This window comes from Sinohyriopsis cumingii, chromosome 4, assembly GCF_028554795.1.
Source record: "Sinohyriopsis cumingii isolate HCF-2022 chromosome 4, ASM2855479v2, whole genome shotgun sequence".
Classification (NCBI taxonomy): domain Eukaryota; kingdom Metazoa; phylum Mollusca; class Bivalvia; order Unionida; family Unionidae; genus Sinohyriopsis; species Sinohyriopsis cumingii.
Window position 1 is genome coordinate 88,397,773 of NC_142964.1, and position 107,902 is coordinate 88,505,674.

At 37.3% G+C, this 107,902-nt stretch overlaps 1 protein-coding gene across 2 annotated transcripts; it reads left to right on the forward strand.

Moving 5' to 3' along the window:
- The first annotated feature begins 36,501 nt into the window (after positions 1-36,501).
- Positions 36,502-106,547, forward strand: LOC149801619 (threonine--tRNA ligase 1, cytoplasmic-like). 2 transcript variants are annotated; one of them, XM_089955887.1, is made up of 19 exons: positions 36,502-36,623; positions 38,459-38,503; positions 38,825-39,006; positions 39,295-39,410; positions 41,393-41,519; positions 46,586-46,703; positions 47,700-47,764; positions 48,971-49,049; positions 58,075-58,221; positions 62,727-62,825; positions 65,830-65,925; positions 68,559-68,629; positions 73,522-73,684; positions 80,404-80,541; positions 83,241-83,318; positions 90,085-90,185; positions 94,638-94,745; positions 103,025-103,212; positions 103,709-106,547. In XM_089955887.1, exons 1-19 carry the CDS (start codon positions 36,567-36,569, stop codon positions 103,855-103,857), a joined length of 2,127 nt encoding a protein of 708 aa, XP_089812013.1. In that variant the 5' UTR covers positions 36,502-36,566; the 3' UTR covers positions 103,858-106,547. The 2 variants fall into 2 exon arrangements, with proteins under 2 accessions (XP_089812013.1, XP_089812012.1); XM_089955886.1 differs by having other exon boundaries at positions 36,587-36,725.
- Positions 106,548-107,902: the final 1,355 nt, after the last annotated feature.

The window sequence follows — 107,902 nt, forward strand, 5'->3', positions numbered from 1 at the left end:
AAAATATATACCCCGCGTCAGTGAACGCGGACAACAGCAACAAAATGTTTCAACGCAGCCAGGGACGCTAGCGTCCCCACTGCTGGGTAATGTCACCGTTAGGTATTTATACGAACCAGGCGAACTAGAAGGAGGAAAAAAAAGAGCAACCGATCCCACATGGAGTGTTACTACACATAAGATATCCAGCATAACCAGATCAACTGGGAGAAACGCAATCTACAGATTAGATTCGACTGCTCCTCAACGCGGATTTAAACGCGAGCAACTTCAGGTGATTCCCGAGGATACACAATTACCACCCCGATCACTAAAGTGATCCGCACTGAAGTGATTCAATCATTTAAATAACTGCAGCAACACCTCTGCGTCGGTTACACTCAAGACAGGTCAACATCACATTTTCACGTGTATGACCGCGACTGCTATCTATTCTATCTACGGTGAATTGCCTTGGGTCGTTTTTCGAATACTGCCACAGCAATAAACAATTACAACTCGCACAGTGATTATTCTGCTGTTGTTGTAATTGTATTACAAATTCAACATCCAAACTTTGTTTGGGATCAAACTCTCTACCATTTTTTTTGTCGCTCTGTTTGTAACCGGCTAATTTCTTTCTTATTGTGTCATCAGCGATTGAGCTGTCGTTGACAACATCATCTAATACAATTCTTCGTAACTGACCTATCCTTCTTACTCTTGACACGGCTAAATAAACTAAATTTGACCACTCGATGCGATCATCAACAATCCAAACTGTTGTATCTGAAATAGTTAGTCCCTGCGAACTGTGGATGGTCATAGCGTATCCTAGCGTCCACGGGGATTTGCTCATTTTCAGTGCCTGTTCAACAGCATCAACATCAACTGTGACAATATCATTTAATACTAAATTCTGTTTCTCCGGACCCGACGCAGTCAGGCGCCCTGGAATATCAACATCAATATTCTGCAATCGCGTATCAGCTGGTCTATAACACAACGGCACTGGCAACATGGGAAATTTCTTCTGATGTAACTGAAATAACCGCTGCTGAAGTGTGTCCCTGACTATCTTTCTACTTGCCACAATTAAATCACCTGGTTTCCACGTTTCCCAAAAGTCGCTCAGCGAAGTCTCTGGAATTATTTCACGCATTATCTCACACTGGACTTTATTGGTTTGTAGCCTGATCAGTGCCTTAAACTCTTTCAGCGTTTCATCGAGTGCTCTAACATCGTTAGTTATTTCCTCATAATAATCTACAAAAGTTTTCAGCCACTCGTGTGGAGATTCACCTGTAAATGGGGGTGGTTGACCATGATCGCCGCACATCACCACTGCGGTATTTTTCTTTAGCAGCCAATCCAGAAACTGTTTTAATGTATCCAACGGCACAGTGTCTATCTCATCCCAGATGATTTTCTCGGGAATATATTTCGTTCCCATTCGTTCAGGTGTCCACGTGCCGCCGCTGTATTTGAAAAAACTGTGATACGTGCACGCGTTAACATCCCGTTGTCTCATCTCCCTGGCAAGTCTGTGTGTGGGTGTTAGCACAATCATGTCAGAGTTTCTAAATAATTCAATCGCTCGAGTTGTTTTACCAGAACTACCAGGACCGTTCAGATAAACTGTTTTGTGTCTTGTAACAGGATCGTGCACCGGCGGCAACAACGAAGTTGCCCCCGACGAAACCATCGAAGATATTTCTGCGCTGCGATACTCATCCTCGATTTCAACATCAGCCGATTTACAATATCCGTGTAACATTTCATTCTTTATTCTCCACGAGCCCCACGATGGATCATCCGATATAACATTATCCAACAGCGCTGAGTGTTTTTTATCAATATAAAATGAATCCGTTGCAACTCTCACTGCGGCAACAGGGAATCTATTGATCATCGACAACAAATTTATGGATACATAAGCCAGCATCGAAGATCTCAAATGTATGTACTGAGATGATTCTCCGTCAATATAACTAAAAACAGTCCCTAGTTTTTCCCCGTTTGACAGAAACACATCTTTGCGGTTACAGAACATGTTGTTCGTGGCTGCATCAGCGACAATAAGATCCAATTCAGTCTTGTCCATGATTAATCGACTGTGATGTTGTTTATGATCATACGCTCCACCTTGAGTGAATTTCCCTATTATTCTTCGTCCTAGATCTTTTGCTGTGCTTTCATCATTTCTGAGTTTGCTTTTAAGTACTTCAGGAGCTTTCTTGATGATAGCGTCGATAGAAGTTTCTGGATATTCTCGTGACCAATCTTCGATGACTTCTTCTAACGTAACCGGCGTTGGAGTTGGCAACCAAACTTCGGTTTGACGACAATAACATATAATCGCTTCGCTGACCGTCAGCGACAACAGTATTCGACTGTCAAGCATGTATCGCAATAACACTATCGGTGCCCATCGCTTCTCAACGAAATGTCTGCCAAACCAAACATAACACACAGGATGTAAATCCTTAGCGAATTTAAACGACGACACACAAGCAAATCCGGTCAAGTCAAAATCGGGTAAAACACCGTTGACAGCTACTCTTGTCATGGTATTGCCAGCGTGGCCAAACCGTTTAAAATATTCGCTGCATTCTCCACGCCCAAGGAAACTTCCTGGATAACACGCCGTCATGTCCACGGATATCATACCGCGGTGATCATACTGAGTATTCCACAAACCGCCGTGTCCGTATTCGACACAGCTCTGCTGGATATCAGCAAGAAAACTTTTCGGAGTTGGTCTCCATGAATTTCGTTCCCGGGCTACATGCGCGACAACACCCGGGACAGTAAAACAGTGTGTCAGTAACGTATCAGTGTTGCCAGCATGATATTTTTCTGCGAGTTTTTTCATTTCCTGCTGTAACGCCATTGTTCTGTATATTTCCCCGTTGGGTCTCACAAACTGATCATATTCTCCATCTTCGCTACTTCTGAATAACCACACAGACACTGGATCGGTTTTACTTATCTGATAAATAAAATCAAACATGCTCCCAGAATTGCTTTGCAATTCCGGATAATACTTCACAACACGGTCTTGCGGAAATATCCTAACCGAGTCAGTCCAGGCGTGACTGTTATGATCGATAATAGTTATTGGTGTTCCACGGGAATTGTATTTACACTCATACAATACCTCACCGGTTAACGATGAAACCGTTATAGGAAATTTTAGTAATCGCTCTAGCTCAGCAACATCATTTATTGACGCTCCTTTATCCGCTACTCGTGTCGCCCACGCTGTTATTTTAGTTTGTCTTAGCGGTGTTAGGCCGTTTCCTCGCATTGCATTTTTAAAATGTTCCATTACTCGCTCAGCTACACAATTCAACACCGACACCTTCATCGGTTTGAGTTTATCAACGCGTGGTTTCTTCATCGGATAAATTCCATAAACAACTGCGGTCACAGGATACGCTCTGGCATAATATGGTATATCAATCCCAACAAGTACTCCCGGTTTTGAGTCTTTACTTAACAGAACGGTTTTTCCACGAACGCCTCTGGCATCAAGAACAGGGTCTAGTTTGTCTCTGATAATCCACGTTCCCTCGCCGACTCCAACAATAAATTTTATCTGTACGAAATATCTTCTATCGTCGAGATACCCAATTATGTTACGCGCGATTGTATCGTTCATGGTAGCATCAATGATACGGTCACGAGAAATGCTTTGCATTTCCCGAGAAACGCTCGCGTTTCCGAGGATAATTTTATACGAAGACCACGTGTGTGCGGCACCATCACGACGAAACTCTTCTTTGGCATTCTTGATAACACCAATTACCTCTGCTAACTCTCTTCGTCGTGGATCAGCGGTTAACCGGTCAAGATCGAATCTAGAACCTGATATGGGTTTTATTCTGGATAGTCTTTCAAAACCCATTATTATAATTAAGACAAATATTTAAATAGACAAATATATTATATGATGAACCAATGCAAGTGGATCAAACTAAATTCATCAGCGCCGTGTAGCAAACCCTGCAGAGGCGAATACTGTGGACAACATGCTCAACAGGTCCGCGGTGGGAGTCTAGGACCGATACCGTGTATCAGATGCGGCATTGGAGTACGAGGAAAAACGCAATTATGTTCAGCGTGTGGTGGAAAACGCTATCGAGAACTAAAACGGTATTATGATAAAAAAAATCCAGACTGTGATAACGCTCTCAAATGCGAGCGTGATTACATAAATAAGTTTTCAGACAAATTATGAATTAGACAATGATTTGCTTATAGTATAATGAATCAAGAATTCGTCCGACATCCAACTATTCCAAATTATGAGGCAAACCGAGATGGCATAGTGAGAAACTACAGGCTGAGGAAACAAGTTGGTACAGTTGATAATGCTGGTTATTTAAGATTTACTGTTAGGAAAGGGAGGTATTTATGTCATCGTTTCGTCTATGAGGTTTTTAACGGAGAGATCCCTAAAGGCCTTGTTATTGATCATATTAACGGGAACAGACTTGATAACAGTATTGAAAACCTTCAAGCGATCACTCAGAGCAAGAATACCATACGAGGAAGAGTTAAATGTAAAACAGCTATAAGAAGAGCAGTGAAATCTGTGAATGTTGAGACTCGTGAAGAAATAATATTTCAATCAATGAGCGCAGCCGGTAGGTATTTCGGTATTTGTCCACCTTCTGTACAGCATGTCGCAGATGGGATCTACAAAACAGCATTTTCAAAGAAGCTCAAACAGAAGATTTCATTCTGTTATATAACTCTTATCGTTGACACAAACGACGATAACTCCTCCGAGAGTGTGTAACGCTTTGCAGAGTTGTCGTTGCTGGTCAGAGGATTTGCTCCCCCTAAGAAAGCCACCTTGATAAAATATTTTATCGAGTTCATAACATGTAATCATTTATTTACCGTAGAATATATATTTTTTTACAAACAATATCCTCGTTTTACTGAATATATCCGACTGTTTTGCTCTTCTGTGCTTGTTATATGACCGCGCTTAAGAAAACATACAATTAAAATATTTTAAACAAGTCCCGCCCACTGCTAGAGCGAATTTCCAACTCGCAAGTAACAGTTGGGTTATATACGAAATCGCTCCCTAAGACCTTTGGGTCGATCGAAAGTCAGCACGCGCAAGCAAAACCATAAATTTAATCCGCCAATGGCGGGTGTCTTTTGTGCACCATCCAATGGTCGATTCAATGGATGGTTTTGCTCTGCTGCTGACCGTAGAAAATGACCCACCTGTGTATGTTTGTGTCGTCATAGGATAAGGTCTTAGGATAAGTTAGGATAAGATTACATGTTCATTGTGCCTTTACTTGCTGTCATACTCGAATCAGAGGTTAAAGGTTGTCTGTTCTGTACCGTCTCTTAGGATAAGATTACATGTTCATTGTACCTTTGCTTGCTGTGATACTCGAATCAGAGGTAAAGGTTGTCTGTTCTGTACCGTCTCTTAGGATAAGATTACATGTTCATTGTACCTTTGCTTGCTGTGATACTCGAATCAGAGGTAAAGGTTGTTTGTGTTGTCAAATAAATGTTTGCCGGGCCTGCTAGAGAACTCGATCCTAGAAGCCAGGGCTGTCTCGTCTTGTAAATAAATGTGCCTCTGAGTCACTTGGCAGTCAGAGGGGTCCGTCCTTAGGATAAGTTACGTGTTATATGTTTGTCCTTGTCAATTCACTAAACACGTCCTCTTGAGCCTATAGAACGTTATTTGACGATCTAGAGGCTCTTGCAGGGGATAAAGTGTTTCGTGTTACATGTTGTATTGTCATGTCGGAAGCAGTCCTCGTGGGGTTCTAGAACGTTATTTGACGATCTAGGCCCTTGCAGGGGATAAATGTTTCCGACTGTCTCGTTTTGTTTTGGAAAGCTAGCGTTTCTCATGCAAAGTGTTTCTATTAAAAATATAAAAATATATAATAATATGAATCACGAAAATATAAATACCATACTTGTTGAAATTAAAGAATTACAACAGCGAGGTTTTAATATTTTACTAGACACTGAAACAATTATGTCAGATTTTGAATCCTTGAATGAGCTATCACGCTTGGGGAAGAACAATCTCCCTGCTCGTTATAGGTTCATTAAGGGTTTGCAAGATCGTGTTTACAGATCACTTGCCGGGATAACTGAAAATCAGGTATCTGAATTTATTCCACTGTGCCGTGCAGTTGAGAAGATTCGTCTTGGATTGTCACAAGAGTATGAGACTCGAAAATTAATTAGCACCAGGGTGAGACGGTTAAAAGGTTATATAAAGAATCTAGACACGGAAATGCCTTGCATTTCTGACAAAAATACTAGTGTTTCTGACTACGAGGCCGACAAGGAAGTATAAACCGCATAGCGTGTGACTCACAGCACAAAGTGAAAGTAGAACCTGAGAACGCTAGCGCCCCCCCCCCCGCTTGGAGTGTAAAGCACATTTCCACGGGTAAAAAAAAAAGTGTATTATTTTTTTTGCCCTTGGAAACTCAAAGAGTTTCTCAAGTGAAGGGCGCTTTCAGATTTTCAGGATTTGCTTAAGCGTTTCAACATCAATACAGGAATGAGAATAGTTCATAATCTGTTCTCGTTGACACCAAACTATGATCATATGATTTTGCTGTAGCTCTGTTAATTGTGACGGAGTTAACAAGAAGTCTTCGTCACCATACACGTCAATAACTATTTTAACGGGGAAATACTGTTCTGGGAATGTCTGTATTTGAAATGCGGTTTTTATTGCCTCGTAAAGAATTTGCTTATCATGAATATGAACTCGTGCATGAATGTACTCGGGTTGATACATTATACACAACCGTTTTTTTTTAAATGCGTGCTAGCACTTTCAACGATAACTTATGCTGGTTTTGATAGGGTATTTGCACGATAAAATGACGAAAATGGATCAGTGCAGAAAAAAAAACTATTATAAATATTATGGATCCCTTGACTTAGGACTTCACCAGTAAGTTTATACTAACAGTCTCGTCACGCAGGTCCAACAAATTCCCCCTCTGGTCGGTGAGTTTGAAATTTATCGTTGACAACCACGGGTTATGACACCGTAGATAGACCGGATTGATTGGTTCTTGCACAATCAGAAAACCAGGGGGGTCTCTTGGTGTGAACGTATACAGGATAAACCCCTGTTGTGCCGTCGTAGTATCTGATGCGCTGTAACTGCCATCGATGACGTCACATACAAGATTGACCGCAATAACATCTGTGATATTTACGATCCCGGGTGAGATGTGTCTGCCATCGGATGCTGTACTGTTGTCGTGCTTGAGAATAACAGGTTGTGGTTTTATTCGTTCGTACGCGGCAAGAATATCTTCGAAAGATTGATCGATGAGATCAGAGACTGATTTTCTCAGCTCGGGCACGTTATATCCAGGAAATTTAAAATCTGAAATATCATTCACTTGAATACCATATTTAATTGCAAAATCTGCTCTGGCTATCTGTCTATAATTATCATCGATATAGTCTTTAAGATCCAGTAAAGCCTGAATTATTCTTAGATTTATAGTTTCCATGGCCGATGCGAGTTTGTTTAGTTTTTCTATGGTTGTGATAATATTATCACGCGGACTTGTTAAATCAGAAATATAATCTTGGAAATATACTCGCAGGAGTTGTAGCTGTTGTTTATGTACTAGATTGATCGGAATAAATAATTCAGATTCTATATCATCTAGACGGTAAACACGGAGCTCCTGCCCCCCCTTAACACGTGGAGCTTCTATACTCCAAGTATCGGGCATTAAAGTACTTTTTCTTGCTAGTAATTGATCTGCAAGGAGTAAATAATAATTGTACTCGAGGTCGTGTAGTGCTTCTTTATAGGTCATAAAATCCGATTTTTCAGGTTTTGGTGGACGAGGTTTAACCTCGGGGGCCTTTGGCCATCCTAATAATGTTCGGATTGAGCTGTTATAAATATCCACGGCGTATCCTGGCGTTGAGATTTCAATGACCGCAGACAGCGTTGGTTCATGAGCTGTTATAGATATTTTGGCTTCCTTGCCGGTGATTCGTTTTATTTGGCGTTGTATCTCATTATTGATTTCTTCGATCTGATAACTCCCAGTGGGAAGTGTAATTGTATTCCAGTCAAGTTCACCCTGTTCGCCGGAGTCGGCTTTGCTTTTCCCGAACACGAATGAATTATTTGGCTGCAGACCACCAAATGATGCCGACCTAACATTGGGCCAGCTGTGATACACACTGAGCTTTGCTAACGCGATTTCACTCACTGGAATTGGAGTTCGAAAATTAATACCGAATTCTGGTGTCGTCGAGGACACTGAGATCATTGTGGTCCTTACCGGTGTTGTGTTTGTGACTATTTGTTGAAGCAGTTCTATTGACATTATTTATTTGTTTAGTTTTCAAATAGTCATTGTACGCATCTGACATTAGTTTGAATTCAGAATCTGATATCGTAGCGTCGCTACTTTGCATGTCTAACGATGATGATATCAGCGATGATAATTTCTGATATGCGGTCGTGGCTGTATTTAATTTTGTCGTGTAATCGTGTAATTTTGTGTTAGCACATGATGATATTTTTTTTGCTATGATGCCGAAAACTTCAGCTGTTGTTGTGGCCGCGGAAACACAGATCGTGGCGGCGACTGCTGCAGTTACCGGAGTGACCGCTGATAGTATTGCTCCGGCAGATGCAACAACGGCAGATACTGAATAAACCATAATATCCAGCACTGTTATGCGGCGCTTGTATTTTTTTACTTTTTGACTAGTTACTTCGATGACAGTTTTTAACTCAGATTGCCACTCACGGACTTGATTGTATCGATATTGTTGAGCATCTGGCGTCGTTGACATTATTCAATTACGCGGTAACCAATTGAGGCGTTGCAGCGACGAATTCCAAACAAAACCAGTAAGATGTTGCTGTTAAACTATCGTCCTCGGCTTCAAGCATAAATGTTTCCTCGGTTCCGCTGTTTAGTATTACAGTGCAAACCCCGGAATACTTATCGGTGGAATGTCTCCAAGGATATGTTGTGAAGATTTCAAATTTAGCGGCTGAAAACACAGACAACCTGTAAACACCGGTGGCTGTTGCTGTATATTTGATAGTGTTATTTTGTCGTGACCATGTTGCGAATCCCGATGATACCGTGAATACGATGTTGGTGATATGCCCCGGAGTAACTCCAGTGGGAACTTTAATCAAACTGGTTTTGTTAACGATATCAGGAATACCCGATACGATATCCTGCTGTGTTTGTTTGATCGTGTTAATGTCGGTCTTTACATCAGCGAGTTTTACATCGACGACTGGAGGAGTCCCAAAGAACTTATCCACGACCTCATCAGTTTTTACGAAGTTTCTTCGAAATCTTGTAAACGCGCCCACGTGAACATCATGCTCTGCACGCAGCGTATTTAGTTTACCGTTGACGATGTCCACGTATTGTTTGTTTGACGCATCCTGGTCGGATTCGGGATTCGCTAACGCGGTTATTTTGTTGCCGCTCATGCTGAGTTCGCCTGTCATCGTGTCACCGGCTTTTTTCACACATTTATCAACACCTTTATCAATACTGTCTTTGATGCTTGCGATTGATATATTCGAGTCCTTGATCCGGCCGCCATCACTAAATGCAACGAAGTTATCCTTGGTAGCTCCAAGAACTCTGCGAATTATATCATTCCACTTAATGTTGCTCGTTCTTAGTTTTCCTTGCCTGTCTTGGAAAATAGCAACTTCATCTGGGTCAACTCCAGCTATATTCAAAAGATTATCGACTTCATCTTTGGTCGCATATTTTGAGAGATCAGCATCTGTGCTTGGTTTACCTCCTCGTGTGAAAGGTCTTCCGTAAATATCCACCATTATTCTTATTGCTGTTTTTCAAATGCTAGCATTTCTCGATGCGGTATATTCATACACTACTTTATGAGGAGGAGTTGCTGGATTTCTTGAGATTGCATCAAGAACATTTAAAACCTCCCTCCCACAAATGGGCGGATCAATTAATGTTTGTGTTGGTAACGTCGACTGCCACACTGGAACATTAGAAAATCTGCTGACATACTTGAGAAACTCAACTGGCGGTGCTAAACCGTACGAATCAAAATAGATAATTCCACGTGGATCGATCGCGTAAGCAACCCAGTGAGTTCCCGGACCATCTTTGTTGTCGAGATTGATAATGCCAGTTTCTGGATTATTCGGTCGTTGCGGTAATTGATCTCGCATAAATACGCCTCTGAAATGTTTTACACGCAATTTTTTAACAGCATCGAGTAAATCAAAATTGCTCAACGGCGTTAGAATTTTTTTGGATACCATGATGGTGGAGTTCCTGGTAGTCTTAGACCGCGTCCCTTTTTTTTCTTGTATCCTTTTCCCGTTGCCTTTTTTAGTGCCATTCCAGCTGCAGTTCCAACTGCACCGAGTGCTGCGGCTTTTGCTACGGCTGGTGCTGCCGCGGCAATCAACGCCGGTATTGCTGCGAGAAGAGGAAATATTCCACCGGTTTTAGTCATGTCCTTGATAGCTGCAGCAGAGAAATCAAGTCGGACACCGGTTTTTGCTGTTAGTGCCTTATTAAAATGTTTAAGCTGAGTATTAGTCAACGACAATTTGTTTGGACCACCAGTAATCTGATCTCGTTTTAGTGTTATTGATGTCCCGCACGTGCTTGCGTTCTTTGATTGCAATTTCTTCGTTTGACCGGAAGTCAAGGTGACATTAACATGACTGTATGACATTATATCCTAAGTTTGATTTTAATTGCGTTACATATTCTCGATTGGAGCGTCGATGACCCTCATTCGTCCGCCAACACCTTCAAGCAGCATTGCTTTATCGGAGAGTATGACAGCAATCGCTCTGTAACCACCAGCAGGAACACCTACACGAGCTCGGAAATGTAGGTCGACAACAGATTGTTTAACCAGATCAAGATGTTCCAGCGAAAAGTAATAAATCGGATATAAACTCATAAAGTCTCGCTGTGATATTTGCAGGCCAGTGTCTACATTAAGGTCGCGCCCCATAAATGACATCAGACGATGATACGCGCGTGCGACACGATGATGTTCGAAATCTATTAATATATCCTCAGATGGCTCCTGATGCCCATTTATTCTCAACGAAACTTCAGAAACTCCAAGTGTATCAAATACCATTGGATTTCTTTCCTGGCTATCTGTTCTAGCACGGTATTGAAATGCAATGAAAATATGTCGTGGTGCTGATACTCCTTGTTGCGATGATATATGCCATGTAAACAACCCACCATTATCACCCTGAATAACGTCTGTGGTTGTTGTTTTCCAGGATAGCAGTGATTTACCGCCCGTGTCCATGAAAGACAACAGTCGTTGTTCTTCGGTGATTGACGGAGACAACACTGGCATCCACAACCACAGTTTAGTTAGTATTACCTGACCAGGGGCAACAGCAGCATCTCGCCAGATAGCGTCATTATCATCAGGTTTTCGCACAAGTACAACTGTGTGTTTGGCACCGAATATGACCTTGTGGACATCTCTGCAGAATCCAAAGATGTGAGACAATGGAATCACACCTGAGAACTCTTCATCTCCACTTAACATCGATCTACGTGTTGCAAAACCCAAATTAAAATTTTCGTTCATCGATGCAACTGCGTCACCGGCATTATTCATTGTTACATTCCTGTTCTCGGGGCTGTCGGTTATATCCTTTGCAAACATCATTGATGGTCCGGCTGATCTGGTGTAATCATCCGAGTATCTCGCCAACCCGAGAATTGTTGTGGCAACGTCGACGTTATCATGAATTGTTTCAATTTCTTTTCCATCTATCATGTAAATAGCGGATTTAAATAACGCCATGATGCCGTTGTTAACAAATCCAACTCGGTCGCCGATTCCGTAGTTAGTGTTATCATTCTTTAAAAGCCTACCTTCAACTTCGATGAAGGCCTCAGCGGGCAAGAAGTATCTACTTGTATCCTGGACCTGTAGTTCAATTCTTCCGCGTTGGTTAGGATCACGTGCTTCATAAGAATAATATTGAAAATCACGTACAGAATCATCTTTAAGTACTGGTTTGGACATATCAAACGCGTCATTGGATTTTCGTGCAAACATTATTATTATTTGTGATGATCTAATTAAAATGTTATCGTCACCGGAAACCACTACCAGCTATCAAATTAGCAGTTACACTATCTTGCAACGCTTTGGAGGTAATTCCTGCTGTTGCGATCTCAGCTAATTTCTGATTTACGGCCTTATTTACTACGCTACTAACATTTGCCGGCATAGCTTCAGTGGATGGTAGTTTTACTGGCACCAACCTCTCGACTGGGTTTTTTTTTCGTATCAGCTGTGCTAGTCGATCCTTGATTGATTGAAATGCTTTCCCGGCAAGACTACCAACAGTGCCAATGGCTTTATCCTTGACAACATCAGCGGCTTTCATCGCGAATTGTTTTGCTAACGGTCCAGCTTTCGGAGCGATTCTTGTGACTAAATCCCTAACAACATCACCGACTCCATCTCCGTAAACAACCTCGTATACTGGTAATCGTGAGTTTACTACTCTGACACTTCTTGGTCTGCGAAAAGAATCGTGTAGTATCATTTTATTTAATTATTGTTTATCTAACTGAATTTGCTAGCAAATTTAATTATTAGTCGCTGTGGTAACCGTCTGCGAGTTCATCAATGAGCCCCCGGTAGATGCTGATATCCATGATGCCACGCTGAAATAGTCTCTGACAGATATCTGCGGCTTCATTTATAATTTCCGGAGAATTGTTTCCGGCACGTCTTCCTCCGATGAGAACTTCCAACCGTGATACATCATCGATGATATTATTAGGGCAGGCAATAAAACCGGATCCTAAACCCTCCCCTGTTGATGGTACAATTCTTGGGGATAAAATGTCTTGAGGCAAACTTTCAGAAGATGTTGTTAAGCTAATTATCGGCGACCTAGTTTGTTTGAATTTTTGGCCCCGCGGACTTCCTTCAGATGCAGCCTCGTATTCACTTAACGGAGTTAGGTCAGGATCTATTGCTCTTCGCCGTGAAGGATATTGTTGTCGTTCTGTGTGTTGCAACGGTGATTTTTCTTCTTGAGGTTGCGATGGTGGAATTTCAAGTTTACGTATAGCATCTACAAGTCTATCGTATTTTGTATCGTCCCTGCTGATTTGTTTTTTATTTTCACGTATACGATACGAATATTTGATAAAATTATCATCTGTCATAGAACCGTGTTCTGGGTTTAAAGACACATCTCTTCTAATCAATCCTAACAGTATTGTCTCAGGTAATTTCTCTTCTGGTACATTTTTAAGAAGTTCAATATAATCCGGCGTAAATCTTTTGGCGGGGTCAGTAATTCTCCCTGTTACTCGCTTACCAGCAGGTACTGACACAACAACTTCATCGGGTGGAGGCGGGGGTTTAAGTCCAGCTGAAATATCCTGTAAAATTTTCCTTTGCTCTATTAAAGCCTCTTTGGTAACAGCTGCGGATTTTTCAGTAGCTTTGGTCACGGGTTTAAATAATTCCTCCGTAGTCTATGCAAAGCCTTCCCGTGCTTGCTGTCTTAGTTGTAATTTTTGTCTGACACTATCACGGACAGGAAGAAATTTCTGAATTGCTTCGAGACGTTCTCGAGCTAATCTAGTCGTATGTGCTTCTCCAATATTTGCCATTATTTATTTGTCAATGATTTAATTCCGCTAACATAAAAATGTTTTTCCTTGGAAACTCATTTCCCAGAGCAGCAGAGGGGATGGACCCGACCCATGGATTTTTCAATAACGACCCCGCCACGGAAACTGTTTCAGATTTATTGAAGTAACCCAAGTTGTCAGTGCAAACTCAACGAGTTTGTCCCTGGAAACTCTTCGAGTTTTCGGGGGACATTTTTTTTTGTCCTGTATTCTGAATAGAAGGGTTTATTTCGTCGAAATAAGCCCTCTATCGAGGAATAGTTTCCTGGAGGGGTTTATTGTGCAAAAAGTTTCGGTCTGTACAGCCCCTCTGCTGCTGCAGGAATAAAAAGTTGCCTCTGCTATTATTGGTTTCATATGGAATCGTATTTTAAGCTGAAGTTTTGTAACCATTTTTTAATTCTTAATCTTAATTATTTAATTAATTCTTCGTCTCAATTCATCGTCTGTGTCAGTGCACCTGTGTCAGCGCCAGTCTCTTTTGCCGTTCGTGATCGTTCACTCACTTTTTTTGTTCTGACCAGGTTTCTTGCCCCTGTTCTTAGATGTAACAATTGTAGTTGTCCTGTCGGACGAAATCACCATTTTGGATCATTTTGAACGAATTTGCGAAACTTTGCATAATCTTTTGCACGCGGTAGTACTAAATTGCGAAAAGAACTTCTTTTTGCAAAAGGAAGAAACGAGGGTGTATTTTCTTTATTTCCTTATCAAATTCAAGAATTATTTTTTTTTTATGAAAGATAATGACAGAACACACTGACCAATGCATTTACAATAGTCAGTAGGCTACACCAGGTTAGAGTTGTTTTCACCTGAATTGAAAAAGACACTGTAGACTGTTCTAAACCAGGAAGTTGGTCATCTGTATGGAGAATCATTGCTCTTTCCAACTTATTGAATGTACAGATTGATACAATGTATCTAAGTGTTAACGGGACCAAACATAATGTATTTTAAAAATGCAGGAACACGACCTACCGCCCTCTCTTTTCGTACCCTGAAAAAGGATAGATAACAATAATGTGGACTAACACAGTGGAACCTAACCGTGAAAACTTCAATTTATGGGGGAAACCCAAGTGGAAATGGATCCCAAATCATTTTGTACCCTGGTGGTCTTGCCAAGGCAAGGTGTTGCTTATTGCAAACTACAGGAATATGGACAAGAAAACAAATGTATTGGAAACTAAACCATTATCTGCATATGTAAAATGACTTTGCGAAAAGAAGAAATAAGTGAGAAAAGAAACCGTATTTTATTTCTTTATCAAATTCAATTTGTTAAAAATAAAAGATGACAAAACAGTAGTAAAGGGGGTAGGTATAGCGTCAATGGGAATTAGCATTAAAAACACCCTTGGGTCGCTTTAGCGTCAAGGGAAATTTAACATGGAGAAAAATCGTGGGTCGGTTTAGCGTCAAGGGAAATTAACATGGGGAAAAAATCGTGGGTCGGATTAGCGTCAAGGGAAATTAACATGGGGAAAAAATCGTGGGTCGGTTTAGCGTCAAGGGAAATTGAACATGGGATTTTTTTTTTTTTAAAAAAAATTTTTAAATTTAAATTTAAATTTAAATTTAAATTTTTAAAAAAGGGGTAGGCAATGGAAAGGCTATCTCTTTTCGAGATATATGGCTGGCCCTGAAAAGGGCCTTTGGGTTTCTTCTAACACTTCCACTTCTTCAACCATCCTCTTATTTTGTTCATCATTCCTGTCTTCTTTTTCTCCTTTTCCGGCATCCAGTCCGGGTGACCCATGGCTCGGAACTTGGCCTGTATTTTCATCCAGTTGTTATTCAGTTGGTCGAATTCTAATTTCTTCTTCTTATTCTGTTCTTCCTTTCTTTCTTTAGTCCACCTTTCCTTTATCTTCTCTACTTCTTGGGTCATCACTTGTTTCATTATTTCTTCTCCTTTCTTCAACCTGTTCAGTCCCCTCTTCATATATGACAACTCCGTCCAATACACTATATGTTCTAGGAAGCACCGGACTTCGATGACATAATCCAGTGCTTCCTTCAAACTCCCCACTCTTACATAAGGTGGGTCAATAAATCCTCTTGATTTGTTGACTTCATCTTCTATCATTCCTTCTATTATATGTCTGGTGACCTTTATACGTTCGACTTGACTGGTTACCAAGTGTTCTTTATCTTCATACTCCCATTCCTTTTGTATCCTTTCTATAGCATATTCTGCATCTATTATCCAGAAATAGATATGCCTCAATTGATTAAATAAATCAGTCACTTGCGTCATCTTGTCTAGATTATTCTTTGTAGAATGGTTTGAACGACGAATACTGTGGGTTCTTATACGAAAAGCGCGGACGTGATGGAAAACATCCCCCTAAAAAAACATAAAATGGATCTTACCTAGATGATGACCCAACATCGAGCGGACGTGAAGGAAAACATCCCCTACTTTCTCATTTCATATAATCAAACCCAAACTATACTCTCCACATACGCTAAGAAACCCATAATCTACTATTCACACAAACTTACTTCAACATTTACAAACACATACCCTCACATTTTTTAAAAAAGAGTTAGTGTTTATTTTCACACTACTCTACCTACACACATTGGCAAAATTGATCGTTATTTCTTTTCTAGAGTATTGGGTAGCCCTGAAAAGGGCTGTTTTTTTGGAACTTCAGAGGCACCTGGCTAACGGTGGCACCTTCCAGGTCTTGCGCCGCATACACATCTTGCCCCCCAGTTACTTTTTACCTTTTGGGGGGAGAGAGCAGAGGCAGGATATGTTGCTTCAGAATCCCAATTTCCGCTCTCTGGGATTCTGAAATTTTTTCTTCTTCTTCTCTCCTTTTCCTCCTCTTCTTTGTATCTTCTCTCCTCCTCTTTGTATCTTCTTTCCTCTTCTTCTTTATATCTTCTCTCCTCCTCTTCTTTATTTCTTCTTTCCTCCTCCTCTCTTATCCTTCCCTCCTCCACAATGGCTTCCGCGGCCAGTTCATTTACTATGCGCCTGGCATATTCCAGGTGCATCTGGAGTTCTAACAGTTTCACTATTCTGGTGTTCATTCTTCTGGTGTTGATCAATCAACAAGGGTAGCTAGACTACCGAACGAGTTTCAATTTATACTGAAAGCGCGGACGTGATGGAAAACATCCCCTAAAAACATAAAATTGATCTTACCTAGATCATAACCAAAAGAAACAACGCGCGGACCTAAAAGAAACACTCACTCACTTTTTTATGCTACCCATCACTATTATAAAATTTTTTATAAATCACTTCAATAGACTATCCACATACGCAAAGCAATCCAATTTAACCCCAAATATACACCTCTAACAGCCAAACAAAAACAAACATCATTTTAATCTACTACCCATACCAACTTACTTAACCACTTACAAACAGAAACACACAAACACATACCCTCACATTTTTTAAAAAAGAGTTAGTGTTTATTTTCACACCACTCTACCTACACACATTGGCAAATTGATCGTTATTTCTTTTCTAGAGTATTGGATAGCCCTGAAAAGGGCTGTTTTTTTGTTTTGCTATGGCATTTTTTTTTAGTTTCTAAGAATGCGATGTCCTCTGAGGATAGACTTTCTGGCAATAGGTCTGCTTCTTCGGAAAGAGAAGAAGAACTCTTTAGTGTCGATACGGCAATCGACAAAGCCTCTGTCAGCTTCAGGTTGTTGCTGTTGTTGTTGTTGCTGCTGTTGCTGCTGTTGCTGCTGTCTCTGAAGTCTGTACTTCTCTGTCCATTCTTCTTTCTCCCTGTTCATTTCTTCTCTGGAGAGCTCTTCTATCAGGTCTTCAGTGATTTTTAACATTCTCACATTCTCTATTTCTTCTGGCTTCGGTATCAGACTGTGTCTGACCCTATGCAAATTCACGTAGGCTTCGTTGAGCTTAGCTAGTTTGGAGCACATCTTCTTAGGAGGATGAGTCGACAATGGATGGTTAGACTGGAAACAACCCCGGTTCTTAAAGTCAAAGCGCGGACGTGAAGGAAAACATCCCACACGGTTTTCGAGCCGCAACGTTCATGAGAGGGATAGTAAGAAATGAAAGAGCATCAATCCAACATTCTTATAGCTAAACAAAAGACAAAGGCATTTTTTTCAAAACACAACATTTTTTATTCAAAAATCACTTAACACTAAACAACAACATTTCTAACATTTTTAACAATAATCCAACACTATAACATCAAACAATTTTTTTCAAATCACCAACATTTTTCTCAATGGACAATCTACTTTAAACAGGGCTGACAACGTTGTGAATGAAATTGTGATTTCCACTGTTGGAAATCATTAGGCCATTGATGGACACTACGTTTCCTAGCTTGAGACAAAAGATAAGCATAATGGTCACAAAACCATCGATCTACTTTCACATCGTTTCTAGCAGAAGAACGAGGATCGAAATGAGTCACTAAATGTTCTAAGGAATAGCCCAGGCTGCGATGATGCAGAAAATACACACAATATTGTCCACACACCAAGGAATCTGTGCCTTGTAATTTCACATTATTGAATCGGGTGGTCTGAGCATTTCTTCTCATAAAGTCGATGATATCGTCTTCCAAAGGAGGCAATCCGTACGAATCGAAATATTCCACACATCCTTCTTGAGGAAAGTAGACGGCTACCCAGTGGGTTCCTGGGAGATGACTGTCGTCCGTGTTGATCACGTAAGCTTGATGGTCTTGAGGTTTGCGATGAGGGAGTTCATCTTTAGCACAGACGACAGGATTCCAAGAAGCCGTATACGAACTGTGGTTCAAAAGGTAATAAAGTTCCCAGGTATCCATTGTTTTGTGTTTTTTCTTCTTCACAGGTAATAATAAGTCGTCAATTCGATCCTGACTTTTTGCTTGAAAATGTCTGACGAATAAACGGTTATTCGTTCTGTTTCCTCACTCTGATTCAGGAGAGCTTCGATACGATGGATCTCTTGAGTGGTTAATGGTGGACAAGAATGTTCACGCAAGTCTTTATACCACTGGTGCAACACGTCTTTGTTCGAGATGAGACTCCAAGCATCGTCCAGATACTCGTCCAATTTTTCTTCTTGACTCAGCATCAGGCATTTATCGTGTTGAATTTGACTGGGATGATCGTTTTGACATCCATAACAATTTTTCTTGATCAATTCCGTCATTTTATCGAGCAAGTGTTTGGCAAAACAGGAGACTAAATGGGCTTCTTGTTCTGGCCATCTCGATTTCATCATGATCACTTCTTTTTCCACAGTCTCCTTACATTCCATGTCCAAAGTTTCTCCACTAGGTAAAGAGGGATAACAGTCTTCCATGGCTTCTAGTAATCTAGAATGACTTCTCTCAAACTATTGATTTCTATGGTATTATCAAATTCGGCATACAGGATGACGTTCACCGTTACATCAGGGTCTCGGTTTGCAAACTGAATTTCCACACGAATTTGGCCGGATTTTATAGGGTGGAAATGTCCCTCGTCGCTGCCTTGGTCTGGAGTGAAATCGAAAGCCCACAAAGCATAACCTCCTGCGTAATCCTCGTACGTAATGCCGTGACTGGTGTTGGTTCCTAACTGGCCGGTGGCTTCGTACAGGGACAAGTACGATCTCAAGTAATTCTTCTTCTCAAAGTCAGGTTCGAAAGGTCGGGTACACAAGGTCTTGCCGTCGCGACTGACTTCGATCTTGGACACGCCAAAGTGTTGAAAGTAGAAAGGATTTTTTTCGACAGCTCCGTTGAAGGCTGTATTCTCGACGATACCAACGATTAAACGTTTGGGTAGCTGTCCTTGGAACAGATGATCTTCGATCATGGATCGCTGTCCCTTGGGAATGGTGAACGTTTTCACTTCCACGCGTCGTATGGGATGCTTGGCGGTCGTTCTGCTCAACATCTGACTGATGTCGTTTCCCACTTTAGGTAACACTTCCACACGGCGTACGTAGAGCCTGGCTTCCTCGATGACAGTTTTGCAAACAGTAGTACCTATCAAATGGAAAGCGGCACTGCTACGATTCAGTCTCAGGCGAACATTCACCCCGTTTAGCAAATATTTCTCTTGCAACCACATGTCCAGATGTAAACGATCCATCAGTTCTAAACTTTGACCGTTTTTGATTTTGTCTCTTCGTTCTACAAATCCGTCATTGTTTGGTGTTTTGCTTGCATCAGTTTCGAATCTTTCAAACTGGCCTGCTTCGTCAGCTTCCCATAGCACACAGGCATTGAGATGAGTGTTCTTGGCATATATTCCGTACGTCAAGAGATTTTCCAGGTACGCTCGATAAGGGTAAGTATCCATGCTGCTGCTGACCAGTTTGTTATTCAAGTACAAGTCCACTCCGCTAAACAAGGAATGCATGAAATTGTTGACGGGAGCTATTACCTCATCGCCATCTAGGGTCGAATTGTCCTCATCGACAACTTTGACTTTCAAGTACAAGTAACTGCTATTCAGATCGATGTAATCTTCGGGCTGTCCTTTGATTTCAAACTCGATGGGAGCTGAGCCTGTCAATGAGGAGACGGGGTGAAATTCCACCCACTGGGATTCTTGCATCGTCATCATGGTGGGGGGCATGGCAAACAGATCCAGTTCCGTCTTGGAACAGGCGCATGACTCTCGGTGCATCATTTTTTGTTCTGTTCTTTCTCAATAATCGAAAACGTCTAAGTCTCGAACGGTTCTTCTTTTTTTGGCCTTTCTCGCTTGAAGTCTGGTGAAAGGGTGTTTTCTTCGTCGTCTCTTTCTGCCTTGTCCTTGCTGAATGCCTGACTCGGTAGCGTGCAGGGCATTTATAGGTGTGTCTCGTCGGCCTAAAATGTCTTTACCCGTTCGTAACAAGACATTTTTGCCTGCCCTCATGAAGGCTTCTTTAGGGTTTTGTTTGTCGATGATGACATTTTGGAGAAATTCTTTGCCTTGCGTCAGTGCCGCATCTTTCAAGGCGTGCAATCCGCGTGTCACCATCGGTTTCAACACCGGAGCCACCGAACGAAAGGCCGATTTTAACATATCTCCTAAGCCGTGTCCTCGCTGTCGAGCAACCCCTCGGTACACTGGATACATGACTTAAGAGTCGTGAGAGAACCGTTTTCGAAAATGGAGTTTCACCGTGACTTTTCCTTTGGTGAATGGAATATTTTGTCCCAAATCTCCTTTTATAGCAATGTTGACCGTGTCCAAATACGACTTGCTGACAGGCAAATAGTGAGGATGGACAAATTCGCGGTGGATGTGGTAAGTGTTTCCACCTTCCTCGTCAGCGTTCGTGGCAGAATCTACTTTGAAAGGAATGACACGCAGTAACGGTACTGAGGTGTGTCCCACCACGTTGTAATCCACCACATCGGAATACACGAACATCAAATTCAGTCCTTGGTTCAGTTCTACCGGGGCACGAAATAACTTGCTAAAAGACTCGTTGTCGTAAACGATAGGTAATTCGTTTTTCTTGAGCATCGCCTTTCTCATGTCCATGTCTCCGCCCAACATGTCAAACAATTCAGGACAAAATAAAATGGACAGGATTTTACTTCGTTCAAATTTCATCAAGAAGCGACGAGCTGCTTTGTGGTACTCCATGGTGACACTTTTGTTGACATGCTCTAAAGCTTTCAGAAACACGACATTAAACCTGGAGGTTATGGTGCTGACCAAATGTTGACCACTAAAATAATAGCCTGGGGGAATGAACAAGTGATAGGTGGTGTACTTTTGTGCACGGGTTTTCTTGTCATATTTGACATTGCTATCCATCCACTGTTGCATTTGCTCGTCATGAACTTCCACATCAAAAAAATTTTGATTGGGAAGGACATTGAGGACTTGGGTCGGGTGAATCATTTCTACTAAAGCCACTTCCCAGTGGGCTTCGTGATCTAACTGGATGGCTTGAGGTAATTTGGCCGTGTAACAGCACAACGTGTTATTGGGAAACACCTCCATGGAACTGTCACTGGGTAAGGTCAAGTAAAATTGGTTTTGGTGACTCATAATTCTAGAGTTCTGTGGCTGTCCGAGGGGATATTACTGGACGTCAGAGGCGTGTCTTCGCCCAAAATGGGGTTCTGATTGTTGTTGGACTGGTGACTGGCACTGGCACTGGACACAAGGTTCCCGTGGTTCCCGTTCGAGGAGAATTTCAGGGAGGGATTAGGAAGCAGGTAACCGATGCAACTGCTCAATAAAATGGTCCACAATTGTTTGTCTCCTTGTTGCAAACTCAAATTGGCGATGCTGCCCCGATGACACAATACACCACGAAGATTTGGCAGAAAAAGACGATTTGCGTTTTAGGCACACGTTCTCCACACCACACCCACAAAGGTTGTTTTTGTAAATCTTGCACAGAAGAACTAGGGGAAGAAGGAGTGGTCGACGTAGCTGCGTCTGATGTGTGAAAGGGCATGATGGTCACTTCTTTTTATAGTCGATGACTTGCGAAGCGTCGATCCAAGAATCGAAACTGGGTGGATATCCTTTCCAACGTACTTTGACTTCTTTGACACGTCGTTTGCCCACTTTACGGGTTCTGCGTTCGAGAATGCTTTCGATGTCGTACACGTCGTCTTCTTTTTTGGTGACACGTTGTAACTCGGGCAAATAAAACGTTCCTTTGAGCACTTCTCCGTTCATGTCTTCCAATTTATAGACGACAGGATGACGGCCATGCACTCGTCCAGTGACGCGAAACAATTCGGTCGTCCAGTTAGGTAAGTAACCTTTGTCGAAAGTGCGTTTGGTTTTGCCAATGCGCACCCAATCTCCTACGGCCAACATTCCACTTTTCTCGGGGACAGCCCTCGTCGGGGACGTACCGAACAGACGCTCAAACACCAACACTTCGTTCTCGGGAGTCACGTCTTGCGGGGCACGTCCGATGCTTCGATGGTAAGATTGGTTGTACGCTTGCACCAGGTGCGGTAAGATGTCGATGTACTTCAGAGTGTGGTGATGCGTAAAATATTTCCACATGCGTTCTTTCAAAGTGCGTTGAAAACGTTCCACGATGCTGGCTTTGGTTTCTGGATTCTCGGTGGTAAAAAAATGAATGTCACGTTTCTTTAATTCTTTTTGGAAAGCTTGGTTCAGAAATTCGGTGCCTTTGTCCGTTTGCCATCGAAGAGGGTGACGACCACTTTGTTTCAACACCCGTTGTAAGGCTCGCACTAACTCGCTGCTCGATTTGGAAGTCAAGGGCACGACCCAGGCAAATTTGGAAAAGACGTCGATGACACAAAACAAATATTTGTAGCCAGGATTGTAGCTGGCCAAATGAGAGACATCGGCTAAATCGGCTTGCCATTGATGATCGATGCCTTCCACTCGGGTGCGACTTCTGGCAAACTTGCGTCGAATGGGTTTGTGTAAAGTGTAGGTAGCTTGTTCTTGTAACCATCGTTGCACTTGAGGTGAACGGAGACTTTTCAGTCGCGTTTTGGCAGCACGATACAATTTTTGAACTCCTGCGTAACCTGCAAGATGCGAGGGATCGTAGTAAATGCTGGCTAAGACTTTTTCCATTTTTTTGTGTTGGTGTGTTAATAAGGCACCCACTCTTGGAAGAGGCTACTCTTTTTCTCTTGGGGTATTTTCTTGGATTGCAATGCTTTGCGTGTGCGGCCAGCAATAGGTGTTGAAGAGGAGGAGGATGTCTGAGCGGGGGATATTGGTTCTTTTTTCACTTCTGTCTTCACTTTCTTTTTCTCTTGTGAGGAAGAAGGGGTGGTCATCATCTTTTTAATCCATCCAATTCTGGAGGTAGGTGGTGTTGTTAACTTGCGTACTTTTTCGGGTGGAGTTTGAAACCCTTCCTCTTCTTCTTCTCCATTTCCTTTTTCTGTCTTGGTCACGGGTACTGGTGGTACTGGTACTGGTACTGGTGATGGTGCTGGACTTTTAATCAAGGTCTTAAAATCTTTCAGAGTGGGTAGAGCTGTTTCGTCTAAAGCTTTCTGGTGAAAGAGTTGTAGTCGTTGCAAGAGTTGACCGTACTTTTGCGATTTTTCTGTTTCGGACAAATCTTGGCGATCCATCAAGGACTGCAATTCGTGTTGTAACTGGGATATCTCGCTCAAATTGGGATTGGGGGGTAAATGCGGGGTGCGTTGTTCTTGCCACCGATGGTATTCCATCCATCGTTTGTAAGGCACTAAAGCTAGTTTTCGTCCTTCCATGGGGTTGTCAGGGGTCGATTCTGAGATCTTGGGACTTCCGAAGGCCTTTTTATCTTGCTCCCACCAGTCCTCCCAACATGGTTCCCAAGACTCCTTTCAGTATGGGGCCTAACAAGAGAGGTAAAATGCCTCCACGTTGGACCAACATCTTCTTTTTTTGACGAATGGGAATTTTCTTTTGAACCATTTTCCGAAGAACGTGACGATGTTTGCCTAAGCATTGTTTCTGGTGTTTGGACAAAGGGATCGTGCCTTTCAAAACGTTCAAACAGCATTCGCACACGGTATCGATGACCTCTTTGGAGGCCGTTTGAATGAGTTTTTTTCGTAGGGGTGGAGAAGCTTTGGACAGGACAGATAACAGGTCCCCATGTTTGGCTAAACGTGGTGGCAGTCCTTTCCTTTTCTTTCCTTGGGGTTTTCTGGAGAGTGACATTTTTGCTTGTGGGTTCCGGGACATTCACCGAACAGACACTAACGTCGATGACTTAACGCACACCCTTTTATCTTTTTTTGGGACTATCGCTTTGTCATAAAGGTGACAATGTTTTTCCCAAAATCGCCAAGGAATCCTCCCCTTTGTTGACGCCTCTTTTTCTTGGAACGACTGTGTCTTTTCTTAGGGTAACGTCGATGCTTGGCTAAGCGCTTTGTCGGATGACGCGTCTGCCTTTGTCTCTTTCTTTTGTGGCTTCTTGGAGGTGACATCTTTTACAAGTTCACTGATACCCCGACTTGGTCACAGGCCTTTTTTATACTGGAACGCGTCGCCACTGATTGTCTTTACGTCGTATCAATTTGAGGACAGGCATGACACGTCGTGCACGGGTACGCAACGGACTAAATCGAGCCAGTTCTTGCTTGGACAAATCCAATAAACTTTGTAACATACCCGATCTTTCATGGACTTTGATTTTGGGAGAAGGTACTTTGTGAGCAGCAGCCACTGCCACTAAATTGGAGGGTCCTGCTACTGGGGAAGTTCTTTTGGGAGTCATCAACGGAGAAGTTCTTGGTGTGATCAACGTCTCCAAGTACTCTTCAGTTCCTGGTGACATCAACGGAGAAGTGGACAAACGTGAGGTTGCCGGAGACGCAGTCACCGCTGTGGCAGGTCGTGGTTTGCGAGTGTAAGGTTGCGTCCTGGCTGAAGTGCCTCTCTTGCGACTAGTTTTCTTCTGTGGACTTTTCTTTTTCTGAGGACTTTTTCTCTGTTTCTTTTTCTGGGGACTTCTTCTCTTTTTCCGGGGTGGTGTCTGGTAAGAGGAGGGTCCTGCCACTGGAGAAGTTATTCTTCTTGGGGACCTGGTCTTTTTCTTTTTCTTCTTGGGGCTTCGTTGGACTTTTGTCTTGGGGATAACTTTGGGGGCATTAGGATCACATCTTAAGAGTGAGCGAATGATGACCCCTCCTAGAGTACCGCTCCCTCCAGGTTTCAAAATGATTTGTTTTTTGGTTTGAGTGTCGATGCGGGGATCGGCCAGTTGGACCAAAGCAACTTTGTTTCGATCGAAAAAGCGTTGGGTTTGATGAGGAATCTGAATGATTCCTTGGAGTAATTGACGTGCCGTCACCGTGAACCATCGTAAGACTTCTTTGAGACTAGCTTCTAAGACACGAGCTCGTGTTTGTGGATCTTTTTCTCGACTGATGCCATACAAGGCACGAATCAATTTGACGGGAAGATGCGACTGAAGGGACGTCATGTTCACACTGTGTGAGACAGACGAAAAAGGGTCTGAGGTTTTTATAGATTTTTTGATGGGGAGTGAAATGAAGTCGAGGACGGAGACGTGTACAGGACAGGCCCTCCGTCTTGGCACCAGTGGTGAAACAAGTGGGTACGAAATCGCAAATCCTCGGGGGTCGTAGGTTTCAAATCGACGAGTAAATAGGCGTGTGGCGTTTGAGTGGCATCGTCGTACGCCTGAGTCAGCCAAGGCGTTCCTAACTGTTTGGCTAAGACTTGCACTTGCGATTTATCTCGAGGGCTTTTAAACAAGACCACGTAATGCGCATTGAGACTGATGGTGCGATGGGCTTTACTTTGTTGAAACAAATTTTGGGTGATGTAAACGACACTGGCATTACGGTGATGCCCTTTGCGCGTGAACCACAATTTAATTTATTCTTCGTCTTCTCCTAACATGTCGTCGAAAATGACCAAATGGGTTTGACGGGAGTCAGAGACGATGCCATCGTCTTCTTTAGGAATGCCTCCCACAAACACGATGGAATCGCCTTGACTTTCTCGCAAGAGGCTGTACGCCGATTGCCACTCTTTGTAACACCACACGATCCGTTGAGGGGGCCGATCGATCAAATGATGTTTATGTTCGATCAAACGTTTGACGAATTCGGTTTTGCCAGAACCGCTAGGTCCACCAATGAGCATGTTAAAGGGATGGCGAAGATACAAAGCCTCCCAACTGGCACGATCTAAGTGTTCGTCGATGACTTTGACAGTGGAGGAAGAGGGAGCAGAGACAGTAGAGGTAGCCATGGTGTGAGAAATGTCACTTGTGACACGAAAAACAAACAAGACAAGAGTTTATATACTTTTTCAGAACACGTTTATTCAATGTTTTTTTCAAACATGAATACGAAAGACAAAAATACATAAAAGCCAAAGGCTTAAGTACAAGGATAAAAGGCACATGATAACTATGAACGTGGAATAAACACAAGTGTCTGTACAACAACCACATGTTTTGGGTAATGTTCTAACCAGTTCTATAGTAGGGGGTAAAGTCACACAAGTGTCCTCCCGAAAGGGTCTTTCAGGCCTGTCCACGACAGTCCTGTCCTGGGTGACGGGTTCTTCTGGCACCGTCACTAACACGGGTTGAAAAGTAACTTTTTTCCTTGAACAACTCTCGTGCATACTGGGCCACTTCTTGGGTCCAAGCCTCAAAACCCCATTCTTTCCAGGCACGGACATCTGTCCAATGGGGATGTAAGTCACAAGCTACACACACATCGTCATACACGTCTTGGGTAGCTAAAAGTTGACGAATCTTTTTTTCCTGTTGAGGTCGAGAAGTATCCAGATGAAACCGCAAGGCTTTGAGCAAAAGGAGTTTTTCGTGACCATTTAAGGCATGAAGGTGGTAAGTACTGATCGTAAAGAGTCCACAAAGAATCGGCTGGTAAACGAAATCCCAAAAAACAAGTCACTAAGACACACACCACTTGTCGTCCCAAATTGAATGGATACAGTTCTTGTAATAACTGATGGTAATGATCCACGGTTTGAATATGGTCATTGAGTTCCTTCCACGGAATCTGTTGGATGACATGTGACATAAACCGTGGCATGGCAGCCTGTTTTTATATTCTCTTTTTTTTGGATGCAATACACGTACTTTCTAGCCAGAGATCTTCGTTCTCCAGTAGGGAATCTAAATCTTGCATACTGTAACCGAAACGTCAGAGTTCGTTTAGAAGTTTCCTCTTCCGCTAAGCAGATTCCACGTAACATATGTTTGTAATCCTTTACCTCGTCTTCCTCAATGCGTTGCACTAGGTGAATCTCGAAGTAACCATAATCATGAACATGTCGATCATTAGCGACCTCAAAGTTTTGAACAATGTCTGACCATTGAAAGAATTTCTGACGAATCAGTTCTCTTATACCATTCAGGTACCAGTGGTTAAAGATCTGGTGACGTAACGGATGCAATTGTTCTTTACGTTTCACTTGTATTTTCACCAGCTCTCGGTAAATCCTTTCTCTCAACTCCACAGGCAAAGCACGAATGTTCTCTTGTAAAGTATTCATGAATAGGTCAGTCCGTACAATTCACAAAAGTAATCCACATAGTGAGTAATTTCTGACCACTGCCATTCAGGGTAACGTCCAAGAATGTCACTGAACTCTTTTGATGCAAACGGTCTAAAGTAATATAATAGGATGAATGCAGCCTTGACCCAAAGAAATCTAACACACTGGTTGACTTTTTTCACTTTCCTCTTGTGAATTTCTCGGCACAAAAGTTCTACAGTGACCCATTGAGATTTCACTCTGGCAAACCCCTGCCAAACTTCCTTGTAAATCTTCTCTTGCAGTTCTTTAGGTAATGATTCAATATCGTTTTTGAAATGCAGTTTAAATACTGGTCTCGGTGATGTCCAACATTTGACTCCTAGCCAATCTGGTTTCTTCATCAACGACATGGTAAGTTCCTTCAATGTCTCGGTCCCACTAAGGGTAAGTAATGACAATTCGGTGACCATCGAGCATGTTCAACGTAGGCCGAATCTTGCGGTTCCCAGTGGTGAAGTGACACACCGCAACTGAAGCACTTGACTTTATCTCCTTCGCCCAAGTAGAAAAATCCGGCTCTGGCTAATTCTTCGGGGGTCGGTCCTCCCAGATACTTTGGCCATTTTCCTTTGAACGATTGAAGACGATTTTCAAAGTCGCAGTATTCCGACAAACGCACAGGGAACGAATATTCGTCTTTCACAGGTTCGTTTCGATGAGGGTTGAGTGACATGGGTAGGAGTTTGCTCAGGGCTGGATGACATCCGTAGGGGGGTAGACGTGAAGGTGAACATTCCCCTTTAAAACGAAACCCAGTAAAATGTCCAAGAGGACGAGCGGCATCACTTTCGCATCCCACAGGTTTGACACGCACAGCATCACTTTCCATGATAGGGGTAGGGACACTAAAGTTCCCATGATGCTTTACGGCATCGCTCAGGTCACAACGTACAGCATCGTACCCATCGCAAGGCTCACAATCGCATTCCACTTCCGAAGCCTCACACTTGAATTGTGCCCTTCTAAACAACTTGTTTTGTGTTTCTCTGAAAGTACTCATCTTGTTCACTCGGTCTTGGTAGTCCCAATGAACTATCGATCTTGCCTAGGGTTCCTTTTTATATACAGACCAATACCGACGTGACCGTACGGCAACGTAAAGTGATTGGGAAGTCTCACTCGCTTCTGGTACACGATTTGATAGACTTTTTCCAAGGGTCGACTGACGATGTGGTGAGTGGGTAAACGTACAATCTTGTTCGGTTGGTGAGTGGTCACTTTAAAGTTTCCATCCTCTCCCGATTGCAAGGCTTCTTTCAATACCCCAAAGTTGACCACTCGACTGGTACGATGATTCAGAGTCAGTCCTTTCACTTTGCACGTCGTGTGCACTTCTCCTTGTTTGTCCCGGTATTCGTAGCCGTAATTTTTGGGACCGCCACTGACGAAACTTAGAATCTTGTCGTCGGGATGCTCGTCTGTCCAGGCTCCTAAACGGTCTCCTTCGATGTCAGGGTGATGTTGAATCGGGTGATGGATGTAAATGCAACTGTCCGTGTCAAAGTACAGGACGCGTTCTTCTAACAGTTCTAAAGCTTCGTACAATTTTAAGCGAGCATGGGCTGTCACGTAAGCCGCAATGATGACATTTCCAAAAGGGTCGTCTTGTACAAAGTCCAGATCTTCTTCGTAATTGACCAAGATAAAATTCTCTCGAACGACGTCCACGTGTTTCATGTATTTGGTTTTGTCGTGAATCATCTGGAAGTAGCGGGAAGGTTCTGTCAAATATTCCGTCTTGGGTAAACACGGTCGTTGTGCCATTTTACCCCACAAGCAATTTAACATCACTTTGGCAAACGATCGTCTGCCTTCGTTTTTCTCGATGTGGTCTAAAGTGATGCCTTCTTGTTCGTAGTATTTCTCTTTGAATTGTATTTGGTCTTCGGGAGTGTGACACCAGGACGGATAGCCGCTGGCTTCTTGCTTCAGTTTCAAAAAGGCATCCACGTAGTCGGCGAAAATGCCTTTCTGACTGGGATCACCCTTGCGGTATTGTTGTGTCTTGGGAAAGTGGCAAATTTCGTACACTTCTAACAGTTGGTATCCCGTGTCCAGAGCTTTGAACAATTCTACGCTGACCCAGGTTCCCGTCAAGGCACGTTCTTCCTGGGTGTGCTGACAAGGTTGGTCTTGGTTGCACGTTTCGGCACAAGTACGGCACAAGGGAAACATCAGTTTGCCTTGACAATGGTGAGGTAAGACGGGATGGTATAGGTTCGTGGGAGGCAAAACTTTGCACTTGATCAAGCCTTCGTATTGTCGAATGTTTTTCAGGTCGATGTGTTCCGTCAGCAATTGTGGGTGCCCTACAGGAAAGCGACAATATTTGCACACGTAGGGATACAGCGAACACACGTCCAAGTATTTGATTTCTTCTCCTTTCTCTTCGTCGGCTTGGTACAGCAAACAGGTGGCATTGGTCCTTCCTCCGTACAAACTATCCCTCGGGTTCAGCGGGTCCATGAACTGGTAACTTTCCACGAGGCGTTTAAACTCGGGATCGGTTTTCATACGGTGATCGTACTCGTGTTCCCACATTTCCACCACTTGGTATCCTTCCTGTTCCAACTTTAGGCGTCGCTGACAAGTGTCCTGGTACAAGTCTTCCATGGTTCGTTGCAAAAACTGATTTTTAGTGTCACGGTCAGGGTAACAGACGAGACATCCGTGAAATAAGCAACCGTTAAACTCGTACACGATCTTGGGGTTTTCTAAGTCCCAGCCATCGACCGAATACGTTCCGATGGTCTTTTCGCCTCCTCCGTTGCGGGCATGCTGAATCCACTTGTCTTCCTTGTCGCACAAGTAATGTAACCAACGTAGGGCTTTGACCGAGTATTGACGTTTGACAAAGTGGTTCGTTTGAGGACTGATGACAGCCACTGTGTTTTCAGGCATGAATCGTTGGCGGTACACTAAGGAACACGCTTTGGCAATGGTGCAAGCTTCTTTCAAAGGATCGACCCCTCCGTGTTCCATGAACAGTTCTCGAAATTTTCCACAGCAACGTCGTAAAATGTCCACGTCGGAACGACAATACTTTAGCATTTCTTCCTGAAAGTCGAAAGGGTCCGAGGCGTGAGCCTGGTACCAAGCGTAGAAAGCTTCTCGTTGTTCGGTACGCATGTTGTCGGGGTTGTAATAGTGAGCCTCAGGCAAATGGGGTAGAACGGCGTGTTGATTGGCTTCTGTATTGAAAAAGTGAGGAAAGTACCCTTTAGCCATTTCTGTCATTCCAAACGTTTTAGGCATTCGACTCAAAGGCATGGCTAAGTAACTCATCGAATCTTTAAACTGCACTTGTCCCACTTGCATGAAAATGATTTTGGCTCCGTTCAAAGTCACTTTAGGACGCTCGGTGCCTTGTTCCGTATAGTATCTGAGAAGAAACTGTCCATCGTATCCGGAGAAATTGTGAGCCATCACTGTGGCATGACGATGACAATCTCCGTAACGTTCGATGTCCTCTTGGCTCCACGTCTTGTCGACGGGGTCTAAGACCCATTGGGCAAAATCGGCTAACGTGTTCGGTCCTCGAAAGATTTTTTCACGCCCTCCGGGAATCTTGCTGCAGTGAGGGCAATGACTGAAGATAGGTTCTTGAATGCACTTCTCGCACGCTCGATGAGCCACGCAGAAATTAGGAATGTGAATGCCAGTCTCTTGCATGCATTCGAAATCGAAAAAGATGAAATTGCCTTTTTTATTCTTGTGACCGTCCTCTTTCTCTGGTGGGGGTTGGTATTTTTGCACGTAACATTGGTGTTCCAAGTCCACGATGTGGTGACAAATGTGACATTTTTTCTTTCCTGAACATATGTGTGCCTTGGTATTATTGGTACGTATGACTTGTTCACACGTAGGGCACAATCTCAGGAGTTGACAAGCACATTTCTTCTGTGAACCTTGCGTTTTCAGATGTTGTTGGTAACAGGTAGGGCTGACAAATGTGCGCAGACAAGTGGAACAAGGCACTGGTTCTTCGCTCAGACAGGGTGAAGAGGCCAAACATCCTGGGCATTTCGATCCACAATGTTTGTGTTGCTCTCGATTATTATAACCACGGTCACATTTCTCACAATAATAAACATATCCCAGGAATCCAGTGATACTGGTAATGGTATCGAAATGGTCATCGTGATGATAAAGGTGAATGTATTTTCCGTCCTTAAAGTCTTGGCCTCGAAACAACAGAGGTCCGCGCACTTCTTGAGGGTGCACTTTCAAGGTGTAGCGTGGAGCTAGGACATCTTGCAATTTTTGCATTTCAGGAATGCCACAGGGTGTGTCTTTGGACAGGCCAGCTTGTTGCAACAGGAGTTCTGCTTCGTTTCGTTGTTTGTCTCGATCGGATTGTTGAATAGTTTTCCAGGTTCTTTTCCATTCTACCGTGTCGTTCTTGTTGGCATAGGTTCGTCCCACCACGATGGCACGGGCTAAACACATCTGGTCATGAGGATTGTGAATTTGGACAAGGCTACGCTTAATGCTGCGAAGGTCGTTCACCAATAACATCTTTTTTGCGTTGTCCAGTCCCTTGAGAAAGAGAGACGTGAGCCATTTTCAGTGTGGCTTTACCATCGGTGATGTCAAACTGGTCATTAGATTGTTGTACGTGTTGAATCTTGTCCATGATTTTGGAAGGGGTTAGTTCTGCGGGTCTGCTAAACTCGATCCAAACAGGGGATTTCAAACCGTCGTGATCTATGGATAGTGTCAAGCGATCGTCTTCTTTGGGTTGACATTGTCGCTTGAGTGAAGTGAGGAAAGAATCCCACATCTCGGTGATGAACCCTTCTGTTTTCTCCAATGGTACGTCGGCCTTGAAATCTTTAAACTTCACCGTGTAGGTGTAAGCCGTGGTTCTAAATTTTCTAGAGGAGCGCTTTTCCGTCTCTCGAATGGAATAGTATTTTTCAGGGTTGAGTAAGGGTGACGAACTTGGTTTAGAGGTTTCAAATTTTGGTTCACTCATGTCCTCTTCAAAATCACTGGCATGAATTTGTGCCAAGATTTCAGCCCTGGTACGAGGCGATAGATCACGTTTCTGCCTCTTACTTTCTTTTTCTTTCCTCTCAAATGAATGGGATCGTTTCATCTTGAGTGAAAAACGTCAAATGACTCAAGTTCAAACACCATAGACTAATTTATAGTCATGGCAGACCAGCGTATATAAAAGGGTGTGTGTCTTGTTCTTTCACTATTCATTTCACTCTCAAGCCGAGCACAACGATGGAAGAGACTAACCAAATCGAACGTTTCGTCAGAGCTTTGCGAGGGGTCATTAGAAAATTCTCTTCAGACCAGCCTACGGACTACTCTCCTTCCTTTCGAGATAAAAGTCAGGATACTTGCTATATCTGTCAGAAGAAAGGGCATTGGTCTTCAGAATGTCCAGACCGTCAAAAAAGAAAAAAAAACAGGGGATAAAAAAGACAAAAGTCAAGATACCTGTTATTATTGTAAAGAAAAAGGACATTGGTCTCCAGATTGCCCAAAAAAGAAACAAGAGGAGTCAGAAGAAAAGAGGAATTCTTCAGAAGAAGAGAGGGATTCTTCAGAGGAAGAGAGGGATTCTTCTGAGGAAGAAAGAAGACAGGTGAAGAAAAAGAAACAGGAGAAAAAAAGAAGAAGGGAAGAAAGCGAGGAGGAAGAAGAGGAAAAGAGTGTGACAGTGAAGAAATTGAAAAAACAGAGAGACTAAACAAGGAGAAAGAAGAAGTCAATGAACTTTTAATTAAAGTGTTGTGTTATGAATTGTGAATTGGATTGTAAAAATGGAGAAAAGAATAAATTAGGTATAAAAAGGTAAGTGTCTTTGAGTTTTGATTTTAAAATAAGAACGTACACTCACGCACTCATACAAAGACACGTACTATAAGGGTAAAATGGGTTGTTGAATATTTTTTTTGAGTTATTGGCAATTTGAAATTGTATATCTTTTCGATAAATGTGGCTGGCCCTGAAAAGGGCCTTTTTTATTTCGGTGCAGGGGTGAGTTTAACCAATCAACTTTAACTGCCTTATGCCTTTGCCACGGCCAAGGCCTACTTCTGAACTGCGTAATGTTGATGATTGGGTTGAAATCACTAAGGGTGGTACGGTAGGCTTAGTCACAGGGTTAACGTGTTTAGCTCGGGAAGGTCGTATTCTCTTCGGTCGTGATAAAGAAGTCTGATACATTTGTTTCAGACTTCTTAACTCCGCTAAAATGTCCAACAGTACCGTGACCGTTTGATTTTCAACCTCTTGTTTCTTTGCTGTTACTTCTTCTTGCTGTTGCTGCTGTTGTTTTTTTCTTACCTCTTCTTCTTGCTGCTGTTGCTGTAGGAGAAAAACTTGTTCGGCTTCCTTTTGTCGTTGTATAAATTTCTCCAATTCTTCTTTCTGTCTCTGTCTAAAATTCTCCACTTGCGGTAATGAAGAAGGTAACGAAGGTTCCGGAACAAATTCTTGCGAGGAGAGAAAATCCACAAAATCCCAATTCACCTCTTCTGAAAGTAAGTCCGGGTTCCCTTGGGCGGTCTCCCCTGCTGGTGCACCCCATTGGATCGTTTTCTGAGTTTCCGTCATGTTGAATCACTGTCGCATAGATTGACTGTACACAAGCGCTAGCGAATCTATATTGACTACGTGACGTCACAGACTGCTCTCTTCGGATTGGATGCGGGCTAACTGAATTCTGTAACGCGTGTTCGGATTGGTGAATGAACTCAATCCGTTTCAATCCTTTCTGTCCCTATAAATAAGCGCAGTTCACTGCATTGATTCACCTATTCTCGGAGCCTCAACATGTGGACCGACGTTGAATCTTCAACCCTTGTGTCAACAATGATGTTCAGGACGGACATGCTCATGTATGTCCGATCCAAGTGGACCGTTGTCCACAGGACCAGCAGCAGCCTGTGGATAAGAAGAGTCTATATAGAGAGACAAGGTTGCCTCAAGAGGACTCTGATGTATGGCCCTGCTGTAAGACGAAGTTTGAGGACAAGAAGATGTCGCAAATGCCCTTTATGTTAAGGGCATATTAACATAAACCAAAGGCCCTTTTCAGGGCCAGCCATATATCTCGAAAAGAGATAGCCTTTCCATTGCCTACCCCTTTTTTAAAAATTTAAATTTAAATTTAAATTTAAATTTTAAAAAAATTTAAAAAAAAAAAAAAAAATCCCATGTTCAATTTCCCTTGACGCTAAACCGACCCACGATTTTTTCCCCATGTTAATTTCCCTTGACGCTAATCCGACCCACGATTTTTTCCCCATGTTAATTTCCCTTGACGCTAAACCGACCCACGATTTTTCTCCATGTTAAATTTCCCTTGACGCTAAAGCGACCCAAGGGTGTTTTTAATGCTAATTCCCATTGACGCTATACCTACCCCCTTTACTACTCAAAACTCATTGACTGTAGCATAAGTTATGTAAAATTACTTGCGAAAAGAATAAGTAAAAGCAAAACAAAACGCATTTTCTAGTAATTTCTTTATTACTTGTTCAAATAATATTATTCGTCTTTTTAAAGGAAAGATAAGGGCAAACGACATTAACAAATGTATTTACAACATACCAGTATTAGAATATTTTGTCATATACTAGTCAGTACAAAACACGATACCTTTAAATTATTTGCAAAATGAATATAAAGGTGCAACATGAATACTATTTCCTTTATTGCTTGATCAAATGGAATATATATTTTAAGAGAGATAGATAAAATTACACTGAAGCAAACTCGGCATAATTTTTCACAAGATATTTACCATACGACTTGTAACTGCCAAACACGGTATTCTAATGACTTGCAAAAATAAAACGATTACTTGCAAGAAAAGAATACATAGGTTCCTTATAACTTGATCTTCATGAATAGGCCCTTCTTTAAGTGATAACGCCGACCATTACAGGGTTACTGGGTTGCTATAAATTTTCTTTTTGCTGAATGAGTTCTTGACGTTTCCGCCTTGTTTCTGTTCATTTTGGTTTGGTATTTTCCCCGCCGAAGATGGCATTACCACCATTCTAGTTCCATCCATGGAAACAGCAGTATTTGGGTTCATTTTCCCGGAATTATTGAATTTGATTAAGAAATAAATAAACTTTGAGTTCTTTTCGCACTTATTTCATCTTTTCGCAAGCCTGTTTACACATTGCAGTAGAACCAAAATAAAATGTCACGAAAATCAATGTTTTAAATATATTAGTCAAGGTTTTTTGTCATTACCTTTCATTTTAAGAAATACTAAATTTGATATAAAAAAAATAAATGAAATACGATTTCTTTTCGGACTTATTTCTTTTTTTCGCGAAAAGATGTTCTTTTCGCACTTTAGTACTACCCTTTTTCACATTCATTTTTTGTTTTCGCTATCCACACTGCTTTAGAAAATGTCATTGACTGTCCATTGGTCTATATGTAGCACATGTTTCTTTCACAATATCTAACATGGACCACTTGTTTGGAATTGTTATTGGGATTATTTATCCAGTTTCATATAGAAATGAATGCTCAATCAAGGGATCAGTTTATAAATTTATATTTTCTTTAAGAAACAAAACATCTCATTGGACCTGTGATCAGTTTTATTTTACACTTATACTTATTTCGAATAAATCTTAGAATATTTCGCCAAACTACTTTGAGATCAATTATAATTATCATATATTTCATAAAACAATAAAGTAGCGAATATTTTCGACTATTTATCTATTTAATTTTTTGGTTCGTTATTTACGCTTAGTTCCGGAATTTTTTAATTTGTCCCGGGATGTTCCGGTAAATAGTTGGACCGGTCCAGGAGTATAAAATTGACTACCGGATAATATTGACAGATACACCGGTGACACGAGTGGCAGCATGGCGGAAAACACAGAGAAGGATATGTCCGAGTTAAATATATCGGATAAGAAAAAGGCACGATGTTTTGAATAATTTTAAGATACAATGTTGTCAAGATATATTTCCTGTCGTTTAGCCAAGCGGATAGGATCTACATTTATGAGAGCAATCAGCACGGTGTGTTTATTGTCGTGTGCATTGACCATACAGTTTTTTGATAGAGATAACGTCAGCGTCAATGACCATGATCAAGTTTGTAATGATACTTTTGTAAAATATATAACAGACTAAATAGTTAAGTTTTATGTGAAGAAAGCAATATCAAACAAACTAAAGGTTTCTTATGAAAAAGAAATAGTGCTGGTAAGTATCAGAAATTATGCAAGTATTGCATCATCTTGTATTAGCAACAAGTACAAAGTTCTTATTATTATTATTATTATTATTAATATTTTGTACGGATGAAGCCAGAAAAATACTATGGATTGTTTAGATAAGACTACAGGAAACTGCCGATTGGCATAAAATTAATTTAAAGGTATGTGTGATAAAATTATAAAAATGACACCCATTATGAATTGGTCTTTGCATAAAATGTACATAGGTGGTCCTGGTTTTTAAAAAGTTGACGCCCAAAAAATCGGCAACCTCCTCAATATTTTGTCATCAGTTTTCAAAAACTGTTGGCAGAACAAGTAGTGGAAATTTTCCAAGTCTATTAATGTAATAGGCAATGAAAATTGAAAAAGATGGGATAGTTATTATTTTACTGACAACAAGAAATACAGCCATAATATTACAATATAAATCATTACATGAATGTTTTGCACTACTTCTATGGTCTTTGCATCCTGCATCACCGTTAGTGCATAGGTATGACTGTTGTCACCTGAAATAAATGCATTATCAAATGTAAAATATCTACTTTCCCAACATCTACAGTCTCTTTAATTTTTTAAATAGAAACATCAGGTATTGAGCAAATCTAGATTATGTATATTATTTTCTAAACAATAGTTTTGCAAGGAAGTTTAGTTAATGACATTTTAATATTAAAACCCTATGATCGTACTTTGCAAATGTAAGATAACCGATGTAAAATGTGACCGTCAATTTCATGGCATTCAGTAATTAAATACTCCCTCTTATGGCTAGCTCCACAAAGTACATGGCCATCAACCAGGAGTTCAAAAAAATTTTTTTGCAGTACTTTGCTTGTAGTGAATGGCTTCCTAAATCCCAAAAATGATCACTGAATGCTGTAGATTTTTTCTCGACAAGCAAACTCGGAAATCCATTCCCATCAATGAAATTTACACAAGTCAACACCTGGCATTAATGTACTGTATATATAAGCATAATTGTCATCACTAAATTAAAAGAAGTAATGAAGAAACATACAGAGCATATGTACCCCCGCCCCCCCCCCCCCCCCCCCCCCCAAGGATTAGCTGTCATTCAATTAATTGTAGCAGTTTCTGTTTGCGTATTCAGAGGTCGGTCAATTGTAGGTATAGTCCAGTAGCATGACTGAGTGTTATCACAGCATACAGTACTCAGGTCAGATGTCAGCATAAGCAGATTATGATGTAACAATGCACTGTTAAGATGGGTTTGCCAAGACGAACAAAGGATTTGTTTATGTAACAGATTCCAGTGCATTGTGCATCCAAGTTTGTGGCTTCCTTTCGTGGTCCCATTGAATGTCTCCACTCCTAATCCACGATTGTATGTACAAATTAAACAGCCAAAAAGGTTGTCGTAAAAAAAATATATCTCAATTTGCGACACTGATGAAGCACAGGATGATCCCTGCATGTATGTCCTGTACTGTAGCAAGTTATTACATAATGCTATTAACCAAAGTTCACCTTTCTACTTTTATATTTACTGTTTCTTGTCTCTTAAAGGGAAAGAAGACTGGTGGGGAAGGAGATGCATCACATCTGAAAGAGGTAAAAAAAATATCACCCAGCACATTGAAGCTTAAGTAACTAGTCTTTTGTTTCTCCAACAGTCTCACAATCCGAGTATCCATAATTAGTATCCTCCTTTACTAATGTACCTTAACTCGTTGACTGTATCACCATTGTCACCTAGTTCTTTCCTTTACAAAGTGGCATTCCCCTACTTCCAACAAAAAAGCAAGGGACATCAATTCTTGGAATTTGTTATTTTTGGAAAATAATAAAAAGGTAAATAATTCTGATGATGAAAAAGGGTTTCCTTTTTATCTGATATTGGGTTTGATAAAACATTCTTGTTCTGTATTTTAGTTGGCTCCTCCTCCAGAGTTTATTGAGCAACGACTACAGCTATGGAATAAGTTGAAGAAAGAATATGATGACTTTGTAGCAGCTCAGCCCCGCACTGCAATTAAAATAACACTACCGGATAGCAAACAGGTTGATGGAAAAGCCTGGGAAACAACACCATATGATATTGCCAAGGGAATTAGGTGATCAGAATTCAAGATCTTATTTTGTTTTGTTTTAATGGCTGAAATAAGCAATTACCATCATTGTGGACCTTTCCAAAGATGAAAAAACAATAGTCATGATATATTTAATATTTTCAGTTCTTTAGGGTTTATCGCAGAAAAATAACTAGTTGTACATACAGAAATCAGTTATAGGGTGAATTCTTCCAATGATATTGTCATTCTGTTTCAGCATAATTAGGATGCATTTATTTTCAGAACATCTTTTATTGATTGTAAAATTATGAACTACTTGTTTATTGACAGTCAAGGCCTTGCCGACAATGCAGTGGTGGCAAAAGTGAATGGAGAGGTTTGGGATTTGGACCGACCATTTGAAAAGGATTCCACTCTGCAGCTAGTGAAATTTGATTCTGCGGAAGGTAGGACTGGGGGCAGTGTGTGTATTATAGTACTTATTTGTAAATCACAGGTTCTTTTGAGCAACAAACTGGCAAGAATTTCTTGAGGAACTTTGTGGAAATATTCCACATTCTTGCAATATCATCTGCTTACTTCCTGAGTACACTTGTTAAGATATATTACACCTATTGATTCAGCTGAATATTGTTAACATGTGCTCTCACATGGCAAGCAGGGAAATTGGCAGCAGATCTTGAAATAATTCCTGCAAAATAAAAAATCATCACTATACCCTAAAATGAAAATCATTGTTAAAATGGCCAGTTCAGTGATGAAGTTATAAAATGGTGGTCATTTTTCAGCCAAACTCTTAAGAAACTCATTATTACAGAAAGTGGGGTATAGAAAGATAATTGTTTTTAGGCATTCAGGGAGACTGACAACTGGCAGGAAATTTGTCTTCACAAAAATAATTGAACTTTCTTGTGGCTCTTGTGCTATTGAATTTAAAATGTCTAGACTTCCATTTAAACAGAGATATTGATCTCTACCAGCTGTAGAGTATGTAATTGGTAAATCCAGTCAGAATCTCTATCTTTCCGATTCATATTGCTACTAGAGAGCTTTGTATCAGATTAGAAAATTTCTATAATCTGACAAAGAGTACAATTTTTATTGTGTTCAGATATGCTTAGTTTTACTCACCCCCAAAGATCTACATGTACTCCCTCCAAAACTGTGTTTTCCTCCATTAAGGTCTAATCATTGAGTGTTTGATGGGTCCTGCCATTAGGTCAGACCATCAGTTTTGAACTTGTTAAGTAATTTGAACTTTGAACCAATTTCTTGCTCACTTATGCCTTGTATAAACTTTTTTCTTTGTTGTCTAAACATCCTTATGATGCTTTGAGTGAGTTCTTTCAACAATCGCACATTAATTGTGGTTTTCATGCTTTCTTAACATGGGCTTAGATAGGAGTGAAATTCATGCCCTTTTGAAAGGATAGTTGCCTTTGTTTTAATGGAAGCTTTGATTCAGTGTTTCATCTGTGACACTTTGGTTTTGTGGTTAAGAATCATCAACATTTGATAGCTCCGGAACCATATTAAGTCCATCGCTTCAGTAACATTTGTATTAGTCCGGGCCTTGCATTTTTATTGAGCTACATTAAAAGGGAAGAGGAATGGTAGGAAATATGCCTTTTGGCATTCTCATTCCACTTTCTCCCCATTCTGTCTCCAATTGATGGCACACTAGAGTGAGGGTATATAGCAGCTCAACACGTCAACAACAGTCACCTTCTAGTCTGCAGCAGGGTCCTCTTGAGACAAGTTGGCGGCAAGTTTTGCGTGATAGTTATTTTTGTAGGGCATCAGCTTCTCTCCTAGCTGACAGATTCTGGGCCCCGAGTGGTCTAAAGCGCTCACCGTTCCGGATCACTGCCATCTCACCTCTGTCTGCGTGGGTTCGAGTCCAGGGCTTGGCTAGCGTAGGTACGTGGGAAAGCCTGCCAGTAGCTTCTCGTGGGTCGGTGGTTCTTCCCTGGGTTTTCCAGGGTTCTTCCTCCAACAGTTATACTGGCCGCCACGTATAGCCTATCTTGTGCTGAAAAATGGCGTTAAATCCTAGAACAACAACAACAACAACAAGTGACAGATTCAGCAGTGTAATATTATTTAAAATGTAGTTTGGGGTGGCAGGTGAAACTAGTTTTAATTAGGTAATACTTAATTGCTGTTATTAATATATTCCCTCCTTCCTCCCCACTATTCTGAATGATTAGAAGTGACTAAGGTGGCTAGGACTGTTTTTGTTCTAGTACTCGAGATGCTAATTGGTGGAGGGATTTTTATCTATGACTGAAACTAGTGCTAGGAAAAGAGATAGTAATATAATAAAAACAGTTAAATACGACATAATTAAAATTAGTTTTACACATCGAAACCACATATTTCTTCTTTTCTGCATCATCAATAAGTCAGTTACTATTATTACTTTCAGGTCAGTACGTATTCTGGCATTCCAGTGCACATATCCTTGGAGAAACCATGGAGAGATTGTATGGGGGACATCTTTGCTATGGACCGCCTATTGAGAATGGTTTCTATTACGACATGTGGTCAGAAAAGTAAGCATTTTGAAAAAGATCATTTTCACATTGAAGAATAAATAGTTACTGCTTAGATTCAGATATAGTTTTTTTTTTTATCCAACTGATAAAAACGTACATGATTCCATGTAAGAGAATGTTGTTCCATCAGTGACTGGTTTAGGCAACTTTTATTGATTTGGTTAAACGTGGCAAAGCTATGCAGTCTGAATGCATGCAGTAGAGTTCATTCTCACTCACCATGGCATTGTATGTTTATTGTACTGATGTAAATCCACTGAATTAAATTTTAACTGCTGGTAACTGTCATAATTGCACCACCACCATATTTCCTTCATTCACACACCAGACATTAGAGCAGTCATTAGTCTTATAATAACTGAAGGTTGTTTTCACTTCATCAGGGCTGAGGAAATATTTTATTAATCCACCTATCCAGATTTAGACAAAATCACATGTCCTGCAGAACATTTCAGTTCTACTTGGATTTAAGAAACACAAAATGCAGGTGCTTGCTATTGTTTGGTGTTTAGTATAAATATTCACTATATTTAATTTTATTAGGCAGACTGTTCAAATATATAATAATACTCCTGTTTTTCTATAACTTGTATTGAAAATCTTGTTTTGAAGATGATTCGTAAATTGAAATTGTTTATTAAACTTGAACATCTCACCAAACTTGTAATTGTGCATTTAGTCAGACCACTCTACAGCAGCCTACCATGGGAAAAGGCAAAAGTGACCTATGAAGGCAGGTTCAGCTCTTAAACTTGGTTCATGACAAATTTATGTGCTTTGAAATCCATAGCATTAGCATTATTATTAATGGTATTATTAATATTTTACTATGTATTATTATTAGCAGTAGTATGCAACCAAGATACATGTATTTAGTTTAGTGTTTTAGCAAAAAGAAAAATATCAAAATTTAACAAAATAAGTTCCACACAAGGATACTGTATCCTTACTTGGTTTTTTTATTTGCCAATGCCAGAAGGTGTTATCTTCTCTCCTATAGAGAAATAACTGTATTTATCAGTACCCGACTCTGCTTGTCATTCAATGTCAAATAAAACCAATCTGATAATTTAAATACACCCTCATCAAATCAACTACAACTGTGTACATGCACTCATTTATACATCTCTCTGCCTGTATCTCATTCACACACAAAGACTTTTATCTGATTATCACCAGAAATGACTCCTAAATAAAAGTACTAATTGACAGTTTAGATGTAGTTGTGAAACATGACTGACTTTTTGTTAGAGCAATTAGTATCATGCATGAAAACAGGTCTTCACACTTTAAACAATTGATGGATTAAGCACTGCTCAGTTACAGAGATCAAAATATGCTCAGTTTATGTTTGCAACCTTTGATGATTAGGGAATGTAAAGAAGCATAGCTGTTGTTAGTATCACCAAAACTGTAAGGGATGCCATTAAGTACCTGTACTTTGAGATTTTTAAAAAAAATCAGAGATTGATTCAGAATCTTAAATAAAACAATTAACCAATTTGATCCTCATCTGTAATGATAAACAAACTGCCTTGCTTTCAATGCCGACATGTTTACACCTTTGAGTTTTACTTGTTGAAATGTGTAAACTTACAGACTAGTTACACAATATCCCTTTATATATACAGTGCCTTGCTCCTCAAACAAAAGTTTAAAAGTTGCATACTTTTAGCAGTTGCTGCTGATACGCTACAGTGACCATGGAGAGCAGGGTGAAACCACTGCTTGGCTGACCATGGAAGACAGATGACTGCTAATTATATGACACATATAGGAAATTTGAGGAAGGGGCTTAGACTTTTGACCAAGTGACCATTAGGACATTTTTAACTGTGTGCATGTGTGTATTTATTTGGCCTAAGTGGTTAGAGCTTTTGTCTCGGATGCAGGAGGTTGTGGGCTTGAACCCCGGCCAAGTCATACCAAAGACTTATAAAATGGTACTAACAGCTGCCTCACTATGTGCTCAGCATTAAGGGGTTAGTGTTAGAATTGGTCGGTCTGGTGTCAGGATAATATGACTGGGATGGACATCATGTGCATGTTTGCAGCATGATGCCCCTATGCTAGACATCACTATAAACTGCCAGACTGCAGACATTGTATCGATATGACTGAAACATTGTGAAAGCTATGTTCAAATCCAGATATCACACACACACATATATATATATGAAAGGTTGTTTATAATGGTTCACAGGGGATGTGGATTTTTAGAATGATGTAACCGAGCAACATATCCAAATTAACCATTTATTTGTCAAAATGTTTAGGTGCTTGTCCATGTCGATGATATTGATAAGACAGGTAGTAAACAACTTATACTGGTTTGATTGCTGTCAGAATTTATGTAATGGTAATTAATCTTTCAGACAAGATATATTTGTATCAATACGTGCTGTCATGAATTAAGAAAAAAATGTTGAACCAGTATGTAATAACATCTGATGAAAGCGTCGACACGTATATGTAGTAACTGTGAATCATAAAATAATTTTTATGTGACAGCCTCTTTGTTCAATAATTTACTGGCTAGTTGCTTAGCCCTTTACTTATTTGGATGAAAAGATATTGTCAATAGTCATGTTGTTATTAATGTTTTTGTTGATATGTTAGTGACATGAAAATGTTCATAAAGAATATCAGGTGTGTCAGGAATAATGGCTGGTACTAAATCATCATTATCCTTGCCACTTCTGATAGTTATCACTAACATTACAAACAATGCCCTCATTTGTTGGTGTCACCAAAGTGTTCATATTTGAATAAATATAATCCAAGAAATCATCACCTTCATAACCAAACATAAGAATGCATCACAAAAAAACTGCCCCACTGCAGACATCGTAGCATTATGACTGAAAAATTGTTAAAGCTATGTTAAAAATCCAAATCATACACACACTCAGAATTGTCTATAAATGTAGTACATTAAAAACTGTTACAAGCGACCATCTGTCATTTCTGGCCACAACTGTAATACACGGATCAATTTTTTTATATAAATGCTCTATTATGTGCGACCACCTGCTGAACGCAACCAGTGATCACAATATCTTGGCAAAATGCATTTTGATACTGCTATGAACGACCACATCGGAAATAAATCAGATCGACACCACTGACCTTGACTTAATCTTTTGTAAACGTGAGAGCTCAGGATAAGTAGTATGCAAACAAAGTGCACATTAAATTACACTACAGTTGAACATCATATAGCGAGATAAACACCACTAACCATGTAATCCTTTGTAACAACAACCGCATAGTAAAGATTGTTTTAATAAGGTACTTAAAAAAACAAAAGTTGGCTAGCTACCAGTTTTGTGAAATTTACAAGTCCAGCGTACAGTGTCATTTGTAAACTGCAGTAAACAAGACTAAAGTACATGTCACTAACTGCCATTGTAGTGCCAAAGTCATGTGAATAGCCAGTAAGATTAACCATTTTTTTATCGAAGGGAGTAATGATGGACATACAATCAATTTAGAGGTTTGTATTTTTTTCTTTATCTTTGTGAAAACCCACACAACGCCGGTAGACCTAATATTCCAGTGAGAAATCTTTTGAAAGGGCCTCATTGGAGGATTGATTACATCGTTTTCTTTCCAGTTAATCCGTAATGCCTAGGGTGGGGTGGGGTTAATGAACTATTTGTTTTTAATACTAGTAAGTGAGAATCATTTCCAGATTCTTTTTTTTTTTTAAATTTCTTTTGTTAAAATGTTTCACCAAGCCACCGTCACAACCTTTGTTTATCGAGTTATAACGCTTGTGATTAAAACTTTGTCTCAAAATAAATGTACTGTTTCTTGATGAGTTAATTATGTCTTTTGGTCTCATTCACTGGTACAAAATGTATATTTATTCCACATTTCCCCAAGACCTGAAATACATCTAGTCGTTAAAGCCAGCTTAAATGTCGGTAAAACGCAAGTTCAGAATGTTAACAAAGACAAGGAGTCCATTAGAAATGAATGGCAGAAAGGTGCACAAGCACATAGGTAGTATGCCAATGTCAACAAAGAAGTATAATGGATTTCTTAAAGAAGAGTGATTAAGTGCATAGAATAAGATGTATACATCATAGCTAACCATGCAGTTTCTGTTACATTTGAAACAACTCTAAAATTTATGGCCATGTAATGTTACCTTATGGATATGATAAATATTACCTTTGTTCATTTCATGACTCATATACACGTACATGTACTAATACATGTACATATTCATGTGATCAAATATAAATTTGATTCACGTTGTTTGAAAATGTATATCTTTATTATATAAAGTTATTTTGAGAGGAATGCATGCAATATTTAACAGGATTTATGAATAAAGGATATAATACATGTACAGTGAGTATGGGTATTTTTTCTTCGTCAACAATGCCAACTATTTACCCCGAAAACCATTACATTTTCACACACCTCTTGTGGGAGACCACCTGCCTTGAGAGACCGTGTTGGTTGGCAGAAGAGGCAGTATCTCACAACAGGTTTCACTGTACTGCTTTCTGTGTATTAATTTTATGGAGTCTTAGAATTAAGTTTGACACTATGTTGTTTTATCAATGTTCTTTGAAGAAGAATTTACATTTGTTCATGAAAGCATCCTATTCATTTCTGTGACTGACAGTTTTGTTTTCACATCTTGTTGCATCTAACGAATGGCATGGGCTGAGCTGTATTTTTAAAGATAATGAACATTACTATGTGACTGTATGTAGCACATGTATGAAATTAAAATGCAGTGATTTTTTTTATATACACCTGTGAGTAAGAAGACCCATGCTCCCAAAAGATACATGGAAGAAAACATTGAAATAATTTTACACCCTAGCACCCATTTTCTTCACATCGCAAGCATGTGAAAATGAATTGATTCATTCGTTTTCTGTTTCTACAAGAGATTTTAATAAGCAACAGTGCAACAACTACATTATAATTTTAATTTTTTTGACTTCCTAGCAGTCACCAGCTCTGGAGAACTGCCCACTTATCTATCGCTAGCATATTTGTAACACACCATTATTTTTGTACTTACTTTCAATGTGTAGGCAAGTGTCCAGCAGTGATTATCCAGCGATTGAGTCTTTGATAAAACAGATTGTGAAGGAGAAGCAACCCTTTGAGAGGCTGGAGATGAAGAAAGAGGACCTTTTAGAGATGTTTAAGGTAAAAGATAATACACTTGATAATGATGGTTGAGTGTTTTGAAATGTGAACTATTTTTGACTCCATTTTAAAGCCATGGCTCTTATTCAACCTTGAATATCCATGCCAGCAAATGTATTTTTAACAATTTAGCAACCACATCTTTGGTTTGATCTCAGCCAAATCTGACAAGCGTTATATCAACATGATCTGTGATGAATGTTGTTGATCAGCATATTTGGATCATATTTGACAAAGTTCTGGCCCTTGATTGACTGGGATTATTTGCATGGCTCATGAAACGTTGAATACATAATTTTATTGTTGTTGTTTTTAGCTGTGAAGTTTCATATTTGGCAAGATCTAGATCAGGGCTCTCAAACGTGCAGCCTGTGGCCTGCCAAGCCATATCCTGTGGCCCGCAGAATGATTGGCATCACAAGGTGTCATTAGAGATAACAAAGGTGGTGTGGCCCTTGGGCCATTGAAAATGCCCTCATACTGCCCTCAGGGTGGTTTAAGTTAGAGACCCCTGATCTAGATGATAACAATTTCTAGAATGATTTTGACCATATTTTATGGAGTTATTGGCTTGTAATGATTGACAGGGTACTACACTATAGTCGGTTCCCAGTTCTGCATCTGATTTATTGGTAAGTGGTAGGAGACCGTGACCATGTTTTTGCCAACATTATATTTCAGATAGAATTGTACTGTTCCAAAACCTTGATAGGTCCATCGTTTGTTCCAATACCATCTGTGTTTGTTTGGTGCATGAAGTCGAATGATAAAAAATTTTAAAAAATAAAATTTGTGGCTTTTGTTATCTTTAAAATTTGAGCTAAATTTTTAACAGTGCTTATGCTAGACAACAGTTTGTTGCTTTCTTAATTGTTAACACATAAAGAGGTACTAGGTTTAACTGATTGACATGAAATAACTTTTAATTGTCCATTTTACATTTTTTAAGATGTGCATATTTTCACATCATTTATGTTTGTTTTCTTGAAATTTCAGTACAACACATTTAAGCAAAGAATCCTCAATGAAAAGGTTGATACACCAACCACCACTGTTTACAGGTAAGGATTTGGAGTCTAGGGTGGTTGTGTATTTCAGCCAAAAAGTAGAGCACATATATTAAATGTGATGCTTATAGGGGCTTTCTGGATCTGTTGACGTATCTGAGAATCATTATGATACATAAGTATTTATTACTTTGGATGCGGGCTGTTTATGAATCAAATGTATAAGAGATGGGTGGATTGGGAAGCGTGTAAAACAGGGCTAGGGTATAAAGGGAAGATTAATTAAGTCTTCCCCCCACCCTGACTGTTGAGGTGAACTTACATCTGAAAAGGCACCTAACTGGTCAGTCATATGCCTGATTGTGTTGATAGCTAGTTCTGGTCTCTTACCTGCATAGGTGTAACCACGCGGTTTCAGAATTCTTTCTTTAAGTTAATTTAAATATGGTGGGGCAATCCTGACTTAAGGATTTTTTACCAGAACCAGTTCATTATTTGGAGGTGTCTTTAAGAGAGTGCCAGTTGACATCCCTTCTCCCTGCAATTCTGGAATAAAAGTAAATAAACATCACTAATGTTGCTTAAGGGTCACATGTTTCATTCTCTTCACCAGAGGAACACTGTTTAACAAATTAAATATTGTAAGCGTGGACCACAAGAAATGTATTTATCTTATATATAATCTTGTACATAATACCAGAGTACTTGTGTTGATTTCTTGACAATAATATGATGCTAAACAGATCCTCAGTGTGCTTTTTAAATTGCTGTAAATTCACTAATTTCATGGATTGTCTTGGTTTGTTGTCAGTTTAAAGACTCAATGAAGAGTATTTCAATGTAATATAAAGGACAACCTGCCAAATTTTAAAAATACAAGTACTGGAAAAAAGTAATTTTTCCCAAAACCAGAGTAATTTATACCCATGAAAATCAATGCCTTCACATGTAAAGACTAATGTTTATGCTTGTGTTTTGTCTTTAAATTTGTAAGATATTCAGTGTTCTAGAATTAGAGGAATGGATTCACCATTTATTATCATTAGACCTTCATCGTTTCTGACTGTGCATATGTATGTAAAGACTCGTACAAAAATGAAATATCATTGTATAGGTTTATTACTTTAAATAAACATGTCATCTAAACTGGAAGAGCTGCATAGATTCCCACAAAATTGTTACTCAGATTCCTGCTAAGCATGCTCATTTTCGTATACAATTATTTAGAGCATTGTAGAATTCATAATCATGTAATTTCAGATGTGGACCTTTGATAGATTTGTGTAGAGGGCCACATGTACGACACACAGGCAAAGTGAAGGCTTGTATGGTCACCAAGGTACAGTTTTCAATTCAGTATGAACTAATATCAAAATTGATTGTTTGAAATTGAATATGGTACAAAGATTAATATACTTAATTTCAAAATTTTTAAAACTTTAAGTCAGTATTGGACAAGTTATTTCCCCAACATAATTAGCTCATTATTTTTAGAAATGTTTCAGATTTGACTCAGTAGCTTTTAATTTACGTGATTTTTTAAAATTATTGTTTCACAAGTGAGGGGCATGACATTGGTATCAACTTTCCAGTGGCAACAATGGTATTATCATCAACAGTGTTAGAACTGTATGCTAAGTTTTTTAAAATCGTATATCTTCTGCGTCAGTTGCTGTGTTCGGCTGACAAAATTTTTTTTTTTTTTTTTTTTTTTTTATTAACCCCGTAATAGGTTGACCAATGGGTCGGGGAACCATCCCAGGGTCACCTTACAATCAAACATTTCTGGTTATCAGATAATCTAGGGATAATAAATATAATCTACAGAGAAAGTAAAAAAGAAAAACACACACACACACACACATATACACATGCATATGGCACACAATCTAGGTGACATGGCTTTTGTGATATTACAGTATTTTGTTCCTGTTTACCCTCAAGTCAGAGACAAGTTAAATGTTCATTGTTGAGGTCCATTTTTGAAGAAATTGGTCCTCTTTTTTATTTACCTTAGCAGTGTATTTTTCAATGTTCTTATACATTGCAACTATTTGCTTAAAAGCAAAAATAGAAGGATTTTTCATATTGAATCTGCAAGTATAAATATAATATTTTGCCAAAATAAGCAGAAAATTACCCAAACTGTCCAGTTGTTCACTTCCTAAAAATGTTTCTTTTTTGGACAGATGTACAATATTTGGGCAAAAAGGTGCAAAAACTTCAATAAAACGGTACCAAAACTGTGAAGTAATACTGCAGTCATAAAAGAGATGCTCAATACTTTCAGTTTCACTCTTACAGAAAGTACATTTGTTGTCATCAAATATGTTAATTCTTTTAAGAAAATCATTAGTAACGATTATTCTATGGATTAATTTAAAGTTAAAAGAGATCAACTTGGTATCCTTGGTACATCATTTTGCCCGGCTATATATATCAGACCACTCCTCACTACTTATATTTTTATTAAATACTTGCATCCAAGTTTCTTGCTTCGCAGTGTGTTGCCTTTTAGCTTCCTGTAAAAGATCTTTGTAAACAAACTTGAGTGAATCTTGTTTTCGCAAGTTCGTTATTTTATCCTCCTGCTTATCAAAATTATTATGTACTAGGTGTTTTTTATGGCATCTTTCCATGCTTTAGGAATTCTGGATATTAAGGAGAAGTATTTCAAGAAATCATCGCTTCCAGTTTTTTGTTTTATTATCTCAAAAGGTATTAAATTACCGTGAACATGTACTAGATCGTTCAGAATTTCAAAACCAGCTTCTGTCCAGGATTTGTATTGATAGATCATTTTGGGGGGACAAAATTTAAAATACTCATGGATAGATACTCGTTAGGACTTTGCGGTTCTTCTTTCCATTTAGATACTGCCAAAATTACATCTCTCCAAAAACTGTTTTCAATGAACTTACAAAATTCTTCTAATTTCCTTCTCCCTAAATTCCAAATATCCTTTTTATTTCTGAGTATAGTTGTATTGACTAAGTTCTGCCACGTTCCATTTTCCTTTTCCAGCAATCTTTTAACCCATCTTATCTTAATATACCTAATGAATGAAAATATGTGTATCATATTTAGTCCTCCCTCGTTTTCTGGGGAAACTAGTATATCACGTTTTTTTCTCTCTACTTTTCCACCCCATACAAATTTAAATAACATGCGATTTAGTTCTGCTTCAGCTTTTGCTGATGGGTTAGGAAGTGCTGAAAAAAGATGTATGAATATGGGCAGAACAAGAGTCTTTACAACAATTACTTTAACAACTATTGATAGATGTCTTTGGCTCCAGCTTGCCAGTATTCGTTTTGCCTTTGTTAGTTTCTTCATATAATTGATTTCCACCATCTGTTGTAAATCTGGAGAAAATTCTATGCCAAGGAGTGTAAAGTTAGAAGAGGACCAAATTAGGCCCATTTCGGGACATATTCTTTCATTAGAAAATTTCCTGTTTCCAATCCAAATAGCTTTTGTTTTTGTTATGTTACATTTAAGTCCCGATAATAGAGAAAAACCTTGCAAGATATTCATAGTTGCTTCAAGAGAAAAACTAGATCCATCAAGAAGAATAAAAGCGTCATCGGCATACTGACCCAATTTATATTCACTGGCGTCAAAGATTACTCCCCGTACATCCACGTTTTGATTTAAAGTTATAGCTAAAATCTCAACCCCAATGATAAACAAATAAGGTGCAAGGGGATCTCCTAGACGACATCCTCTTTCAAGTCTAAAAAAAGATGACATATGTCCATTATTTATACCACAACTATTAGTCATTACAAAACAGTTTAAACCACTTACAAACGGAATCACCAAAATTAAAAGATTGTAGAGCTTCTTCCACAAAGATCCAGTTAATTGAGTCAAAGGCTTTTTCGAAATCTATTAACAATAATAAACCATATCTGTTTTCATTCTCAAGTTGGTCCATGATATCATATAATAGTCTGGTGTTTTCTCCAGTGAATCTACCCTTCATATATCCTTTCTGAGTATCGCTGATTATTGATGGAAGAACCTTTTTAATCCTAGCTGCAATTGCTCCCGAAGCAATCTTATAATCAGTATTTAAAAGTGATATAGGTCTCCAGTTTTTAAAATATCTTCTGTCTTTTTCATCCTTTGGTAGACAGGTGATGACTCCTTGAGTCTGAAAATCTGAAAGTTTTCCTACAGAATATCCGTAATTTATTGATCTACATATAAATCACCCCAGAGACTTCCAAAAGAATTTATAGAACTCTACAGTGAATCCATCCGAGCCAGGACTTTTTCCATTTTCCATCCGTTTTAGAGACATACCAAATTCATTAATTGTAATCAGACCCTCGCATGATTCTCTTTCCTCTCGACTAAGTTTAATATTGTGATTAAAAAATCTATTTCGAGTTTCTTGAATAGCCTCATCATCAAGCTGAGCAATTCTACTTTTGAACAATTCCATATAAAACTGTTTTTGTGCTTCTAAAATATCTATTTGGTCAGATATATTTGTCCCATCATCTAAAATAATTTCCTTTATTGTCTTATTAACATAGTTTCTTTTTTCAAGATTTAAAAAGTACTTTGTGCTTTTTTCCCCAAATTCATACCATCTAGCTTTGGATCTTAATATAACACCTTCTATATATTTTTTCCTAGATTCCTCTAATTCTGCTTTTTTTCTCTCTAAATTTTCCAGAATTTCCCCATTTATGTTATTCGACAGTCCCCCCGAATTTCTATTATTTCCTGCTCAATTTTCTTTAATTTTTCCCGTTTCTCTTTTGATTTCCTAATAGAATAACCTATAGTTTCAGATCTTATTTTCATTTTCAATATTTCAAAGAACATTTGGTCGTTACAGGAAAGAGAAACATGGAGAGAGTCATCTTTATTTCCCCCTACATAATATTCATTTACAGTGTCAGTTATACACTTTTTGACCAAATCAGTATACTCAATGTTCCTCAACAGTTGATTATTAAATTTCCAATATCCTTTTCCCCTTGGAAACGTTGAAAACGCCACACTCAAAACAATAGCTGAATGATCAGTCTTGTACCCTGGTAAGATACATGCATCAGCTGTATTCATATGAATGTCATCTGATACAAGAAAGTAATCTAGTCTACTTTGTTTCAAGGGAGATTTTTGCCTCTAGGTATACATCTTTAAGTCTTGGTTGGAATTTTGCCAGGGATCAATTAATTCCAATTCGTTTTTCAGGTCTTGAATAGCTGCCCTAGACTGTTGGTGTTTGTCATGTAAAATATTATAAGTATCCAAATCTAAGTCTTGAACAGTATTCCAGTCTCCGCACATTATAATTGATGAGTTCTCAAAAAATAAAGTCTCCTCCTTTAACTTTCTAAAAAAGCTAGGATTATCATCATTATAACCATACAAATTCACGAGGGTTATTCCGTTGCCATTAATTGTAATATCTAAAATAATAAATCTCCCTTGACTGTCACATCTTTCTCTATGAATTATAAATTCAAAAGTATTTCTAAAAAATATTGCAACCCCAGCACTCTTACTAGAGCAGTGGCTAAATATAGCTGACAACATTTAGGTAAGATTTCTTTAGGTCAGAAGTTTATATATGCAAGGAGTTCCTGTCATGCCTGTGTAACCAGAAAATTTGTTGCATTGTTAACAATTTTAAAAGTTGTGTATTCAGTTTTTTAAAGTAACATTTCATCTTTATCAGTGCTGTATTCATGAGAAACTTTAGGATCATATTACTGTATTTGCAGAGTTAGTTTATTGGATTTGCGAGGAGTTGCTCACTTGCTTGCATAAACAAACTGCTTCATGATCATTACGCCATTAATAGTCTGGATGCTGCATATTGCAGAATCTTTGTTACAGTACATGTTGAATATTCTACCAGTATTTAAAGTTATAGATATTTGTGATTGCTGAGAGATATTGAATTCATTTCCTTAAGTAAGTGTGTGTACAGTTATAAGGCACAGTTTTAACATAAAAAAAGAATTTCATGAATGGCTTTTAAACTCGATTTACCAGTATTTCAGGTTACTGCAAAGTTTACAGTAAAAAGCCCATTTTCATAACATTCTGAAAATAGATTATTTATTCTATACATAAATACAATTTTTCACTATTTACAAGTTGTTAAGGTATTCCAACAACTGCCATTGTTGTGATGGCATCATCACTGATTTATTTAACTGAGACTAAATAAAATTTTCTATCAGATTTTAAAACTATATTTGGATATTTGTTGCAGTTATTTTATATGTCTTGATTCAATGTAGTTTTTTTAAGTGATGTAATTTTTTAAATATTTTTTATTACAGCACACTTTTAAATGAGACAAAATACAAAAGCAATAGTTCTTTCCACATAATAATATCAGGATTCAAATGCTACCTGAAAGTGTTAAAAAAAAGTCAGAAGAATAGGTTTGTTCCCAACAGAAAAGCGCCTCTTATTTAGCGTATATAGATCAAAGTTGAGGGGAAAATGGGGAAGTTTCACACTTAAAGACAGAAAAATATACTGGAGTTTGTACTGAAATTTTCAGAGGTTGCAGATCATTTGAATGCTTGCCATAAACACATTTGTATAGTTAATCCAAGTGCTTAGGTGGTCAGATTGGTTAAGTAGACTGGCTACTTGTTAATCCACTTCATATTGATATCTTTTCCGATATAGAAGATGAGATCTTTCTAGCATCACAATGTGATCTCATTAAATGGGAAATAAGGAAGCGTATCTTTCCCAGTTTCTCTTTTGATAGTTATAGTTTATGGTCGATCTTTGGTTATTATTTGATAGTTTGAACTTGGAACATGAAGTTAAACATTATCATCAATAGTATCCTTTAACACTGCCAATTTACAGTTAAACCTTGCTAAATACATAGTAATCTGCTGATTTTTTGTGCAATAACTGCATTAAATATACAGTCCAAGCCCAATTGCATTGAAAGTAGATCTTAGGGCACTAACCAGATATGACTGGATTTTTAACAAGAAAATTCAGTCCTTTTTAGACAGGTTTTCATAGACTGTTCCAGTGGCCTAGTGGTTAGAGCGGATGTGGGAGGTTGTGGGTTTGATCCCCGGCCGAGTCATACCAAATACTTTTAAAAAAATGGTACTAACAGCTGCCTCGCTTGGCGCTCAGCATTAAGAGGTTAGTGTTATGACTGGTCGGCCCGGTGTCAGGATAATGTGACTGGGTGGGACATCATGCTACATGTCTGCGGCATGATGCCCCAGTGCTAGACATCACTATAAACTGCCACATTGCAGACATCGTAGCAATATGACTGAAAAATTGTTAAAGCTATGTTAAAAATCCAAATCACATCACTTAGACAGATGTATAATTAACAACTTTTTGTAAACAGTTAAAACAATCTTTTTCTAAAGAAACTTTCTTCCTACCAACATATACAGTAAAGCAGAGTAAAGTTGACATTTTTATTTTGCAAATTTTTATGAATTTAAATAGTTGTATTTGTTTCTAGTGATACATTCCTTGGTTTAGTACATGTTCATATGTCTAATTCAGATGTTATGGAAGAGTTTCAAAATAGAAAAGACATTTTGGCTTAGAAAACTGCTAAAGTGTGGTAATATTGCAAATGAAAATCCTGACTTTGGTACTGGAAACCATGAATGGAAGTGATAAATATAAAATCAAAATGTATTTCTTAAACTGTAAATAAAACTGACAGTATAGTAGCTAAAAACAGATCTGAATCAAAATGCATGATTATTGCAGATGACATGCAGAATTGATACAATTATCCGTTTTAGGGATTGTATCCAATGCCCTATATCAGCCATAAGCAAGAGGAATATTCCAGCTGTTGCAAAATATATTTTGGGTGGTTTTAGATAAGATGGTTAAAATAACAAATATCATAAAGATCAAGTCAGAATGAAATGAACAGTCTCCACCCTGTGCCTAAAGATAGGCCTAGTCCATGCTCTGTCCTCATATTGTATGCATACTGTAATTATATGTTACTGCATTTGTATGGGAAAATATGAACGAGTTTTCGGATGGATATTGCACGAACTTGTGAGTGCAGTATATCCTTCCGACAAAACGAGTTCATATTTTCCCATACAAATGCAGTAACCTTTTTATTATATGCTCATTTTTTTATTCTGTCTAAAGTTTAATTATATAAACAAAATACACTACAAGAAACGACGTAAATGAATGAATGTCATATTCCAAACTAAATACACAAGCGCAGATTTGACATTACAAAATGACATCATTATTAATGCACACAGAGCTTCACCCAGATAAATTTGAACTTAGTCGCGTGGTCGACATAACTTCTGAAAGAAAATGGCGTGTCTAGTTAAAATTGAAATTTGCAGTCATATTGTGAATGAATGCGTATTGCAATGACTTTTCCATTTGATCTGGAGTGAATATATATTGGTATTTTGTTTCGATTTGACGTAAATTTGTGATTTTGGACTGGATTCATCTGTGCAAATTATACGTGAAATACATCGGATTGAAGTGGCTTGGGAGAAGTGTGTTTACATCTGCAAATGTGTTTCTGTTTCTGTCATTGAATGTTTGAAATCATAATGTGGGAAAAATATGAAGTCTTTCAATTGCAATTTTCAAAAAGATGCTATGGAATTTAATGTGTATTTCATTCTGAGTGCAGTAGGGAGGATGCATTTGCACTTATCATAGAAATTACAGCACACTTTCAAAATGTGTAATCCAGATTGAAAACCTATGACATGGCTCATGTAATTCGGATTTACAGAATTAAGAAAAAACATTTTGAGGAAATTCAGGATGTAAAACTGTAAGTATATTTTTTTTTGCCATTCTTATCACAAGATAAAGAAGACAGTATGTGCCTTGTCACTTGTATGTTATTTGTAAGGACATAATCGTCCGTTTTTTATATAATGTAGCTAGCCTAAGTCCGTAACATTGTATCAACGTGGAATGTGCCAAAACAGCTGGCTTTTTTTTTTTTTGCAGTCCACGAAACATGTTTTAGTTCATTCACAAACAAATTTAAATAACCACAACGTAAAGAGCCTCTAACGCGAGTGTATATGATTTGCTTACAAATCAAAAGTGCTGGTGTCTGCGTCATTGTTTGTTTACAATAGAAAGTAGTTCCTTCATTCACGTGAATGCTATATGTGTATTGTCGCGCGTGTTCAGTATCGGGGAATGTTGAACGATTCTGACAATGTAAAGTTAACGGGAAAAAAATGAGCATATAATAATATGTTTTCTTAAATAACATTCAGCACAAAGGTGATTATGCTCCTTTAGCTTATTGTTGACACTGTATAAAGCATCCAGATATTTAGAATTTCAACACGCCATTTCACGTATTGCATAATCCATTGCTCTGAAAAACAGAATAAAGATGTTTGACCAGCAGTCGTCATCCATTCCATCCATATTTAGGGAGCCACAGTAGTTAAGTTGGTAGATCCATGGACTTGTAATCCATGGGTTTGATACCTGCCCAGGCCAGTTCAGGTGGGCTACCTCCGTTTTCCTTTGGGAATGGGACTTATCTACATTTTTTGAAGTAGCCATTAATGTGTTGCAAATACTATTTAGACCAAAAAAAATCTAAATTTTAAGGCTTTTGTCTTTAAATCAGACACTATTTACGTGGAAAAAAAAAAGGAGAAAAGTTTTGATATACTGGCGAATATGTATGCAGATATATATTGGCAGATCATCTGTTTATAAACCTTATTTTCATGTTGATATCCTTTAGGAAGCACAGAAACTGAAAACGAATCGGGGGATTGGACTGGAGTGGTCATTTTAGTTTAAGTATAATAATGAAGGGCTAGCTTTTTCTTGGGTGTAATTGAAATTGGGTTCAGTGCAATCAATCATACTTGTGAAAACTTGTTAACTTATTAAATGTGTGCATTTGTATTAGTAGAAAACATAATCTGCCTTGATTATCATCACATTTATTTCTCAATAAAAATGTACTCCTCAGAAACGCAGAGAATACTCAGCATACTTGTTTGCCTATTTCATTAAAACCAATGTTTTCTTTGTGAAAATCTAATGAAAACTTTATAAAACTAAAAAAGTTTTAACAAATTTAGTACATATATATTCAATAATAAATCCTACCTGTTGTCATTCTAATCTGGGCAAGCTCCAGTCTGGTCATTTGATTATGTAGCAATTCACATTTTGCTGATGTTCAAATTGGTTAGCGGTTTCTTGGAATTATGCTATAGTTGATTGACAGATGCCACCCACAGTAGACAAGCCAGATCATCATGCAGTTTGAATTAAAGTTGTAGTAAGATAAATGATGCTGATCTTATATGTTAAAACTGTGTAATTTGTTTTGCCAGAATTCTTCCACATACTGGGAAGGAAAAGCTGATATGGAGTCACTACAGAGGATATATGGAATCTCATTTCCTGATACAAAACAACTGAAGGAGTGGAAACAACTTCAGGAAGAGGCTGCAAAGAGAGATCACAGAAAACTTGGAAGGGTAATCTTTTGTCTCTTTATATTAGCAAATAGAAACTTATAAGTAACTCGTCATGAAAAATGGAGACACAGTACTCCCTGATTATGACACAATCTATGGGAGGCATAGTGTACATTTTTTTTAGTGGGGCCATCTTACAATGAAGTACAGGGGTAAAAGGGGAAATCAGATATTTTAACCTTAGAGTGAATTCTAGGGAAATAACCTGTAACAAGGCTATGCTTTTAAAAATAAGTAACAGAAAAGAGTGAATAGCAACAAGCTTTGTAAAATTCAACAATTTATTTCTTAGAATGCAAAGTGAAAGTGAAAAAGAAGAACTTAAGGTATTGCAAATTAAATCCCAAAATAGTCCTAGAATTACAGACACAATTCCTAATAATTTAAAGTCCTGAATAAAATTCTAATTAAATCCAAAACTGAAGGTGATTATGTGTATGTGGTAGCTTGTAGAGTGTTGATGTGCTAACAGTCTTTTGTTGAATCACAGTAACATAATTCCAGGTTTGAATTAACTATAAATTCCAGTGAATGTTGCCATCTAATAAATTTATCAGAGCACTTTTGTATTTCGACAGAAAATAATCGCTTAAATTCAATAGGTGGAAGAAAATAGATTCTGGCCCAAAATAATACTGATCACAATATATAATACAACTTGATTGTGAGAGATTTTACAGCACGAATGAATTTTCCCTTCAGTGACAAAATTAATTAGTCTTCTACTTGACCTCAGGTCACAATTAGCATTTTAAAAACAAAATTATTACCTAATGGAATATAACCTTCTAGAATGATCCTGATGTTTACAGAATAAAATGTTATTCATTATTAGAAACCATATTTCTAAAATTAAAATATTGAACCTGGACTATGTCAGGTACACCAGGTAATTTCCAATAATCTTGACCTGGACCCAAATAATTTTTTTTACTTCTATTAATAATGCACCTGATATTAAGCCCATACACATAGAGAACCATATACATAGAGAATAATTTAGCAATGTATTAGTTGTTTACAGAATGAAATAAAAAAAACTAAATCATTTCAGGTCAAGCAGAAATAACTTGGTTTTGGACAAGGTCAAGTCCGACATGTTACATTACAATAGCATGTAATGAAATATAAATTTAAAAAAAAAACAAAAAAACAAGCTAACAAACAATCAAAATTAAATATACATAACAAACCCTATACACCAAGTTGTTAGAACTTGTAAAGATAAACTTGTATCAAACAAGATGTGAATAAACTCACCAAATATGTCTCACAGCAAAAAGATCTAAACAACATAACTTGCAGTCATGCAGTTAGTGATAAACTCTGAAAATATATATGAATTCTCAAAAAGGACAAACATAATTTTTGTTATTTTCTAGTTTTTCTTATCATTTATAAATTTTGAGATCAAAGGAATTGTAGGATTCACCTATTAACCTTTGAACACAGTCAGTCCCCTACTCACCTCGTACAGCTGATCCCAAACTGTCACAATATAGGTCATATGCAAATCAGTCAAGCAAATCAGTTTCACCAGATGCAGAGCAGGGAGCCTCATGTAGATGAAATTAACTATTTCCATTCATTAAACAATAATTGTTTTCTAGTCGTGTAAATAAACAAAGCAAATATAAGTTCTCATGGTATAGTTTCTAAACAGTAATAGTTTTTTTTAATTTCTCCATCAAATAAATAATAAAATAGATTATTTTATAGTGTCTTAACCCTCCCTCTTTAGCATAATACAGCAGGAAATGGAAGCGGTATCACAATGAGTCTACAGCATGCAAACCCCTCAGAAATATTGAAATACACAATTGAATCTCACGCAACCAGAGCAACTTGTTTTGAAGATTCTGTGTATCAGATGGGGATCCCGAGTGGTATAAAGCGCTTTCCGTTATGGATCACTGCCATCTCACCTCTGTCTGCGTGGGTTTGAGTCTCAGATTTGAACTTTCTGGACCCAGGCATCATGGTTTGCAGTGGGGTAATGGGAGCATATGTATTTACAAACTCAAATCTATTTGGTTAACTCATTAGCTCCTGAATTTTTTTTCTCAAAATTGCCAAAAGTGGGAGTAAGAAACACATTTTGTGGGCTACTTGAAGTACTTTAGTGGGACCATTGATTTTAGAAATGGAACATGCTTATGTCCATTCTCTTGTAGGTTGTATAAATAATAATTGTAACAAACTTTATGTACCTAAAGTCTAGATTCTGTGGCTGTTCAGGTTGTTTTTTGTGTGTCTGGTACCCTGTTTTGTTCAAGGTTAATTCTGTGTGTTATCCTCAGAATCTATATTTAGCTTATGCTGACCATGTTATGATATTGACAAATACCTCCTGTTATAGTCAATAATGAAAATTCTCAACCACTGTGTGAAGCCCAAAACTCTTATCACAACATTGTTGACCCAATTTCCTGTAAACATCAGCATTAATGATATAATATTACCTTAGTGGCACATGTACCTGACATTGGGACATAGAACACAATTCATTTTACTATATGTTCTCTGCGTTTGTTTCTCAGTACTGACCTTTCGACCATGTGACAATCAAATCAAATCATGTTAATCTAAAATACCTTAAAAAATGACTTCATGGTGAAGTTCTTGTCAAAGGTTGACCTGCATTTTTTGAGAGGCTGGACTGTCAACAGAGCAGAATGTAAACAGAACACAGATTTCTTTCACCAAGGCCTTACTACTCACTGTGTACTGTCGACAAAATACATAGAAAACCACACCCTGAACTCATATTCTCAAGAATAAACAATTACCTTTAAATCCCTACCAAAAATGCATAAATATAACTCTTCAATCAACACCAAAATGAGAGAGGAAAAAATGTTCTAAAAATAGACTTGAACTACAACCTGATTCCATTGGGAAACCGACATTGGTGTAGATAATTGTATGAATTAAATATTGGTTCTGAACACATCCAAATAAAATTTGCAACTTGTGAGGGGTAAATTTTACATTTTTGCACTAATATGCTGGCCACTGGTTGTGTTTGATTGGTGGCCTATCTTGAGGGCTACTTTTGAACACAGACTTTTTGGTGCCAATGGGATTCTGACCATAAAAGGTGGGTGACCATTGGTCAGGGTGTCAGTTCGTGAGGGGGACCACTATTTCAATACCTCTCAGCACATGCAGTTCTCACAAAGTGTATTGACCATTTTTCAACTAATTGCTGCGAAGTCATGTGGTTACTACATACTTTTAAAGCTGTTTTCCTCATGTACCATGTAATTTTATTGGAGCAGCAGAAATTGCTTGATATAAATCGAAACAGGTCACTTTAATAATAATTGATACAGTTTAGGTACGGTGATCTTTGGAATGAATGCAACAGATTGGCTTTAATATTATTTTCAGTGACAATTTAGTGAAACCTGTCTTGAAGTCTTTAAAGGATTCTGCAGAGACAGAATGATGGTTCTTTCAAAGAACTCTTCTTTGATAGATGTGTACTGTATTTGATATGATACCATCACTGTGAACTTCACATCTTATAATTTCTTAATTTTCATGTTCGTAATAATTCATTCACATTGATGATATCATAAATTGTTCCTGTCACGTGTATATGCATTACTACAAGAGTTATCTCCCTTTGTCTATGTTTTGCAGTCTTCACTATGTAGGTTCATTCGCTCGCTTCCAATATGATCAAACACTAACATGTTAGATATATTTTTGAGATGGGTTTAAACTGCAAATTATAAATGTAATGAGACTCGAGTCATGCGTGTTCGTAGGATATGAGAAAATTGATTTTATGAGCTGATTCCCTCATGCATGGCATTTTTGGAATGAGACTGTTTGCATGCACGTTCAAACCGAAATAGATGGGGGATTGTACTTGTTAAGGTGTGAGCATTTAATATGTCAAATATGGTATGTACAAGACAGCAAATCTGAATTTATTCCTCACAGCAAATATTGAACCCTTCAGCCAGTATTGATGCTATAGAAACATTGTGAATGAATACTGTGACGGGATCTACTCTAAACTTGACACTGATTTCAATAAATGTTTTTATTCTGTAGAGGAAGCCAATACAGTTTAATTTTATGGTTGAGTTATTGGGATCAAATTATATTGTCTTTGCCTTTTCTTTTGCTTGTTTTCTTTTTTTTTTGTTTGTGACATAGCAACATAAGTTATTTAGTGCTAATACAATTAGCATAAAGAGCCTCACTTAATGATGCATGATGGAGCTGAACTGGGTGGATCCAATGAAAGGATTTGAACCAGCACCCTTAGGTCACTAGGTCGGCATGCAGACCACTGAGCCACCTTGGCTTCTGCCACCATTAGTCACTTCTTATGTGCATCCAACATTTAGGCCAAAAGTAAGTGTCTAATTTTCAAATTATTCAGGTTTTCTTTGTAATTTTTATTATAGAGATTCCTCAAACTGTCTCGGTTGACATTTGTTACATTGAGATATCGATTTCACTTTATTCAAATAATCATTTTTCAGGATCATGAGCTGTATTTCTTCCATGAGCTGAGTCCAGGCTGTTGCTTTTTTCTTCCAAAGGGCGCACACATCTACAATACACTCATTGATTTTATCAAGGTAAGTGCTTTGTACAGTGTATACTTTAGCATTTGCACTCTTGATATTTTATAAGGGAGGAGTGGACATATTTATCTTTTTATCTAGCTGTGATATGATGGACTAGGGAAAAATATACTGTGTATTTAAAGTTTGTTTCACTTTCGATATATTACAACGAAATTTACTGCAGCCAAAAATAAAGACTGACAAAAAATATTAAATAATTTACCAAAAAAGGTGGATATCAATATAATTTTTTTCCATAATTTAATTCTCATAGACTACCAAAGTATGGCACTACAGATGTAAAGTGCAAAGCAATGCACACCTTTCATTTCTGCAGAAATATATTTCAGTATTATACTAATGATGCCAGTCTGCCTTAAAATATGACCACTGTTACTAAAAATAGAACATCAGCTATTGCACAAAAATACAAAAATCCTTAAACAGAATGTGTCCAATAAGCATCTTGGTGTGGCTTTTCTATATTGGACAAATGATGCTGATATACCATTAGATATGTTTAAAATAATGTACAGAAACTAGAGATACCTTAAAACAGTTGTTTTCAGAACATATGCAATCAATAGCTTTGGAGGAAATTTAAGTAGAGAGCATCTTACTGACTCAGATTTCTTGGCCAACTGCCTTTGCTTTTGGCTATTGGGCAGATGTCAGGAAGGTAATCAATCTCAGGCCCACTTGGGCTTCTTGTATGTATTATGATCTACAGGTGTGGTTGGTGATTTAAACCACTCAGCTTGTGGGATATTTTTATGACTAATGATATGATTAAATCACAAGAAAAGACCTACAAATGCAGTAATTTGTTTCTTTTTCATCTGTATTATTTGATCTGAATATGTTAGGCATACATCCAATCTGATGCAAATCCAAATATGGTACTAACAGCTGCCTCGCTTGGCGCTCAGCATTAAGAGGTTAGTGTTATGACTGGTTGGCCTGGTGTCAGGATAATGTGACTGGGTGGGACATCATGCTGCATGTCTGCGGCATGATGCCCCAGTGCTAGACATCACTATAAACTACCACACTACAGACATTGTAGCAATAAGACTGAAAAATTGTTAAAGCTACATTAAAAATCCAAATCGCACACAATTTTTACCTTGCAGAAAATCTGATACATTGACAGAAATATCTTAGAAACAACATGATTGAATTGTGGAGAAATATGTTTTGGATAAATATTCTGAAAACCAGTTCAGAAATCTATTCTGATTGCCATAATTGCAGAAACAATACAACTTTGTAGAAAGTTGATTGTGCAACTTGATTTAGTTCTTGAAGCAGAATCCACACTATTCTGTGGAACGAAACAAAATCAGAAGTGTGTATTTTCCATTTTTGTCTAAGATATCTTACACTTTCTTACTTCATTAATAGACTTTTAAAGGCCTGTTAATATCCCCTATATTGTGGGAATATGATGTTCACATACAGTCAGGGAAAATTATTCTCTACTGTTGGCTCTCTTTTCACCTAGACACATACACATAAAGGGTAATGAAAGAATAGATAAAGCAGCCAAAGCATTCACCCATTTCCAAATGGAAGATTCCATGTACATACTCAAGATATTGTATAAATTCTCATTTTATAAATACTTGACAAAATGAAACAGTAAGCATCCTTAAGTAAGTTGGATTAAGTTGAGCAAGTCTTTGTTAAGCTGGGAAAAGTTTAGATTGAAAGCACTTGGTTATTTGTAGGATGAGTAGTTGTATGGCATAGTCCTTGATTTTGAAACCATCAAACCAACTATTGTTGAATGGTATCCCTCATATGGGACAAATCGGATAGATGAGGTGGTATTGTGCTGATCACATATTGGAAACACATGCATGACTCGTTCATACCTCCTGAAGGGTGAATCTTGTCCAGAGTACAGACAATGTGGAACACATTCTAATTGAATGTGTCAACTTCCACCTTGCGTCTCTGATAGAAATTACTTCTGTCTGAGACACAGGGTGGAAGTTGATTATTAACCCTTTGTGCACAGGGCATAAGTTGATTATTAGCCATTTGTCTATTTAAAAAGAGACAGGATAAGACATCTTCCGTCTTTTAGTAGGGCTGGATTCTTGAGATAGAAGGCTAATTTTCCTTATGTAATGTGATTGGGTAACATAATTTACTTAAAAAGTAGCTTTCCTGTAAATGTCGGTGTAAATGGTATGATATTAACTTTAGTCATGGTGGTACCTGTACTTTAGCCAAATTTTGTTCAGTATCATAAACCTGAGATCAGGAAACAGACATAAGTAAAGATAATTGGATAACTTACTGTATGAATTAAATATTGGTGCTGGACACATATTAAAAATAAGATGTGGCTGCTTGTGAGGGGTAGATTGTTTTGCACTAGTATGCTGGCTGCTGATCATGTTAGAGGGGTGGCCTTTCTTGAGGGGTACATTTGAATATAAACTCTATGGTGCCAGGGGATTCTGGCAATAATAAGTGGGTGGCCACTGGTCATGCAGGCTGTTCACGAGGGAGACCACTGTAGTGATAAGTAGGGATATAAAAAGGCATATAAAACAAAAATAATGGTAGAGTAGGGTAAAATGTCCTGAAATACAAAATCAGATTTTGATATATACTGCATTCTTTGAAAAAGCCCATAACCTTCACAGCTGGAAAAACATCCCCGGATGTGTCATCCAGCATAAAGGTTCCATACATTACTCGCCTTTTACAACATTCAGGAAGGCACGCTGGGCCTATCTTATATTCCTGTGCCAGCAGGGGGGTTAATTGTATAGAGAGTCTTTAAAAATTTAACAAGGTTTTGAGTGTGATTTAATTTTTGTGCATGATTCTGGGGCATGGTAAAAAGTGTACATTTTAAACAAAGAAATATATGTTATGTGTTCATTGAAAATGAACATTGTGGATGGTACAATGTCTCTCTTTTCTTTGTGGCACATTCAGAAGGTAAATACAGATTAATATACTTGTACTTGAAAGATATTTTTCTTTGTTTTATCAGAGTGAATACAGAAAACGTGGCTTCCAGGAGGTTGTGTCCCCTAATATCTACAACAGTAAGTTGTGGGAGACATCAGGCCACTGGCAGCACTACTCCGTAAGTAACATATATGAATGTAAAAAATACACCTTTTTTCTTACATACATACACACATACACACGCACATATATATGGCTGCTGATAGATCAATGAAAACCTGTCACCAAGTTTTGAATTAAGCACATTGGGAAATGTATAATAGTGAGGTTAATTTGCAAAGAAACCACTTTAATTTGTAGCCTAAGTTGCCAAGAATCAGTGTATGCCCAGGGGTGTAAAATTGAGGGTAAATCCCCCCCCCCCCCCACAATGGTGTCAGAACTAGGGGTCCAAAAAATGTGGGGGTAAAAACTGTACTGATAAATTTTCATCTGACCCGTACTTTTTCAGCTTGAAATAGGATATGTATTGTAACTTGTACAACATTCTCTCTCTCTCTGTGTGGGTTAGAGTCTCAGATTTGGCCAATGTGGGTATGTGAGAAAGCTTGCCAGTAGCTCCTCGAGGGTCGGTGGTTCTTTCTGTGGTTTTCCCGGGTTCTTCCTACACCATTAATACTGGCCACCACGTATAGCCTATCATGTACTGAAAAATGGCGTTAAATCCTACAACAACAACAACTCCCTCTCTCTCTCTCTCTCTCTCTATATATATATATATATATATATATATATATATATATATATATACATACACACACACACACAAATAAACCTACTCACACAATTAACAAACAAATGCATTGTCCATTCAAAGAATAAATTTAATAGTTCATTTTCCTTTTAGTTTAAAGTTGTACTTTTAGCAGTCTCCTTTTAATCTCTTTGTAGCAATAGTATAGACCAACACATTACATATAAGCCAATACAAAAAGCAAAATAAATCTTTTTAACCAAATGGCAGTTGATTTACTGCCTGTCATAAAATGTGTACTATCATCAGTTTCATTGTACTTTGTAGAACAAATTTATCCAAAAATCAAAGAAGCTAATGATTCATCTTTTTAATAAGTTACACTTAAACTTTTTGATCTTTCTTTTATTGCAGCAAAAGTTACAAACCAACGATATCTGCAATGACCCCCTGACTTTGTAATCCAAATAATGCATTTGTCTCTGCATGTTTACTGATTTCTTAGTTATGAAAGTCCTGGGTGATAATGTGTTCTCCAGATATCTTGTGGCGAACAAGGGCAGATTTTTTAAAATTCTTAAACCCCATCACGAAAGGATTATTTACTTTTGCAGTCTTGACAATCACATGATCAGAAGTCACACCGGTAATCCCAATGGATGTGCCGTATTCCAGTCAAGGGAATTATTTTCTCCACTTAAAGTTAGATCCACGGTTACTCTTTTGTGTTGTGCTTCTTTCACTTTCTTCGCTAATGATTCTTAGTGCACGCCGTTTTAATCTGGGGATCACTTTCTAGTGCAACAAGCTTTGAGGTTAAACATCTGGACAACATCTTGCTGAGCTCGATGGAAATCGCGTGAGAGCTTGCAAGTTTTGGAGAAGCAACTTCATCATAACATTGCCTATGCTAGTCTGATTCCCTGTTTCGTATGTTCCCTGCGTTGCACTCCACTGTATGAATAGTCAAGTGCAACGCTGGGAGCATACAAAGCAGGGAACTAGACTATGCCTATGCTCGAAGTATACACGATGCCATCCCTCATCCAGAGCATTGGATATTAAATAAATCCTGATCATATTATGCAATCCTTTTCATCAGAAAAAAGCATAGCAATAAAATGTGTGGGTCAGTTTTCTCCAGCATGCATCCCTGTCCCACTAATGTGCATAAAGGGAAACACTGATTAATTTTGCTAAAAGCACTGCAATCAATATTTCCCATTTATTGTGTCTGTCTGGTTCATACGAATTGCTTTGTCAAATAGAAAGTCATTGGCAGTATTCTTATGTCTTACTCATACCAAGTGTTGTAATAGAATGTCATTGACTGTACTCTTATCTATCTGATTCATACCAGTAGCTGTGTTAAATAGAATGTCATTGACTGTATTCTTATGTCTTATTCATACCAAGTGCTGTGTCAAATAGAATGTCATTGACCGTACTCTTATCTGTCTGATTCATACCAGTAGCTGTGTTAAATAGAATGTCATTGACTGTATTCTTATCAGTCTGATTCATACCATGTGCTGCATCAAGCAGAATTTCATCAGTAGTTCTCTTATCCAATTCGTATCAACTGCTGCATCAAACAGAAAGTCATTGACAGTACTCTTTCCTTAAAAATATTTTGTTGATATTCTTTTGCTTTTGCATGACTGTCTTAACACAGCTTCAATGCCATGTGCAGATAAAATATCATATCACAAATATTATACACTGGTACTGACATGTCTTTGACATTTATATGTAAATTACCAATAACGAGATCAAAAGGCTACTTGTACCAGATTTGGTTGCAGTAAACAAAGCTGAAGTATTAGTTAGCTATATAGGCATTATGGTTCTTATTTTTCTTTATATGACACAAGACTTAAAGTTTGATGCAACTGATTGTATCAGACCCAGTGAGAGCAGATTTTGATAAATATAGGTATTTGCCAATATCAGTGCTTTTTTGTAGACATTCTTATATATCAGCATGAAGTCCTTCAAATGCATACAAAGTGTATCTGTAAGGACAGTGTATTTAAACATTATTTTTCCCCCTGCAGGAAAACATGTTCTCCTTTGAGGTTGAGAAAGAAACATATGCCTTGAAGCCTATGAATTGTCCTGGCCATTGGTGAGTCTTTATTTCCTTTTCACATGTATATATAATAATCATAATACACAGATCCAGCTAAAAAACGATGGTAACCATATCACAGCAAAAACAACTACTGTAGTTTCATTTTTTTTCATGGGTCTTATTTTTCGTGGTTCTAAATAAAAAGACATGGATACTTAGATTCATGGTTTTGCTTGTCAAAATTTGTAGGTAATGAATTTCTCGAATAAAATATGGGAAAAAAAAGAACTACAAGGACATTGAACATTGGACATTTCTATTAAACAGTACTACCACCTGTATGAGCACATATCAAACACTTGTCAAGATAAATCACTTTCACTGACACTGACAGGTTAGAAATTGTAAATTGATATGTGAAATTAGTAAGTTTTTTTTGATTTTTTAAATATTTTTGATGATTTTTATTGCTTAAATTGCTAGAAGGGTACAAACTGCTGGGTGGGTGGGTGTGGGTGGGTGAATACTTTAATCAGTTATTAAAAGTACATGTGTTTGATCTCCTTAAAAAAAGTTGAAACATCAGTTACTTGCTGATGACCATGACATTAAAACCTTGGCTTAAGAGTGGTAAAAATCAACTGGTATACCTGTGGGTTTGCATAATGCCTTCATTATACACATGAACCAATCATCTGTCCTTTGCTGAAACAAATTAGTATTAGTAAGCAGTGTCAGCATTTGATATGTTCCGAGTCCATTAAAGTGGGAAGATGCTGAAAAGTAACAGGATGATCCTGGTTGGGATTACATTGCAGTGAAGACGTTAAAAGCAATTTTGTGGATGAATTGTTTATTTTTAATGTGATTTGAAAAATGATTAATCTGACACCGAACTAATGCACATAAATTCCAACAATGGATTTAAGAAAATGATGATGAGTAAAACATCTGATATAAGGAAAATATTATTGTTCCTAACTGGAACAAATCATAACTAGCAACTTACACAAGGAATCAACGAGAATTAAGGAACGAATTTTGTAAACAAATCCGATTGACTTAATGGATCTGTTACCAGGGATGGTTAGTGTTTAGACACGCACAAAATAATGATTTATCTTTGGGTGATCAGTTTATATATATTTACACACCTATAAATATGTGTTGATATTCACTGACTGTCAATAAGGTATGGAATTTGTACAAATAAAAATAATATTTGATCCAAAAGTAGGATGGATACAAATATATGATTTTCACACAAATTGTGATCATGATAAATTTTTAATTAAACAGCATATGACTGATGGTGTCTAGTTGATGACAATAAAGTAGACCCGTTGGTCCCTAAGCTTTTGTTCCCTCAACACGAGATAACCACTATCTTCCCTTGAGCCCATGTCGTCACTGACAACAGCACACATGTTTTACAAAAACCCACTGAGTATACCAGGACTGTGCATTCATGCTGTTAGCTTTACACTGAAAATCATATTTACAAATTCAGTCACATGGTCACATTCAGACATTCAAATTTAGATATTCAGCTTTTGATAGCTAAATATATAATGAATAAAGCAGTGTTGTACATGAGACATGGTACAAATGCACTGATATACGTTTCGCATGTACGCATGTGAAGTTGTTACTAAAGCATTTCATCGGAACTACTGTACAGGTTTATTATTACTACTGTACAGGTTTATAATTATAATAACCAGGTTTATTATTACTACTGTAAAGGTTCATTATTATAATAACCAGGTTTATTATTACTATTGTACAGGTTTGTTATTACTACTGTACAGGTTTATTATAATAACCAGGTTTATTATTACTACTCTACAGGTTTATTATAATAACCAGGTTTGTTATTACTACTGTACAGGTTTATTATTACTACTGTAAAGGTTCTATATTATAATAACCAGGTTCGTTATTACTACTGTACAGGTTTAATATTACTTCTGTACAGGTTTATTATTATAATAACCAGGTTTGTTTATGAATCTGTATCTTAGAGTAATCTTACAGAACTACAAGAACTATAAACTTTTTTCATCCTTTCGTAGGTACAACACTTCAGTGAATCCAATTTGTCTGTTCAGTTATAAAATGCCTAACTTGAAAACAGAGCATGTCGTTCTAATAACGAGGTGTTAATGTCATAGTTCTGACTATCTGTAACATTTGGAACAAATACTGGTACAGCTAGAATATCAGACAATTCTATCACATAATACGGTTAGCATAAAGAGAAGGCAATTTTATGTTTCTCCTACTTAAACAACTGATGATTGATCCCATAAAGTGGACAGCTTCCTGACAAAACCTTTTGTGTTGTGATGTACTAACTCAGGTCTATAAGTACTTTGAAAATGGTGCATTTCATGGCCATAGAGCTTGAGTTTATTTGTGTTCTCGTTGTAAGCACTTTGTTCATGCAGAATGGGTTGAATAAACTCGGTATTTTGAAATAATGTAAGACAAATAAACCACTCCTGGTTAATGCTGTATGCGGGAATGAAACCTGAGCACATTTAAGTTCAAGTATACTGTATAAAACTTAAGTATACAGTTCTGTTACAATACCGCCTCCCTTACAAAAAGGGGCAACCCTTTTAGAAAAAAGACAGAATGTGAACAAATGTACATTCTGAAACTTGTATTTACAATACTAGAATTACGTGGTAAAATGATCTGCCAATCACACTCTACTTAGGAAATCAGCCCTACATTTTCCAACCTATAATTCGCCTAAGTCAGGAAACAATATGCCTGTAAAGGTTTGATCATGGAGTAGTTTTGCATATGAGCAGGTAAGGTTAGGAACTGCAGTTTGTGAACTGTACTGGAGGTAATTACGGTTCATGTAAACTTTACAAACTTTTCAGTTGAACAGATTGTTTACTGTTGCTGCATCAGTAATGAATCACATTTCTGGACCTTAAATTTAAATGCATGTTTTCCAGCTTGACAGTAGTTATACTTGATATTTTGTTACACCTTACTGAAAACTGCTGCAACTTAAGGAAAACAGAATCAACTGAAAAGGTCTTGTTTGGGTTGGCAGGTCTGCACTTGATGGGTCTAGCTGTAAGATTGGCCTTGCATAGTTTGTTGAACAAGTCGCTTGATACACTAATATGCTCTTCCCAGGTACGCATTTATACAAGAATATCGTCAGTGAATTTTCCATGCCTTTCAGCAGTGTGCCATGTCAGATATATATGTGAAGGACTTTTCCCTCAGAAATAGATATAACTCCTTAACACTAGCAGATATCAACTGACTCTAAGTAATAGATCAGTAAAACAAGTCAACATTTGTTCATTCTTACCACATTTCACCTATAGAGGCCAATGATTTCCCATCCTACTGACGAACTGGTTGAATGTCTCGCATCTCTCAGGTTAGCATAATTATTGCCAAGTTAGCTGATATCTCTTAAGGTGTGCCTCTCAGCGTGTCATAATCTAGCACTTTAATAAGGTACTGAGATTAAGCAACCAATCATCCTTTTTCACTTCTGGACAGTTGCATATCTTTCAGATCTATGCAAATAACTGTCCATGTTATCCTTATGGGGATAAATTTGGACCTATCTGCTTCTGAGAGTTACGACTCCTGGTCTTAAACTAAATAACAGAAAAGAGCGAAAACTGGCAAGTTTTGTAAAATTCAATAAATAATTTTTTTCCCTAGAATATAAAGTGGAGATTTATAAAAGAACACTCTTACGTGACTTCCACATTGGCAGGCAGGTGATTTTTTTTTACCCTTTTGTGGCAAAAACATGCTCAGAGATGTGGTGAACATCTTTCTTAGCATGTGAGTGCTAGATTTATGAGAAATTGTGTGTATCCCTAACATACTAAGATTGGGTAAGTATCGTTGATGAATCCTCATTTACTGCAATTTTTTTAGTTGTTTCTTGAGCTGGTGTCAGCAGATGATGAGAAATAGGCATCACTTTTCAGTGGCAATGGTCATGGCAACATTGTCAACATTTAGTTTTTTTCTGGATTGCAAAGTAGTGCTGGCTTGTTGATTGATGATGCCTTCTGGAACTTGATCTGTCTGTCTGTTCATCATTCTGCTGTAAACAGTTATGTTAGGGTTTGCATTTAGGTCATTGCTTGTTATGTCATGTGACTTGTTTTGCAGATGTTTCAGGCATTTTGCAATCAGTGAAAACTAGGTCACTGATCCATGTTTCATATTTTGAAATCTGTCCTTATTGCCATAGGCAAATTTTCTTGTTCAAGTTCTTCATAAAGTTTTTGAAGGTCTGATACACTGGCATACATCAAAGCAAACAGTGCAAGTGGCCTCTTCTCTGAAACCCATGTTAAGTGCTACTTATTACAATATGGTGCTACTTATTACAATATGGTGATGGAGAGGAAAATATTGTTCAGATCCCACCGTTTCTTTCAGTTCACAAAAAACGTATGTCAGCAGTTAAAAATCTAACTGAAACAAGGTTGACTTGTCTCCTGCAAAAAAATTCAAGCTTCCATTACAGTTCTGCAAAAATACCTATGAATCCAACAGATAACTTCAATTATTTTAGCGTGAACACTTGAACTCAGATTGTGATCCTTAGCATCGACTATAAAAGAACTAAAACTGGATACATATCGATGTCGGACAGTTTGTAATGGCCACTGGTGAGATATCTGAGCCACATCATTTCCTCAACATTGTGCAATTTTCCTTTACTTACCACCCATTGTGGTATTCGTGGTACATTGGAGAAAAATGTGTGGCTGGGCTAAGCTTGTAGCCTAGACTTCCCTCTTTCTAGACAGGTGTTCTGATGTGACGTTCCTACATATAGGGAGTTAGTAGAGCATTGGTCATGGGATTAATGCCGTGTCCAAAATTGTTCTCTTTTATCACCTTGTATTACAGAAATTTGTTCTATTTTTTTTATTTAGTCTGATGTTTGACTATCGGCCAAGATCCTGGAAAGAGTTGCCATTGAGAATGGCAGATTTTGGTGTTCTTCATAGAAATGAATTATCAGGAGCCCTCAGTGGTCTGACCCGAGTGCGTAGATTCCAGCAGGATGATGCCCACATCTTCTGTATGCCAGAACAGGTCAGGGAAATAACAGATTACTCATTGTCCTTATTCTTATACACAAAGTACTTTGGTATAATATCTTTCACCTGTCATTTTACTACCCATCAGCTTCGAAACCTTTGGTTGAAATTTGCTAGTTCACTTACCGTATTTACCATATATGTTGGAACACAATAAAATCCCAGAACTTATGGTAGGTCACATGACCCAAGACTTAAGAAACAATATAAATTTGTGTTGAATTTACACCACCCCCTTACAGCACATTACATTAAACAAAACGCTTATTTGGTAATAAAATGAAAGAAGCAGAATAAATTATATCCATGAACTTGTAATATCTAGCGTAGGCATCCATGCTGTAGCGTGGATCACTTATGTCAGATAGCACACGACACATTGTTCATTGATGTGTACATTGAGAAACAAATTGTATTTGGTTATACTCAGTGGTCTGAATACAGGGTCCTAGGGGACCTTGAGAATTTTGAAAAATGAATTTGTCCTTCAAAGCCTTGAAAACACCTTGAAAATTCAAAATTTTGTCTGGGTACCGTGAAAAGCCTTGATTTTATTGAAACCTAAAGGAATTAATAGTTTATTTGCAGATTTAAATTTTTTAAAAAAGAGAGAAAAAACCGATCTCTAACTAAGTTTGTCCTGGAACGAAAATTTCCACAACTGGCCACTGTGCAGTCATACATTTCGAACTTCTGGATGTAGCCACGGTTTAAATTTGAATCATTTGTAAGCTTCAAAATGGCTGGCTGTTGATTCCAACTTCAGTGGCTAGACAAGGAAAAATATGTTTGGATTATGAGATCTTTTGCGGACAGCTTTGCAAAATGCAAATTGTGCCATATGGCTATTGACTTGTGTGCAGTGGGAGAGAGTGCTCTACGGTCACATGCAGCTGGAGAAAAAAAAAACTTGCTCTCATAAATTACGTAATTGTGGCTAATACAGCAAAACAAGCAGAAGCCTTAAGCATGAAATTGTGTTTGATGAAAGAGGGATGTCTGCAAACACAGTGCTTCATGTTTTAAAAAAGAAACTGTACCTTATTTACCGTATATGTTGGGACAATGTATTTGTTGGGACACCAATAATTAATTTTAAAAGTCATTTTTTTGTGCACTGTATGTTCTGGGACAACATCATTTTTTTAGTTGTAAGTTGCGGGACACCTTTTAAATCATTCGAAAATTACATGTTGGAAAATGCACTCCAACTGACATTTTATTTAAAAAAATATAAAACTGTGTATTTGAGATAAAACTCTTTAATCCACTGCAGCAGCATCTCATCAACACAACCCTTCTCCTGCACATGTACGATCCATTCTTTCGGTACATGAATACTTTTTTAGCTTTCTCATACCGTGAATATTTTTTAGAGGCAACACATCACCGGAAGCAGAAAAAGTTCCTTTTCACCAGTATTCATGAAAATTTTGAAAATAAATTGTAACAATGGAACAAAATATTCAAGTGTCACAATATAGTGTTTTGTACATGGACATTGATGACCATGCATCACTCAAAAGATTTTTTTGATTGAATATAGAAGGTCATCCAAGATATGGAAGCTAACTTTGGTTCCTTTTCACTGGTATTCATTGGAATTTTGAAAATAATTTGAAACAATGGAACAATTATTAAAGTATCACAGTATAGTGCTTCATGCACGGACATTGATGACCCAGCTTTGCTCTGACGATTTGGAGAAAATAAAATCATTTGATGAATTTGTGAAGGCCAGAAGAGATGATATTTTGCTGATAATATGATTATTAATATGGATGAAATTCTAGTGTAATTTGATCTCATTTTTGGATGGACTGATGATAAGGTGGGGGTTAAAAGTGTGATAATTAGCACAACTGGTGTAGATTTTAAAAATTAGGACTTTTGTCCTTGCAGTTCCCACTTCATATGTGTTGCCTCCAATTATAATTTTTCACAGCATCAGAAAGCTAAAAAAAAAAGATTTGTGCACTAAATATCGTACGTCAGGAAAAGTATTGTTGACAAGATGATATTGCTGCAGTTGGATTAAAGAGTTTTATCTCAAGTACACAGTTTAAATTTTTTTTAAATACATTTGAGTTGGAGTGCATTTTCCGACATGTAATTTTCATTTGATCAAAAAGGTGTCCCACAACTTATGACTCAAAAAAAGTGTCCCAGAACATAAAGTGCACAAAAAAATAACTTTAAAAATTAATTTATGGACAAATATGGTATCCCATCATTGTGGTAAATATGGTAACTGTATGTGAATCATCTGCAAGAGGGGTGTTCATGGCTCCCACTCTTGTGTTTCCAGGGAGGCAGTTAAAAATGTCATATGTTGGAGTACTTTCACACAGTATTTTTATATTTGTTTCATTTTTGGTCAGCAACATCATTCACATAATTTATTACCTTAACACTGGTAACTTGAAATTTGACATTTTTGCGTTCATTTTTGACCAAACTGTCTTTATGCAGTCATAGCTGGAAGACATGTATATATAAGGGATTTTGAATTAGTACTCCATGGGTCGCTGTCCTGTTATTTGGGGCATTGTGTGAATGAGGATGGGGATGGGAGAGTAATAAGCTGTGAAAAATATGGAGATTTTTCTATGGCAAGTCATTGAAGTTGCTCTTTTTTGATGAATTTGTAATTCCATGCATTGGTTTTAAATTTGTCAGATATGCTCCTTTTTTTCAAATCTGCTTTTATAGAAACTTTACACTGATCAGTGTGTTTGTATGTCTGTTCGAAGTCCAGATTAAGCTCAGACTTAAAGTTTTTTCATTACGCTCAGTATATCTTTTCTGGCTAAATGAAAGACAAACTCATCAAAAATGGTGTCTCTTGTTCTTTTCTATTTAATTTCAGTCATATTTTGCACAGTATCTGATATCAGTAATGTTTCCAATAATATTAATTGACCACCAACCACTAATTACAGAGCTGCCAACTTTCAAGACTTGCAGTTAGTGAAAAGAGGGATAAAAATTTAGTGAATTTCTAACACAATTATTGAAAAATTATAATATGACACTGGCTCCATCCACTTTGATGGTCAGTACTGCATTATACAAAAATCCCCAAATAAAACTAAAACATATTATTTACACGGATTACATGTAGAAATTTATTTTCAGCCAAATTTACTGATATACACAAACTTCATGCTATTTGTAATTATATGATGCTGTGGCTGACTTGAACTTCCTCAATCAGGCTATGGTAAATTTGTTTTAAAACAGTTCAGGCTTCTTGCTGGCTGGTTATTCTTGGTGACTAAAATTGAACTCAAGCAAATTACGATATATGCTGATCTTTCAATATCTGAAAAATTCCTACACTTGAAAAAGCTGTCTTCATTTGGTCTTTTAAAAAAAAATTATTGCTACAGGTATGTACATGTGCCACTTTATAAAGATCAGTTGAGCCTGAGTTGGCTGCCTTTGTATCCTTGGGGAAAGGCACTTAGCTTTCATTTCCTTGATATGATATGATGTAGCCAGTAATCAGAGATGCAGCCAGGCCATGTGGCTTCCTAACAAAAATGATCAAGAATGAGAATCGTGCATCTTTTAAAACTGAAATATGGAATGATTGTGCAAATTTTACATGATTCCCGTTGTAATGGATGGATGATTGGTAGTGGCCTGATGCTGCACAGCAGTTTCATTTGAATTTTGGGCAGTAAAAGACTCCTCACTTCAAGAGACAATTTAATAAAGGGGATAGGAAGCAAAGTTTCTCTGTTCCCAAGCATCACAACAACCACCAATCATATCCACTACAGTCTGTCCATGGACAGCCTGCTATTGGGTGCTAGATCCATACATGCCAACCATTGCTTTTGGCATAATCATTATGCTTTTTTTCACTAAATTACGCCTTAGGCATAAATGTATCTGGATTACGTGGTTTCAGTATATCCCTCTTCCAAAAAAAATCAATAATTGTCCCTGTCATTTGATGCACCTTGCTGCAAGAAAGGCTGCTGATAAATTAGAAGGAGAACCCCTGAAGTTTCAAGTTGGCATTCTACCTGACAGTGTACTTCATGCAGACAGAATTGATGTGCAAATGGCACCTTATTTCCCATCTAAAAGACCCAATAACTGGAAGATATAAATTTTCTCTTTGTCAGGTTATGAATGGAATATTGGTTCTTTGCCATTCTAATGTTTACTGTGAGAGATTGTTCAGTATTGTTTCCAAAAATAAAATTGAATTCAGATCCAGGCTCAGTAACCAAGCATTTAGTACTCTGCTGGTGTGCAAAACATTCATAGTCTCAGCTGGTACAAAGTGTTTTGAAATGCGCTATGAGAGTCTGTTGAGTTTTAAAGCTCAAAGTGCTATATATGAAAACTTGAAGAAGTTATTTGATGTTAAAGGACTTGATGGATTGGGTAAAGAAATCATTTTGCACATATGCTCATTGAATTTTTATTACGTGACGTGGATTGCACATTTTTCTGCTTGGATTAAACTTTTTGTCCACTTGGATTACACTTTTTCCTCACCAGGGGTTGACATGTATGAAGATCATTCCTTTCTAATAGTCTTGGATTAACTTGTTTCCCCCAAAACAAATGGGTCATCGAGTTGTTTTGGAGGGTCTTCTAAATTTATTTCCATTTGTTGATGTCTGTGATGGACATGCTATTCTTTTCTGTTTGTCATGTATTCTCACATTCCAATCAGTACATCATGCAGACATCTTCACTTTGCTTGTTGGGGCACAGAGTAGCAACTGTTTTTTTCCTTTCTGCCTTAAACTAAGCCCTTAAGCCTTACAAAAGCATTAGACTGTAATCTTGAGGTTCAGGATGACCTTCTCTGCAGTGATGACAGTGTATCTGGATGACAAGCTTCAGAAGCATTGGGAAAGTTCGATAGTCCAAGATATGAACAACTTTCTTACTCTTATGTACAATCTAGGGTGTATAATAAACATAAAGAAGTCGGACATTGTTCCTTCTCAACATTTTATCCATATCATTATGTAATTCCTTGCACATACCAATCTCATACTTCTCCATCCCAAATGCATAAAAAAATGTTTTATCTTGGTAAATGAGTTTCTTCAGCTCCTGCCTCTTCAGTCCCATGGCAGATTTGTTACACTTCGGCCTCCTTAACATATGCCTGTCATTAATGGCCTTGTTATCACAATGGTGACATTTCACAGGGCAACTAGATCAAAATATTGTAGTATCAAACCACATCAAAAAATTCCTTCTCCATTGGCAAGACAGGAAGTGGCTCACACCAGGTATACCCCTAGAAAACCCACAAGTGGAACTAACAATTTGTACAGTTGCCAGTCTGTCTGATTAGGAAGCACACATGCTGCAGGACATAACATTCAGTGGCAAGTAGACAGCTTTTCACATCAACCTCCTGGAAATGAAGCCATCCTCAATACATCCAACAGTGGGATAGAATGCTTGCACAGTCATAATACTATCAGACCGCTCCGGTGGCCTAGTGGTCACAGCATCTGCCTCGGATGCAGGAGGTCGTGGGTTTGATCCCTGGCCGAGTCATACCAAAGACTTACAAAAATGGTACTAACAAACAGCTGCCTCGCTTGGCGCTCAGCATTAAGAGGTTAGTGTTAGGACTGGTTGGCCTGGTGTCAGGATAATATGACTAGGTGGGACATCATGCTATGTGTCAGCAGCATGATGCCCCAGTGCTAGACATCACTGTAAACTGTCACACTGCAGACATCATAGCAATATAACTGAAAAATTGTTAAAGCTATGTTAAAAATCCAAATTATATACACAGTCAGACGATTTGGTAGTGGTCACATACCTTCTCAGATAGAGGGTTGGCGGGGGGGGGGGGGCTAAAATCACCATACCTTTGTGTCATGGTATGGGATTACCTTCTATTGTGTGCCCAGTACCAGATAAATATTCAGGTTCATCACATAAAGTGTAGTGGCAAAGAGTAGCATCAGGTTCTAATGTATAGCAGGCTGAAATGAAGGTGTTGTGGTACTACTATGGGAAAAGGCCTTGGGAAGAAGACTGGATCTTCCCTGTTTGTTACAAGAACTTGAACCAGCTGTAATAGCAGGCTGAAATGAAGGTGTTGTGGTACCACAGTGGGAAAAAGCAGTGAGTTAGTATAATATGCACATTTTTCATACAGTTTATTAAATTTGTGGCATGTAATATATAGACTGTACTTGTTATGCTCAGATTACACTTGTTTGCCACTTAGATTGTGCTTGTACCTTGCAAATAGATATGGAATTCTCACCTTAGACTATGGACTAGAACCAGAAAAATAGGTATGGTTTGGTTTTGTGGGATTTAGTGCCATTTTTGAGTATATGATACATGGTGGCCAGTATATTTGGTGGCAGAAAAACCTGAGATCATGGATAGGGGTAAGATATGAGTGATCTTTAAAGTGGAGCACCTTAGACCACTGGGTCCCCAAGGTAAAGAGTAATGGGTGTTTTACTTAATCAAATTTGGTTTTACTCTTAGAGACCACAGTTTGTTTATGGTAAAGGTATGAACTGGCATATTTTATTTTCGTTGTCAGTGGTCACATAACTGTCTAGTGTCCCAAGCTTTGGGGCAGGGTCAGGTTGGGATTGCTATTTTGTGGAACAAAACAAAAATCAGATCTTGGAAAAGGTATAATAGGTAAGAGTTGACCAGTGTGTTTAAGAGCTTTGACTCTTTCATTTTCAGATAAAAGAAGAGATTGCTGGGTGTCTGGATTTCTTGAAAAATGTGTATGAAGTGTTTGGATTTACCTTTGACCTGAAACTGTCCACCAGGCCAGATAAGTTCCTTGGAGAGATAGAAATGTGGGACAAGGCAGAGAAGGTAGGTTATAATACATGGCTAGAGAACTCAGTTTAAAGCTGGGTTTTTGGAAGCTTGAGCAGACAAAGTCACCAACTTTTGTTGGGTAAACTCGGATATTTGCATGATTGTGTAGGAACCTGAGATCAAACTCCAAGCCACACAAGTACTATACGTGAGTCAGATATCAAATATGCATCACAAAGGTGCATGTTGAGAACCAGAAATAAAATTCTCAAGCCACACAGGTAAAGGAACCAGAGATCAAATCCCCAACTACAAAGGTGCACTTGTAGGAGCCAGAAATCAAATACCCAGCCACATAAGTACATGAACCAGAGACAGGAACCAAAGATGAAATCCACAACCACACAAGTGCAAAATGAGTGCACTGAAGCACCCTCATGGTCATGGAAGTATGTAAGAGTGTACACCATGGGCTGTAAATTGTTTTCAGGGAGGCTAGTAGAATTTCAGATCTGTTAATCGTGAGAACTAACAAGCATTTGATTTCAAATTCAATCCCTCATGAACTGTTCTTTATTGAAAGTTATTGATATCCTTTGTGTTAGCCTTTAGAAAATTGTGTGCTGACAATTTCCCTTCTAGACTGCATTTTCTGAAAACTGTTATGTTGTTAACTAGAATTTTATTCAGCCCAATGGAAACACGAAGCATTAGTACATATTCACACTTAAGATGTTATTTTGGAAATACTGTCAAAAACAGATTTAAGTCCTTTTGTATGGCTTGGTAAAAAGAAGGAATGAAATTGATGTGTTCTTGAAATTGGTTTCTGCCAAAGTCTCTATCTTTTATCAGTTCTTGATCTTTTATCTCAAAATCAAGACTTTTACTAGAGGTCAACAGTGCTATAAGGCCCACATTTACTGTATACCATGTATATTCACTTGTGAGTCCACAGTACTATGAAGGCCCACAGTTACTGTATACCATATATATTCACTTGTGAGTCAACTGTTTTTACAAAAAATATATATTAATGCAGAGATGGGGTTGTCTTATAAGCAAGATATTTTTTAAAAGTCTGACCTTACTCACTTAGCAAAGTAGAGGCAAACTTGCATTGTTTTCACAATTCACAATGTTTTGATCGAGTTTCTAATTAGATACATATGACCTTAATCCTTTAGCATGTAAAAGCAGCACTGCTTTGTTTTCCCCAGTGTACAGTCTGCAGCACTATTGTTATTTTTCTCAGTAGAGTCTGTAACTAGTGTGCCATGAATTTGATACTTGTTCAGTGCCATGTTGAGTTCCTTTGATCTTACTGCATAACTGACAGCAATCCTTTGATGTGATTTTAAAGACTGAATGATCAAAGTGTCTCTTACAGACCCCAAGCTCAACCTCTACATGCATAATGGTCAGTTTATAAATTGTCAGTGTTCTGTCAATTACAGTGTTCTTTGTCAGTTAGATATGCATTGTGGACTGCTAAACTTGTGCACTTTCAACAATATGGTAAAAAGAAAATGAAATGCATACGATGGAGCACATAAGTTGAAGGTTATAGACTTTGCAGAGAAAAACAACAATAGTGCCACAGAACGGTGTGTCAGAGAAACAGGTGCAGGCACAAGAAAATGTTGGTTCTAGTTAATAGTGCCAGACATCTGAAGAAAATTTGAATAATTGCAGGCCTTATGTAAATTGGAAGTTTTGGTTTAAATGAGTGGGTTCTAGAACAGTGTCTTTCAGGCATATTTGATGCAGTCTGTCAAACAGAGAAGTTGTGGCAATATCAAACACTCCAAGCTGTGATCCCTGGCAGCATTATATCGGTACAACAGTCATTTGATTTTACCTAAGCAAGCCGATCAAGGCAAACATATGCAAACAGTGGCACAGGTAGATTGTAGATGGGCCCAAAGAATTTACAAAGGCAGGAAATATAAAGCTTTCAGGAATTGTGTTAGTATCTTTATGGGTGTATAATGCGTGGGAGGAAGTCCCAGATGAGATGGTGGTCAAATCAGTTAAGAAATATGGTATTGCTAATGCAGTGGATGGGATGGAAGATGATGAACACTTCATTGATTCATTCAAGAAAATCAGGCAAGGCATCCAAATCGGATGATGTTTACGATGACCGGATGACAGTGGAGGAATTTTAAACTTGGTAACTCTGACAACAATGAGGAATTCTTGGGCTTTGCACCAGATGATATTTGATATTGTGAATCACAAAAATGTGGACTTGACTTTGTTTGTTATAAATACTTTTGGAATTTATATGTTACATGATATTGTGATTCACATCATTCTCAGTTACCATGTTTATACCGTTTTATGACAAATAATTCAGTGTGTGGATATAATATATCCATGGATTAAAATGTAAAGCATTATGGATTTCATTACTTGAAGATGGACAAAATATAAGTTGTCATTTTATTTGTACATATTCAACTCAGTACAAATGTATTTATTCTACGTTGGTTTTGTCTTTATTTGTCCTATCTGTCTATCCATCTATCCAGTTTGACTTGTTTATTTTTATTCTTGTATTCCATTCAGCACATTTTTTCTGACTTTTTTGTATGAAAATCATATTTGCTACGTGTTATATGTTAACCCATACTTTCAAGTTTGGTGGCTAATTGTCAGTCTTTTTCTCAGTGTGTCAAAATTCGTATGGCTGTTTATACCTTACTTGCAAATTTTCAGAATGATTCATTTTTCTGTTTTATATTCAGCAACTTGCAGAAAGTTTGGATGAGTTTGGTTGGAAGTGGGAGCTGAACCCAGGAGATGGAGCTTTCTATGGGCCAAAGGTAAGATTATAGGGATTATAAACCAACTGCAGTGTTGCCCCCAGACCACTAGCCATTTTGGGTGATATGCAAAGCATTATTGATAGATGATATGAACAACAAGAAATTCCACAGAGGTAAAGCTAAAACCAAACCATGTACAAAACTGGAGGATTTGTATTTTTTGTGAAGTACATTAATTGTCTCACCATTGTTTGCTCAGAAATTTATCTTTCATCTCTTGCAATACTTCATGTGTTGGGGGCCCCGAGTGGTCTAAAGCGCTCGCCGTTCCAGATCACTGCCATCTCACCTGTGTCTGCATGGGTTCGAGTCCAATTCTCGGCTAGCGTGGGTATGTGGGAAAGCCTGCCAGTAGCTTCTCGTGGGTCGGTGGATCTTCCCTATGTTTTCCAGGGTTCTTCCTCCACCAGTTATACTGGCTGCCATGTATAGCCTGTCTTGTGCTGAAAAATGGCGTTAAACCCTAGAACAACAACAACAACTTCATGTGTTGCATTTTAGTGGACAAGTCTTTGAATATCATACGGCATTGTGTACAAATTAAAAAAGAGCATTCTGCACTGAGCCAACAGGTTAAATTACATGTGATGTAGTGGACAACCACTATTACATAATCATATTGCCGCAACTTTCTAATTGGGACAGTCAAACTTAATCTGTCCACTGCAAGCTGCAACATGGTCAATGCACAACAAACTCTATCTCATCCACCATAGAAACAGCTTGAAATGGTTATGGTCCACCATGGGAGCAGGGATTTTCCATAGAACACAATTTGTTTACTGAAAGTGCATTTTTACAAAAATTTTAATTGAAAATAATGTTTAATGTCATTTCATTAGTCTGAACTTCTGCATTAGTCTGAACTTTTAATTGCATGTTGTCCAGTGTGACGACTGCAGTACATATTTTTTTACACCTTAGAGAAAAATGGTCTGACTTGTGGAAAATTGTAACTGTTAAATACTAACCTCCATTTTAAATGGCTTCATGTAATACGAACAACACCTAAACACACAAGTATTTAATTCAGAAAACTCTTTCAAAAGTTTGTTTTGTTTGATTGGTGCAAATATTGAATTGATCTAAAGTAGATTGATTTCTTTATCTGGTATCCGGCTACGACCATTATGCAAAAGGTTTGCAGGACTTTTCTTGAAGATAATGATTCAGAAATGCATACTGTGTCCTTTTTGTGGCAATTCTTGCAAGATTTAAACACACAAATCAGTACTAAACAAAAAACATAAGGTACATTTTTTCATGAAAATGAAAATAGGTGTCAGAGGTAGTCAGCCGTATTGAATGGAAATGTATTCGTCATTTAAACAATGCTGCAAAACAATAGCAAGTTTTAGTTGTAATGTCATTGACTGTCACACCAATAAATCATATTCTAGTCAACTTGGGTTTCTCTTATGATGTTACAATTTTGTGTATCAAGCTATTAACAAAAGTCAGTCAGCTGTTTCCATGGAGGTAGCATTTTGGTGGCATCTAAATAGTTCTATTTCCTAATCTGGTGAATAAATATGTCATGTCTTCATAATGCATGTGAAATGTCTGACAAATTAAGATTACTGACGGTAGTGTATATCATTTATATCTACATTTAAGATTATATTCTAAATGCAAGGGAAAATAAGGATACTCTCTTTACTAGATTATAAGATTACTCCAACTGCAAACTGCACAGACCCAGATCTGCTGTCACATAATTTGCCAGATCTGGTTCTGTGCAGTTGGTTAGGTGTAATCAGTGGAACAAACAGCATAGACCCTGATGTGCAGGTGCATTATATTGTGGCAAATCAGGATCTTTGTTGTTTGCAATTGGACTCAACTTATAAGCTAGTATATATGGTATCCAGACTAGACATGTACAGTACAGCTGATGTGTATTTTCGGAACCCCATGCATCGTGATGGGGGACTTAATCCCTCCACTTTTGTTGTGCAATAACGCTTCATGACAGAGCAATTAAATATTAACAGATCACCAATGGGCCTTGGCTGGTGCGCCGATGGTATCTCCACTGTGTAGCAGCTGATTGGCATTTTTGATTGACATTTGAACAGCCAGTCAGTGAAGAACACCCGTAGAAAGACCAATGCGTCATGAGTGATTAAGAATCAAATACCATTTCACCAATGAGTGATCTTTATTTCGACCATGTATATGGACAGGTGAAATTAATTTGAAGTCTTGTATATTTTGTACATTTAGAAAACTTACACACTGACTTGACGAGAGGCCAGCTTTGTGGAGCTTCTCTTGAACAGTGTAAATTTATTCTGCTGTTTAAGTATGAAAAGTAATCCTCAGAGGTATGGACAGTAAAATTACAGATAGCTGTAGCTTGTGTTTAAAAAAATATTCAAGTTACACTTAAATGCCAACCACATATTTTCAGTCCATAAGCAGTAAAGGAGATTGAATATACATGTACACAACTTCCAGTAGTTCAATTCTGAATGCATGTGTACTGTAAGGGACTGGCCATTTAATTTTATGGGGCTAAATTATTTCTGACTGGTATTTTTTAAATAATCATTCATCACAAAATAAGTTTGTTTCAAGCAAGGCAAGGAATGGCATAGTGTTCTTTTTATACCACAAATCAGGATAAGACAATAGTTTTCAAGACCCACCCTTTAGAAACTTAAATGGTCTTTCCCTAATAAAGACTTGGCTTCAGTGGATGTTCAGCAGAAATCAAGGCAGTGACCATTGTAAGCACTGTTCTAAAATGTTCGTACCAGAAGAAGTCAGTTTCAGTTTGGGAAGGTATGTTTCTATCACACCATTGACTTGGCACATTGTGCATAATACATGTAGCTCAAATTATAACAATGGAAGTTTTACTGATTGAATAGTCTATGGATGATGAACTTCCATGGAAGAACGAAACATCAGGTGTGAATTCCAGTCAGATACCATTTCAAGAATAAAGTGATCTTACATTCTTTAAAAAAAAAAATTAAAAAGTGTCTGGTCTATTCTATACATTTAGGGAAGGTTGATTGACTTATTTTACAATATATTTACACTTTTACTTTATTCAAAGAGATCTAACCAGTTAAATTCCATTTGACCGCTATTATTGTTTAAAAAAACGATGCAAATTTTGAATTTACAAATCACGTAATGACGTCATGAGGCTGATCTATATACTTGTTCAATTTTAACCATACGTGTTCTGTGAGTGACTGGCCATTTAATATATGGGGCTAGATTAATCTTCCTGACTGGGATATATTTTTTTTATTACATTCATCACAAGATAAATTTATTTCAATTAAGAAAAAGAATGGCATGTTTTCTTTGTATAATACAAATCTCAAGTTTAAATCACAGCTCTAAAATTCTGTGATTGGATGTTGGAAGAAATAGTACAAAAAATTACTGAGAACTTTTCAGGGCCATTACCCCCTCCCCTCCCCGCTAACGAAACTACACACAAAAACCTATAGTCGCTTGAAATTTGACTATCGTTTTTTTTCCTTGTGCATGTTTATTGGGTATTATGCACATTTGAGTAAATAGACACATAGACTTGCTTTTTGGTGCCCATTTGAGGAAAGTTGGGGCCTTTTTGAAATTTTGGGGGTAAAAAGAAACATTTAACCTGATCCAGCCTGCTTGTGCATGGGGTAAGTATCGGAATTTTGCAATATTGTTTCACATCAGTCAAATATGAATGCGATTTTGTTGTAAATTGTGTGATGTTTATCGTTTGCTATCGTTCTTTTCATTGCAGAGTGCATTTCAGATGTTATTTAACAAAGCATATTGTGCGAACTGCATCGGAAATGAATGTGCTGTACATTCTAATAACATAGTATTGAGAAATTGTTTTTAAAAATAAGATTCATTGTGCCAAATGTAATCAAAATGGGTCCATTAGCACTTTCTTAAGTTTTTGCAGCAAGTAGAGGATTCCATAATAAGCAGTGGAATGCACTAAACCAGTCTGCGATAAATGTAGAGACCAAACTTCGCATTAGTGCTACTGATATGGCTTTTATTTGCCTAAAGCCATGTTAGAGAAATGTAAACTTGACACCTATCATTTTAATGATTGATTGAGAGAGAGGGAGAAAGAGAGATAAGGAATCAATCCCATGTCTTTCATTGAATCCATTGTAGCTGCAAAGGAGTATACCAAATACAGAAATCAGTTTGCATGTTTTTTGCTTTTTTTTGGTCTCAGTAGCCAAATGCTCCAATAATCAAACGGGGAACTGCATTAAAATAATTAAACATCTTAGATCTATAATATGATTAGGTTATTGATGCATTGTTTCCATGACTGGTCACTTTTTTCTATCTTGATAAAAAGTTTGTTTCTAATTTTTCCTTACAAGAACAATCAAATAATAGGGCACATGTGGATAAAACCATACAGAATGCCTCAAATTTGTTGAACATTTAAGATTTGACAATTTCCTTCATTATTACTCGTTTAACAGTATGCTGAGGTCAGATTAATTAGAAACTATTACCAAATTTCTGCTGTTAATGACGGAACCATAATTTGAGCTGGAAACTACAACACGCCAAGTCAGATGGCTTTGTGTTAGAAAAGCTCCTTTCCCACATTGAAATTGGCATTGTCTTCTGATGCTAGTTTTATAACAATGGTCATTATCTTTATTTCTGTAGAACATCCGCTCAAGCTAATTCTTTATTAGAGAGAGACCATTTAAGTTTCCAAGGTTATTTTATTTGAAACAAATTTATCTTGTGATGAATAAAAGAACTTTTAGATATCCCCCAGTCGGAAAGAACAATAAATTAATTGACCAGTTTCATACAGTTTAAATGCAGTTAGAATTGAACCAGATTTCATAGCTGTCACCAGGTATGTTCAGACTCGTAACTGGGTCATTACCTTCAATGGGTAAACACAGGTTTCCATTTAAGTGTTATTTTGTTTTGTTTTTTAACAGAAGCCAATGTCATTGTGAATTGAAATGTACATACTTCAGAGGATTACTTTTCATATTTAAATAGTAGTATTACTTTGCACTGTTCAAGAGAAGATCAACAAGGTCATGTCAAGTCTTTGTCTAAGTTTAAGATTTCTTGGAATAATGTAAAAGCATGAACTTGTTGCAGAAGGTGTTAGTCAGCTTTCAAGGCATTGTGACTATGTTAATTTTATCTAAAATTTGATTTTGCATCGTATCTATTACATTAAAACTAGGAAATATGTATAATCATCTGATGATGTAGATAAATTGGCATCTCTCTCTCTCTCTCTCCTTCTCTCTCTCTCTCTCTCTCTCTCTCTCTCAAGAGTATGCCTGTAATGATCATACACAGTAAGTCATGCCTATTTTATAGAGGCCACATCCACTCTGTGGTGGTCATTCTCAATGGCTCAGTGAGAAAGCATGGTCTGCAGTGCAGTTCTGCATGAGCCACCTTGGCAACTCTGTCAGGATGCAAAGAGTGATGGTGGATTTTTTTCTTCTAATTCTCTCCACCACCACCGTGTTGCTTGGGGTTCCGAAAATACATGAGCTGTACTGTAACAATATACAGTGTATAAAACCTTTAGAGGTTTAAGACAGGGCAGCACCTAAGGATGGTAGGGTTCACTCAGAAGAGGGCATTGTGTAAGTATAAGAGAGCAGGGTACCAACTTGAATGGTCATGGTGCAGCACTCTCCTAAAACTGGCTTGACACAACACTTGTGTGCTGAATTCCATGTATTGCAGGGACACAAAGGAAGATTTTGATCAGATGGTAAGGCCTAATGATTTATATCCTTTCCTTTCATGTTGCCATAAAGGTTTGAATATTACAAACCATATGTGAACATTAATCTTCTCTACCTGTCCAGGTGTAATGTGCATTCAACAGTCAGCAGCATATACTTGTATCTACTATTGCATAATGCACATGCAGGTCTGTGTCAATGCTGTTAATTCTACTAGATTTTCAGCAATTACCCTGACGATAGTGATCTGCCAGGGCATTATGGTGCTTGACCATTCTTGACCATTGCCCTTCTTTCAGCATGCATCATCTGAAATCATGTCTGGCAACAATTGCTATTATCAACAAATTTGTACCATCGGGTTCCAACAATTTGTACAGTTTGGCTGTTAATAACTACTCAGATAATGCTGTCATTCTCATGCCAAGCCTCACACAATGTTATGCCAGAAACGGTTCAGCCACTATCAGCTGGCCTTTGGATAGAAACTTTCCTACTTATTCAACTGGTGATATTTTCCATGGTGCAAAATTTGTCAACTGCATAATAATTGCAAATCACTTAAATAGGTCAGCTGCCCCCATGCATCAAAGAAATGAAGTTATTAACAGTGATAGTAGTGTAAAGTGAATATTGTTATACACGAGTCATTCATAAAACTGATATGCATGTATCAGCAGTTAAATGAAAATGAAGTTCATTTATGAAGTTCATATCAGAAACGTTGAAATGTTAAGGCATTTTGGGATTTTATTAATATATCTGAAAATTGATAGGTATAAAACAAAACTATCATTATCATAGTAATTTGATCTTGATTTTGATTGCTAGATCACAGCTTGTTGACATCACCAGAAAATCCAGATCATGACGATTCGCATCTCATAATGATACAGAATTTATTATGCTGACAACTCTGTGATCTAGCAATCATGATCGCTTAACTGTTTTATATATATATGATGTATTATTATGTATACTCCACTCTTTTATACTAAGATGACTCCATTCAGTAATATTTTACTGTTTTTCAGATTGACATTACAATAAAGGATGCCTTGAAGAGGTCACACCAGTGTGCCACAATACAGCTGGACTTCCAGCTTCCCATTCGATTCAACCTATTCTACAACAGGTCAGCATTTGTTGAGTATCCAATGACTGAATTTATTAATTTTCATGTGGTACCAGTTTTAGTGTATTTTTTTATTTCCTAAAACCATGGCCTAAAAGACTGAATGAACAACAGTTTGTTTTTAATAATGCTTTTTACACATTTCTGGCCATATCATGCCAAGAAAAGAGGAGCTAAGTGCCTTTCCCAAGGACACAGTCACCTCAATGAACAATAGTCCATCTGTGAAAAGTATAGGACCCTTCCCCAATACACAGTTTAGGTACTGACGATAGTGTCATTCTTTCACACAAGCCAAAATATTCACAGCCATACATTTTTTGAAATTCATCATATTAAATCCATCTTTTTTCATGTATATTACAATTGGTAATATATATTCTATTTGTATTTCTCAGTCCATCATCTCTTGTTAACTTCATTTACTCAGATTGGTTTGTTTTGTTTTGGTGTTTTATAACACTGCAACAAAAGCATACTTAATGCTGAGACAATTCAAGTGAAGTGTCTTGCTCACTGCATGGTGTGTCCTGTTGGCAAGGTTATGGATTCTAAATAGCAACATTTTGATCACAACTGAGCAATTGAGCCAGTGTGACTCTTTTACACTAATTTAGAGATCACAGTCTTAACATTTATGATGTTTATGAATGACTTGTTGATCAAAATGAAGGTTATGTATCCTGATTTAAAAAGTGAAGAAACAAAGTAAGGACATATATAATAGTTTCATTCTAGAGTTCTTTTTTCAGTCAGACCCCATTACCTAATATTGATTGCTAGACCTTGTTTCTGCTTGATAGTTTCTGAAGGACTTGCAGATTAAAACCAGTTTGTAAACAAGGATGCATATTAATAGAACCTGGGTTAAGTTTGATTTTCAGCATTTTCTTGCAGAATTTGACAAGAATTGTGGGTCTGCTTGGCTCAGAACTTGCATATTGAACTATTTAACAGGGACATCTTTTGTTATGGACACATTACTGGTTCAACAAATCAGTGGAGCTTTTCAGTTATAGTGATATAATTAGTCTGTTTTAGATACTTCATGATCTGTTTTGTATCTGAGAGTAACATCCTCTTGCAAATTAGATCTTTTCAACTTTGCCTATTAAAACAGTTTTAACAACTTGCAGTAGTTATGCATAATGGTTTATGTTCAGTGACAGTGGTGGTCTTTGAGGTACACAAATCTGATTTGGAACGCCTTGGATTTTTCTGCAAATATGATAATAACTTGATAGGATTGTCTTATTTGCCAAATTATGTAGGTTATGGCCATTTTCTTCTATTTGATAAAGATTGGTTATTATACCGGATATTAACAAATACTTGTCAATGCCTGCAGCTAGCAAGGCATTCAAAGATAATCATGTAGCAGACACATCATGAAGTTGTAGTTTAGATTTCTAATCTCAGAGTTATAGACCCTGTACAGGATTTTTTTTATGAATCCAATTCAATAGCAGAAATGGGACATTTTGTTTGCTGTCTGTCCATACATTCATAAGTCTGTTGTTCAGTACCCACCCTTACATCCTGAGATGTTGTGTTCTGGGGGAAGGACACTTAGTTTCCATTTCCCCAGCATGTTATATCAAGTAATGTGTTGAAAGTACTGTCAAAAAACCAAGCAACCAACTAACAATCCTGAATCCGAGTTAGCATGATAGCACAAAAACATTATACCATGGAGTCATCATATTTTTTTACACTATATCATTATCAAAGGTTGATACCTGATTGGTTTTGAGACCATTACAGCAATTTTTCAATATTTTTTCATAATTTTAGTTCTTCTGGTTATGGACTAGAAGATGTTATAGAATGACCAGTAGTGAATCTGTCTGTTACCAGAAATTTGTTATCACCACTCCTCCTAAAATACCTCTTGGAGGATTGCCATGAAAATGTGATGTCCTTGAAAATTTTGTTATGACATGAATGGATGCTCATTTCATCATGGGGTTTCCCTTCAGTTATGTTATTCGTTCATATTAACAGTTGGAACATAAGTCTCCACCTCCCAAAACCATCCTTCCCAGAAGACAAAAATTCATCTTTTCTGTCTGCATTATATAAACAAATGGTAATAACTCTTGGTCATTACCTCCCCTTGTCATCACCAGGTGATGCTAGTTTTAAGCTTTTGTTGGTGAACTGGCAACGTTGTTCACTTCGCTTCCCAAAAATCCAGTGATATTTTTCACCTAATATCAGACATTCATGCAGGATTTTTTCTTTTTCTGTTGTAGTAAAGATTATACTACAGGTGGTATCCATTTTTAAAAAGTTATTTTGACCAAGTTTTATGTGAATTTTATTACTTAGGCAGTCTTAGTTTTTATACTTCTCTCGCCACATGCTGTAACACAGAAATGAGTTAAAGGCATGTTGTTACTTTTTTATGCAACAAATGTTATGGCATTTTGTTAATGCAGTCAAGTTAAATATTTTTTTTGCTTTGTTGTATCCATCAATCTTAATGGCAAAATGCACAAAGTGTAAGAAATTCTAGATCAGCTAGGACTGGCACCAGTTTTGTCTGGTCTAATTTTTTTTACCTTATTGGCAACATGCAGTGCATGTCCATATGGTCAGAGGATACATAGTCTTTGGTTTTGGGGGAAATTATGAACAGCAATGGGAAAAAAAGGAAATCAAAGAATGAACAGATGGACATTTTAAGTATTCATCCTAACATAGAGTCACTGGCTATTGGGATCTCACATTCCCCCAATACTGTTATGACACTAAGGTCTTATAATAAGTAAAAAGAAAGAGTGAAAACCAAAATGTTTTGTAAAATTGAAAATATTATTTATTTCCCTAAAATACAAAGTGAAAGAATTAAAAATAACTTACAGTATCGTGAAAGAAATCCTATAGTCCTAAATGTTCTATCAGTTTCAAAAGTATAAAATAATCCGAATGATTTCCAGAGGTATCCTAAAAGATTTCCTTTAGTGTATTGATGTATCAGCAGTACAGAAGAACCACTATGATATAATCCCAAATTTTTTAAAAGCGAATTTTAACCACTGTTAAATATACAAGTAGTCTCTAAATGAATTCTCAGTATTTCGGTAGACAGCTGTTATTCCAAGTTTTCTGAAATACTTTGAGCACTGTAATTCCATTGAATGATTATATTAAATAAATGAATTCCTCTCAAGATAACTGAACAACTTCCAAGACAGTTTGTACTACTAAGAATGCCTAATTCACATAATAATTCTCTTGTATACAGAAATAATGAAAGAGGCATATTCTTTCTAGAAAAATTTCAGCTAGTAAACAAGATCAGTTGTTAACCAGTCAAAAATTAGTTCAGCCTGGCCTTTTCATGAACTGGTGTCTTGGTTGGATCACATGATGTTTACTTTAGCAATTTTACAACTCATCCTTGGAACTGTGTGAATGAATCTATGCACTTAATACATAACTCATCTTAAAGTGCAAACATACAGTGGATAAGAAATTTTGTATTTAAAATATTAAGAACTAAACCCTTAAGAACTATGAACGATAATAAACTTAATAAGGTATACAAATAATACAACACACTATTAATTGCTGCCGTTACAGCTGGTGAATTGGAGGAATTTAAGGGTACAGATTTGTCTTGTCTACAGCTTTCTGTGTTCATTAGGAAAATGGAAGCAATATACTTGAAAATAGTAAACGCCAGCAGTTGTCATTTTTCTTTTTTCTTTTTTTTTTTTGTTGTTAAATATTTACATGTCAATTAAAGAACTGGTTAATCAGTCACAAGATAATAACTACCCGATTCAGAGCACATTAATAATGTGATACCTTGTGTAATGATGCCTACAGTAACAAAAAATGATATTTTTGTTACCCGAACCAAGCCATTAAACAAAATGAAACAAGGATAAATATTCATCCAAAAAATTTTGATACAAAAGAGTTGAACATCACAACTAGTCTAGTGAAATCATCCTGACATTGCACATTAGATATCATGCATGTGATCCCCATGGCAAACCTTACTTTTGGATATAGACACTGTCAACTGGCTGCACAAAATGATGGCCATAACAATAAGACAACAGGACAAATCTTTCATGGCAAGTGACCAGATGATAAAATAATTATAGTTATTGGTAAGTTTGTGGTCACATTAAATATTTCTTCACAAGTAAGCATCAGTATTCTCTGAGATTATTAGGTTCCTGTTTACAACCAAATAAAGTGAACTTGGTAATTACTGGCAAAGACAATGCAACTTTTTTCTTCAAAATGAGATGCAAGGTCCTTTTATATTGTGTTCAAAACCCTAAGATTGTTAAAAAAATGTTGTAAAACATTGCTAATTACATGGCATTAATAATTTATTTGAGTTAAAAAATGTTCGTGTCTGACAACAAACAAGGTCAGAAAACATTCAGAAAATGTACAATATTAAGACTGTTTGGTTTTTCTTTTCAGTGGTGAAGAGGGTGCTGAGAAGAAGCGTCCCGTCATGATACATAGGGCTATTCTGGGATCATTGGAGAGAATGATTGCCATTCTGACAGAAAACTATGGAGGAAAATGGTAAGTAAAAGGTGCACACTTTTATACATGATTTCCAAAGTGCATTTATTTGCCAAAGCAAGGCAGATGAGTTCAAGACCAAGGTATGTCAATCTTTTCTGCATGTTTAGACAACCCATTTGATCACGTTTGTTTCTCAGTTGTTTGCAAAACAGATAAATTGTTTAATAATTATGTCCAGAAAAGGAACTTTCATGAAGAAGAAAAAAAGCCCTTCAGTAGAGGTCAGTGTTTAGTACAGTCAAGGTCACAAAATCAAACATCAAACCATGTCCATGCAAAAATAATGTTTGTAACATTGCTCTTCCTTGAGAAAAATGAAGGCTTTGGATGAAATTTGTGTGGGTCTTCTGAGATCAAAACTAAAAAAGTCAAAGGGATGTATGGTGGCATTGTTAGGATAATGAGCATTAGAGATGAGGATTCTGCAAAACATAGTTTTACCTTTTGAATACATCACATTAATGTTGGGGAAAATCATGCTTCATCCTGAATCCAGCCATTTTAGAAATAAAAAAAATTCCTCATTTTATCTGTTGTGATATAGTCAAAGGGAAGAAATTCTTACTCATGACCTCCCCCTGACTATTGCTTGATTTCACATTTTTTTCTTTTGATAATTATTATATTAATTTTTTAATGCAGCTTGGACTTTATTTATTCTGACCTTGTGCATCATTACAGTATTGTTAATACATGTTGGTTGTTAATCACGGTTACAACATACATATTTCTGCTTGTTTTATAGTGTTAGTCACTACATACGTTATGCTGCTGGTAGAGATCTCGTACTGCTTGTCATGACTTAAGTTGTTTTTCGAGTAAGCAACTGTTTACACATCTGGTTCTTTGGCTTGACATGAATTATTGTGAAACTCGATGGATACATTGGGCCCTGGAACAAGCATTCTGTCATCGTTTTATCCTTGTATTCAGCAAAGAAATTTTACAAAGGTATGTTTATAATAGGAGCTATCTAGAAAACCCAAAATGGCTGACTTCTTACAATGACAGTTTGATTGGCAAATCCTGAGTGATGGTGAGTGGTTTTGAAGTATACGAGATTCTGATAATGCTTAGAAAGTGTTACTGGAAATGCAAGAGAGTGATTTTGAGCCCACAAATGATGCTGAACACAAGTCTGTTGTACATGCTTGGTGGAGCAGAACTGACTGGTTTTTCACAATGTATAAATGGAGAAGAATATCAAGCTTATAGAGCCTTTAGGACTGTTTTTTTTTATTAGGAAATCTTGCATCTAATTATAGATGAAATGAAAATGCACAGCAGAGAATAAATAGGGCACACTTTGTTGACAAGAGCTGCATGAGGAAATTGAAGTCTGTCACAGCTGTGGAATTGTGATCTCAATCCCATACTTAAGTAAAAAAAGAAAAAATTATATGGGATATACTCCTTATATTCTAAGGGAGTGAAACCTGAACAGGTAATGAATATGACAGGTGATTGTCTTTGTAAGCTCAAAATTGAACAATCGATGACAGACTGTTATCTATTATACAGCTGTGATTTTCACAACTTAGATATTAAGTTGTAACAGACATACATATATTTGAGTTGATCCACTTGGTTCTAATATGCTTGTGTGTTAGCACTACAGAGAAGAACTGATCTAAATCCAAAAGTTTTACTTCAGGGTTAATTCAGTGAAAGTGGGATGTCACAAATATGATTGAATGTTTCATGTAATCCAACAAAATTAAATAAATATCCAAGTTCTTGAATTATTTAACTATAATCCAGCAAGGTACTGTTTGTTTAGTATAATTGGTTTTCCAACCTGCATTTTCAATATTTACAGTATAAATAAATCAAATTTCCTCACTGACTCTTACAGCACTGAATATAGAATTAAATGCTGTGTACTCAATTCCTTTATATTTCCACTATGTATACACCAAATAAACAATGCATCTGAATCACTAGAAAAGATTCCAGGTATTTAGATTATTAACAGTCACTTTTTTAACTATTGAGCCAATCAACAACTAGGGCATGTATGACATCTCTACAGTACAGATGTCCTCTTAGGACTATGTGACATTGACATGACCTCCATTCAACTATTTTGTTGGCCTACTTTGTTGACATGAACTTGGGAATAACCTTGATTTATGATTGAAGAAAGTATACACCTATACTCTTCTTATAGTGTAGGCCATTAAAAGAATTGAAAAATTTAAAAAAATGTCGTCAACCAAATGACTCAAATAAAACTATATTATAAAAATAACATATGATATAGGTATCTGTAACATTGGGCAATTTAGTAAAGGGGATACGAAAAAAAAATCTCTTTGCCCAAGCCTCCTAACAATTGCCATTGTCTTGTCACTTGACTGCTCCGAGACAGTCTTCTAGTTGGTGCCATATTCCTCCTTTTCACTCAGCATTGGATTGACCTCTGGGCAATCCAATTTGTTTAAGGGGGCTTCAGATTTCATTTATCCAACCCCCTCCACTCTTATCTTCTCCTTTCATGATAAATGTCCCATCAGATGTGGAAAAAGTCAAAATTATGTGGAAGGAGAGTATCATTATTCAACAAATGGGCAGTGGAGATTGTTCAGAATCCAAACTCTCCCTGGTTTTATTCAAAGCTCTTTTTAGTGTTGATGGCCAATAGAAAGCTTAGACAAATCATTGACACTAGTGCATTAGTTCAAGATGGAAATGGCTTGATCAATCATACTTTCCACCAAAAGGGATAAATTTGCAGCAAGTTTATACTATTTCCACATCACTATTGATCCGGCCATGTGCAGGATCCTTTAGTTTGCTTACCAAGAAAAATATTGGTTGTGTGTGCTCCCCTTTTGGTCTTGACACATATCCATGGACTTTCACAAAATTTATCAAGTGTTCCAGTTGACATTGTCAGCATTAAGTGATACTCTCTTCTGGTCATCTCAGTCACAAGATCAGGATAATGACTGAAGTAGTAATATTCCTGCATCATTGGTGCAACAGATATTGGTTCACAGCAGGGATCCCTCTGGAAAAGCCCCAGGTTTGTATTGATATCAGTTTGTGTGGTTGGGGAGCCCACCTGTTGCCATGCTTTGACACTGTCAGTGGGAAGTGGGGTCAGGAGGATGGCTTCTTCGTATGTCTTTTGAAAATGAAGACCTATAGCCACCCACTCTGATGGGACAGGTATTGGGTCAGTTATCTAGCGATAGACATGCCAAGGGAAATTCAAGCAAAACTGAATTTACTCAGCAGCCATTGTCACAGATATTTAATCCCTGTCTGGACTAGCTTGTCCTTCATGCCTGGCTCATGTTGCAAAACATGGACAAAGAAAGGAATTTTAGCTTTCGAGTGTGGAGAGAATCTCATGATCTAGAAGGTATATGAAGGAAAGTGGCACATAATCAGGGACTGGTGCAGAGCCAACATCATCGTTCCTTCGAATGCCATAATCCCACAGCTGGCTCATTTCGTTCTCTGGATGTTCAAGGAGAAAAAATTAGCACCAATTATTATCAGAGGCGACTGCTCCATGATTTCCAAAACTTTTAGTCATCATGGCAGAGTGGATATTGATCATGATCTATGAGACCTACAAGCAAGATTTAACTCAAATCGACCAAAGTGAACCTTATTTCCAAAATAGAATCTCTCATACGTCCTGACATGGCTCAATTCAAATCACTTCATTTTGTTAGCCAGAACCTTTCTGAAGCTACTGTGATACAATGATACTTGGTTTTACTTGCCTGTAGAGAGTTTTTAAAAATAATTACATTGTTTAAATACACAACAGAAATATTAGTTACATAATGTGATTAAAGCCAATAAGGCAATTCCCTTGCCAGAAGCCTCTGAACATTCTGTATTTGTTAAAAATCTTGTTGATGGTTTCATGTCATCAGAAATAATCTAAGCTTATATGACAAGCTGTTTATTGTTGGATATGTCAGTGCTTTCATCTGCCATTGCTGTCACAAGTGATGAATTTTGCAGGTTATGTATAAGACTCTCCTCAACAGCGTTTGATAGGCTCTCCAGTAACTCTGAACAGGTGGTAGCCGAGTCATACTGAATGGCAGAATTCTGCAAAATTTCAATGGCATCAATTTCTGCAGCTGTTAAATCATGTACTAAATTAAGAAGAGATTTGTATTTTAGAAAAGGGATGTCTTCTACACTCAGCCAATGTACACACTTAAGTAGCACTTTCACTGCTATGTCTTCTTTGTAAAACTACATTAAAATCTGCCTGGTGTTGTGGAACTTCAGTCCGCAGTTTGTGTTATCGCTACCGAGCATGCCTTGCAGGTATAATGTTCTGAAACGTTTTTTTTGCACATTTGGTCATGGAGGTTTTTTTTCGCCTCAGTACATATATGGCAAAACATAAAGGCGTCTTCACTGCCACATTCTTTGCTCAACTTAAAGGAAACCAGAAATAAAACTTCTCATTTTATGTATGTAATTCTCTACAAATTTTAATTAGACTGTAATGTTTATCAAATAATATCTCAGGCGGGTAGTGATTATATTGCACGGAAGATACCACGATTCCGTAAATTACCAAATTTTGATGAGATGGCAGATCACGTGGTCCAGTGACGCAATCTTTGCCAGTCCTTGAATACAAACAGAAACATGGTGAGAGAGACAGACAGGAGGAGACCAGATATAGGTTGCACATTCACAAGTTGAATCTGCTTCCGAGATATGATCATAACTATATCTGTTGAATTGTGTATTAACAATGTGTTTAAGACCTCACAGCAGAAAAGTACAACAGTAAGAAGGTGCTCAAATTTCATTTTTGGAATTTAAAAAATGCAATGTAATTTTTAAATAAATACTTATACATTGTATGATGTGCAAAAATGTGAAAAGGATTAAGTGATGATGCCCAATGTAAAAATTAAAAAATTTACCACAGTGCACTAAATTAATTTAAGAAGGATGAAGTTAAAATGTATTATATGTAAATGACATATTCATTACCTACCCCAACACACACACACCATCTAAGGACAAATGTCTTGAAAAAATACATCCAACACTGAAACACTGAGAGATTATACTGTTTTCTGAGTAAAGAGACTAGAACGGGGACCGACGTGTGAAGCAATATCCATTACCGGGGAGGTGTAAAAGGCATTGAGAACTGTTTTCATTGGTCGTAACTTAAGTATTAGTTTTTCCCACACGCCAAAACAATTGCTAATATCAGCTAAGCAGAAATCATAAGGAATTAACTTAAACATTAAGAAGCTTCCTTCTTCTGATTCTATTACAGTGTTTTACATGCAGGCTACAGTTAGCATATTGACACATCTGATAGTATATACATGTCTGGTATAAATAGTTTATGTACTGTACTGGTCAGTGCTCAAAGAAGTTTTCTTTTGTCACAGGCCTCGGGCTGGTGACTTAAATAAACTCACTAGCCCTGACTGAAATTCCACAAGCCTGGACAGTTCATACCTGTCATCTCTCAAGTGGGCAGAAAAACCTCCAAATTTTTGGGGTATTTCCACACTTACCTCCCAATCTCGTAATATGTCCCGATTTTTTGCAGGGAACTCCTGATTATTACATTATATCTGTCAATTTTCATTTCTCAGAAAAACCCCAAACCATACATAAATAGATATAATGTATGCAATCCACAGATGCCATATTCTATCATTTTTAAATATTGTAGTGACAAAATAATTAACATCACACGACAGTTTTTTTCCTCAGAAAATAGAATGCTTAGATTAAACATTATTCATGTAAATTTCAGATTTTTTAAAACCAATACAACAGTATTGTAGTAAAAAAAAATAATAATGAAATTGTCACCAATTTAAATTCCATCAATGATCACTGTGAATGCTGTGTAATTTTCACTGCAAACAAAATTGCATCTCCACTTACACCAAAGAAACTTGGCCAGTTAATACCTGGCATTCCTCTACCTTATATGTAAAGTTTAATTACCATGATTAAATTAAATTAAAAGAAGGAATAAAAAATATACCATGCAGTATATGTGCAACTCCTTAAAGAACTAATTCAGAATAAATATTTTATTCAGTAAACAGTGTTACATGCCTAAAGAGTTAAACCTAAGGAAATAAGGTGGTATATAAAATGTGGAAAAAAAACAGTTGTCACAAGTACGGTAACTTGTGACTGCAGATTTGAATTGTTAAAGTGAAGTCCTAGGCATCGTAAGTTACAACAAAATAGGGCATCGTTTATTTGCCAATCAGTTACTGGTTCTTACTTACTCTGTCGAACATGGTTTGTTTGAAGTATGTTAGAAGGGCAGTCCTTTTTCAACGATAAATGCAAGGATAAGGATTAACTACAATTAGAAGAGCCCCCAGTGTCAGGCTGTCAGATTTTTTAGCACTGCTGGTGTAGATAAAAGATAAGTGAATTGATTGTTGCATTTTGTGGTCTATTCCTTGGCCTTCTGCCTATTTTCGTAACTCAAACATTTAACACTTTTTCCAGGATTTAAAATATCCAATGGTATGTCTGGAACAGTGCCCAACTTTTAGTCTAGGCCTAGCATTTGCATATCCTATAGCTGCCATTTTTTTCAGGACCCGTCGTAACATTTCTTCAAGAAATGTAATGAGCACAGAGAGCTGTATGGTGTTGCTTTGAAATCAACTTGCTTGTAATAATGTATCCATACTTTCTTTATGCCTTTATCTTTTGGAAAGGAAAAAAAATTTTCCAGTCTTTTCTTAATGTACTATTACACCTGTAAGCAATGCAAAACGGAGTCATTACTATGATGTCACATCAAGAAAGTAAGCAAATAGGGGTGGAAATTTTGCATATGAGATCACGGAAATTCAGCTCCTTGAGGATATGCCAGTATTTAAATATTGGCATCATAGTTGCAGATCATACTTCAGAGTAAGGTTTCCTTCTATTGTGCCTTTATTATTATTCTATATTTCCATTGATTCTGGTCTCCTTTAACTTCTTTTTGAAAACGTAGCTAGCTGTATATTTTCAACTATTGCTGCACAAAATTTTACATTTTCTCTTACAAGTAATGGGTACCTCATCTTTAGACGATGAAGGCTCCACTGTTTGAATAACAATACTATTATCATTGGTCAGTTGTACAAACGTGGTCCAAATGATAATTTCATTCGTTTCGGATCTATTTTAATTTTTTGCTTTGGATGCCATTTTCAATTGAACGCTGACAGTATCTTGGAACAGCGCAAGGCATACACTTGAGCAGATGGAAATTGTTGCTTCGTTGCATCACAATAATAGTTTCTCGTGAAAATCAGTTTAAAACCACATGTTTATTTTCCATCTCTTTCTAGTGCGTGGTGAGTATAGGGTTCTAACATCCTATTGCTGCAAATGATATGACAGTAACAGGTCATGTAAGATCAGCTCCAGGTTCCACACTCAGTTGTAACCCTATGTATTATGATAAACTGAGTGTAAGAAACTGACGTGCGTGTTTTACCTGTTTTGGAGAGTTGTAATCTAGCCAATAAAGGAGTTAGAGCAAACCTTTATTTTGTGTTAATCAGCAAAACATAATATTGGGGTGCGTAAAGTTATGCAACGGCAATGATTTTTAGGCCAAACCTTTGTTTGGTGTTAATCAGCAAAACATTGTGGTGTGTCAGTTTACGTACTGTCGACGACTTTTGTGTCAGATTGGAAAAGTCTGCATATTTGATGCATGGGTAGATAAAACACAAACTAATTATCATCATATGTTTTATATTGGGAACATCAGCAATGTATAACTTGCGCTTTTAGAACTGGAACAACACATTTTGCGAGCCCCTTAACAGCAAGTTGTGCAGGAAGTTCTTTGTAATAAACTTTTTATGCTCTCTCTTCTTTTAGAAAATACTGTTTCTAAAGTTGTGTCAGTACTGATTATACTCCATCTTGATTTCGCAGCCCTTTTACCAAGTGAGGAATGAGATATAATCCATCATATGATTTATGTAAAGCCTAATTCTGATCCTCAGGTGAGATTTCCCAATTCCATGTTAGTGCATAAGATGGATTATGTTGCTGTCACCTGCAGAGTGTTGCAAATGTCCTATATGACTTTCTTTTTAAACACTTGTTCTAAACATTCAACATCAGCCAAGATATCACTGTCACTACTATTCCTGGAGAATAGATACCTTGTTGCACCATCTTTTTATATAAGGTAGGCAAAATGCACATTGGAACATGTTTTTTGTAATGTAGATTGCTTGTGTGGTACACGTTAACTCAGATCTGCATCACTTTTCCAGGCCGTTTTGGTTGTCTCCAAGGCAGGCAGCAATTATTCCAGTAGCACCACCTTTTGATGAGTATGCACTGAAAGTGAGACAGAAAATCCATGATGCTGGCTTTATGGTTGACACAGATCTGGACGCAACCACCACACTTAACAAGAAAGTTCGCAACAACCAGCTTGCTCAATACAACTTCATCCTAGGTATGGGACACAGTAGTTGTTTGATTGGATGGGGATTTTTTAAATAGATATAGCTTGGTGTTTCAGCTGTACGGAAAAACTTGTATTTACAAATCGCAGCCCTGCTGCAGATTTCTTCAGATCACTGAGTACATCATCACAATTATTTTCCGTTAAATCTTTCAATTTTAATGGATCACCTGACTAGATTTTTCAGTCATTGCATGTTTTTCAATAATATTTACATATTTTTGAACATTTGTGGACTTTTACCTTGTTTGTACAATACAGGTATAAACACACATACACACACACACCAAAAACTACTTGCTTAACCTTAAATTCTCAACTGAAAAATGATATATCCTATGTCCAGAAAAGTGCCACTTAACCTGATAATAGGAATACAAATTTCAGTCTACATTATTCAGTTCTCAATAAATTTGTAATGTGTTTCTTATGAGTTGGCAGATTGTGGAGATAAGTAAAAAGTTATAAGTAATATTCTCTATTTCAGTTGTTGGAGAAAAAGAGTTGGAAAATGGCACAGTAAATGTTCGTACACGTGACAATAAGGTGCATGGTGAGCACAGTGTAGAGAAAGTCATTGAGAAATTTCTTAATTTGAAGTCCAGTCGATGTCTTGATGCAGAAGAGAAATTCTAATTAGCAATTTACTATATCAATTCCTCATTCTTTTTGACTGATTATTTCATTATTTATTGTCCTAGTTTATTGACTCTTTTTAAAAGTAGGGTCACCTGTATGGGACATTGTTAAATGAAGAATCTATTGTATTTGTACTGAAACTGGAAAAAGCGTTGTCTTCAGCACACTTTCATTATGTATAAATAAAAATGGAGATAGAAATATAGTAAAGGTAATAGATATCCTTTAAAGAATATACAGAAAGTAATTTGTAAGCAGTGACATGCCAACAAGGAAATAGCATTAGATTCTGTGTTGATTCGATTGTCAAAAAAACTATTCATTGTCCTACTGTGCATTGCTTTTATTTGGGAATATAATAGTTGAATAAAGCCCAAGAAAAACAGTGTGATTCTAATACCACTGTACATATAGGCCATTCATTCAGTTTGATGGGTTTTATTCTTCTTCTTAACTTTGCTCCATTTTATTTAGTGTCAGTATTTATCTATATAATCAACATATGGTTAATCAACATATTTGGTTAATAAACAACTGATGTTACATTGACTTAACCTAAGTCGGCAAATACGCAAAGAGATAATAATAGCAGTGATTAAGTAAGTCATAAATTTTATGTAAAATTTAAGTTAACATTGCTGATTGAAAAAGTATCAAGATTCATTAATGATATATAATAATAATAATAATAATAATATCAGTTAAAGTGTCAGAGTAATTGAATTCTTTCAAGAAATGAGAGTAATCGTTTCTATATTCTACACTTTCATTTTGTCCACAATAGTTTTGCATCTGAATGATTGGTCAGGTAACCATGTGTACTAGTGCTTGATTAGCTCCATTGAAAATTTCATTTTTCTGTTGCAGTTTCATTTATCAATTTAATATCTTATTATTAATCTTACATTAGGATAATGACAACCTATTTGATAGCGTTTACATTCTGAACATTGAGATGATCACAAACACTAATATTTTGGCTTCTAGTGAATTAAATATTTTTAATGATGGGATTTAATAATTTTATTAGTATGTGCATACTATGTATTTAAATTCTTTTCCAACATTATTTTTGTTGAGCTGGCTTGAACAGAAGCTCAGTATCATGCTTATTTCGGCATGTATGCATCTTCATACATCCAATCATCCACACCCTTGATTAAAGTCAGTGTCAGAATTTCTGGATTAAGCTCAACGTTAAATGCTTTTACTTTTTAGTTAAGTAAAAAAAAACATGCAGGAGAAAAAGATGGTCTCTTGTTTACAGCCATCATGTTTCCTTGATGTGCTTATGTACACAGTTTGTTGGAACCATGAACAGCTTGAATATTTCAAGTTATTTGATAAGCAGTTCGTGGAGAGGAGGAAATATATGTTAAGTATGCAGTGAAATGTACAATACAGCCTGAGATTGGAGCAATTCTATAAAAATGAGAAGATTGGAAGAGGGATCATGGGTCTGAGGAGGAAACACCTCAATTTTTGTGGGGCCCTATCTAAACTGGTTTTGTTGTTCTATTATATTTTTAACCAGTAGTTGATTTGTTGTCTTTTCTTCCTTTATTGTCAACCTTGTAAAAAAAAAAAAATGAAAAATAGTATGTTCTACAACATGCTGACATATTTAGTGACTGTACTCTGTTGGCAAGCTGGCTATGCTTGTCAACAAATAGGATGCCCCCGATTGGCACAAAGTTTCTCAGTGAATTTATGCAAATCTTGAGATTCCTAAACCAGCAACCCAACCCATCCCCAACCAAGGAAACTGCCTGACAAAGAGAAATAAAAAATAAATAATTGATATGGACACAGTACATATTTATGTTGCATTAGATATGTCATCAAAAATATTATTTTAAATGTCCTGTACTGTGATTTTACAGTAGTAGTTTATTAAACAAATGTTGTCTTACATTCATTATTTAAAATATTGTGAAATAATTTGAAATAAAATGTGTCTTTGGTGGAATTGGGTAACTTATTGCTTAAAAATTTGCGTAGAAACCCTTTTCTGTGTATATGGGTATAGGATAGTGCACTGTAGATATGTCATATTTTAAAATCACTTAAGAGGATATCAGATAGTGTTAAACTGGACCAACACGGCAATTTGTGTTGAGATAAGAGCATCATTGTATATTGTGCTATAAATAAATATCTGTGAACATTGTGTATCAAAATGATGAGGATGATTTGGAGAAAGGTTTGTTTAAAAACTAGGTAACAAATTGGTTTTGACCAAGCCTACATCATTAAACAAGTAATGAATAATATTTTGTTCCAAAGTGAAACCCATCTCCAGTCAGCTTTTTTTGACACCATTATAATCTTACTTCTGATACCACCACATCAGTTTCATCTCTCCATTGAAGAACTTTTTATCAGGCAAAGACTTTAAATTGGGCAGTAAGGTAAGATTTCAAAGATAGTCAAGATTTTATCTAATACATTTATTTTATTCTCATATAAAATTGCAACATCTATGGTATGTATAACTTCAAATAATATGGAAAACAGAAAATTGTTGGCCAATTTTTAAATTTCATTTTCAAAACCAGCTCATTATAACAACTCTGCATGCATTTCATAGCCAATAATGTTAAAAGTTATATTGAAACCAAGAAAAACAAAACATGCACTTGTAATATGTATGTATGTATGTATACAATAAAGCCTTTTCTCATGCAGTGATTTTTGTTGTGGATATCTCAAAATGTAATCATGATCACCAAAATCTGACATCTATACATCTGCTTTAATTTCTAAATCTAAGGCTAAATTACCAGGTAAGTATTGTCATGGCTCGTTATAAATAATCATGTCCATTTTTCACATACATCCCAAAATTTTTGTGCACAATTACACTTGCATCTTTTTATGGATTGCGTTCAAAGTTTGTTTTTATTTTGATTAGTAATATTATTTCATCCTTGTGCTGTTCTGCATAAACATACATTATACTTGGGGAAGACAGCTTTTAAAACAATATATGACAGGGTACTCCAATTACTCAGGGCTGTTCCACTTAACATAGATGGATCGTGCCCTCCCCAGGTCTCATGTTTGTTGCACTGTAAAAGCCCTTAATAGGTTCATATGAAAATAATTCAGAATGATATTTAAGTTTGACTACCCAAAATGAAACTGCCTTTCCTGGGTCATGTTTATGTTTTACTGGAACAGCCATTTACAGAAAAGTTCAAAACACATGGAACAAATTAAGAAGGATACAAAGAGTGTATGCACACTGATTGACAAATTGACAAAATTATTAAATATATTCAAACATGCTTGCTCTATACATGACTGTACATTATGAAACATACTTGCATACATTTGGATAGAAAATGAATTTGTTGTTGGATTGCCTTTTGTCTGTTAAGCATGGTGAATATATTTAGTTCTTGAATGTTTACTTAACAAAATATATAATAGATCTTTAGAAAGAAAATAACCAAGAAACTTGTCTATCCCTACATAGACAATGGCAGATTCAACGTATGTAAAATATGTCAAACCTAGGTATTGGGCTTGGAAAAAAAGAAGTTTCCTCCAGGTCAGTACTGCTGCATTCAATGACAGAGAATTTACAAAAATAGCCCCTTAGTTCTGCCTGACCTATGAATTTGGGGTTCTTGAATATATATATATATATATATATATATATATATATATATATATATATATATATATATATATATATATATACCTGATTAGTACATAGAAATTTGAATCAACATCATGCAATTGTCAATTTTTAATAAATCGTGTTTTTGTGAAATTTTCTTTCTAAATGACGTTCGCATTAAACTGAGAAATAATTTGATCCGTGAAAATGTCACTAATGCCTACTGGTTGCAGTACTAACAAACAAATATCAATGAAATAAATTTTGTCAAGTGAAATTTGTGTTTTAGTTCTGTCTTTTAATCTGGTAATCATTCATAAATGCAATATACCCTCTGGTATTCAAACATGAAAATGTCAATCTACCATCACAGCTGTGTCCACCAGCATTTTTGTGTGAACGTAATTAAGTGCT

Coding starts and splice junctions, on each gene's coding strand:
- LOC149801619 (XM_089955886.1), top strand. CDS start 36,654: ATGTTGTCAAGATATATTTCCTGTCGTTTAGCCAAGCGGATAGGATCT. Junction 39,411..41,392: donor GAAATTTGATTCTGCGGAAG/GTAGGACTGGGG, acceptor TATTACTTTCAG/GTCAGTACGTATTCTGGCAT. Junction 94,746..103,024: donor GAAAACTATGGAGGAAAATG/GTAAGTAAAAGG, acceptor TCACTTTTCCAG/GCCGTTTTGGTTGTCTCCAA.